Source organism: Argiope bruennichi, chromosome 1, assembly GCF_947563725.1.
Source record: "Argiope bruennichi chromosome 1, qqArgBrue1.1, whole genome shotgun sequence".
In the NCBI taxonomy this organism is placed as follows: domain Eukaryota; kingdom Metazoa; phylum Arthropoda; class Arachnida; order Araneae; family Araneidae; genus Argiope; species Argiope bruennichi.
Genome location: NC_079151.1, coordinates 5,875,134 through 6,019,312, shown reverse-complemented (window position 1 = coordinate 6,019,312; position 144,179 = coordinate 5,875,134). Strand labels below are relative to the sequence as shown.

At 31.8% G+C, this 144,179-nt stretch overlaps 2 protein-coding genes across 2 annotated transcripts; both read left to right on the top strand.

The window, feature by feature from the left end:
* Positions 1-29,445: 29,445 nt before the first annotated feature.
* On the top strand, positions 29,446-30,516 carry LOC129962205 (uncharacterized). Its single transcript, XM_056075945.1, has one exon. The coding sequence runs from the start codon at positions 29,446-29,448 to the stop codon at positions 30,514-30,516; it is 1,071 nt and encodes a 356-aa protein (XP_055931920.1).
* Positions 30,517-30,899: 383 nt separating this feature from the next.
* Positions 30,900-140,806, top strand: LOC129962202 (uncharacterized). Its single transcript, XM_056075943.1, has 2 exons — positions 30,900-31,700; positions 140,627-140,806. The coding sequence occupies exons 1-2, from the start codon at positions 30,900-30,902 to the stop codon at positions 140,804-140,806; spliced, it is 981 nt and encodes a 326-aa protein (XP_055931918.1).
* The last annotated feature ends 3,373 nt before the right edge of the window (positions 140,807-144,179 follow it).

Genomic DNA, 144,179 nt, shown 5'->3' with positions numbered 1-144,179 from the left:
TGCAGGCCGACACTCGGACCACAAGACAGCATACGACCTGTCGGAGACCGAATTTAAAGCCACATGTTTATTTATTTATTTTTATTCTATAATGGTGCATATCCATGCATGAAAGCCATGTGTATAAGAGAAGGGATAAGTCTGCGCATGACCAGAATCTCTAACCAAACTGAGACTTTTATTTGCACAATTTCTTTATTTTGAAAGTTTTTTTAAATAATATATTGAAATCTTTGTAAATTCTGGTCAAAATTTTACTACTTGAAAAGAAAAATAATAGTTTTCTCTATACTGAAAATTAAAAAAAAAAATGAAATAATATGAAGAAAAGTGAAAATAAAAAGTAATCCTAGGGCGGGGATGGAACCTGCGTGAACTAGTTTGCAGGCCGACACTCGGACAACAAGGCTGAATACGACATGTCAGAGACCGAATTTAAAGCCACATGTTTATTTATTTATTTTTATTCTATAATGGTGCATATCCATGCATGAAAGTCATGTGTATAAGAGAAGGGATAAGTCTGCGCATGCCCAGAATCTCTAACCAAACTGAGACTTTTATTTGTACAATTTCTTTACTTTGGAAGTTTTTTTAAATAATATATTGAAATCTTTGTAAATTCTGGTCAAAATTTTTCTACTTGAAAAGAAAAGTATTAATTTTTTTTATACTGAAAATTAAAAAAATAAATAAATAATATGAAGAAAAGTGAAAAAAAAAGGAATCCGATGGCGCGGATCGAACCTGCTTCAACTAGTTTGCAGGCCGACACTCGGACCACAAGGCAGCATACGAGCTGTCGGAGACCGAATTTAAAGCCACATGTTTATTTATTTATTTTTATTCTATAATGGTGCATATCAATGCATGAAAGCCATGTGTATAAGAGAAGGGATAAGTCTGCGCATGCCCAGAATCTCTAACCAAACTGAGACTTTTATTTGCACAATTTCTTTATTTTGGAAGTTTTTTTAAATAATATATTGAAATCTTTGTAAATTCTGGTCAAAATTTTACTATTTGAAAAGAAAAATAATAATTTTCTCTATACTGAAAATTAAAAAAATAAATAAATAATATGAAGAAAAGTGAAAATAAAAAGGAATCCGATGGCGCGGATCGAAACTGCTTCAACTAGTTTGCAGGCCGACACTCGGACCACAAGACAGCATACGACCTGTCGGAGACCGAATTTAAAGCCACATGTTTATTTATTTATTTTTATTCTATAATGGTGCATATCCATGCATGAAAGCCATGTGTATAAGAGAAGGGATAAGTCTGCGCATGACCAGAATCTCTAACCAAACTGAGACTTTTATTTGCACAATTTCTTTATTTTGAAAGTTTTTTTAAATAATATATTGAAATCTTTGTAAATTCTGGTCAAAATTTTACTACTTGAAAAGAAAAATAATAGTTTTCTCTATACTGAAAATTAAAAAAAAAATGAAATAATATGAAGAAAAGTGAAAATAAAAAGTAATCCTAGGGCGGGGATGGAACCTGCGTCAACTAGTTTGCAGGCCGACACTCGGACAACAAGGCTGAATACGACATGTCAGAGACCGAATTTAAAGCCACATGTTTATTTATTTATTTTTATTCTATAATGGTGCATATCCATGCATGAAAGTCATGTGTATAAGAGAAGGGATAAGTCTGCGAATGCCCAGAATCTCGAACCAAAAAGAGACTTTTATTTGCACAATTTCTTTATTTTGGAAGTTTTTTTTTAATAATATATTTAAATCTTTGTAAATTCTGGTCAAAATTTTACTACTTGAAAAGAAAAACAATAATTTTCTCTATACTGAAAGTTAAAAAAAAATGAAATAATATGAAGAAAAGTGAAAATAAAAAGGAATCCGATGGCGCGTATCGAACCTGCTTCAACTAGTTTGCAGGCCGACACTCGGACCACAAGGCAGCATACGAGCTGTCGGAGACCGAATTTAAAGCCACATGTTTATTTATTTAATTTTATTCTATAATGGTGCATATCCATGCATGCAAGCCATGTGTATAAGAGAAGGGATAAGTCTGCGCATGCCCAGAATCTCTAACCAAACTGAGACTTTTATTTGCACAATTTCTTTATTTTGGAAGTTTTTTTAAATAATATATTTAAATCTTTGTAAATTCTGGTCAAAATTTTACTACTTGAAAAGAAAAACAACAATTTTCTCTATACTGAAAATTAAAAAAATAAATAAATAATATGAAGGAAAGTGAAAATAAAAAGGATTCCGATGGCGCGGATCGAACCTGCTTCAACAAGTTTGCAGGCCGACACTCGAACCACAAGGCAGCATACGATATGTCGGAGACCGAATTTAAAGCCACATGTTTATTTATTTATTTTTATTCTATAATGGTGCAAATCAATGCATGAAAGCCATGTGTATAAGAGAATGGATAAGTCTGCTCATGCCCAGAATCTCTAACCAAAATGAGACTTTTATTTGCACAATTTCTTTATTTTGGAAGGTTTTTTTTAATAATATATTGAAATCTTTGTAAATTCTGGTCAAAATTTTACTACTTGAAAAGAAAAAAAATAATTTTCTCCATACTCAAAATTAAAAAAATAAATAAATAATATGAAGAAAAGTGAAAATAAAAAGGAATCCGATGGATCGGATCGAACCTGCTTCAACTAGTTTGCAGGCCGACACTCGGACCACAAGTCAGCATACGACCTGTCCGAGACCGAATTTAAAGCCACATGTTTATTTATTTATTTTTATTCTATAATGGTGCATATCCATGCATGAGACCATGTGTATAAGAGAAGGGATAAGTCTGCGCATGCCCAGAATCTCTAACCAAAATGAGACTTTTATTTGCACAATTTCTTTATTTTGGAAGTTTTTTTAAATAATATATTGAAATCTTTGTAAATTCTGGTCAAAATTTTACTACTTGAAAAGAAAAATAATAGTTTTCTCTATACTGAAAATTAAAAAAAAAAAAAATGAAATAATATGAAGAAAAGTGAAAATAAAAAGTAATCCGAGGGCGGGGATGGAACCTGCGTCAACTAGTTTGCAGGCCGACACTCGGACCACAAGGCTGAATACGACATGTCAGAGACCGAATTTAAAGCCACATGTTTATTTATTTATTTTTATTCTATAATGGTGCATATCCATGCATGAAAGTCATGTGTATAAGAGAAGGGATAAGTCTGCGAATGCCCAGAATCTCGAACCAAAATGAGACTTTTATTTGCACAATTTCTTTATTTTGGAAGTTTTTTTAAATAATATATTGAAATCTTTGTAAATTCTGGTCAAAATTTTACTACTTGAAAAGAAAAATTATAATTTTCTCGATACTCAAAATTAAAAAAATAAATAAATAATATGAAGAAAAGTGAAAATAAAAAGGAATCCGATGGCGCGTATCGAACCTGCTTCAACTAGTTTGCAGGCCGACACTCGGACCACAAGGCAGCATACGAGCTGTCGGAGACCGAATTTAAAGCCACATGTTTATTTATTTAATTTTATTCTATAATTTTGCATATCCATGCATGCAAGCCATGTGTATAAGAGAAGGGATAAGTCTGCGCATGCCCAGAATCTCTAACCAAACTGAGACTTTTATTTGCACAATTTCTTTATTTTGGAAGTTTTTTTAAATAATATATTTAAATCTTTGTAAATTCTGGTCAAAATTTTACTACTTGAAAAGAAAAATAATAATTTTCTCCATACTGAAAATTAAAAAAATAAATAAATAATATGAAGAAAAGTAAAAATAAAAAGGAATCCGATGGCGCGGATCGAACCTGCGTCAACTACTTTGCAGGCCGACACACGGACCACAAGGCAGTATACGACCAGTCGGAGACCGAATTTAAAGCCACATGTTTATTTATTTATTTTTATTCTATAATGGTGCATATCCATGCATGAAAGATATGTGTATTAGAGAATGGATAAGTCTGCGCATGCCCAGAATCTCGAACCAAAATGAGACTTTTATTCGCACAATTTCTTTATTTTGGAAGTTTTTTTAAATAATATATTGAAATCTTTGTATATTCTGGTCAAAATTTTACTACTTGAAAAGAAAAACAATAATTTTCTCCATACTCAAAATTAAAAAAATAAATAAATAATATGAAGAAAAGTGAAAATAAAAACGAATCCGTTGGCGCGGATCGAACCTGCTTCAACTAGTTTGCAGGCCGACACTCGGACCACAAGGCAGCATACGACCTGTCGGAGACCGAATTTAAAGCCACATGTTTATTTATTTATTTTTATTCTATAATGGTGCATACCCATGCATGAAAGCCATGTGTATAAGAGAAGGGATAAGTCTGCGCATGACCAGAATCTCTAACCAAACTGAGACTTTTATTTGCACAATTTCTTTATTTTGAAAGTTTTTTTAAATAATATATTGAAATCTTTGTAAATTCTGGTCAAAATTTCACTACTTGAAAAGAAAAACAATAATTTTCTCTATACTTTAAAATTAAAAAAATAAATAAATAATATGAAGAAAAGTGAAAATAAAAAGGATTCCGATGGCGCGGATCGAACCTGCCTCAACTAGTTTGCAGGCCGACACTTGGACCACAAGGCAGTATACGACATGTCGGAGACCGAATTTAAAGCCACATGTTTATTTATTTATTTTTATTCTAAAATGGTGCAAATCAATGCATGAAAGCCATGTGTATAAGAGAAGGGATAAGTCTGCGCATGCCCAGAATCTCTAACCAAACTGAGACTTTTATTTGCACAATTTCTTTATTTTGGAAGTTTTTTTAAATAATATATTGAAATCTTTGTAAATTCTGGTCAAAATTTTACTACTTGAAAAGAAAAATAATAATTTTCTCCATACTCAAAATTAAAAAAATAAATAAATAATATGAAGAAAAGTGAAAATAAAGAGGAATCCGATGGCGCGGATCGAACCTGCTTCAACTAGTTTGCAGGCCGACACTCGGACCACAAGGCAGCATACGAGCTGTCGGAGACCGAATTTAAAGCCACATGTTTATTTATTTCTTTTTATTCTATAATGGTGCATATCCATGCATGAAAGATATGTGTATAAGAGAATGGATATGTCTGCGCATGCCCAGAATCTGTAACCAAAACGAGACTTTTATTTACACAATTTCTTTATTTTGGAAGTTTTTTTAAATAATATATTGAAATCTTTGTAAATTCTGGTCAAAATTTTACTACTTGAAAAGAAAAATAATAATTTTCTCTATACTGAAAATTAAAAAAATAAATAAATAATATGAAGAAAAGTAAAAATAAAAAGGAATGTGAGGGCGCGGATCGAACATGCTTCAACTAGTTTGCAGGCCGACACTCGGTCCACAAGGCAGCATACGACCTGTCGGAGACCGAATTTAAATCCACATGTTTATTTATTTATTTTTATTCTATAATGGTGCATACCCATGCATGAAAGCCATGTGTATAAGAAAAGGGATAAGTCTGCGCATGCCCAGAATCTCTAACCAAACTGAGACTTTTATTTGCACAATTTCTTTATTTTGGAAGTTTTTTTAAATAATATATTGAAATCTTTGTAAATTCTGGTCAAAATTTTACTACTTAAAAAGAAAAATAATAATTTTCTTTATACTGAAAATTAAAAAAATAAATAAATAATATGAAGAAAAGTGAAAATAAAAATTATTCCGATGGCACGGATCGAACCTGCTTCAACTAGTTTGCAGGACTACACTCGGACCACAAGGCTGCATACGACCTGTCGGAGACCGAATTTAAAGCCACATGTTTATTTATTTATTTTTATTCTATAATGGTGCATATCCATGCATGAAAGCCATGTGTATAAGAGAAGGGATAAGTCTGCGCATGCCCAGAATCTCTAACCAAACTGAGACTTTTATTTGTACAATTTCTTTACTTTGGAAGTTTTTTTAAATAATATATTGAAATCTTTGTAAATTCTGGTCAAAATTTTTCTACTTGAAAAGAAAAGTATTAATTTTCTTTATACTGAAAATTAAAAAAATAAATAAATAATATGAAGAAAAGTGAAAAAAAAGGAATCCGATGGCGCGGATCGAACCTGCTTCAACTAGTTTGCAGGCCGACACTCGGACCACAAGGCAGCATACGAGCTGTCGGAGACCGAATTTAAAGCCACATGTTTATTTATTTATTTTTATTCTATAATGGTGCATATCAATGCATGAAAGCCATGTGTATAAGAGAAGGGATAAGTCTGCGCATGCCCAGAATCTCTAACCAAACTGAGACTTTTATTTGCACAATTTCTTTATTTTGGAAGTTTTTTTAAATAATATATTGAAATCTTTGTAAATTCTGGTCAAAATTTTACTATTTGAAAAGAAAAATAATAATTTTCTCTATACTGAAAATTAAAAAAATAAATAAATAATATGAAGAAAAGTGAAAATAAAAAGGAATCCGATGGCGCGGATCGAAACTGCTTCAACTAGTTTGCAGGCCGACACTCGGACCACAAGACAGCATACGACCTGTCGGAGACCGAATTTAAAGCCACATGTTTATTTATTTATTTTTATTCTATAATGGTGCATATCCATGCATGAAAGCCATGTGTATAAGAGAAGGGATAAGTCTGCGCATGACCAGAATCTCTAACCAAACTGAGACTTTTATTTGCACAATTTCTTTATTTTGAAAGTTTTTTTAAATAATATATTGAAATCTTTGTAAATTCTGGTCAAAATTTCACTACTTGAAAAGAAAAACAATAATTTTCTCTATACTTTAAAATTAAAAAAAAATAAATAAATAATATGAAGAAAAGTGAAAATAAAAAGGATTCCGATGGCGCGGATCGAACCTGCTTCAACAAGTTTGCAGGCCGACACTCGAACCACAAGGCAACATACGACCGGCTGGAGGCCGAATTTAAGGCCACATGTTTATTTATTTATTTTTATTCTATAATGGTGCATATCCATGCACGAAAGCCATGTGTATAAGAGAAGGGATAAGTCTGCGCATGCCCAGAATCTCTAACCAAAATGAGACTTTTATTTGCACAATTTCTTTATTTTGGAAGTTTTTTTAAATAATGTATTGAAATCTTTGTAAATTCTGGTCAAAATTTTACTACTTGAAAAGAAAAATAATAATTTTCTCTATACTGAAAGTTAAAAAAATAAATAAATAATATGAGGAAAAGTAAAAATAAAATGGAATCCGAGGGCGCCGATCGAACCTGCCTCAACTAGTTTGCAGGCCGACACTTGGACCACAAGGCAGTATATGACATGTCGGAGACCGAATTTAAAGCCACATGTTTATTTATTTATTTTTATTCTAAAATGGTGCAAATCAATGCATGAAAGCCATGTGTATAAGAGAAGGGATAAGTCTGCGCATGCCCAGAATCTCTAACCAAAATCAGACTTTTATTTGCACAATTTCTTTATTTTGGAAGTTTTTTTAAATAATATATTGAAATCTTTGTTAATTCTGGTCAAAATTTTACTACTTGAAAAGAAAAATAATAGTTTTCTCTATACTGAAAATTAAAAAAAAATGAAATAATATGAAGAAAAGTGAAAATAAAAAGGAATCCGAGGGCGCGGATCGAACCTGCGTCAACTAGTTTGCAGGCCGACACTCGGACCACAAGGCAGAATACGACATGTCAGAGACCGAATTTAAAGCCACATGTTTATTTATTTATTTTTATTCTGGAATGGTGCAAATCAATGCATGAAAGCCATGTGTATAAGAGAAGGGATAAGTCTGCGCATGCCCAGAATCTCGAACCAAAATGAGACTTTTATTTGCACAATTTCTTTATTTTGGAAGTTTTTTTTTTTTTATAATATATTGAAATCTTTGTAAATTCTGGTCAAAATTTTACTACTTGAAAAGAAAAATAATAGTTTTCTCTATACTGAAAATTAAAAAAAAAAAATGAAATAATATGAAGAAAAGTGAAAATAAAAAGGAATCCGAGGGCGCGGATCGAACCTGCGTCAACTAGTTTGCAGGCCGACACTCGGACCACAAGGCAGAATACGACATGCCAGAGACCGAATTTAAAGCCACATGTTTATTTATTTATTTTTATTCTGGAATGGTGCAAATCAATGCATGAAAGCCATGTGTATAAGAGAAGGGATAAGTCTGCGCATGCCCAGAATCTCGAACCAAAATGAGACTTTTATTTGCACAATTTCTTTATTTTGGAAGTTTTTTTTTTTTTTTTTTTTATAATATATTGAAATCTTTGTAAATTCTGGTCAAAATTTTACTACTTGAAAAGAAAAATAATAATTTTCTCGATACTGAAAATTAAAAAAATAAATAAATAATATGAAGAAAAGTGAAAATAAAAAGGATTCCGATGGCGCGTATCGTACCTGCTTCAACAAGTTTGCAGGCCGACACTCGAACCACAAGGCAGCATACGACCTGCCGGAGGCCGAATTTAAGGCCACATGTTTATTTATTTATTTTTATTCTATAATGGTGCATATCCATGCATGAAAGCCATGTGTATAAGAGAAGGGATAAGTCTGCGCATGCCCAGAATCTCGAACCAAACTGAGACTTTTATTTGCACAATTTCTTTATTTTGGAAGTTTTTTTAAATAATATATTTAAATCTTTGTAAATTCTGGTCAAAATTTTACTATTTGAAAAGAAAAATAATAATTTTCTCTATACTGAAAATTAAAAAAATAAATAAATAATATGAAGAAAAGTGAAAATAAAAAGGAATCCGATGGCGCGGATCGAAACTGCTTCAACTAGTTTGCAGGCCGACACTCGGACCACAAGACAGCATACGACCTGTCGGAGACCGAATTTAAAGCCACATGTTTATTTATTTATTTTTATTCTATAATGGTGCATATCCATGCATGAAAGCCATGTGTATAAGAGAAGGGATAAGTCTGCGCATGACCAGAATCTCTAACCAAACTGAGACTTTTATTTGCACAATTTCTTTATTTTGAAAGTTTTTTTAAATAATATATTGAAATCTTTGTAAATTCTGGTCAAAATTTCACTACTTGAAAAGAAAAACAATAATTTTCTCTATACTTTAAAATTAAAAAAAAATAAATAAATAATATGAAGAAAAGTGAAAATAAAAAGGATTCCGATGGCGCGGATCGAACCTGCTTCAACAAGTTTGCAGGCCGACACTCGAACCACAAGGCAACATACGACCGGCTGGAGGCCGAATTTAAGGCCACATGTTTATTTATTTATTTTTATTCTATAATGGTGCATATCCATGCACGAAAGCCATGTGTATAAGAGAAGGGATAAGTCTGCGCATGCCCAGAATCTCTAACCAAAATGAGACTTTTATTTGCACAATTTCTTTATTTTGGAAGTTTTTTTAAATAATGTATTGAAATCTTTGTAAATTCTGGTCAAAATTTTACTACTTGAAAAGAAAAATAATAATTTTCTCTATACTGAAAGTTAAAAAAATAAATAAATAATATGAGGAAAAGTAAAAATAAAATGGAATCCGAGGGCGCCGATCGAACCTGCCTCAACTAGTTTGCAGGCCGACACTTGGACCACAAGGCAGTATATGACATGTCGGAGACCGAATTTAAAGCCACATGTTTATTTATTTATTTTTATTCTAAAATGGTGCAAATCAATGCATGAAAGCCATGTGTATAAGAGAAGGGATAAGTCTGCGCATGCCCAGAATCTCTAACCAAAATCAGACTTTTATTTGCACAATTTCTTTATTTTGGAAGTTTTTTTAAATAATATATTGAAATCTTTGTTAATTCTGGTCAAAATTTTACTACTTGAAAAGAAAAATAATAGTTTTCTCTATACTGAAAATTAAAAAAAAATGAAATAATATGAAGAAAAGTGAAAATAAAAAGGAATCCGAGGGCGCGGATCGAACCTGCGTCAACTAGTTTGCAGGCCGACACTCGGACCACAAGGCAGAATACGACATGTCAGAGACCGAATTTAAAGCCACATGTTTATTTATTTATTTTTATTCTGGAATGGTGCAAATCAATGCATGAAAGCCATGTGTATAAGAGAAGGGATAAGTCTGCGCATGCCCAGAATCTCGAACCAAAATGAGACTTTTATTTGCACAATTTCTTTATTTTGGAAGTTTTTTTTTTTTTATAATATATTGAAATCTTTGTAAATTCTGGTCAAAATTTTACTACTTGAAAAGAAAAATAATAGTTTTCTCTATACTGAAAATTAAAAAAAAAAAATGAAATAATATGAAGAAAAGTGAAAATAAAAAGGAATCCGAGGGCGCGGATCGAACCTGCGTCAACTAGTTTGCAGGCCGACACTCGGACCACAAGGCAGAATACGACATGCCAGAGACCGAATTTAAAGCCACATGTTTATTTATTTATTTTTATTCTGGAATGGTGCAAATCAATGCATGAAAGCCATGTGTATAAGAGAAGGGATAAGTCTGCGCATGCCCAGAATCTCGAACCAAAATGAGACTTTTATTTGCACAATTTCTTTATTTTGGAAGTTTTTTTTTTTTTTTTTTTTATAATATATTGAAATCTTTGTAAATTCTGGTCAAAATTTTACTACTTGAAAAGAAAAATAATAATTTTCTCGATACTGAAAATTAAAAAAATAAATAAATAATATGAAGAAAAGTGAAAATAAAAAGGATTCCGATGGCGCGTATCGTACCTGCTTCAACAAGTTTGCAGGCCGACACTCGAACCACAAGGCAGCATACGACCTGCCGGAGGCCGAATTTAAGGCCACATGTTTATTTATTTATTTTTATTCTATAATGGTGCATATCCATGCATGAAAGCCATGTGTATAAGAGAAGGGATAAGTCTGCGCATGCCCAGAATCTCTAACCAAAATGAGACTTTTATTTGCACAATTTCTTTATTTTGGAAGTTTTTTTAAATAATATATTGAAATCTTTGTAAATTCTGGTCAAAATTTTACTACTTGAAAAGAAAAATAATAGTTTTCTCTATACTGAAAATTAAAAAAAAAAATGAAATAATATGAAGAAAAGTGAAAATAAAAAGTAATCCGAGGGCGGGGATGGAACCTGCGTCAACTAGTTTGCAGGCCGACACTCGGACCACAAGGCTGAATACGACATGTCAGAGACCGAATTTAAAGCCACATGTTTATTTATTTATTTTTATTCTATAATGGTGCATATCCATGCATGAAAGTCATGTGTATAAGAGAAGGGATAAGTCTGCGAATGCCCAGAATCTCGAACCAAAATGAGACTTTTATTTGCACAATTTCTTTACTTTGGAAGTTTTTTTAAATAATATATTGAAATCTTTGTAAATTCTGGTCAAAATTTTACTACTTGAAAAGAAAAATTATAATTTTCTCGATACTCAAAATTAAAAAAATAAATAAATAATATGAAGAAAAGTGAAAATAAAAAGGAATCCGATGGCGCGTATCGAACCTGCTTCAACTAGTTTGCAGGCCGACACTCGGACCACAAGGCAGCATACGAGCTGTCGGAGACCGAATTTAAAGCCACATGTTTATTTATTTAATTTTATTCTATAATTTTGCATATCCATGCATGAAAGCCATGTGTATAAGAGAAGGGATAAGTCTGCGCATGCCCAGAATCTCTAACCAAACTGAGACTTTTATTTGCACAATTTCTTTATTTTGGAAGTTTTTTTAAATAATATATTGATATCTTTGTATATTCTGGTCAAAATTTTACTACTTGAAAAGAAAAACAATAATTATCTCCATACTCAAAATTAAAAAAATAAATAAATAATATGAAGAAAAGGGAAAATAAAAAGGAATCCGATGGCGCGGATCGAACCTGCTTCAACTAGTTTGCAGGCCGACACTCGGACCACAAGGCAGTATACGACCTGTCGGAGACCGAATTTAAAGCCACATGTTTATTTATTTATTTTTATTCTATAATGGTGCATATCCATGCATGAAAGATATGTGTATTAGAGAATGGATAAGTCTGCGCATGCCCAGAATCTCGAACCAAAATGAGACTTTTATTCGCACAATTTCTTTATTTTGGAAGTTTTTTTAAATAATATATTGAAATCTTTGTATATTCTGGTCAAAATTTTACTACTTGAAAAGAAAAACAATAATTTTCTCCATACTCAAAATTAAAAAAATAAATAAATAATATGAAGAAAAGTGAAAATAAAAAGGAATCCGTTGGCGCGGATCGAACCTGCTTCAACTAGTTTGCAGGCCGACACTCGGACCACAAGGCAGCATACGACCTGTCGGAGACCGAATTTAAAGCCACATGTTTATTTATTTATTTTTATTCTATAATGGTGCATACCCATGCATGAAAGCCATGTGTATAAGAGAAGGGATAAGTCTGCGCATGACCAGAATCTCTAACCAAACTGAGACTTTTATTTGCACAATTTCTTTATTTTGAAAGTTTTTTTAAATAATATATTGAAATCTTTGTAAATTCTGGTCAAAATTTCACTACTTGAAAAGAAAAACAATAATTTTCTCTATACTTTAAAATTAAAAAAATAAATAAATAATATGAAGAAAAGTGAAAATAAAAAGGATTCCGATGGCGCGGATCGAACCTGCCTCAACTAGTTTGCAGGCCGACACTTGGACCACAAGGCAGTATACGACATGTCGGAGACCGAATTTAAAGCCACATGTTTATTTATTTATTTTTATTCTAAAATGGTGCAAATCAATGCATGAAAGCCATGTGTATAAGAGAAGGGATAAGTCTGCGCATGCCCAGAATCTCTAACCAAACTGAGACTTTTATTTGCACAATTTCTTTATTTTGGAAGTTTTTTTAAATAATATATTGAAATCTTTGTATATTCTGGTCAAAATTTTACTACTTGAAAAGAAAAACAATAATTTTCTCCATACTCAAAATTAAAAAAATAAATAAATAATATGAAGAAAAGTGAAAATAAAAACGAATCCGTTGGCGCGGATCGAACCTGCTTCAACTAGTTTGCAGGCCGACACTCGGACCACAAGGCAGCATACGACCTGTCGGAGACCGAATTTAAAGCCACATGTTTATTTATTTATTTTTATTCTATAATGGTGCATACCCATGCATGAAAGCCATGTGTATAAGAGAAGGGATAAGTCTGCGCATGACCAGAATCTCTAACCAAACTGAGACTTTTATTTGCACAATTTCTTTATTTTGAAAGTTTTTTTAAATAATATATTGAAATCTTTGTAAATTCTGGTCAAAATTTCACTACTTGAAAAGAAAAACAATAATTTTCTCTATACTTTAAAATTAAAAAAATAAATAAATAATATGAAGAAAAGTGAAAATAAAAAGGATTCCGATGGCGCGGATCGAACCTGCCTCAACTAGTTTGCAGGCCGACACTTGGACCACAAGGCAGTATACGACATGTCGGAGACCGAATTTAAAGCCACATGTTTATTTATTTATTTTTATTCTAAAATGGTGCAAATCAATGCATGAAAGCCATGTGTATAAGAGAAGGGATAAGTCTGCGCATGCCCAGAATCTCTAACCAAACTGAGACTTTTATTTGCACAATTTCTTTATTTTGGAAGTTTTTTTAAATAATATATTGAAATCTTTGTAAATTCTGGTCAAAATTTTACTACTTGAAAAGAAAAATAATAATTTTCTCCATACTCAAAATTAAAAAAATAAATAAATAATATGAAGAAAAGTGAAAATAAAGAGGAATCCGATGGCGCGGATCGAACCTGCTTCAACTAGTTTGCAGGCCGACACTCGGACCACAAGGCAGCATACGAGCTGTCGGAGACCGAATTTAAAGCCACATGTTTATTTATTTCTTTTTATTCTATAATGGTGCATATCCATGCATGAAAGATATGTGTATAAGAGAATGGATATGTCTGCGCATGCCCAGAATCTGTAACCAAAACGAGACTTTTATTTACACAATTTCTTTATTTTGGAAGTTTTTTTAAATAATATATTGAAATCTTTGTAAATTCTGGTCAAAATTTTACTACTTGAAAAGAAAAATAATAATTTTCTCTATACTGAAAATTAAAAAAATAAATAAATAATATGAAGAAAAGTAAAAATAAAAAGGAATGTGAGGGCGCGGATCGAACATGCTTCAACTAGTTTGCAGGCCGACACTCGGTCCACAAGGCAGCATACGACCTGTCGGAGACCGAATTTAAATCCACATGTTTATTTATTTATTTTTATTCTATAATGGTGCATACCCATGCATGAAAGCCATGTGTATAAGAAAAGGGATAAGTCTGCGCATGCCCAGAATCTCTAACCAAACTGAGACTTTTATTTGCACAATTTCTTTATTTTGGAAGTTTTTTTAAATAATATATTGAAATCTTTGTAAATTCTGGTCAAAATTTTACTACTTAAAAAGAAAAATAATAATTTTCTTTATACTGAAAATTAAAAAAATAAATAAATAATATGAAGAAAAGTGAAAATAAAAATTATTCCGATGGCACGGATCGAACCTGCTTCAACTAGTTTGCAGGACTACACTCGGACCACAAGGCTGCATACGACCTGTCGGAGACCGAATTTAAAGCCACATGTTTATTTATTTATTTTTATTCTATAATGGTGCATATCCATGCATGAAAGCCATGTGTATAAGAGAAGGGATAAGTCTGCGCATGCCCAGAATCTCTAACCAAACTGAGACTTTTATTTGTACAATTTCTTTACTTTGGAAGTTTTTTTAAATAATATATTGAAATCTTTGTAAATTCTGGTCAAAATTTTTCTACTTGAAAAGAAAAGTATTAATTTTCTTTATACTGAAAATTAAAAAAATAAATAAATAATATGAAGAAAAGTGAAAAAAAAGGAATCCGATGGCGCGGATCGAACCTGCTTCAACTAGTTTGCAGGCCGACACTCGGACCACAAGGCAGCATACGAGCTGTCGGAGACCGAATTTAAAGCCACATGTTTATTTATTTATTTTTATTCTATAATGGTGCATATCAATGCATGAAAGCCATGTGTATAAGAGAAGGGATAAGTCTGCGCATGCCCAGAATCTCTAACCAAACTGAGACTTTTATTTGCACAATTTCTTTATTTTGGAAGTTTTTTTAAATAATATATTGAAATCTTTGTAAATTCTGGTCAAAATTTTACTACTTGAAAAGAAAAATAATAATTTTCTCCATACTCAAAATTAAAAAAATAAATAAATAATATGAAGAAAAGTGAAAATAAAGAGGAATCCGATGGCGCGGATCGAACCTGCTTCAACTAGTTTGCAGGCCGACACTCGGACCACAAGGCAGCATACGAGCTGTCGGAGACCGAATTTAAAGCCACATGTTTATTTATTTCTTTTTATTCTATAATGGTGCATATCCATGCATGAAAGATATGTGTATAAGAGAATGGATATGTCTGCGCATGCCCAGAATCTGTAACCAAAACGAGACTTTTATTTACACAATTTCTTTATTTTGGAAGTTTTTTTAAATAATATATTGAAATCTTTGTAAATTCTGGTCAAAATTTTACTACTTGAAAAGAAAAATAATAATTTTCTCTATACTGAAAATTAAAAAAATAAATAAATAATATGAAGAAAAGTAAAAATAAAAAGGAATGTGAGGGCGCGGATCGAACATGCTTCAACTAGTTTGCAGGCCGACACTCGGTCCACAAGGCAGCATACGACCTGTCGGAGACCGAATTTAAATCCACATGTTTATTTATTTATTTTTATTCTATAATGGTGCATACCCATGCATGAAAGCCATGTGTATAAGAAAAGGGATAAGTCTGCGCATGCCCAGAATCTCTAACCAAACTGAGACTTTTATTTGCACAATTTCTTTATTTTGGAAGTTTTTTTAAATAATATATTGAAATCTTTGTAAATTCTGGTCAAAATTTTACTACTTAAAAAGAAAAATAATAATTTTCTTTATACTGAAAATTAAAAAAATAAATAAATAATATGAAGAAAAGTGAAAATAAAAATTATTCCGATGGCACGGATCGAACCTGCTTCAACTAGTTTGCAGGACTACACTCGGACCACAAGGCTGCATACGACCTGTCGGAGACCGAATTTAAAGCCACATGTTTATTTATTTATTTTTATTCTATAATGGTGCATATCCATGCATGAAAGCCATGTGTATAAGAGAAGGGATAAGTCTGCGCATGCCCAGAATCTCTAACCAAACTGAGACTTTTATTTGTACAATTTCTTTACTTTGGAAGTTTTTTTAAATAATATATTGAAATCTTTGTAAATTCTGGTCAAAATTTTTCTACTTGAAAAGAAAAGTATTAATTTTCTTTATACTGAAAATTAAAAAAATAAATAAATAATATGAAGAAAAGTGAAAAAAAAGGAATCCGATGGCGCGGATCGAACCTGCTTCAACTAGTTTGCAGGCCGACACTCGGACCACAAGGCAGCATACGAGCTGTCGGAGACCGAATTTAAAGCCACATGTTTATTTATTTATTTTTATTCTATAATGGTGCATATCAATGCATGAAAGCCATGTGTATAAGAGAAGGGATAAGTCTGCGCATGCCCAGAATCTCTAACCAAACTGAGACTTTTATTTGCACAATTTCTTTATTTTGGAAGTTTTTTTAAATAATATATTGAAATCTTTGTAAATTCTGGTCAAAATTTTACTATTTGAAAAGAAAAATAATAATTTTCTCTATACTGAAAATTAAAAAAATAAATAAATAATATGAAGAAAAGTGAAAATAAAAAGGAATCCGATGGCGCGGATCGAAACTGCTTCAACTAGTTTGCAGGCCGACACTCGGACCACAAGACAGCATACGACCTGTCGGAGACCGAATTTAAAGCCACATGTTTATTTATTTATTTTTATTCTATAATGGTGCATATCCATGCATGAAAGCCATGTGTATAAGAGAACGGATAAGTCTGCGCATGACCAGAATCTCTAACCAAACTGAGACTTTTATTTGCACAATTTCTTTATTTTGAAAGTTTTTTTAAATAATATATTGAAATCTTTGTAAATTCTGGTCAAAATTTCACTACTTGAAAAGAAAAACAATAATTTTCTCTATACTTTAAAATTAAAAAAAAATAAATAAATAATATGAAGAAAAGTGAAAATAAAAAGGATTCCGATGGCGCGGATCGAACCTGCTTCAACAAGTTTGCAGGCCGACACTCGAACCACAAGGCAACATACGACCGGCTGGAGGCCGAATTTAAGGCCACATGTTTATTTATTTATTTTTATTCTATAATGGTGCATATCCATGCACGAAAGCCATGTGTATAAGAGAAGGGATAAGTCTGCGCATGCCCAGAATCTCTAACCAAAATGAGACTTTTATTTGCACAATTTCTTTATTTTGGAAGTTTTTTTAAATAATGTATTGAAATCTTTGTAAATTCTGGTCAAAATTTTACTACTTGAAAAGAAAAATAATAATTTTCTCTATACTGAAAGTTAAAAAAATAAATAAATAATATGAGGAAAAGTAAAAATAAAATGGAATCCGAGGGCGCCGATCGAACCTGCCTCAACTAGTTTGCAGGCCGACACTTGGACCACAAGGCAGTATATGACATGTCGGAGACCGAATTTAAAGCCACATGTTTATTTATTTATTTTTATTCTAAAATGGTGCAAATCAATGCATGAAAGCCATGTGTATAAGAGAAGGGATAAGTCTGCGCATGCCCAGAATCTCTAACCAAAATCAGACTTTTATTTGCACAATTTCTTTATTTTGGAAGTTTTTTTAAATAATATATTGAAATCTTTGTTAATTCTGGTCAAAATTTTACTACTTGAAAAGAAAAATAATAGTTTTCTCTATACTGAAAATTAAAAAAAAATGAAATAATATGAAGAAAAGTGAAAATAAAAAGGAATCCGAGGGCGCGGATCGAACCTGCGTCAACTAGTTTGCAGGCCGACACTCGGACCACAAGGCAGAATACGACATGTCAGAGACCGAATTTAAAGCCACATGTTTATTTATTTATTTTTATTCTGGAATGGTGCAAATCAATGCATGAAAGCCATGTGTATAAGAGAAGGGATAAGTCTGCGCATGCCCAGAATCTCGAACCAAAATGAGACTTTTATTTGCACAATTTCTTTATTTTGGAAGTTTTTTTTTTTTATAATATATTGAAATCTTTGTAAATTCTGGTCAAAATTTTACTACTTGAAAAGAAAAATAATAGTTTTCTCTATACTGAAAATTAAAAAAAAAAAATGAAATAATATGAAGAAAAGTGAAAATAAAAAGGAATCCGAGGGCGCGGATCGAACCTGCGTCAACTAGTTTGCAGGCCGACACTCGGACCACAAGGCAGAATACGACATGCCAGAGACCGAATTTAAAGCCACATGTTTATTTATTTATTTTTATTCTGGAATGGTGCAAATCAATGCATGAAAGCCATGTGTATAAGAGAAGGGATAAGTCTGCGCATGCCCAGAATCTCGAACCAAAATGAGACTTTTATTTGCACAATTTCTTTATTTTGGAAGTTTTTTTTTTTTTTTTTTTATAATATATTGAAATCTTTGTAAATTCTGGTCAAAATTTTACTACTTGAAAAGAAAAATAATAATTTTCTCGATACTGAAAATTAAAAAAATAAATAAATAATATGAAGAAAAGTGAAAATAAAAAGGATTCCGATGGCGCGTATCGTACCTGCTTCAACAAGTTTGCAGGCCGACACTCGAACCACAAGGCAGCATACGACCTGCCGGAGGCCGAATTTAAGGCCACATGTTTATTTATTTATTTTTATTCTATAATGGTGCATATCCATGCATGAAAGCCATGTGTATAAGAGAAGGGATAAGTCTGCGCATGCCCAGAATCTCTAACCAAAATGAGACTTTTATTTGCACAATTTCTTTATTTTGGAAGTTTTTTTAAATAATATATTGAAATCTTTGTAAATTCTGGTCAAAATTTTACTACTTGAAAAGAAAAATAATAGTTTTCTCTATACTGAAAATTAAAAAAAAAAATGAAATAATATGAAGAAAAGTGAAAATAAAAAGTAATCCGAGGGCGGGGATGGAACCTGCGTCAACTAGTTTTCAGGCCGACACTCGGACCACAAGGCTGAATACGACATGTCAGAGACCGAATTTAAAGCCACATGTTTATTTATTTATTTTTATTCTATAATGGTGCATATCCATGCATGAAAGTCATGTGTATAAGAGAAGGGATAAGTCTGCGAATGCCCAGAATCTCGAACCAAAATGAGACTTTTATTTGCACAATTTCTTTACTTTGGAAGTTTTTTTAAATAATATATTGAAATCTTTGTAAATTCTGGTCAAAATTTTACTACTTGAAAAGAAAAATTATAATTTTCTCGATACTCAAAATTAAAAAAATAAATAAATAATATGAAGAAAAGTGAAAATAAAAAGGAATCCGATGGCGCGTATCGAACCTGCTTCAACTAGTTTGCAGGCCGACACTCGGACCACAAGGCAGCATACGAGCTGTCGGAGACCGAATTTAAAGCCACATGTTTATTTATTTAATTTTATTCTATAATTTTGCATATCCATGCATGCAAGCCATGTGTATAAGAGAAGGGATAAGTCTGCGCATGCCCAGAATCTCTAACCAAACTGAGACTTTTATTTGCACAATTTCTTTATTTTGGAAGTTTTTTTAAATAATATATTTAAATCTTTGTAAATTCTGGTCAAAATTTTACTACTTGAAAAGAAAAATAATAATTTTCTCCATACTGAAAATTAAAAAAATAAATAAATAATATGAAGAAAAGTAAAAATAAAAAGGAATCCGAGGGCGCGGATCGAACCTGCGTCAACTACTTTGCAGGCCGACACACGGACCACAAGGCAGCATACGACCTGTCGGAGACCGAATTTAAAGCCACATGTTTATTTATTTATTTTTATTCTATCATGGTGCATATCCATGCATGAAAGTCATGCGTATAAGAGAAGGGATAAGTCTGCGCATGCCCAGAATCTCGAACCAAAATGAGACTTTTATTCGCACAATTTCTTTATTTTGGAAGTTTTTTTAAATAATATATTGATATCTTTGTATATTCTGGTCAAAATTTTACTACTTGAAAAGAAAAACAATAATTTTCTCCATACTCAAAATTAAAAAAATAAATAAATAATATGAAGAAAAGGGAAAATAAAAAGGAATCCGATGGCGCGGATCGAACCTGCTTCAACTAGTTTGCAGGCCGACACTCGGACCACAAGGCAGTATACGACCTGTCGGAGACCGAATTTAAAGCCACATGTTTATTTATTTATTTTTATTCTATAATGGTGCATATCCATGCATGAAAGATATGTGTATTAGAGAATGGATAAGTCTGCGCACGCCCAGAATCTCGAACCAAAATGAGACTTTTATTTGCAGAATTTCTTTATTTTGGAAGTTTTTTTAAATAATATATTTAAATCTTTGTAAATTCTGGTCAAAATTTTACTACTTGAAAAGAAAAATAATAATTTTCTCCATACTGAAAATTAAAAAAATAAATAAATAATATGAAGAAAAGTAAAAATAAAAAGGAATCCGAGGGCGCGGATCGAACCTGCGTCAACTACTTTGCAGGCCGACACACGGACCACAAGGCAGCATACGACCTGTCGGAGACCGAATTTAAAGCCACATGTTTATTTATTTATTTTTATTCTATCATGGTGCATATCCATGCATGAAAGTCATGCGTATAAGAGAAGGGATAAGTCTGCGCATGCCCAGAATCTCGAACCAAAATGAGACTTTTATTCGCACAATTTCTTTATTTTGGAAGTTTTTTTAAATAATATATTGATATCTTTGTATATTCTGGTCAAAATTTTACTACTTGAAAAGAAAAACAATAATTTTCTCCATACTCAAAATTAAAAAAATAAATAAATAATATGAAGAAAAGGGAAAATAAAAAGGAATCCGATGGCGCGGATCGAACCTGCTTCAACTAGTTTGCAGGCCGACACTCGGACCACAAGGCAGTATACGACCTGTCGGAGACCGAATTTAAAGCCACATGTTTATTTATTTATTTTTATTTTATAATGGTGCATATCCATGCATGAAAGATATGTGTATTAGAGAATGGATAAGTCTGCGCATGCCCAGAATCTCGAACCAAAATGAGACTTTTATTCGCACAATTTCTTTATTTTGGAAGTTTTTTTAAATAATATATTGAAATCTTTGTATATTCTGGTCAAAATTTTACTACTTGAAAAGAAAAACAATAATTTTCTCCATACTCAAAATTAAAAAAATAAATAAATAATATGAAGAAAAGTGAAAATAAAAAGGAATCCGTTGGCGCGGATCGAACCTGCTTCAACTAGTTTGCAGGCCGACACTCGGACCACAAGGCAGCATACGACCTGTCGGAGACCGAATTTAAAGCCACATGTTTATTTATTTATTTTTATTCTATAATGGTGCATACCCATGCATGAAAGCCATGTGTATAAGAGAAGGGATAAGTCTGCGCATGACCAGAATCTCTAACCAAACTGAGACTTTTATTTGCACAATTTCTTTATTTTGAAAGTTTTTTTAAATAATATATTGAAATCTTTGTAAATTCTGGTCAAAATTTCACTACTTGAAAAGAAAAACAATAATTTTCTCTATACTTTAAAATTAAAAAAATAAATAAATAATATGAAGAAAAGTGAAAATAAAAAGGATTCCGATGGCGCGGATCGAACCTGCCTCAACTAGTTTGCAGGCCGACACTTGGACCACAAGGCAGTATACGACATGTCGGAGACCGAATTTAAAGCCACATGTTTATTTATTTATTTTTATTCTAAAATGGTGCAAATCAATGCATGAAAGCCATGTGTATAAGAGAAGGGATAAGTCTGCGCATGCCCAGAATCTCTAACCAAACTGAGACTTTTATTTGCACAATTTCTTTATTTTGGAAGTTTTTTTAAATAATATATTGAAATCTTTGTAAATTCTGGTCAAAATTTTACTACTTGAAAAGAAAAATAATAATTTTCTCCATACTCAAAATTAAAAAAATAAATAAATAATATGAAGAAAAGTGAAAATAAAGAGGAATCCGATGGCGCGGATCGAACCTGCTTCAACTAGTTTGCAGGCCGACACTCGGACCACAAGGCAGCATACGAGCTGTCGGAGACCGAATTTAAAGCCACATGTTTATTTATTTCTTTTTATTCTATAATGGTGCATATCCATGCATGAAAGATATGTGTATAAGAGAATGGATATGTCTGCGCATGCCCAGAATCTGTAACCAAAACGAGACTTTAATTTACACAATTTCTTTATTTTGGAAGTTTTTTTAAATAATATATTGAAATCTTTGTAAATTCTCGTCAAAATTTTACTACTTGAAAAGAAAAATAATAATTTTCTCTATACTGAAAATTAAAAAAATAAATAAATAATATGAAGAAAAGTAAAAATAAAAAGGAATGTGAGGGCGCGGATCGAACATGCTTCAACTAGTTTGCAGGCCGACACTCGGTCCACTAGGCAGCATACGACCTGTCGGAGACCGAATTTAAATCCACATGTTTATTTATTTATTTTTATTCTATAATGGTGCATACCCATGCATGAAAGCCATGTGTATAAGAAAAGGGATAAGTCTGCGCATGCCCAGAATCTCTAACCAAACTGAGACTTTTATTTGCACAATTTCTTTATTTTGGAAGTTTTTTTAAATAATATATTGAAATCTTTGTAAATTCTGGTCAAAATTTTACTACTTAAAAAGAAAAATAATAATTTTCTTTATACTGAAAATTAAAAAAATAAATAAATAATATGAAGAAAAGTGAAAATAAAAATTATTCCGATGGCACGGATCGAACCTGCTTCAACTAGTTTGCAGGACTACACTCGGACCACAAGGCTGCATACGACCTGTCGGAGACCGAATTTAAAGCCACATGTTTATTTATTTATTTTTATTCTATAATGGTGCATATCCATGCATGAAAGCCATGTGTATAAGAGAAGGGATAAGTCTGCGCATGCCCAGAATCTCTAACCAAACTGAGACTTTTATTTGTACAATTTCTTTACTTTGGAAGTTTTTTTAAATAATATATTGAAATCTTTGTAAATTCTGGTCAAAATTTCACTACTTGAAAAGAAAAACAATAATTTTCTCTATACTTTAAAATTAAAAAAATAAATAAATAATATGAAGAAAAGTGAAAATAAAAAGGATTCCGATGGCGCGGATCGAACCTGCTTCAACAAGTTTGCAGGCCGACACTCGAACCACAAGGCAACATACGACCGGCTGGAGGCCGAATTTAAGGCCACATGTTTATTTATTTATTTTTATTCTATAATGGTGCATATCCATGCACGAAAGCCATGTGTATAAGAGAAGGGATAAGTCTGCGCATGCCCAGAATCTCTAACCAAAATGAGACTTTTATTTGCACAATTTCTTTATTTTGGAAGTTTTTTTAAATAATGTATTGAAATCTTTGTAAATTCTGGTCAAAATTTTACTACTTGAAAAGAAAAATAATAATTTTCTCTATACTGAAAGTTAAAAAAATAAATAAATAATATGAGGAAAAGTAAAAATAAAATGGAATCCGAGGGCGCGGATCGAACCTGCCACAACTAGTTTGCAGGCCGACACTTCGACCACAAGGCAGTATATGACATGTCGGAGACCGAATTTAAAGCCACATGTTTATTTATTTATTTTTATTCTAAAATGGTGCAAATCAATGCATGAAAGCCATGTGTATAAGAGAAGGGATAAGTCTGCGCATGCCCAGAATCTCTAACCAAAATCAGACTTTTATTTGCACAATTTCTTTATTTTGGAAGTTTTTTTAAATAATATATTGAAATCTTTGTAAATTCTGGTCAAAATTTTACTACTTGAAAAGAAAAATAATAGTTTTCTCTATACTGAAAATTAAAAAAAAATGAAATAATATGAAGAAAAGTGAAAATAAAAAGGAATCCGAGGGCGCGGATCGAACCTGCGTCAACTAGTTTGCAGGCCGACACTCGGACCACAAGGCAGAATACGACATGTCAGAGACCGAATTTAAAGCCACATGTTTATTTATTTATTTTTATTCTGGAATGGTGCAAATCAATGCATGAAAGCCATGTGTATAAGAGAAGGGATAAGTCTGCGCATGCCCAGAATCTCGAACCAAAATGAGACTTTTATTTGCACAATTTCTTTATTTTGGAAGTTTTTTTTTTTTTTTTTATAATATATTGAAATCTTTGTAAATTCTGGTCAAAATTTTACTACTTGAAAAGAAAAATAATAATTTTCTCGATACTGAAAATTAAAAAAATAAATAAATAATATGAAGAAAAGTGAAAATAAAAAGGAATCCGATGGCGCGGATCGAACCTGCTTCAACTAGTTTGCAGGCCGACACTCGGACCACAAGGCAGCATACGACCTGTCGGAGACCGAATTTAAAGCCACATGTTTATTTATTTATTTTTATTCTATAATGGTGCATATCCATGCATGAAAGCCATGTGTATAAGAGAAGGGATAAGTCTGCGCATGACCAGAATCTCTAACCAAACTGAGACTTTTATTTGCAGAATTTCTTTATTTTGAAAGTTTTTTTAAATAATATATTGAAATCTTTGTACATTCTGGTCAAAATTTTACTACTTAAAAAGAAAAACAATAATTTTCTCTATACTGAAAATTAAAAAAATAAATAAATAATATGAAGAAAAGTGAAAATAAAAAGGATTCCGATGGCGCGTATCGTACCTGCTTCAACAAGTTTGCAGGCCGACACTCGAACCACAAGGCAGCATACGACCTGCCGGAGGCCGAATTTAAGGCCACATGTTTATTTATTTATTTTTATTCTATAATGGTGCATATCCATGCACGAAAGCCATGTGTATAAGAGAAGGGATAAGTCTGCGCATGCCCAGAATCTCTAACCAAAATGAGACTTTTATTTGCACAATTTCTTTATTTTGGAAGTTTTTTTTTTTTAATAATATATTGAAATCTTTGTAAATTCTGGTCAAAATTTTACTACTTGAAAAGAAAAATAAAAATTTTCTCGATACAGAAAATTAAAAAAATAAATAAATAATATGAAGAAAAGTAAAAATAAAAAGGAATGTGAGGGCGCGGATCGAACCTGCGTCAACTACTTTGCAGGTCGACACTCGAACCACAAGGCAGCATACGACCTGTCGGAGAACGAATTTAAAGCCACATGTTTATTTATTTATTTTTATTCTATAATGGTGCATATCCATGCATGAAAGCCATGTGTATAAGAGAAGGGATAAGTCTGCGCATGCCCTGAATCTGTAACCAAACTGAGAATTTTATTCGCACAATTTCTTTATTTTACAAGTTTTTTTAAATAATATATTGAAATCTTTGTATATTCTGGTCAAAATATTACTACTTGAAAAGAAAAACAATAATTTTCTCCATACTGAAAATTGAAAAAATAAATAAATAATATGAAGAAAAGTGAAAATAAAAAGGATTCCGATCTCGCGGTTCGAACCTGCTTCAACTAGTTTACAGGCCGACACTCGGATCACAAGGCAGTATACGACCTGTCGGAGACCGAATTTAAAGCCACATGTTTATTTATTTATTTTTATTCTATAATGGTGCATATCCATGCATGAAAGCCATGTGTATAAGAGAAGGGATAAGTCCGCGCATGCCCAGAATCTATAACCAAACTGAGACTTTTATTTGCACAATTTCTTTATTTTGGAAGTTTTTTTAAATAATATATTTAAATCTTTGTAAATTCTGGTCAAAATTTTACTACTTGAAAAGAAAAATAATAATTTTCTCTATACTGAAAATTAAAAAAATAAATAAATAATATGAAGAAAAGTGAAAATAAAAAGGATTCCGATCTCGCGGTTCGAACCTGCTTCAACTAGTTTACAGGCCGACACTCGGATCACAAGGCAGCATACGACCTGTCGGAGATCGAATTTAAAGCCACATGTTTATTTATTTATTTTTATTCTATAATGGTGCATATCCATGCATGAAAGCCATGTGCATAAGAGAAGGGATAAGTCTGCGCATGCCCAGAATCTATAACCAAACTGAGACTTTTATTTGCACAATTTCTTTATTTTGGAAGTTTTTTTAAATAATATATTTAAATCTTTGTAAATTCTGGTCAAAATTTTACTACTTGAAAAGAAAAATAATAATTTTCTCTATACTGAAAATTAAAAAAATAAATAAATAATATGAAGAAAAGTGAAAATAAAAAGGATTCCGATGGCGCGGATCGAACCTGTTTCAACTAGTTTACAGGCCGACACTCGGACCACAAGACTGCATACGACCTGTCGGAGACCGAATTTGAAGCCACATGTTTATTTATTTAATTTTATTCTATAATGGTGCATATCCATGCATGAAAGCCATGTGTATAAGAGAAGGGATAAGTCTGCGCATGCCCAGAATCTCTAACCAAACTGAGACTTTTATTTGCACAATTTCTTTATTTTGGAAGTTTTTTTAAATAATATATTTAAATCTTTGTAAATTCTGGTCAAAATTTTACTACTTGAAAAGAAAAATAATAATTTTCTCTATACTGAAAATTAAAAAAATAAATAAATAATATGAAGAAAAGTGAAAAGAAAAAGGATTCCGATGGCGCGGATCGAACCTGCTTCAACTAGTTTACAGGCCGACACTCGGACCACAAGGCAGCATACGACCTGTCGGAGACCGAATTTAAAGCCACATGTATATTTATTTATTTTTATTCTATAATGGTGCATATCCATGCATGAAAGCCATGTGTATAAGAGAAGGGATAAGTCTGCGCATGCCCAGAATCTCGAACCAAACTGAGACTTTTATTTGCACAATTTCTTTATTTTGGAAGTTTTTTTAAATAATATATTGAAATCTTTGTAAATTCTGGTCAATATTTTACTACTTGAAAAGAAAAATAATAATTTTCTCTATACTGAAAATTAAAAAAATAAATAAATAATATGAAGAAAAGTGAAAATAAAAAGGATTCCGATGGCGCGGATCGAACCTGCTTCAACTAGTTTACAGGCCGACACTCGGACCACAAGGCAGCATACGACCTGTCGGAGACCGAATTTAAAGCCACATGTATATTTATTTATTTTTATTCTATAATGGTGCATATCCATGCATGAAAGCCATGTGTATAAGAGAAGGGATAAGTCTGCGCATGCCCAGAATCTCTAACCAAACTGAGACTTTTATTTGCACAATTTCATTATTTTGGAAGTTTTTTAAAATAATATATTTAAATCTTTGTAAATTCTGGTCAAAATTTTACTACTTGAAAAGAAAAATAATAATTTTCTCTATACTGAAAATTAAAAAAATAAATAAATAATATGAAGAAAAGTGAAAATAAAAAGGATTCCGATGGCGCGGATCGAACCTGCTTCGACTAGTTTACAGGCCGACACTCGGACCACAAGGCAGCATACGACCTGTCGGAGACCGAATTTAAAGCCACATGTATATTTATTTATTTTTATTCTATAATGGTGCATATCCATGCATGAAAGCCATGTGTATAAGAGAAGGGATAAGTCTGCGCATGCCCAGAATCTCTAACCAAACTGAGACTTTTATTTGCACAATTTCTTTATTTTGGAAGTTTTTTTAAATAATATATTGAAATCTTTGTAAATTCTGGTCAAAATTTTACTACTTGAAAAGAAAAATAATAGTTTTCTCTATACTGAAAATTAAAAAAAAAAAAAAAATGAAATAATATGAAGAAAAGTGAAAATAAAAAGGATTCCGATGGCGCGGATCGAACCTGCGTCAACTAGTTTGCAGGCCGACACTCGGACCACAAGGCAGAATACGACATGTCAGAGACCGAATTTAAAGCCACATGTTTATTTATTTATTTTTATTCTGGAATGGTGCAAATCAATGCATGAAAGCCATGTGTATAAGAGAAGGGATAAGTCTGCGCATGCCCAGAATCTCGAACCAAAATGAGACTTTTATTTGCACAATTTCTTTATTTTGGAAGTTTTTTTTTTTTATAATATATTGAAATCTTTGTAAATTCTGGTCAAAATTTTACTACTTGAAAAGAAAAATAATAATTTTCTCGATACTGAAAATTAAAAAAATAAATAAATAATATGAAGAAAAGTGAAAATAAAAAGGAATCCGATGGCGCGGATCCAACCTGTTTCAACTAGTTTGCAGGCCGACACTCGGACCACAAGGCAGCATACGACCTGTCGGAGACCGAATTTAAAGCCACATGTTTATTTATTTATTTTTATTCTATAATGGTGCATATCCATGCATGAAAGCCATGTGTATAAGAGAAGGGATAAGTCTGCGCATGACCAGAATCTCTAACCAAACTGAGACTTTTATTTGCAGAATTTCTTTATTTTGAAAGTTTTTTTAAATAATATATTGAAATCTTTGTACATTCTGGTCAAAATTTTACTACTTAAAAAGAAAAACAATAATTTTCTCTATACTGAAAATTAAAAAAATAAATAAATAATATGATTGGTTGGTTGTTCGGGTTTTTTGGCGGCAGGTCGTATGCTGCCTTGTGGTTCGAGTGTCGGCCTGCAAACTTGTTGAAGCAGGTACGATACGCGCCATCGGAATCCTTTTTATTTTCACTTTTCTTCATATTATTTATTACCCCTCAGGGGCTCGCCTTCTTTAGGTGAGTACGGGTGTCCCAATCCCGAGGTACCCAGGGATCTTTACTCCCTTTCAGTTCGCTCTCTTCTACGCCTTCTGCTTTTTGCTGTATTTTTTCTTTCCCTCGACGGCAGGCGAGGGAGCTCTCCATGAGAAGCTGTCGCCGCTCTGTTTGCTTCTAGCTTCTCATGGACAACCAAAACCCCACGTGTTTGCCGTGCGTGGCGACCCATTTGAAAGACGGGTGGTGTACTGTGGTCCCCTGTGCATCAATCGGCTGGTTACTAACCACCTAAGTGGTTAGTTTGCTAGGGATCAAGCGAAGGGGTTACTCCTTGGGCTTGGCGTTAAGGGTGGCCACTGTCCCCGGGGGTAACTCCCAGCGTATAGGTTCCGGCTAGCACCAAGGTAAGTGCCGAGGCTGGAAATGGCCAGAGCCGGTGGCTGCCTTCCCTTGTTGGGCTCCGTGGTGGGCGGTGCCGTCGGGCCCGAATCAATCTCAATATCGCATGGCTCCTCCCAAGAAGGGTCCCTTTAGTGGGCGTCACAAAGTACCAATTTCTTTTAACAATAATGAACATTTTGATGCTTTTTTTGTAATAAAAAGAATTTCTGAAAATCAAGAAACTTTTGAAACAGTCTCCCCTTTCCTTGTACAAAAGGCTATAAATGCAACAGTCGGCGAAGTTGCATCGATTAGAAAAATGAGATCTGGTGACTTGCTTGTGGAGGTTTCTTCTCGTAAGCAAGCACAACAGATACAAAAACTTAAATCCTTGGCAACAATAAGAGTTTCTGTAACCCCTCACCAATCACTTAATAGCTCTAAAGGCGTCATCACCTGCGGCGAAATACTAAATCTTCCCGTAGAGTTAATTGTCTCCGAAATGAAATCTCAAGGTGTTTCACATGTGCGTCGAATTTCCATACGACGTGATGGACAACTACTTGAGACGAAACATCACGTATTAACTTTTAAAACTTCTAAATTACCGGAGTACGTCTATGCAGGCTATATAAAGTTACCGGTTAGGCCATATATCCCTAATCCACTAAGGTGTTTTCAGTGCCAACGCTTTGGCCACTCTAAAATGAATTGCCGCGGGTCTCTCACTTGTGCCCGCTGCGCACAAAAAGGGCATGATAGCCAACAGTGTACCGCAGAAGAAAAGTGCGTAAACTGTGGTGGCAATCATCCCTCATATTCTCGATCTTGTCCTCGCTGGGCACTGGAAAAGCAGGTTACGACAATAAAATTCAAAGAAGATTTATCTTATCCTGAAGCCAGACGCAGGGTTAAGGCACAGACCCCAATTCCTGGCGTCAGTTATGCTTCAGCAGTTAAGAAATCTTTCTGTCAGAATTGCTCTTGTGAAAACTGCTTAAAATATGCCAGGAAAACAACAGATAATGAAAAAACATCAGATTCCGATGCTGAACATACTCTGAAAACCAACACTGATACTCAAAAAACTGTTAGAAGAAAATCAAAATCACAGAATTCTCTGACATTAAACTTAGCAAAACGTGGCCTTACGCAAAAAGATTTGCGAAAGAAACTGAAAAATTCTGCATCGAAAAATTCCGTCGCATTGGGGTTAGCGACGCAAGGTGTTGTCCATAAGGACTTACAGTCCATCTTTGGTGACACGCTTAATAGCCCCGATATTAAACTGCATCCGTCTGAGGATGAATATGAACTTGGTATGAGTTGCGATGATCATGCAACTCCAACAACTGCTTCTTCTCTCTCTCCTTCCAAATCACTCTCTTAATGGGTACCTTCCTTTCTTGGAATTGTCGCGGCATTCGGCCCAAACTTCATGACATCAAGTCTATTATTAACAGATTTCATCCTGTTTGTTTTGGTTTTCAAGAGACTTTCTTGAAGCCAAATATATCAATCAAATTACGCGGTTACAATTGTATTCGGAAAGATGCAGACAGTGGAGCTCATAGTTCTGGAGGGATCTGCATCTTCACTTCCAATTTATATCCGAGCACTCCTCTCACCCTACACACCTCTCTACAGGCTGTGGCTGTACAAGTTCATATAAAAACTTTGGTCACAGTCTGCTGTATTTACTTACCGCCTCATGATGTCATTCGTCAACAAGATCTTGACCAGTTAGTGGACCAGCTTCCTTCGCCTTTTATCATGCTTGGCGATTTCAATGGCCATAGTACGTTGTGGGGTTCAAATAGTACAAATTCTCGTGGGCAGCAAATAGAACAGTTCATTTCTAATAACTGTCTATGTTTACTCAACAATGATGAAAAGACGTACTTTCACGAGCCTACACGTACCTTCCACAGTCTTGATTTGGCCATATGTTCTCCCGAACTTCTGCCGTTGCTAACTTTTGCTGTTAGCAACGATTTATACAATAGCGATCACTATCCTATTATAGTCTCCCATGCTGATGGCGGCGGTGCGACTTATTGTCCTCCGCGTTTCTTATTCCAGCGGGCAGATTGGAGTACTTTCTCTCAACTGGCAGATATCACAGAGACAATGGTAAATACATCAGACATCTCGGAAGCAGTTCAAAATGTCGTTGACAGTATAATATGTGCCGCAACTTCCACTATTCCAAAGAGTTCACCACGTCTAAGAAAATTTCGCAGACCGTGGTGGAATGAAGCCTGTACCAACAGTCACAAGCAGCAGAAAAAGTTTTGGAACACCTTTCGAAGGTACCCTACAACAGAGAATCTTATAGCTTTTAAAAAAGCCAAAGCACTAGCTCGCCGCATACGACGTCGTAGTCAGAGGGAATCCTGGATTCAATTCATATCCTCTATCACATCCTCAACATCCAGCAAAGTTCTATGGAAAAAGGTAAAGGCTGCTAATGGAATATATCATGAATCCTCCATTCCTGTTTTAAATAGAGGGAATGTGAAGTATTCTGCCCCATTAGACGTTGCCAACATTCTCGGTCAAACATTTGCACAGGTTTCCGCTACTGATTCTTATAACCCTGACTTTCTTACAATTAAGAATCGTGCGGAACGGTTGCCTTTGCGCTTTAACGAACGAAATACCTTTCCATACAATTGCGAGTTTAGAATGTTTGAGCTAGAAACAGCATTATCTCATGCCCATGATTCCTGTCCCGGGCCTGATGGGATTACATACAATATGCTCCGCCATTTGAATACCACTTCCCTTTCCAATCTGTTAATGCTTTTCAACAGAATATGGACTGAGCAGAAGTACCCTTCACAATGGCGAGAAGCGATTGTGATCCCCATTCTAAAATCTGCCAAGGAATCTTCTAATCCTCTGAACTACCGACCAATTGCTTTAACAAGCTGTCTTTGCAAGACTTTTGAGAGAATGGTCAATGCTCGGCTCATATACGAATTGGAGAAACAAGGATGCATCTCTCCGTTGCAGAGTGGTTTCCGTCGAGGTCGGTCTACTTTTGACAACCTCGTATTACTGGAAACTGAAATTCGCAACGCATTTGTAAGGAGGAACCACCTTGTCTCCATATTTTTCGATATTGAGAAGGCGTATGACCGTACATGGCGCTACGGCATACTCTCTACGCTTTTTAACTTTGGTTTTAGGGGAAACCTGCCCATATTCTTATTGAACTTTTTATCACATCGGACTTTCAAAGTTCGTGTTGGGAACTTTTATTCCAATAGTTTTATTCAGGCTGAGGGAGTTCCGCAGGGAAGTGTCCTCAGTGTCACCCTTTTTATTATTCATCTGAGCCAGATTTTAACTCATTTGCCTTCATTTGTACAAGCAAGTCTTTATGTGGATGATCTTCAGATCTCATGCCAAGGAAGCAGTATGAACCTTATTGAGAGACAGTTGCAGAATGCTGTGAATAAATGAGTAGCTTGGTGCAAAAACAACGGACACAATATCTCACCGGAGAAGAGCCGTTGTGTGCACTTTTGCAGAAAGAGAAACATTCACTTGGATCCAAATATTAACATTGGTAATATATCGATTCCTGTCGTAAATGAAATACGGTTTTTGGGAATAATCTTCGATCGCAAGTTGACTTTCCTTCCGCACATCTTGCACCTGCGGAAGAAGTGTGAGAAATCCTTAAATGTTCTGAAGGTACTCTGCAGAACATCTTGGGGTGCCGATCGAACCTCCCTACTCCGCATTTATGAAGCAGTAATTCTATCCCGAATCGATTATGGCTGTATGGTGTATGGTTCTGCCAGCGCTTCCTTCTTGCGGCGATTGGATACTGTTCACCACTCTGCCTTACGAATTTGTTCCGGTGCATTTCGGACCTCTCCCGTTGAGAGCCTGCATGTTATCTGTCACCAAATGCCCCTAAATTTAAGGCGTAACAAATTGTCCACTTCGTATTACTTCCGAATCATGTCAGTGTCAAAGCACCCTTTACGTCAAATTAAATTTCCGCCTGTTCTTCGCAGATTGTATAATGCCCGTCCATTTCATATCCTTCCATTCAATGAGAGAATTAAAAATATCCTTCATGACTCGGGCCTTGAAAATATTACTATTAAATCCGCTGATCTGTTTTGTTTTCCACCTTGGGATATACCGCAATTTTCTTTTCTAAACCCCTTCTCAGGATTTGAAAAATCCTCAACTGCACCGATTATTTTCCAACAGATGTTTCTATATCATCACTATCGGTTTTCTTCCTTTACACCAATTTTCACGGATGGCTCGAAATCAGATGGTCATGTTGGCTGTGGAATCATACTACCATCTGATACACTGAGCCACCGTTTACACAATTGCTGCTCAGTTTTTACTGCTGAGTTGGTGGCCATTTTCTGCGCTCTTCAGAAAATCTCCCCTTCTACTCAGCGTAAATTTATTATTTACACTGATAGCATGAGTGCTTTGGAGACACTAACTCACTATCACAATCGGATGCACCCGATTGCTGTTAGAATTTTATTTATCTTGCGACTGTTACAAAATGAAGGCTTTCAAATTATTTTCTGTTGGGTGCCGAGTCATGTTGGCATTGCTGGAAACGAAATGGCGGATTTAACGGCAAAATCAGCAGCGAATGCTTTGTCTCAGGGACTTCCTTATTGCGATATTAAGAAGTCCTTGGCTAAACACATTTTTTCTTCTTGGCAATTGACGTGGGATCAGCGAACCGAAAATAAATTACATTCCATTAAACCAACTATTGGATTGTGGTCTGTTCTCCCTATACGTGAGGTTGACGTCAAAATGACTCGCCTGCGTATAGGACATACTCGCTTCACGCACAAACATCTTCTTTTCGGTGAAGCGGCACCAAAGTGCCCCACATGCCGTGTGGATTTTACTGTTAAACATATTTTAATTGAATGTACTGATTTTAACTTCCAACGTATTCGCTTTTTTCATTTAACTTCGTTGAACTTGCAGGACCTGGTGGGTGAAAAATTCCACCCAAACATTTTTAAATTTTTAAAAACCATTGGTTTTTATAGTTGTATTTAGCATTTTTTTTTAACTTCTGTTCACATTCGACAATTCATTGTAACGTTCGTTTTTCGAATCAGTATTTCATTTATAAATAACCTTATATATTTCTGCATTTTCATTTTTCCCATTTTTTGATACATTTGGCTTTTATAGCTTAACATGTGTGTTTATATAAATTATTTTTGTTTTTTTACCATCTGCTTGGCGCAGCATAGCCAAACATGGCAGGTCGTATGAAGGAATATGAAGAAAAGATAATTTTCTCTATACTGAAAATTAAAAAAATAAATAAATAATATGAAGAAAAGTGAAAATAAAAAGGATTCCGATGGCGCGGATCGAACCTGCTTCAACTAGTTTACAGGCCGACACTCGGACCACAAGGCAGCATACGACCTGTCGGAGACCGAATTTAAAGCCACATGTATATTTATTTATTTTTATTCTATAATGGTGCATATCCATGCATGAAAGCCATGTGTATAAGAGAAGGGATAAGTCTGCGCATGCCCAGAATCTCTAACCAAACTGAGACTTTTATTTGCACAATTTCTTTATTTTGGAAGTTTTTTTAAATAATATATTGAAATCTTTGTAAATTCTGGTCAATATTTTACTACTTGAAAAGAAAAATAATAATTTTCTCTATACTGAAAATTAAAAAAATAAATAAATAATATGAAGAAAAGTGAAAATAAAAAGGATTCCGATGGCGCGGATCGAACCTGCTTCAACTAGTTTACAGGCCGACACTCGGACCACAAGGCAGAATACGACCTGTCGGAGACCGAATTTAAAGCCACATGTATATTTATTTATTTTTATTCTATAATGGTGCATATCCATGCATGAAAGCCATGTGTATAAGAGAAGGGATAAGTCTGCGCATGCCCAGAATCTCTAACCAAACTGAGACTTTTATTTGCACAATTTCATTATTTTGGAAGTTTTTTAAAATAATATATTTAAATCTTTGTAAATTCTGGTCAAAATTTTACTACTTGAAAAGAAAAATAATAATTTTCTCTATACTGAAATTTAAAAAAATAAATAAATAATATGAAAAAAAGTGAAAATAAAAAGGATTCCGATCGCGCGGATAGAACCTGCTTCAACTAGTTTACAGGCCGACACTCGGAGTACAAGGCAGCATACGACCTGTCGGAGACCGAATTTAAAGCCACATGTATATTTATTTATTTTTATTCTATAATGGTGCATATCCATGCATGAAAGTCATGTGTATAAGAGAAGGGATAAGTCTGCGCATGCCCAGAATCTCTAACCAAACCGAGACTTTTATTTGCACAATTTCTTTATTTTGGAAGTTTTTTTAAATAATATATTTAAATCTCTGTAAATTCTGGTCAAAATTTTACTACTTGAAAAGAAAAATAATAATTTTCTTTATACTGAAAATTGAAAAAATAAATAAATAATATGAAGAAAAGTGAAAATAAAAAGGATTCCGATGGCGCGGATCGAACCTGCTTCAACTAGTTTGCAGGCCGACAATCGGACCACAAGACAGCATACGACCTGTCGGAGACCGAATTTAAAGGCACATGTTTATTTATTTATTTTAATTCTATAATGGTGCATATCCATGCATGAAAGCCATGTGTATAAGAGAAGGGATAAGTCTGCGCATGCCCAGAATCTCTAACCAAACTGAGACTTTTATTTGCACAATTTCATTATTTTGGAAGTTTTTTAAAATAATATATTTAAATCTTTGTAAATTCTGGTCAAAATTTTACTACTTGAAAAGAAAAATAATAATTTTCTCTATACTGAAATTTAAAAAAATAAATAAATAATATGAAGAAAAGTGAAAATAAAAAGGATTCCGATCGCGCGGATAGAACCTGCTTCAACTAGTTTACAGGCCGACACTCGGACCATAAGGCAGCATACGACCTGTCGGAGACCGAATTTAAAGCCACATGTATATTTATTTATTTTTATTCTATAATGGTGCATATCCATGCATGAAAGCCATGTGTATAAGAGAAGGGATAAGTCTGCGCATGACCAGAATCTCTAACCAAACTGAGACTTTTATTTGCACAATTTCTTTATTTTCAAAGTTTTTTTAAATAATATATTGAAATCTTTGTAAATTCTGGTCAAAATTTCACTACTTGAAAAGAAAAACAATAATTTTCTCTATACTTTAAAATTAAAAAAATAAATAAATAATATGAAGAAAAGTGAAAATAAAAAGGATTCCGATGGCGCGTATCGTACCTGCTTCAACAAGTTTGCAGGCCGACACTCGAACCACAAGGCAGCATACGACCGGCCGGAGGCCGAATTTAAGGCCACATGTTTATTTATTTATTTTTATTCTATAATGGTGCATATCCATGCACGAAAGCCATGTGTATAAGAGAAGGGATAAGTCTGCGCATGCCCAGAATCTCTAACCAAAATGAGACTTTTATTTGCACAATTTCTTTATTTTGGAAGTTTTTTTAAATAATATATTGAAATCTTTGTAAATTCTGGTCAAAATTTTAATACTTGAAAAGAAAAATAATAATTTTCTCTATAGTGAAAATTAAAAAAATAAATAAATAATATGAGGAAAAGTAAAAATAAAATGGAATCCGAGTGCGCGGATCGAACCTGCCTCAACTAGCTTGCAGGCCGACACTCGGACCACAAGGCAGAATACGACATGTCAGAGACCGAATTTAAAGCCACATGTTTATTTATTTATTTTTATTCTATAATGGTGCATATCCATGCACGAAAGCCATGTGTATAAGAGAAGGGATAAGTCTGCGCATGCCCAGAATCTCTAACCAAAATGAGACTTTTATTTGCACAATTTCTTTATTTTGGAAGTTTTTTTAAATAATATATTGAAATCTTTGTAAATTCTGGTCAAAATTTTACTACTTGAAAAGAAAAATAATAATTTTCTCTATAGTGAAAATTAAAAAAATAAATAAATAATATGAGGAAAAGTAAAAATAAAATGGAATCCGAGGGCGCGGACCGAACCTGCCTCAACTAGTTTGCACGCCGACACTCGGACCACAAGGCAGAATACGACATGTCAGAGACCGAATTTAAAGCCACAAGTTTATTTATTTATTTTTATTCTATAATGGTGCATATCCATGCATGAAAGCCATGTGTATAAGAGAAGGGATAAGTCTGCGCATGCCCAGAATTTCGAACCAAAATGAGACTTTTATTTGCACAATTTCTTTATTTTGGAAGTTTTTTTTTTTTAATAATATATTGAAATCTTTGTAAATTCTGGTCAAAATTTTACTACTTGAAAAGAAAAAGAAAAATTTTCTCGATACAGAAAATTAAAAAAATAAATAAACAATATGAAGAAAAGTAAAAATAAAAAGGAATGTGAGGGCGCGGATCGAACCTGCGTCAACTACTTTTCAGGCCGACACTCGGACCACAAGGCAGCATACGACCTGTCGGAGACCAAAATTTAAAGCCACATGTTTATTTATTTATTTTTATTCTATAATGGTGCATATCCATGCATGAAAGCCATGTGTATAAGAGAAGGGATAAGTCTGCGCATGCCCTGAATCTGTAACCAAACTGAGAATTTTATTCGCACAATTTCTTTATTTTGGAAGTTTTTTTAAATAATATATTGAAATCTTTGTATATTCTGGTCAAAATATTACTACTTGAAAAGAAAAACAATAATTTTCTCCATACTCAAAATTAAAAAAATAAATAAATAATATGAAGAAAAGTGAAAATAAAAAGGATTCCGATGGCGCGGATCGAACCTGCTTCAACTAGTTTACAGGCCGACACTCGGACCACAAGGCAGCATACGACCTGTCGGAGACCGAATTTAAAGCCACATGTATATTTATTTATTTTTATTCTATAATGGTGCATATCCATGCATGAAAGCCATGTGTATAAGAGAAGGGATAAGTCTGCGCATGCCCAGAATCTCTAACCAAACTGAGACTTTTATTTGCACAATTTCATTATTTTGGAAGTTTTTTAAAATAATATATTTAAATCTTTGTAAATTCTGGTCAAAATTTTACTACTTGAAAAGAAAAATAATAATTTTCTCTATACTGAAATTTAAAAAAATAAATAAATAATATGAAGAAAAGTGAAAATAAAAAGGATTCCGATCGCGCGGATAGAACCTGCTTCAACTAGTTTACAGGCCGACACTCGGACCACAAGGCAGCATACGACCTGTCGGAGATCGAATTTAAATCCACATGTATATTTATTTATTTTTATTCTATAATGGTGCATATCCATGCATGAAAGCAATGTGTATAAGAGAAGGGATAAGTCTGCGCATGCCCAGAATCTCTAACCAAACTGAGACTTTTATTTGCACAATTTATTTATTTTGGAAGTTTTTTTAAATAATATACTTAAATCTTTGTGAATTCTGGTCAAAATTTTACTACTTGAAAAGAAAAATAATAATTTTCTCTATACTGAAAATTAAAAAAAATAAATAAATAATATGAAGAAAAGTGAAAATAAAAAGGATTCCGATGGCGCGGATCGAACCTGCCTCAACTAGTTTACAGGCCGACACTCGGACCACAAGGCAGCATACGACCTGTCGGAGACCGAATTTAAAGCCACATGTATATTTATTTATTTTTATTCTATAATGGTGCATATCCATGCATGAAAGCCATATTTATAAGAGGAGGGATAAGTCTGCGCATGCCCAGAATCTCTAACCAAAATGAAACTTTTATTTTGCACAATTTCTTTATTTTGGAAGTTTTTTTAAATAATATATTTAAATCTTTGTAAATTCTGGTCAAAATTTTACTACTTGAAAAGAAAAATAATAATTTTCTTTATACTGAAAATTGAAAAAATAAATAAATAATATGAAGAAAAGTGAAAATAAAAAGGATTCCGATGGCGCGGATCGAACCTGCTTCAACTAGTTTGCAGGCCGACACTCGGACCACAAGACAGCATACGACCTGTCGGAGACCGAATTTAAAGGCACATGTTTATTTATTTATTTTTATTCTATAATGGTGCATATCCATGCATGAAAGCCATGTGTATAAGAGAAGGGATAAGTCTGCGCATGCCCAGAATCTCTAACCAAACTGAGACTTTTATTTTGCACAATTTCTTTATTTTGGAAGTTTTTTTAAATAATATATTTAAATCTTTGTAAATTCTGGTCAAAATTTTACTACTTGAAAAGAAAAATAATAATTTTTCTCTATACTGAAAATTAAAAAAATAAATAAATAATATGAAGAAAAGTGAAAATAAAAAGGATTCCGATGGCGCGGATCGAACCTGCTTCAACTAGTTTACAGGCCGACAGTCGGATCACAAGGCAGCATACGACCTGTCGGAGACCGAATTTAAAGCCATATGTTTATTTATTTATTTTTATTCTATAATGGTGCATATCCATGCATGAAAGCCATGTGTATAAGAGAAGGGATAAGTCTGCGCATGCCCAGAATCTCTAACCAAACTGAGACTTTTATTTGCACAATTTCTTTATTTTGGAAGTTTTTTTAAATAATATATTTAAATCTTTGTGAATTCTGGTCAAAATTTTACTACTTGAAAAGAAAAATAATAATTTTCTCTATACTGAAAATTAAAAAAAATAAATAAATAATATGAAGAAAAGTGAAAATAAAAAGGATTCCGATGGCGCGGATAGAACCTGCCTCAACTAGTTTACAGGCCGACACTCGGACCACAAGGCAGCATACGACCTGTCGGAGACCGAATTTAAAGCCACATGTATATTTATTTATTTTTATTCTATAATGGTGCATATCCATGCATGAAAGCCATGTGTATAAGAGAAGGGATAAGTCTGCGCATGCCCAGAATCTCTAACCAAACTGAGACTTTTATTTGCACAATTTCTTTATTTTGAAAGTTTTTTTAAATAATATATTTAAATCTTTGTAAATTCTGGTCAAAATTTTACTACTTGAAAAGAAAAATAATAATTTTCTCTATACTGAAAATTAAAAAGATAAATAAATAATATGAAGAAAAGTGAAAATAAAAAGGATTCCGATGGCGCGGATCGAACCTGCTTCAACTAGTTTAGAGGCCGACACTCGGATCACAAGGCAGCATACGACCTGTCGGAGACCGAATTTAAAGCCACATGTTTATTTATTTATTTTTATTCTATAATGGTGCATATCCATGCATGAAAGCCATGTGTATAAGAGAAGGGATAAGTCTGCGCATGCACAGAATCTCTAACCAAACTGAGACTTTTATTTGCACAATTTCTTTATTTTGGAAGTTTTTTTTTTTTCATAATATATTGAAATCTTTGTAAATTCTGGTCAAAATTTTACTACTTGAAAAGAAAAATAATAATTTTCTCTATACTGAAAATTAAAAATATATATAAATAATATGAAGAAAAGTGAAAATAAAAAGGATTCCGATGGCGCGGATCGAACCTGCTTCAACTAGTTTACAGGCCGACACTCGGACCACAAGGCAGCATACGACCTGTCGGAGACCGAATTTAAAGCCATATGTTTATTTATTTATTTTTATTCTATAATGGTGCATATCCATGCATGAAAGCCATGTGTATAAGAGAAGGGATAAGTCTGCGCATGCCCAGAATCTCTAACCAAACTGAGACTTTTATTTGCACAATTTCTTTATTTTGGAAGTTTTTTTAAATAATATATTTAAATCTTTGTGAATTCTGGTCAAAATTTTACTACTTGAAAAGAAAAATAATAATTTTCTCTATACTGAAAATTAAAAAAAATAAATAAATAATATGAAGAAAAGTGAAAATAAAAAGGATTCCGATGGCACGGATCGAACCTGCCTCAACTAGTTTACAGGCCGACACTCGGACCACAAGGCAGCATACGACCTGTCGGAGACCGAATTTAAAGCCACATGTATATTTATTTATTTTTATTCTATAATGGTGCATATCCATGCATGAAAGCCATGTGTATAAGAGAAGGGATAAGTCTGCGCATTCCCAGAATCTGTAACCAAACTGAGACTTTTATTTGCACAATTTCTTGATTTTGGAAGTTTTTTTAAATAATATATTTAAATCTTTGTGAATTCTGGTCAAAGTTTTACTACTTGAAAAGAAAAATAATAATTTTCTCTATACTGAAAATTAAAAAAAATAAATAAATAATATGAAGAAAAGTGAAAATAAAAAGGATTCCGATGGCGCGGATAGAACCTGCCTCAACTAGTTTACAGGCCGACACTCGGACCACAAGGCAGCATACGACCTGTCGGAGACCGAATTTAAAGCCACATGTATATTTATTTATTTTTATTCTATAATGGTGCATATCCATGCATGAAAGCCATGTGTATAAGAGAAGGGATAAGTCTGCGCATGCCCAGAATCTCTAACCAAACTGAGACTTTTATTTGCACAATTTCTTTATTTTGAAAGTTTTTTTAAATAATATATTTAAATCTTTGTAAATTCTGGTCAAAATTTTACTACTTGAAAAGAAAAATAATAATTTTCTCTATACTGAAAATTAAAAAGATAAATAAATAATATGAAGAAAAGTGAAAATAAAAAGGATTCCGATGGCGCGGATCGAACCTGCTTCAACTAGTTTAGAGGCCGACACTCGGATCACAAGGCAGCATACGACCTGTCGGAGACCGAATTTAAAGAAACATGTTTATTTATTTATTTTTATTCTATAATGGTGCATATCCATGCATGAAAGCCATGTGTATAAGAGAAGGGATAAGTCTGCGCATGACCAGAATCTCTAACCAAACTGAGACTTTTATTTGCACAATTTCTTTATTTTGGAAGTTTTTTTAAATAATGTATTGAAATCTTTGTAAATTCTGGTCAAAATTTTACTACTTGAAAAGAAAAATAATAATTTTCTTTATACTGAAAATTGAAAAAATAAATAAATAATATGAAGAAAAGTGAAAATAAAAAGGATTCCGATGGCGCGGATCGAACCTGCTTCAACTAGTTTGCAGGCCGACACTCGGACCACAAGACAGCATACGACCTGTCGGAGACCGAATTTAAAGGCACATGTTTATTTATTTATTTTTATTCTATAATGGTGCATATCCATGCATGAAAGCAATGTGTATAAGAGAAGGGATAAGTCTGCGCATGCCCAGAATCTCTAACCAAACTGAGACTTTTATTTGCACAATTTCTTTATTTTGGAAGTTTTTTTAAATAATATATTTAAATCTTTGTAAATTCTGGTCAAAATTTTACTACTTGAAAAGAAAAATAATAATTTTTCTCTATACTGAAAATTAAAAAAATAAATAAATAATATGAAGAAAAGTGAAAATAAAAAGGATTCCGATGGCGCGGATCGAACCTGCTTCAACTAGTTTACAGGCCGACAGTCGGATCACAAGGCAGCATACGACCTGTCGGAGACCGAATTTAAAGCCATATGTTTATTTATTTATTTTTATTCTATAATGGTGCATATCCATGCATGAAAGCCATGTGTATAAGAGAAGGGATAAGTCTGCGCATGCCCAGAATCTCTAACCAAACTGAGACTTTTATTTGCACAATTTCTTTATTTTGGAAGTTTTTTTAAATAATATATTTAAATCTTTGTGAATTCTGGTCAAAATTTTACTACTTGAAAAGAAAAATAATAATTTTCTCTATACTGAAAATTAAAAAAAATAAATAAATAATATGAAGAAAAGTGAAAATAAAAAGGATTCCGATGGCGCGGATAGAACCTGCCTCAACTAGTTTACAGGCCGACACTCGGACCACAAGGCAGCATACGACCTGTCGGAGACCGAATTTAAAGCCACATGTATATTTATTTATTTTTATTCTATAATGGTGCATATCCATGCATGAAAGCCATGTGTATAAGAGAAGGGATAAGTCTGCGCATGCCCAGAATCTCTAACCAAACTGAGACTTTTATTTGCACAATTTCTTTATTTTGAAAGTTTTTTTAAATAATATATTTAAATCTTTGTAAATTCTGGTCAAAATTTTACTACTTGAAAAGAAAAATAATAATTTTCTCTATACTGAAAATTAAAAAGATAAATAAATAATATGAAGAAAAGTGAAAATAAAAAGGATTCCGATGGCGCGGATCGAACCTGCTTCAACTAGTTTAGAGGCCGACACTCGGATCACAAGGCAGCATACGACCTGTCGGAGACCGAATTTAAAGCCACATGTTTATTTATTTATTTTTATTCTATAATGGTGCATATCCATGCATGAAAGCCATGTGTATAAGAGAAGGGATAAGTCTGCGCATGCACAGAATCTCTAACCAAACTGAGACTTTTATTTGCACAATTTCTTTATTTTGGAAGTTTTTTTTTTTCATAATATATTGAAATCTTTGTAAATTCTGGTCAAAATTTTACTACTTGAAAAGAAAAATAATAATTTTCTCTATACTGAAAATTAAAAATATATATAAATAATATGAAGAAAAGTGAAAATAAAAAGGATTCCGATGGCGCGGATCGAACCTGCTTCAACTAGTTTACAGGCCGACACTCGGACCACAAGGCAGCATACGACCTGTCGGAGACCGAATTTAAAGCCATATGTTTATTTATTTATTTTTATTCTATAATGGTGCATATCCATGCATGAAAGCCATGTGTATAAGAGAAGGGATAAGTCTGCGCATGCCCAGAATCTCTAACCAAACTGAGACTTTTATTTGCACAATTTCTTTATTTTGGAAGTTTTTTTAAATAATATATTTAAATCTTTGTGAATTCTGGTCAAAATTTTACTACTTGAAAAGAAAAATAATAATTTTCTCTATACTGAAAATTAAAAAAAATAAATAAATAATATGAAGAAAAGTGAAAATAAAAAGGATTCCGATGGCACGGATCGAACCTGCCTCAACTAGTTTACAGGCCGACACTCGGACCACAAGGCAGCATACGACCTGTCGGAGACCGAATTTAAAGCCACATGTATATTTATTTATTTTTATTCTATAATGGTGCATATCCATGCATGAAAGCCATGTGTATAAGAGAAGGGATAAGTCTGCGCATTCCCAGAATCTGTAACCAAACTGAGACTTTTATTTGCACAATTTCTTGATTTTGGAAGTTTTTTTAAATAATATATTTAAATCTTTGTGAATTCTGGTCAAAGTTTTACTACTTGAAAAGAAAAATAATAATTTTCTCTATACTGAAAATTAAAAAAAATAAATAAATAATATGAAGAAAAGTGAAAATAAAAAGGATTCCGATGGCGCGGATAGAACCTGCCTCAACTAGTTTACAGGCCGACACTCGGACCACAAGGCAGCATACGACCTGTCGGAGACCGAATTTAAAGCCACATGTATATTTATTTATTTTTATTCTATAATGGTGCATATCCATGCATGAAAGCCATGTGTATAAGAGAAGGGATAAGTCTGCGCATGCCCAGAATCTCTAACCAAAGTGAGACTTTTATTTGCACAATTTCTTTATTTTGAAAGTTTTTTTAAATAATATATTTAAATCTTTGTAAATTCTGGTCAAAATTTTACTACTTGAAAAGAAAAATAATAATTTTCTCTATACTGAAAATTAAAAAGATAAATAAATAATATGAAGAAAAGTGAAAATAAAAAGGATTCCGATGGCGCGGATCGAACCTGCTTCAACTAGTTTAGAGGCCGACACTCGGATCACAAGGCAGCATACGACCTGTCGGAGACCGAATTTAAAGAAACATGTTTATTTATTTATTTTTATTCTATAATGGTGCATATCCATGCATGAAAGCCATGTGTATAAGAGAAGGGATAAGTCTGCGCATGCCCAGAATCTCTAACCAAACTGAGACTTTTATTTGCACAATTTCTTTATTTTGGAAGTTTTTTTTTTTTCATAATATATTGAAATCTTTGTAAATTCTGGTCAAAATTTTACTACTTGAAAAGAAAAATAATAATTTTCTCTATACTGAAAATTAAAAATATATATAAATAATATGAAGAAAAGTGAAAATAAAAAGGATTCCGATGGCGCGGATCGAACCTGCTTCAACTAGTTTACAGGCCGACACTCGGACCACAAGGCAGCATACGACCTGTCGGAGACCGAATTTAAAGCCATATGTTTATTTATTTATTTTTATTCTATAATGGTGCATATCCATGCATGAAAGCCATGTGTATAAGAGAAGGGATAAGTCTGCGCATGCCCAGAATCTATAACCAAACTGAGACTTTTATTTGCACAATTTCTTTATTTTGGAAGTTTTTTTAAATAATATATTTAAATCTTTGTGAATTCTGGTCAAAATTTTACTACTTGAAAAGAAAAATAATAATTTTCTCTATACTGAAAATTAAAAAAAATAAATAAATAATATGAAGAAAAGTGAAAATAAAAAGGATTCCGATGGCACGGATCGAACCTGCCTCAACTAGTTTACAGGCCGACACTCGGACCACAAGGCAGCATACGACCTGTCGGAGACCGAATTTAAAGCCACATGTATATTTATTTATTTTTATTCTATAATGGTGCATATCCATGCATGAAAGCCATGTGTATAAGAGAAGGGATAAGTCTGCGCATTCCCAGAATCTGTAACCAAACTGAGACTTTTATTTGCACAATTTCTTTATTTTGGAAGTTTTTTTAAATAATATATTTAAATCTTTGTGAATTCTGGTCAAAATTTTACTACTTGAAAAGAAAAATAATAATTTTCTCTATACTGAAAATTAAAAAAAATAAATAAATAATATGAAGAAAAGTGAAAATAAAAAGGATTCCGATGGCGCGGATAGAACCTGCCTCAACTAGTTTACAGGCCGACACTCGGACCACAAGGCAGCATACGACCTGTCGGAGACCGAATTTAAAGCCACATGTATATTTATTTATTTTTATTCTATAATGGTGCATATCCATGCATGAAAGCCATGTGTATAAGAGAAGGGATAAGTCTGCGCATGCCCAGAATCTCTAACCAAACTGAGACTTTTATTTGCACAATTTCTTTATTTTGAAAGTTTTTTTAAATAATATATTTAAATCTTTGTAAATTCTGGTCAAAATTTTACTACTTGAAAAGAAAAATAATAATTTTCTCTATACTGAAAATTAAAAAGATAAATAAATAATATGAAGAAAAGTGAAAATAAAAAGGATTCCGATGGCGCGGATCGAACCTGCTTCAACTAGTTTAGAGGCCGACACTCGGATCACAAGGCAGCATACGACCTGTCGGAGACCGAATTTAAAGCCACATGTTTATTTATTTATTTTTATTCTATAATGGTGCATATCCATGCATGAAAGCCATGTGTATAAGAGAAGGGATAAGTCTGCGCATGCACAGAATCTCTAACCAAACTGAGACTTTTATTTGCACAATTTCTTTATTTTGGAAGTTTTTTTTTTTTCATAATATATTGAAATCTTTGTAAATTCTGGTCAAAATTTTACTACTTGAAAAGAAAAATAATAATTTTCTCTACACTGAAAATTAAAAATATATATAAATAATATGAAGAAAAGTGAAAATAAAAAGGATTCCGATGGCGCGGATCGAACCTGCTTCAACTAGTTTACAGGCCGACACTCGGACCACAAGGCAGCATACGACCTGTCGGAGACCGAATTTAAAGCCATATGTTTATTTATTTATTTTTATTCTATAATGGTGCATATCCATGCATGAAAGCCATGTGTATAAGAGAAGGGATAAGTCTGCGCATGCCCAGAATCTCTAACCAAACTGAGACTTTTATTTGCACAATTTCTTTATTTTGGAAGTTTTTTTAAATAATATATTTAAATCTTTGTGAATTCTGGTCAAAATTTTACTACTTGAAAAGAAAAATAATAATTTTCTCTATACTGAAAATTAAAAAAAATAAATAAATAATATGAAGAAAAGTGAAAATAAAAAGGATTCCGATGGCACGGATCGAACCTGCCTCAACTAGTTTACAGGCCGACACTCGGACCACAAGGCAGCATACGACCTGTCGGAGACCGAATTTAAAGCCACATGTATATTTATTTATTTTTATTCTATAATGGTGCATATCCATGCATGAAAGCCATGTGTATAAGAGAAGGGATAAGTCTGCGCATTCCCAGAATCTGTAACCAAACTGAGACTTTTATTTGCACAATTTCTTGATTTTGGAAGTTTTTTTAAATAATATATTTAAATCTTTGTGAATTCTGGTCAAAGTTTTACTACTTGAAAAGAAAAATAATAATTTTCTCTATACTGAAAATTAAAAAAAATAAATAAATAATATGAAGAAAAGTGAAAATAAAAAGGATTCCGATGGCGCGGATAGAACCTGCCTCAACTAGTTTACAGGCCGACACTCGGACCACAAGGCAGCATACGACCTGTCGGAGACCGAATTTAAAGCCACATGTATATTTATTTATTTTTATTCTATAATGGTGCATATCCATGCATGAAAGCCATGTGTATAAGAGAAGGGATAAGTCTGCGCATGCCCAGAATCTCTAACCAAACTGAGACTTTTATTTGCACAATTTCTTTATTTTGAAAGTTTTTTTAAATAATATATTTAAATCTTTGTAAATTCTGGTCAAAATTTTACTACTTGAAAAGAAAAATAATAATTTTCTCTATATTGAAAATTAAAAAGATAAATAAATAATATGAAGAAAAGTGAAAATAAAAAGGATTCCGATGGCGCGGATCGAACCTGCTTCAACTAGTTTAGAGGCCGACACTCGGATCACAAGGCAGCATACGACCTGTCGGAGACCGAATTTAAAGAAACATGTTTATTTATTTATTTTTATTCTATAATGGTGCATATCCATGCATGAAAGCCATGTGTATAAGAGAAGGGATAAGTCTGCGCATGCCCAGAATCTCTAACCAAACTGAGACTTTTATTTGCACAATTTCTTTATTTTGGAAGTTTTTTTTTTTTCATAATATATTGAAATCTTTGTAAATTCTGGTCAAAATTTTACTACTTGAAAAGAAAAATAATAATTTTCTCTATACTGAAAATTAAAAATATATATAAATAATATGAAGAAAAGTGAAAATAAAAAGGATTCCGATGGCGCGGATCGAACCTGCTTCAACTAGTTTACAGGCCGACACTCGGACCACAAGGCAGCATACGACCTGTCGGAGACCGAATTTAAAGCCATATGTTTATTTATTTATTTTTATTCTATAATGGTGCATATCCATGCATGAAAGCCATGTGTATAAGAGAAGGGATAAGTCTGCGCATGCCCAGAATCTATAACCAAACTGAGACTTTTATTTGCACAATTTCTTTATTTTGGAAGTTTTTTTAAATAATATATTTAAATCTTTGTGAATTCTGGTCAAAATTTTACTACTTGAAAAGAAAAATAATAATTTTCTCTATACTGAAAATTAAAAAAAATAAATAAATAATATGAAGAAAAGTGAAAATAAAAAGGATTCCGATGGCACGGATCGAACCTGCCTCAACTAGTTTACAGGCCGACACTCGGACCACAAGGCAGCATACGACCTGTCGGAGACCGAATTTAAAGCCACATGTATATTTATTTATTTTTATTCTATAATGGTGCATATCCATGCATGAAAGCCATGTGTATAAGAGAAGGGATAAGTCTGCGCATGCCCAGAATCTCGAACCAAACTGAGACTTTTATTTGCACAATTTCTTTATTTTGAAAGTTTTTTTAAATAATATATTTAAATCTTTGTAAATTCTGGTCAAAATTTTACTACTTGAAAAGAAAAATAATAATTTTCTCTATACTGAAAATTAAAAATATAAATAAATAATATGAAGAAAAGTGAAAATAAAAAGGATTCCGATGGCGCGGATCGAACCTGCTTCAACTAGTTTACAGGCCGACACTCGGACCACAAGGCAGCATACGACCTGTCGGAGACCGAATTTAAAGCCACATGTATATTTATTTATTTTTATTCTATAATGGTGCATATCCATGCATGAAAGCCATGTGTATAAGAGAAGGGATAAGTCTGCGCATTCCCAGAATCTGTAACCAAACTGAGACTTTTATTTGCACAATTTTTTTATTTTGGAAGTTTTTTTAAATAATATATTTAAATCTTTGTAAATTCTGGTCAATATTTTACTACTTGAAAAGAAAAATAATAATTTTCTCTATATTGAAAATTAAAAAAATAAATAAATAATATGAAGAAAAGTGAAAATAAAAAGGATTCCGATGGCGCGTATCGAACATGCTTCAACTAGTTTACAGGCCGACACTCGGATCACAAGGCAGCATACGACCTGTCTTGGACCGAATTTAAAGCCACATGTTTATTTATTTATTTTTATTCTATAATGGTGCATATCCATGCATGAAAGCCATGTGTATAAGAGAAGGGATAAGTCTGCGCATGCCCAGAATCTCTAACCAAACTGAGACTTTTATTTGCACAATTTCTTTATTTTGGAAGTTTTTTTTTTCATAATATATTGAAATCTTTGTAAATTCTGGTCAAAATTTTACTACTTGAAAAGAAAAATAATAATTTTCTCTATATTGAAAATTAAAAAAATAAATAAATAATATAAAGAAAAGTGAAAATAAAAAGGATTCCGATGGCGCGGATCGAACCTGCTTCAACTAGTTTACAGGCCGACACTCGGATCACAAGGCAGCATACGACCTGTCTTGGACCGAATTTAAAGCCACATGTTTATTTATTTATTTTTATTCTATAATGGTGCATATCCATGCATGAAAGCCATGTGTATAAGAGAAGGGATAAGTCTGCGCATGCCCAGAATCTCTAACCAAACTGAGACTTTTATTTGCACAATTTCTTTATTTTGGAAGTTTTTTTTTTCATAATATATTGAAATCTTTGTAAATTCTGGTCAAAATTTTACTACTTGAAAAGAAAAATAATAATTTTCTCTATACTGAAAATTAAAAATATATATAAATAATATGAAGAAAAGTGAAAATAAAAAGGATTCCGATGGCGCGGATCGAACCTGCTTCAACTAGTTTACAGGCCGACACTCGGACCACAAGGCAGCATACGACCTGTCGGAGACCGAATTTAAAGCCACATGTATATTTATTTATTTTTATTCTATAATGGTGCATATCCATGCATGAAAGCCATGTGTATAAGAGAAGGGATAAGTCTGCGCATTCCCAGAATCTGTAACCAAACTGAGACTTTTATTTGCACAATTTCTTTATTTTGGAAGTTTTTTTAAATAATATATTTAAATCTTTGTAAATTCTGGTCAATATTTTACTACTTGAAAAGAAAAATAATAATTTTCTCTATATTGAAAATTAAAAAAATAAATAAATAATATGAAGAAAAGTGAAAATAAAAAGGATTCCGATGGCGCGTATCGAACCTGCTTCAACTAGTTTACAGGCCGACACTCGGATCACAAGGCAGCATACGACCTGTCGGAGACCGAATTTAAAGCCACATGTTTATTTATTTATTTTTATTCTATAATGGTGCATATCCATGCATGAAAGCCATGTGTATAAGAGAAGGGATAAGTCTGCGCATGCCCAGAATCTCTAACCAAACTGAGACTTTTATTTGCACAATTTCTTTATTTTGGAAGTTTTTTTAAATAATATATTTAAATCTTTGTAAATTCTGTTCAAAATTTTACTACTTGAAAAGAAAAATAATAATTTTCTCTATTCTGAAAATTAAAAAAATTAATAAATAATATGAAGAAAAGTGAAAATAAAAAGGATTCCGACGGCGCGGATCGAACCTGCTTCAACTAGTTTACAGGCCGACACTCGGACCACAAGGCAGCATACGACCTGTCGGAGACCGAATTTAAAGCCACATGTATATTTATTTATTTTTATTCTATAATGGTGCATATCCATGCATGAAAGCCATGTGTATAAGAGAAGGGATAAGTCTGCGCATGCCCAGAATCTCTAACCAAACTGAGACTTTTATTTGCACAATTTCTTTATTTTGGAAGTTTTTTTAAATAATATATTTAAATCTTTGTAAATTCTGGTCAAAATTTTACTACTTGAAAAGAAAAATAATAATTTTCTCTATATTGAAAATTAAAAAAATAAATAAATAATATCAAGAAAAGTGAAAATAAAAAGGATTCCGATGGCGCGGATCGAACCTGCTTCAACTAGTTTAGAGGCCGACACTCGGATCACAGGGCAGCATACGACCTGTCGGAAACCGAATTTAAAGCCACATGTTTATTTATTTATTTTTATTCTATAATGGTGCATATCCATGCATGAAAGCCATGTGTATAAGAGAAGGGATAAGTCTGCGCATGCCCAGAATCTCTAACCAAACTGAGACTTTTATTTGCACAATTTCTTTATTTTGGAAGTTTTTTTTTTTTCATAATATATTGAAATCTTTGTAAATTCTGGTCGAAATTTTACTACTTGAAAAGAAAAATAATAATTTTCTCTATACTGAAAATTAAAAATATATATAAATAATATGAAGAAAAGTGAAAATAAAAAGGATTCCGATGGCGCGGATCGAACCTGCTTCAACTAGTTTACAGGCCGACACTCGGACCACAAGGCAGCATACGACCTGTCGGAGACCGAATTTAAAGCCATATGTTTATTTATTTATTTTTATTCTATAATGGTGCATATCCATGCATGAAAGCCATGTGTATAAGAGAAGGGATAAGTCTGCGCATGCCCAGAATCTATAACCAAACTGAGACTTTTATTTGCACAATTTCTTTATTTTGGAAGTTTTTTTAAATAATATATTTAAATCTTTGTGAATTCTGGTCAAAATTTTACTACTTGAAAAGAAAAATAATAATTTTCTCTATACTGAAAATTAAAAAAAATAAATAAATAATATGAAGAAAAGTGAAAATAAAAAGGATTCCGATGGCACGGATCGAACCTGCCTCAACTAGTTTACAGGCCGACACTCGGACCACAAGGCAGCATACGACCTGTCGGAGACCGAATTTAAAGCCACATGTATATTTATTTATTTTTATTCTATAATGGTGCATATCCATGCATGAAAGCCATGTGTATAAGAGAAGGGATAAGTCTGCGCATGCCCAGAATCTCGAACCAAACTGAGACTTTTATTTGCACAATTTCTTTATTTTGGAAGTTTTTTTAAATAATATATTTAAATCTTTGTAAATTCTGGTCAATATTTTACTACTTGAAAAGAAAAATAATAATTTTCTCTATATTGAAAATTAAAAAAATAAATAAATAATATGAAGAAAAGTGAAAATAAAAAGGATTCCGATGGCGCGTATCGAACCTGCTTCAACTAGTTTACAGGCCGACACTCGGATCACAAGGCAGCATACGACCTGTCGGAGACCGAATTTAAAGCCACATGTTTATTTATTTATTTTTATTCTATAATGGTGCATATCCATGCATGAAAGCCATGTGTATAAGAGAAGGGATAAGTCTGCGCATGCCCAGAATCTCTAACCAAACTGAGACTTTTATTTGCACAATTTCTTTATTTTGGAAGTTTTTTTAAATAATATATTTAAATCTTTGTAAATTCTGGTCAAAATTTTACTACTTGAAAAGAAAAATAATAATTTTCTCTATTCTGAAAATTAAAAAAATTAATAAATAATATGAAGAAAAGTGAAAATAAAAAGGATTCCGACGGCGCGGATCGAACCTGCTTCAACTAGTTTACAGGCCGACACTCGGACCACAAGGCAGCATACGACCTGTCGGAGACCGAATTTAAAGCCACATGTATATTTATTTATTTTTATTCTATAATGGTGCATATCCATGCATGAAAGCCATGTGTATAAGAGAAGGGATAAGTCTGCGCATGCCCAGAATCTCTAACCAAACTGAGACTTTTATTTGCACAATTTCTTTATTTTGGAAGTTTTTTTAAATAATATATTTAAATCTTTGTAAATTCTGGTCAAAATTTTACTACTTGAAAAGAAAAATAATAATTTTCTCTATACTGAAAATTAAAAAAATAAATAAATAATATCAAGAAAAGTGAAAATAAAAAGGATTCCGATGGCGCGGATCGAACCTGCTTCAACTAGTTTACAGGCCGACACTCGGATCACAAGGCAGCATACGACCTGTCGGAGACCGAATTTAAAGTCATATGTTTATTTATTTATTTTTATTCTATAATGGTGCATATCCATGCATGAAAGCCATGTGTATAAAAGAAGGGATAAGTCTGCGCATGCCCAGAATCTAAAACCTAACTGAGACATTTATTTGCACAATTTCGTTATTTTGGAAGTTTTTTTAAATAATATATTTAAATCTTTGTAAATTCTGGTCAAAATTTTACTACTTGAAAAGAAAAATAATAATTTTCTCTATACTGAAAATTAAAAAAATAAATAAATAATATGAAGAAAAGTGAAAATAAAAAGGATTCCGACGGCGCGGATCGAACCTGCTTCAACTAGTTTACAGGCCGACACTCGGACCACAAGGCAGCATACGACCTGTCGGAGACCGAATTTAAAGCCACATGTATATTTATTTATTTTTATTCTATAATGGTGCATATCCATGCATGAAAGTCATGTGTATAAGAGAAGATATAAGTCTGCGCATGCACAGAATCTCTAACCAAACTGAGACTTTTATTTGCACAATTTCTTTATTTTGGAAGTTTTTTTAAATAATATATTTAAATCTTTGTAAATTCTGGTCAAAATTTTACTACTTGAAAAGAAAAATAATAATTTTCTCTATACTGAAAATTAAAAAAATAAATAAATAATATGAAGAAAAGTGAAAATAAAAAGGATTCCGCTGGCGCGGATCGAACCTGCTTCAACTAGTTTACAGGCCGACACTCGGATCACAAGGCAGCATACGACCTGTCGGAGACCGAATTTAAAGCCATATGTTTATTTATTTATTTTTATTCTATAATGGTGCATATCCATGCATGAAAGCCATGTGTATAAGAGAAGGGATAAGTCTGCGCATGCCCAGAATCTCTAACCAAACTGAGACTTTTATTTGCACAATTTCTTTATTTTGGAAGTTTTTTTAAATAATATATTTAAATCTTTGTAAATTCTGGTCAAAATTTTACTACTTGAAAAGAAAAATAATAATTTTCTCTATACTGAAAATTAAAAAAATAAATAAATAATATGAAGAAAAGTGAAAATAAAAAGGATTCCGATGGCGCGGATCGAACCTGCTTCAACTAGTTTACAGGCCGACACTCGGATCACAAGGCAGCAAACGACCTGTCGGAGACCGAATTTAAAGCCACATGTATATTTATTTATTTTTATTCTATAATGGTGCATATCCATGCATGAAAGCCATGTGTATAAGAGAAGGGATAAGTCTGCGCATGCCCAGAATCTCTAACCGAACTGAGACTTTTATTTGCACAATTTCTTTATTTTGGAAGTTTTTTTAAATAATATATTTAAATCTTTGTAAATTCTGGTCAAAATTTTACTACTTGAAAAGAAAAATAATAATTTTCTCTATACTGAAAATTAAAAAAATAAATAAATAATATCAAGAAAAGTGAAAATAAAAAGGATTCCGATGGCGCGGATCGAACCTGCTTCAACTAGTTTACAGGCCGACACTCGGATCACAAGGCAGCATACGACCTGTCGGAGACCGAATTTAAAGCCATATCTTTATTTATTTATTTTTATTCTATAATGGTGCATATCCATGCATGAAAGCCATGTGTATAAAAGAAGGGATAAGTCTGCGCATGCCCAGAATCTAAAACCTAACTGAGACTTTTATTTGCACAATTTCGTTATTTTGGAAGTTTTTTTAAATAATATATTTAAATCTTTGTAAATTCTGGTCAAAATTTTACTACTTGAAAAGAAAAATAATAATTTTCTCTATACTGAAAATTAAAAAAATAAATAAATAATATGAAGAAAAGTGAAAATAAAAAGGATTCCGATCGCGCGGATCGAACCTGCTTCAACTAGTTTACAGGCCGACACTCGGACCACAAGGCAGCATACGACCTGTCGGGGACCGAATTTAAAGCCACATGTATATTTATTTATTTTTATTCTATAATGGTGCATATCCATGCATGAAAGCCATGTGTATAAGAGAAGGGATAAGTCTGCGCATGCCCAGAATCTCTAACCAAACTGAGACTTTTATTTGCACAATTTCTTTATTTTGGAAGTTTTTTTAAATAATATATTTAAATCTTTGTAAATTCTGGTCAATATTTTACTACTTCAAAAGAAAAATAATAATTTTCTCTATATTGAAAATTAAAAAAATAAATAAATAATATGAAGAATAGTGAAAATAAAAAGGATTCCGATGGCGCGGATCGAACCTGCTTCAACTAGTTTACAGGCCGACACTCGGACCACAAGGCAGCATACGACCTGTCGGAGACCGAATTTAAAGCCACATGTATATTTATTTATTTTTATTCTATAATGGTGCATATCCATGCATGAAAGCCATGTGTATAAGAGAAGGGATAAGTCTGCGCATGCCCAGAATCTCTAACCAAACTGAGACTTTTATTTGCACAATTTCTTTATTTTGAAAGTTTTTTTAAATAATATATTTAAATCTTTGTAAATTCTGGTCAAAATTTTACTACTTGAAAAGAAAAATAATAATTTTCTCCATACTGAAAATTAAAACAATAAATAAATAATATGAAGAAAAGTGAAAATAAAAAGGATTCCGATGGCGCGGATCGAACCTGCTTCAACTAGTTTACAGGCCGACACTCGGATCACAAGGCAGCATACGACCTGTCGGAGACCGAATTTAAAGCCACATGTTTATTTATTTATTTTTATTCTATAATGGTGCATATCCATGCATGAAAGCCATGTGTATAAGAGAAGGGATAAGTCTGCGCATGCCCAGAATCTCTAACCAAACTGAGACTTTTATTTGCACAATTTATTTATTTTGGAAGTTTTTTTAAATAATATATTTAAATCTTTGTAAATTCTGTTCAAAATTTTACTACTTGAAAAGAAAAATAATAATTTTCTCTATTCTGAAAATTAAAAAAATTAATAAATAATATGAAGAAAAGTGAAAATAAAAAGGATTCCGACGGCGCGGATCGAACCTGCTTCAACTAGTTTACAGGCCGACACTCGGACCACAAGGCAGCATACGACCTGTCGGAGACCGAATTTAAAGCCACATGTATATTTATTTATTTTTATTCTATAATGGTGCATATCCATGCATGAAAGCCATGTGTATAAGAGAAGGGATAAGTCTGCGCATGCCCGGAATCTCTAACCAAACTGAGACTTTTATTTGCACAATTTCTTTATTTTGGAAGTTTTTTTAAATAATATATTTAAATCTTTGTAAATTCTGGTCAAAATTTTACTACTTGAAAAGAAAAATAATAATTTTCTCTATATTGAAAATTAAAAAAATAAATAAATAATATCAAGAAAAGTGAAAATAAAAAGGATTCCGATGGCGCGGATCGAACCTGCTTCAACTAGTTTAGAGGCCGACACTCGGATCACAGGGCAGCATACGACCTGTCGGAAACCGAATTTAAAGCCACATGTTTATTTATTTATTTTTATTCTATAATGGTGCATATCCATGCATGAAAGCCATGTGTATAAGAGAAGGGATAAGTCTGCGCATGCCCAGAATCTCTAACCAAACTGAGACTTTTATTTGCACAATTTCTTTATTTTGGAAGTTTTTTTTTTTTCATAATATATTGAAATCTTTGTAAATTCTGGTCGAAATTTTACTACTTGAAAAGAAAAATAATAATTTTCTCTATACTGAAAATTAAAAATATATATAAATAATATGAAGAAAAGTGAAAATAAAAAGGATTCCGATGGCGCGGATCGAACCTGCTTCAACTAGTTTACAGGCCGACACTCGGACCACAAGGCAGCATACGACCTGTCGGAGACCGAATTTAAAGCCATATGTTTATTTATTTATTTTTATTCTATAATGGTGCATATCCATGCATGAAAGCCATGTGTATAAGAGAAGGGATAAGTCTGCGCATGCCCAGAATCTATAACCAAACTGAGACTTTTATTTGCACAATTTCTTTATTTTGGAAGTTTTTTTAAATAATATATTTAAATCTTTGTGAATTCTGGTCAAAATTTTACTACTTGAAAAGAAAAATAATAATTTTCTCTATACTGAAAATTAAAAAAAATAAATAAATAATATGAAGAAAAGTGAAAATAAAAAGGATTCCGATGGCACGGATCGAACCTGCCTCAACTAGTTTACAGGCCGACACTCGGACCACAAGGCAGCATACGACCTGTCGGAGACCGAATTTAAAGCCACATGTATATTTATTTATTTTTATTCTATAATGGTGCATATCCATGCATGAAAGCCATGTGTATAAGAGAAGGGATAAGTCTGCGCATGCCCAGAATCTCGAACCAAACTGAGACTTTTATTTGCACAATTTCTTTATTTTGGAAGTTTTTTTAAATAATATATTTAAATCTTTGTAAATTCTGTCAATATTTTACTACTTGAAAAGAAAAATAATAATTTTCTCTATATTGAAAATTAAAAAAATAAATAAATAATATGAAGAAAAGTGAAAATAAAAAGGATTCCGATGGCGCGTATCGAACCTGCTTCAACTAGTTTACAGGCCGACACTCGGATCACAAGGCAGCATACGACCTGTCGGAGACCGAATTTAAAGCCACATGTTTATTTATTTATTTTTATTCTATAATGGTGCATATCCATGCATGAAAGCCATGTGTATAAGAGAAGGGATAAGTCTGCGCATGCCCAGAATCTCTAACCAAACTGAGACTTTTATTTGCACAATTTCTTTATTTTGGAAGTTTTTTTAAATAATATATTTAAATCTTTGTAAATTCTGGTCAAAATTTTACTACTTGAAAAGAAAAATAATAATTTTCTCTATTCTGAAAATTAAAAAAATTAATAAATAATATGAAGAAAAGTGAAAATAAAAAGGATTCCGACGGCGCGGATCGAACCTGCTTCAACTAGTTTACAGGCCGACACTCGGACCACAAGGCAGCATACGACCTGTCGGAGACCGAATTTAAAGCCACATGTATATTTATTTATTTTTATTCTATAATGGTGCATATCCATGCATGAAAGCCATGTGTATAAGAGAAGGGATAAGTCTGCGCATGCCCAGAATCTCTAACCAAACTGAGACTTTTATTTGCACAATTTCTTTATTTTGGAAGTTTTTTTAAATAATATATTTAAATCTTTGTAAATTCTGGTCAAAATTTTACTACTTGAAAAGAAAAATAATAATTTTCTCTATACTGAAAATTAAAAAAATAAATAAATAATATCAAGAAAAGTGAAAATAAAAAGGATTCCGATGGCGCGGATCGAACCTGCTTCAACTAGTTTACAGGCCGACACTCGGATCACAAGGCAGCATACGACCTGTCGGAGACCGAATTTAAAGTCATATGTTTATTTATTTATTTTTATTCTATAATGGTGCATATCCATGCATGAAAGCCATGTGTATAAAAGAAGGGATAAGTCTGCGCATGCCCAGAATCTAAAACCTAACTGAGACATTTATTTGCACAATTTCGTTATTTTGGAAGTTTTTTTAAATAATATATTTAAATCTTTGTAAATTCTGGTCAAAATTTTACTACTTGAAAAGAAAAATAATAATTTTCTCTATACTGAAAATTAAAAAAATAAATAAATAATATGAAGAAAAGTGAAAATAAAAAGGATTCCGACGGCGCGGATCGAACCTGCTTCAACTAGTTTACAGGCCGACACTCGGACCACAAGGCAGCATACGACCTGTCGGAGACCGAATTTAAAGCCACATGTATATTTATTTATTTTTATTCTATAATGGTGCATATCCATGCATGAAAGTCATGTGTATAAGAGAAGGGATAAGTCTGCGCATGCACAGAATCTCTAACCAAACTGAGACTTTTATTTGCACAATTTCTTTATTTTGGAAGTTTTTTTAAATAATATATTTAAATCTTTGTAAATTCTGGTCAAAATTTTACTACTTGAAAAGAAAAATAATAATTTTCTCTATACTGAAAATTAAAAAAATAAATAAATAATATGAAGAAAAGTGAAAATAAAAAGGATTCCGATGGCGCGGATCGAACCTGCTTCAACTAGTTTACAGGCCGACACTCGGATCACAAGGCAGCATACGACCTGTCGGAGACCGAATTTAAAGCCATATGTTTATTTATTTATTTTTATTCTATAATGGTGCATATCCATGCATGAAAGCCATGTGTATAAGAGAAGGGATAAGTCTGCGCATGCCCAGAATCTCTAACCAAACTGAGACTTTTATTTGCACAATTTCTTTATTTTGGAAGTTTTTTTAAATAATATATTTAAATCTTTGTAAATTCTGGTCAAAATTTTACTACTTGAAAAGAAAAATAATAATTTTCTCTATACTGAAAATTAAAAAAATAAATAAATAATATGAAGAAAAGTGAAAATAAAAAGGATTCCGATGGCGCGGATCGAACCTGCTTCAACTAGTTTACAGGCCGACACTCGGATCACAAGGCAGCAAACGACCTGTCGGAGACCGAATTTAAAGCCACATGTATATTTATTTATTTTTATTCTATAATGGTGCATATCCATGCATGAAAGCCATGTGTATAAGAGAAGGGATAAGTCTGCGCATGCCCAGAATCTCTAACCGAACTGAGACTTTTATTTGCACAATTTCTTTATTTTGGAAGTTTTTTTAAATAATATATTTAAATCTTTGTAAATTCTGGTCAAAATTTTACTACTTGAAAAGAAAAATAATAATTTTCTCTATACTGAAAATTAAAAAAATAAATAAATAATATCAAGAAAAGTGAAAATAAAAAGGATTCCGATGGCGCGGATCGAACCTGCTTCAACTAGTTTACAGGCCGACACTCGGATCACAAGGCAGCATACGACCTGTCGGAGACCGAATTTAAAGCCATATCTTTATTTATTTATTTTTATTCTATAATGGTGCATATCCATGCATGAAAGCCATGTGTATAAAAGAAGGGATAAGTCTGCGCATGCCCAGAATCTAAAACCTAACTGAGACTTTTATTTGCACAATTTCGTTATTTTGGAAGTTTTTTTAAATAATATATTTAAATCTTTGTAAATTCTGGTCAAAATTTTACTACTTGAAAAGAAAAATAATAATTTTCTCTATACTGAAAATTAAAAAAATAAATAAATAATATGAAGAAAAGTGAAAATAAAAAGGATTCCGATCGCGCGGATCGAACCTGCTTCAACTAGTTTACAGGCCGACACTCGGACCACAAGGCAGCATACGACCTGTCGGGGACCGAATTTAAAGCCACATGTATATTTATTTATTTTTATTCTATAATGGTGCATATCCATGCATGAAAGCCATGTGTATAAGAGAAGGGATAAGTCTGCGCATGCCCAGAATCTCTAACCAAACTGAGACTTTTATTTGCACAATTTCTTTATTTTGGAAGTTTTTTTAAATAATATATTTAAATCTTTGTAAATTCTGGTCAATATTTTACTACTTCAAAAGAAAAATAATAATTTTCTCTATATTGAAAATTAAAAAAATAAATAAATAATATGAAGAATAGTGAAAATAAAAAGGATTCCGATGGCGCGGATCGAACCTGCTTCAACTAGTTTACAGGCCGACACTCGGACCACAAGGCAGCATACGACCTGTCGGAGACCGAATTTAAAGCCACATGTATATTTATTTATTTTTATTCTATAATGGTGCATATCCATGCATGAAAGCCATGTGTATAAGAGAAGGGATAAGTCTGCGCATGCCCAGAATCTCTAACCAAACTGAGACTTTTATTTGCACAATTTCTTTATTTTGAAAGTTTTTTTAAATAATATATTTAAATCTTTGTAAATTCTGGTCAAAATTTTACTACTTGAAAAGAAAAATAATAATTTTCTCCATACTGAAAATTAAAACAATAAATAAATAATATGAAGAAAAGTGAAAATAAAAAGGATTCCGATGGCGCGGATCGAACCTGCTTCAACTAGTTTACAGGCCGACACTCGGACCACAAGGCAGCATACGACCTGTCGGAGACCGAATTTAAAGCCACATGTATATTTATTTATTTTTATTCTATAATGGTGCATATCCATGCATGAAAGCCATGTGTATAAGAGAAGGGATAAGTCTGCGCATGCCCAGAATCTCGAACCAAACTGAGACTTTTTTTTGCACAATTTCTTTATTTTGGAAGTTTTTTTAAATAATATATTTAAATCTTTGTAAATTCTGGTCAAAATTTTACTACTTGAAAAGAAAAATAATAATTTTCACTATACTGAAAATTAAAAAAATAAATAAATAATATGAAGATAAGTGAAAATAAAAAGGATTCCGATGGCGCGGATCGAACCTGCTTCAACTAGTTTACAGGCCGACACTCGGATCACAAGGCAGCATACGACCTGTCGGAGACCGAATTTAAAGGCACATGTTTATTTATTTATTTTTATTCTATAATTGTGCATATCCATGCATGAAAGCCATGTGTATAAGAGAAGGGATAAGTCTGCGCATGCCCAGAATCTCTAACCAAACTGAGACTTTTATTTGCACAATTTTTTTATTTTGGAAGTTTTTTTAAATAATATATTTAAATCTTTGTAAATTCTGGTCAAAATTTTACTACTTGAAAAGAAAAATAATAATTTTCTCTATACTGAAATTTAAAAAAATAAATAAATTATATGAAGAAAAGTGAAAATAAAAAGGATTCCGATGGCGCGGATCGAACCTGCTTCAACTAGTTTACAGGCCGACACTCGGACCACAAGGCAGCATACGACCTGTCGGAGACCGAATTTAAAGCCACATGTATATTTATTTATTTTTATTCTATAATGGTGCATATCCATGCATGAAAGCCATGTGTATAAGAGAAGGGATAAGTCTGCGCATGCCCAGAATCTCGAACCAAAATGAGACTTTTATTTGCACAATTTCTTTATTTTGGAAGTTTTTTTAAATAATATATTTAAATCTTTGTAAATTCTGGTCAAAATTTTACTACTTGAAAAGAAAAATAATAATTTTCTCTATACTGAAAATTAAAAAAATAAATAAATAATATGAATAAATGTGAAAATAAAAAGGATTCCGATGGCGCGGATCGAACCTGCTTCAACTAGTTTACAGGCCGACACTCGGATCACAAGGCAGCATACGACCTGTCGGAGACCGAATTTAAAGCCATATGTTTATTTATTTATTTTTATTCTATAATGGTGCATATCCATGCATGAAAGCCATGTGTATAAGAGAAGGGATAAGTCTGCGCATGCCCAGAATCTATAACCAAACTAAGACTTTTATTTGCACAATTGCGTTATTTTGGAAGTTTTTTTAAATAATATATTTAAATCTTTGTAAATTCTGGTCAAAATTTTACTACTTGAAAAGAAAAATAATAATTTTCTCTATACTGAAAATTAAAAAAATAAATAAATAATATGAATAAAAGTGAAAATAAAAAGGATTCCGATGGCGCGGATCGAACCTGCTTCAACTAGTTTACAGGCCGACACTCGGATCACAAGGCAGCATACGACCTGTCGGAGACCGAATTTAAAGCCATATGTTTATTTATTTATTTTTATTCTATAATGGTGCATATCCATGCATGAAAGCCATGTGTATAAGAGAAGGGATAAGTCTGCGCATGCCCAGAATCTATAACCAAACTAAGACTTTTATTTGCACAATTTCGTTATTTTGGAAGTTTTTTTAAATAATATATTTAAATCTTTGTAAATTCTGGTCAAAATTTTACTACTTGAAAAGAAAAATAATAATTTTCTCTATACAGAAAATTAAAAAAATAAATAAATAATATGAAGAAAAGTGAAAATAAAAAGGATTCCGATCGCGCGGATCGAACCTGCTTCAACTAGTTTACAGGCCGACACTCGGATCACAAGGCAGCAAACGACCTGTCGGAGACCGAATTTAAAGCCACATGTATATTTATTTATTTTTATTCTATAATGGTGCATATCCATGCATGAAAGCCATGTGTATAAGAGAAGGGATAAGTCTGTGCATGCCCAGAATCTCTAACCAAACTGAGACTTTTATTTGCACAATTTCTTTATTTTGGAAGTTTTTTTAAATAATATATTTAAATCTTTGTAAATTCTGGTCAAAATTTTACTACTTGAAAAGAAAAATAATAATTTTCTCTATACTGAAAATTAAAAAAATAAATAAATAATATCAAGAAAAGTGAAAATAAAAAGGATTCCGACGGCGCGGATCGAACCTGCTTCAACTAGTTTACAGGCCGACACTCGGATCACAAGGCAGCATACGACCTGTCGGAGACCGAATTTAAAGCCATATCTTTATTTATTTATTTTTATTCTATAATGGTGCATATCCATGCATGAAAGCCATGTGTATAAAAGAAGGGATAAGTCTGCGCATGCCCAGAATCTAAAACCTAACTGAGACTTTTATTTGCATAATTTCGTTATTTTGGAAGTTTTTTTAAATAATATATTTAAATGTTTGTAAATTCTGGTCAAAATTTTACTACTTGAAAAGAAAAATAATAATTTTCTCTATACTGAAAATTAAATAAATAAATAAATAATATGAAGAAAAGTGAAAATAAAAAGGATTCCGATCGCGCGGATCGAACCTGCTTCAACTAGTTTACAGGCCGACACTCGGACCACAAGGCAGCATACGACCTGTCGGAGACCGAATTTAAAGCCACATGTATATTTATTTATTTTTATTCTATAATGGTGCATATCCATGCATGAAAGCCATGTGTATAAGAGAAGGGATAAGTCTGCGCATGCCCAGAATCTCTAACCAAACTGAGACTTTTATTTGCACAATTTCTTTATTTTGAAAGTTTTTTTAAATAATATATTTAAATCTTTGTAAATTCTGGTCAAAATTTTACTACTTGAAAAGAAAAATAATAATTTTCTCCATACTGAAAATTAAAACAATAAATAAATAATATGAAGAAAAGTGAAAATAAAAAGGATTCCGATGGCGCGGATCGAACCTGCTTCAACTAGTTTACAGGCCGACACTCGGACCACAAGGCAGCATACGACCTGTCGGAGACCGAATTTAAAGCCACATGTATATTTATTTATTTTTATTCTATAATGGTGCATATCCATGCATGAAAGCCATGTGTATAAGAGAAGGAATAAGTCTGCGCATGCCCAGAATCTCTAACCAAACTGAGACTTTTATTTGCACAATTTCTTTATTTTGGAAGTTTTTATAAATAATATATTTAAATCTTTGTAAATTCTGGTCAATATTTTGCTACTTCAAAAGAAAAATAATAATTTTCTCTATATTGAAAATTAAAAAAATAAATAAATAATATGAAGAATAGTGAAAATAAAAAGGATTCCGATGGCGCGGATCGAACCTGCTTCAACTAGTTTACAGGGCGACACTCGGACCACAATTCAGCATACGAACTGTCGGAGACCGAATTTAAAGCCACATGTATATTTATTTATTTTTATTCTATAATGGTGCATATCCATGCATGAAAGCCATGTGTATAAGAGAAGGGATAAGTCTGCGCATGCCCAGAATCTCTAACCAAACTGAGACTTTTATTTGCACAATTTCTTTATTTTGAAAGTTTTTTTAAATAATATATTTAAATCTTTGTAAATTCTGGTCAAAATTTTACTACTTGAAAAGAAAAATAATAATTTTCTCCATACTGAAAATTAAAACAATAAATAAATAATATGAAGAAAAGTGAAAATAAAAAGGATTCCGATGGCGCGGATCGAACCTGCTTCAACTAGTTTACAGGCCGACACTCGGACCACAAGGCAGCATACGACCTGTCGGAGACCGAATTTAAAGCCACATGTATATTTATTTATTTTTATTCTATAATGGTGCATATCCATGCATGAAAGCCATGTGTATAAGAGAAGGGATAAGTCTGCGCATGCCCAGAATCTCGAACCAAACTGAGACTTTTTTTTGCACAATTTCTTTATTTTGGAAGTTTTTTTAAATAATATATTTAAATCTTTGTAAATTCTGGTCAAAATTTTACTACTTGAAAAGAAAAATAATAATTTTCACTATACTGAAAATTAAAAAAATAAGTAAATAATATGAAGAAAAGTGAAAATAAAAAGGATTCCGATGGCGCCGATCGAACCTGCTTCAACTAGTTTACAGGCCGACACTCGGATCACAAGGCAGCATACGACCTGTCGGAGACCGAATTTAAAGCCATATGTTTATTTATTTATTTTTATTCTATAATGGTGCATATCCATGCATGAAAGCCATGTGTATAAGAGAAGGGATAAGTCTGCGCATGCCCAGAATCTATAACCAAACTAAGACTTTTATTTGCACAATTTCGTTATTTTGGAAGTTTTTTTAAATAATATATTTAAATCTTTGTAAATTCTGGTCAAAATTTTACTACTTGAAAAGAAAAATAATAATTTTCTCTATACAGAAAATTAAAAAAATAAATAAATAATATGAAGAAAAGTGAAAATAAAAAGGATTCCGATCGCGCGGATCGAACCTGCTTCAACTAGTTTACAGGCCGACACTCGGATCACAAGGCAGCAAACGACCTGTCGGAGACCGAATTTAAAGCCACATGTATATTTATTTATTTTTATTCTATAATGGTGCATATCCATGCATGAAAGCCATGTGTATAAGAGAAGGGATAAGTCTGTGCATGCCCAGAATCTCTAACCAAACTGAGACTTTTATTTGCACAATTTCTTTATTTTGGAAGTTTTTTTAAATAATATATTTAAATCTTTGTAAATTCTGGTCAAAATTTTACTACTTGAAAAGAAAAATAATAATTTTCTCTATACTGAAAATTAAAAAAATAAATAAATAATATCAAGAAAAGTGAAAATAAAAAGGATTCCGACGGCGCGGATCGAACCTGCTTCAACTAGTTTACAGGCCGACACTCGGATCACAAGGCAGCATACGACCTGTCGGAGACCGAATTTAAAGCCATATCTTTATTTATTTATTTTTATTCTATAATGGTGCATATCCATGCATGAAAGCCATGTGTATAAAAGAAGGGATAAGTCTGCGCATGCCCAGAATCTAAAACCTAACTGAGACTTTTATTTGCACAATTTCGTTATTTTGGAAGTTTTTTTAAATAATATATTTAAATCTTTGTAAATTCTGGTCAAAATTTTACTACTTGAAAAGAAAAATAATAATTTTCTCTATACTGAAAATTAAATAAATAAATAAATAATATGAAGAAAAGTGAAAATAAAAAGGATTCCGATCGCGCGGATCGAACCTGCTTCAACTAGTTTACAGGCCGACACTCGGACCACAAGGCAGCATACGACCTGTCGGAGACCGAATTTAAAGCCACATGTATATTTATTTATTTTTATTCTATAATGGTGCATATCCATGCATGAAAGCCATGTGTATAAGAGAAGGGATAAGTCTGCGCATGCCCAGAATCTCTAACCAAACTGAGACTTTTATTTGCACAATTTCTTTATTTTGAAAGTTTTTTTAAATAATATATTTAAATCTTTGTAAATTCTGGTCAAAATTTTACTACTTGAAAAGAAAAATAATAATTTTCTCCATACTGAAAATTAAAACAATAAATAAATAATATGAAGAAAAGTGAAAATAAAAAGGATTCCGATGGCGCGGATCGAACCTGCTTCAACTAGTTTACAGGCCGACACTCGGACCACAAGGCAGCATACGACCTGTCGGAGACCGAATTTAAAGCCACATGTATATTTATTTATTTTTATTCTATAATGGTGCATATCCATGCATGAAAGCCATGTGTATAAGAGAAGGGATAAGTCTGCGCATGCCCAGAATCTCGAACCAAACTGAGACTTTTTTTTGCACAATTTCTTTATTTTGGAAGTTTTTTTAAATAATATATTTAAATCTTTGTAAATTCTGGTCAAAATTTTACTACTTGAAAAGAAAAATAATAATTTTCACTATACTGAAAATTAAAAAAATAAATAAATAATATGAAGAAAAGTGAAAATAAAAAGGATTCCGATGGCGCCGATCGAACCTGCTTCAACTAGTTTACAGGCCGACACTCGGATCACAAGGCAGCATACGACCTGTCGCAGACCGAATTTAAAGGCACATGTTTATTTATTTATTTTTATTCTATAATTGTGCATATCCATGCATGAAAGCCATGTGTATAAGAGAAGGGATAAGTCTGCGCATGCCCAGAATCTCTAACCAAACTGAGACTTTTATTTGCACAATTTTTTTATTTTGGAAGTTTTTTTAAATAATATATTTAAATCTTTGTAAATTCTGGTCAAAATTTTACTACTTGAAAAGAAAAATAATAATTTTCTCTATACTGAAATTTAAAAAAATAAATAAATTATATGAAGAAAAGTGAAAATAAAAAGGATTCCGATGGCGCGGATCGAACCTGCTTCAACTAGCTTACAGGCCGACACTCGGACCACAAGGCAGCATACGACCTGTCGGAGACCGAATTTAAAGCCACATGTATATTTATTTATTTTTATTCTATAATGGTGCATATCCATGCATGAAAGCCATGTGTATAAGAGAAGGGATAAGTCTGCGCATGCCCAGAATCTCGAACCAAACTGAGACTTTTATTTGCACAATTTCTTTATTTTGGAAGTTTTTTTAAATAATATATTTAAATCTTTGTAAATTCTGGTCAAAATTTTACTACTTGAAAAGAAAAATAATAATTTTCTCTATACTGAAAATTAAAAAAATAAATAAATAATATGAATAAAAGTGAAAATAAAAAGGATTCCGATGGCGCGGATCGAACCTGCTTCAACTAGTTTACAGGCCGACACTCGGATCACAAGGCAGCGTACGACCTGTCGGAGACCGAATTTAAAGCCATATGTTTATTTATTTATTTTTATTCTATAATGGTGCATATCCATGCATGAAAGCCATGTGTATAAGAGAAGGGATAAGTCTGCGCATGCCCAGAATCTATAACCAAACTAAGACTTTTATTTGCACAATTTCGTTATTTTGGAAGTTTTTTTAAATAATATATTTAAATCTTTGTAAATTCTGGTCAAAATTTTACTACTTGAAAAGAAAAATAATAATTTTCTCTATACTGAAAATTAAAAAAATAAATAAATAATATGAAGAAAAGTGAAAATAAAAAGGATTCCGATGGCGCGGATCGAACCTGCTTCAACTAGTTTACAGGCCGACACTCGGATCACAAGGCAGCATACGACCTGTCGGAGACCGAATTTAAAGCCATATGTTTATTTATTTATTTTTATTCTATAATGGTGCATATCCATGCATGAAAGCCATGTGTATAAGAGAAGGGATAAGTCTGCGCATGCCCAGAATCTATAACCAAACTAAGACTTTTATTTGCACAATTTCGTTATTTTGGAAGTTTTTTTAAATAATATATTTAAATCTTTGTAAATTCTGGTCAAAATTTTACTACTTGAAAAGAAAAATAATAATTTTCTCTATACTGAAAATTAAAAAAATAAATAAATAATATGAAGAAAAGTGAAAATAAAAAGGATTCCGATGGCGCGGATCGAACCTGCTTCAACTAGTTTACAGGCCGACACTCGGAATACAAGGCAGCATACGACCTGTCGGAGACCGAATTTAAAGCCACATGTATATTTATTTATTTTTATTCTGCATATCCATGCATGAAAGCCATGTGTATAAGAGAAGGGATAAGTCTGCGCATGCCCAGAATCTCTAACCAAACTGAGACTTTTATTTGCACAATTTCTTTATTTTGGAAGTTTTTTTAAATAATATATTTAAATCTTTGTAAATTCTGGTCAATATTTTGCTACTTCAAAAGAAAAATAATAATTTTCTCTATATTGAAAATTAAAAAAATAAATAAATAATATGAAGAATAGTGAAAATAAAAAGGATTCCGATGGCGCGGATCGAACCTGCTTCAACTAGTTTACAGGGCGACACTCGGACCACAATTCAGCATACGAACTGTCGGAGACCGAATTTAAAGCCACATGTATATTTATTTATTTTTATTCTATAATGGTGCATATCCATGCATGAAAGCCATGTGTATAAGAGAAGGGATAAGTCTGCGCATGCCCAGAATCTCTAACCAAACTGAGACTTTTATTTGCACAATTTCTTTATTTTGAATGTTTTTTTAAATAATATATTTAAATCTTTGTAAATTCTGGTCAAAATTTTACTACTTGAAAAGAAAAATAATAATTTTCTCCATACTGAAAATTAAAAAAATAAATAAATAATATGAAGAAAAGTGAAAATAAAAAGGATTCCGATGGCGCGGATCGAACCTGCTTCAACTAGTTTACAGGCCGACACTCGGACCACAAGGCAGCATACGACCTGTCGGAGACCGAATTTAAAGCCACATGTATATTTATTTATTTTTATTCTATAATGGTGCATATCCATGCATGAAAGCCATGTGTATAAGAGAAGGGATAAGTCTGCGCATGCCCAGAATCTCGAACCAAACTGAGACTTTTATTTGCACAATTTCTTTATTTTGGAAGTTTTTTTAAATAATATATTTAAATCTTTGTAAATTCTGGTCAAAATTTTACTACTTGAAAAGAAAAATAATAATTTTCTCTATACTGAAAATTAAAAAAATAAATAAATAATATGAAGAAAAGTGAAAATAAAAAGGATTCCGATGGCGCGGATCGAACCTGCTTCAACTAGTTTACAGGCCGACACTCGGATCACAAGGCAGCATACGACCTGTCGGAGACCGAATTTAAAGGCACATGTTTATTTATTTATTTTTATTCTATAATTGTGCATATCCATGCATGAAAGCCATGTGTATAAGAGAAGGGATAAGTCTGCGCATGCCCAGAATCTCTAACCAAACTGAGACTTTTATTTGCACAATTTTTTTATTTTGGAAGTTTTTTTAAATAATATATTTAAATCTTTGTATATTCTGGTCAAAATTTTACTACTTGAAAAGAAAAATAATAATTTTCTCTATACTGAAATTTAAAAAAATAAATAAATAATATGAAGAAAAGTGAAAATAAAAAGGAATCCGATGGCGCGGATCGAACCTGCTTCAACTAGTTTACAGGCCGACACTCGGACCACAAGGCAGCATACGACCTGTCGGAGACCGAATTTAAAGCCACATGTATATTTATTTATTTTTATTCTATAATTGTGCATATCCATGCATGAAAGCCATGTGTATAAGAGAAGGGATAAGTCTGCGCATGCCCAGAATCTCTAACCAAACTGAGACTTTTATTTGCACAATTTTTTTATTTTGGAAGTTTTTTTAAATAATATATTTAAATCTTTGTAAATTCTGGTCAAAATTTTACTACTTGAAAAGAAAAATAATAATTTTCTCTATTCTGAAATTTAAAAAAATAAATAAATAATATGAAGAAAAGTGAAAATAAAAAGGATTCCGATGGCGCGGATCGAACCTGCTTCAACTAGTTTTCAGGCCGACACTCGGACCACAAGGCAGCATACGACCTGTCGGAGACCGAATTTAAAGCCACATGTATATTTATTTATTTTTATTCTATAATGGTGCATATCCATGCATGAAAGCCATGTGTATAAGAGAAGGGATAAGTCTGCGCATGCCCAGAATCTCTAACCAAACTGAGACTTTTATTTGCACAATTTTTTTATTTTGGAAGTTTTTTTAAATAATATATTTAAATCTTTGTAAATTCTGGTCAAAATTTTACTACTTGAAAAGAAAAATAATAATTTTCTCTATACTGAAAATTAAAAAAATAAATAAATAATATGAAGAAAAGTGAAAATAAAAAGGATTCCGATGGCGCGGATCGAACCTGCTTCAACTAGTTTACAGGCCGACACTCGGACCACAAGGCAGAATACGACCTGTCGGAGACCGAATTTAAAGCCACATGTATATTTATTTATTTTTATTCTATAATGGTGCATATCCATGCATGAAAGCCATGTGTATAAGAGAAGGGATAAGTCTGCGCATGCCCAGAATCTCTAACCAAACTGAGACTTTTATTTGCACAATTTCTTTATTTTGGAAGTTTTTTTAAATAATATATTTAAATCTTTGTAAATTCTGGTCAAAATTTTACTACTTGAAAAGAAAAATAATAATTTTCTCTATACTGAAAATTAAAAAAATAAATAAATAATATGAAGAAAAGTGAAAATAAAAAGGATTCCGATGGCGCGGATCGAACCTGCTTCAACTAGTTTACAGGCCGACACTCGGATCACAAGGCAGCATACGACCTGTCGGAGACCGAATTTAAAGCCATATGTTTATTTATTTATTTTTATTCTATAATGGTGCATATCCATGCATGAAAGCCATGTGTATAAGAGAAGGGATAAGTCTGCGCATGCCCAGAATCTATAACGAAACTGAGACTTTTATTTGCACAATTTCTTTATTTTGGAAGTTTTTTTAAATAATATATTTATATCTTTGTAAATTCTGGTCAAAATTTTACTACTTGAAAAGAAAAATAATAATTTTCTCTATACTGAAAATTAAAAAAATAAATAAATAATATGAAGAAAAGTGAAAATAAAAAGGATTCCGATGGCGCGGATCGAACCTGCTTCAACTAGTTTACAGGCCGACACTCGGACCACAAGGCAGCATACGACCTGTCGGAGACCGAATTTAAAGCCACATGTATATTTATTTATTTTTATTCTATAATGGTGCATATCCATGCATGAAAGCCATGTGTATAAGAGAAGGGATAAGTCTGCGCATGCCCAGAATCTCGAACCAAACTGAGACTTTTATTTGCACAATTTCTTTATTTTGGAAGTTTTTTTTAAATAATATATTTAAATCTTTGTAAATTCTGGTCAAAATTTTACTACTTGAAAAGAAAAATAATAATTTTCTCTATACTGAAAATTAAAAAAATAAATAAATAATATGAAGAAAAGTGAAAATAAAAAGGATTCCGATGGCGCGGATCGAACCTGCTTCAACTAGTTTACAGGCCGACACTCGGACCACAAGGCAGCATACGACCTGTCGGAGACCGAATTTAAAGCCACATGTATATTTATTTATTTTTATTCTATAATGGTGCATATCCATGCATGAAAGCCATGTGTATAAGAGAAGGGATAAGTCTGCGCATGCCCAGAATCTCTAACCAAACTGAGACTTTTATTTGCACAATTTTTTTATTTTGGAAGTTTTTTTAAATAATATATTTAAATCTTTGTAAATTCTGGTCAAAATTTTACTACTTGAAAAGAAAAATAATAATTTTCTCTATACTGAAATTTAAAAAAATAAATAAATAATATGAAGAAAAGTGAAAATAAAAAGGATTCCGATGGCGCGGATCGAACCTGCTTCAACTAGTTTACAGGCCGACACTCGGACCACAAGGCAGCATACGACCTGTCGGAGACCGAATTTAAAGCCACATGTATATTTATTTATTTTTATTCTATAATGGTGCATATCCATGCATGAAAGCCATGTGTATAAGAGAAGGGATAAGTCTGCGCATGCCCAGAATCTCGAACCAAACTGAGACTTTTATTTGCACAATTTCTTTATTTTGGAAGTTTTTTTAAATAATATATTTATATCTTTGTAAATTCTGGTCAAAATTTTACTACTTGAAAAGAAAAATAATAATTTTCTCTATACTGAAAATTAAAAAAATAAATAAATAATATGAAGAAAAGTGAAAATAAAAAGGATTCCGATGGCGCGGATCGAACCTGCTTCAACTAGTTTACAGGCCGACACTCGGACCACAAGGCAGCATACGACCTGTCGGAGACCGAATTTAAAGCCACATGTATATTCATTTATTTTTATTCTGCATATCCATTTATGAAAGCCATGTGTATAAGAGAAGGGATAAGTCTGCGCATGCCCAGAATCTCTAACCAAACTGAGACTTTTATTTGCACAATTTCTTTATTTTGGAAGTTTTTTTAAATAATATATTTAAATCTTTGTAAATTCTGGTCAATATTTTGCTACTTGAAAAGAAAAATAATAATTTTCTCTATATTGAAAATTAAAAAAATAAATAAATAATATGAAGAATAGTGAAAATAAAAAGGATTCCGATGGCGCGGATCGAACCTGCTTCAACTAGTTTACAGGGCGACACTCGGACCACAATTCAGCATACGACCTGTCGGAGACCGAATTTAAAGCCACATGTATATTTATTTATTTTTATTCTATAATGGTGCATATCCATGCATGAAAGCCATGTGTATAAGAGAAGGGATAAGTCTGCGCATGCCCAGAATCTCGAACCAAACTGAGACTTTTATTTGCACAATTTCTTTATTTTGGAAGTTTTTTTAAATAATATATTTAAATCTTTGTATTTTCTGGTCAAAATTTTACTACTTGAAAAGAAAAATAATAATTTTCTCTATACTGAAAATTAAAAAAATAAATAAATAATATGAAGAAAAGTGAAAATAAAAAGGATTCCGATGGCGCGGATCGAACCTGCTTCAACTAGTTTACAGGCCGACACTCGGATCACAAGGCAGCATACGACCTGTCGGAGACCGAATTTAAAGGCACATGTTTATTTATTTATTTTTATTCTATAATTGTGCATATCCATGCATGAAAGCCATGTGTATAAGAGAAGGGATAAGTCTGCGCATGCCCAGAATCTCTAACCAAACTGAGACTTTTATTTGCACAATTTTTTTATTTTGGAAGTTTTTTTAAATAATATATTTAAATCTTTGTAAATTCTGGTCAAAATTTTACTACTTGAAAAGAAAAATAATAATTTTCTCTATACTGAAATTTAAAAAAATAAATAAATAATATGAAGAAAAGTGAAAATAAAAAGAATTCCGATGGCGCGGATCGAACCTGCTTCAACTAGTTTACAGGCCGACACTCGGACCACAAGGCAGCATACGACCTGTCGGAGACCGAATTTAAAGCCACATGTATATTTATTTATTTTTATTCTATAATGGTGCATATCCATGCATGAAAGCCATGTGTATAAGAGAAGGGATAAGTCTGCGCATGCCCAGAATCTCGAACCAAACTGAGACTTTTATTTGCACAATTTCTTTATTTTGGAAGTTTTTTTAAATAATATATTTATATCTTTGTAAATTCTGGTCAAAATTTTACTACTTGAAAAGAAAAATAATAATTTTCTCTATACTGAAAATTAAAAAAATAAATAAATAATATGAAGAAAAGTGAAAATAAAAAGGAATCCGATGGCGCGGATCGAACCTGCTTCAACTAGTTTACAGGCCGACACTCGGACCACAAGGCAGCATACGACCTGTCGGGGACCGAATTTAAAGGCACATGTTTATTTATTTATTTTTATTCTATAATTGTGCATATCCATGCATGAAAGCCATGTGTATAAGAGAAGGGATAAGTCTGCGCATGCCCAGAATCTCTAACCAAACTGAGACTTTTATTTGCACAATTTTTTTATTTTGGAAGTTTTTTTAAATAATATATTTAAATCTTTGTAAATTCTGGTCAAAATTTTACTACTTGAAAAGAAAAATAATAATTTTCTCTATACTGAAAATTAAAAAAATAAATAAATAATATGAAGAAAAGTGAAAATAAAAAGGATTCCGAAGGCGCGGATCGAACCTGCTTCAACTAGTTTACAGGCCGACACTCGGACCACAAGGCAGCATACGACCTGTCGGAGACCGAATTTAAAGCCACATGTATATTTATTTATTTTTATTCTATAATGGTGCATATCCATGCATGAAAGCCATGTGTATAAGAGAAGGGATAAGTCTGCGCATGCCCAGAATCTCGAACCAAACTGAGACTTTTATTTGCACAATTTCTTTATTTTGGAAGTTTTTTTTAAATAATATATTTAAATCTTTGTAAATTCTGGTCAAAATTTTACTACTTGAAAAGAAAAATAATAATTTTCTCTATACTGAAAATTAAAAAAATAAATAAATAATATGAAGAAAAGTGAAAATAAAAAGGATTCCGATGGCGCGGATCGAACCTGCTTCAACTAGTTTACAGGCCGACATTCGGATCACAAGGCAGCATACGACCTGTCGGAGACCGAATTTAAAGCCATATGTTTATTTATTTATTTTTATTCTATAATGGTGCATATCCATGCATGAAAGCCATGTGTTTAAGAGAAGGGATAAGTCTGCGCATGCCCAGAATCTATAACCAAACTGAGACTTTTATTTGCACAATTTCGTTATTTTGGAAGTTTTTTTAAATAATATATTTAAATCTTTGTAAATTCTGGTCAAAATTTTACTACTTGAAAAGAAAAATAATAATTTTCTCTATACTGAAAATTAAAAAAATAAATAAATAATATGAAGAAAAGTGAAAATAAAAAGGATTCCGATGGCGCGGATCGAACCTGCTTCAACTAGTTTACAGGCCGACACTCGGAATACAAGGCAGCATACGACCTGTCGGAGACCGAATTTAAAGCCACATGTATATTCATTTATTTTTATTCTGCATATCTATTTATGAAAGCCATGTGTATAAGAGAAGGGATAAGTCTGCGCATGCCCAGAATCTCTAACCAAACTGAGACTTTTATTTGCACAATTTCTTTATTTTGGAAGTTTTTTTAAATAATATATTTAAATCTTTGTAAATTCTGGTCAATATTTTGCTACTTGAAAAGAAAAATAATAATTTTCTCTATATTGAAAATTAAAAAAATAAATAAATAATATGAAGAATAGTGAAAATAAAAAGGATTCCGATGGCGCGGATCGAACCTGCTTCAACTAGTTTACAGGGCGACACTCGGACCACAATTCAGCATACGACCTGTCGGAGACCGAATTTAAAGCCACATGTATATTTATTTATTTTTATTCTATAATGGTGCATATCCATGCATGAAAGCCATGTGTATAAGAGAAGGGATAAGTCTGCGCATGCCCAGAATCTCGAACCAAACTGAGACTTTTATTTGCACAATTTCTTTATTTTGGAAGTTTTTTTAAATAATATATTTAAATCTTTGTATTTTCTGGTCAAAATTTTACTACTTGAAAAGAAAAATAATAATTTTCTCTATACTGAAAATTAAAAAAATAAATAAATAATATGAAGAAAAGTGAAAATAAAAAGGATTCCGATGGCGCGGATCGAACCTGCTTCAACTAGTTTACAGGCCGACACTCGGATCACAAGGCAGCATACGACCTGTCGGAGACCGAATTTAAAGGCACATGTTTATTTATTTATTTTTATTCTATAATTGTGCATATCCATGCATGAAAGCCATGTGTATAAGAGAAGGGATAAGTCTGCGCATGCCCAGAATCTCTAACCAAACTGAGACTTTTATTTGCACAATTTTTTTATTTTGGAAGTTTTTTTAAATAATATATTTAAATCTTTGTAAATTCTGGTCAAAATTTTACTACTTGAAAAGAAAAATAATAATTTTCTCTATACTGAAATTTAAAAAAATAAATAAATAATATGAAGAAAAGTGAAAATAAAAAGGATTCCGATGGCGCGGATCGAACCTGCTTCAACTAGTTTACAGGCCGACACTCGGACCACAAGGCAGCATACGACCTGTCGGAGACCGAATTTAAAGCCACATGTATATTTATTTATTTTTATTCTATAATGGTGCATATCCATGCATGAAAGCCATGTGTATAAGAGAAGGGATAAGTCTGCGCATGCCCAGAATCTCTAACCAAACTGAGACTTTTATTTGCACAATTTTTTTATTTTGGAAGTTTTTTTAAATAATATATTTAAATCTTTGTAAATTCTGGTCAAAATTTTACTACTTGAAAAGAAAAATAATAATTTTCTCTATACTGAAATTTAAAAAAATAAATAAATAATATGAAGAAAAGTGAAAATAAAAAGGATTCCGATGGCGCGGATCGAACCTGCTTCAACTAGTTTACAGGCCGACACTCGGATCACAAGGCAGCATACGACCTGTCGGAGACCGAATTTAAAGGCACATGTTTATTTATTTATTTTTATTCTATAATTGTGCATATCCATGCATGAAAGCCATGTGTATAAGAGAAGGGATAAGTCTGCGCATGCCCAGAATCTCTAACCAAACTGAGACTTTTATTTGCACAATTTTTTTATTTTGGAAGTTTTTTTAAATAATATATTTAAATCTTTGTAAATTCTGGTCAAAATTTTACTACTTGAAAAGAAAAATAATAATTTTCTCTATACTGAAATTTAAAAAAATAAATAAATAATATGAAGAAAAGTGAAAATAAAAAGGATTCCGATGGCGCGGATCGAACCTGCTTCAACTAGTTTACAGGCCGACACTCGGACCACAAGGCAGCATACGACCTGTCGGAGACCGAATTTAAAGCCACATGTATATTTATTTATTTTTATTCTATAATGGTGCATATCCATGCATGAAAGCCATGTGTATAAGAGAAGGGATAAGTCTGCGCATGCCCAGAATCTCGAACCAAACTGAGACTTTTATTTGCACAATTTCTTTATTTTGGAAGTTTTTTTAAATAATATATTTATATCTTTGTAAATTCTGGTCAAAATTTTACTACTTGAAAAGAAAAATAATAATTTTCTCTATACTGAAAATTAAAAAAATAAATAAATAATATGAAGAAAAGTGAAAATAAAAAGGATTCCGATGGCGCGGATCGAACCTGCTTCAACTAGTTTACAGGCCGACACTCGGACCACAAGGCAGCATACGACCTGTCGGAGACTGAATTTAAAGCCACATGTATATTTATTTATTTTTATTCTATAATGGTGCATATCCATGCATGAAAGCCATGTGTATAAGAGAAGGGATAAGTCTGCGCATGCCCAGAATCTCTAACCAAACTGAGACTTTTATTTGCACAATTTTTTTATTTTGGAAGTTTTTTTAAATAATATATTTAAATCTTTGTAAATTCTGGTCAAAATTTTACTACTTGAAAAGAAAAATAATAATTTTCTCTATACTGAAATTTAAAAAAATAAATAAATAATATGAAGAAAAGTGAAAATAAAAAGGATTCCGATGGCGCGGATCGAACCTGCTTCAACTAGTTTACAGGCCGACACTCGGACCACAAGGCAGCATACGACCTGTCGGAGACCGAATTTAAAGCCACATGTATATTTATTTATTTTTATTCTATAATGGTGCATATCCATGCATGAAAGCCATGTGTATAAGAGAAGGGATAAGTCTGCGCATGCCCAGAATCTCGAACCAAACTGAGACTTTTATTTGCACAATTTCTTTATTTTGGAAGTTTTTTTAAATAATATATTTAAATCTTTGTAAATTCTGGTCAAAATTTTACTACTTGAAAAGAAAAATAATAATTTTCTCTATACTGAAAATTAAAAAAATAAATAAATAATATGAAGAAAAGTGAAAATAAAAAGGATTCCGATGGCGCGGATCGAACCTGCTTCAACTAGTTTACAGGCCGACACTCGGACCACAAGGCAGCATACGACCTGTCGGAGACCGAATTTAAAGCCACATGTATATTTATTTATTTTTATTCTATAATGGTGCATATCCATGCATGAAAGCCATGTGTATAAGAGAAGGGATAAGTCTGCGCATGCCCAGAATCTCGAACCAAACTGAGACTTTTATTTGCACAATTTTTTTATTTTGGAAGTTTTTTTAAATAATATATTTAAATCTTTGTAAATTCTGGTCAACATTTTACTACTTGAAAAGAAAAATAATAATTTTCTCTATATTGAAAATTAAAAAAATAAATATATAATATGAAGAAAAGTGAAAATAAAAAGGATTCCGATGGCGCGAATCGAACCTGCTTCCACTAGTTTACAGGCCGACACTCGGACCACAAGGCAGCATACGACCTGTCGGAGACCGAATTTAAAGGCACATGTTTATTTATTTATTTTTATTCTATAATGGTGCATATCCATGCATGAAAGCCATGTGTATAAGAGAAGAGATAAGTCTGCGCATGCCCAGAATCTCGAACCAAACTGAGACTTTTATTTGCACAATTTCTTTATTTTGGAAGTTTTTTTAAATAATATATTTAAATCTTTGTAAATTCTGGTCAAAATTTTACTACTTGAAAAGAAAAACAATATTTTTCTCTATACTGAAAATTTAAAAAATAAATAAATAATATGAAGAAAATTGAAAATAAAAAGGATTCCAAAGGCGCGGATCGAACCTGCTTCAACTAGTTTACATTCCGACACTCGGACCACAAGGCAGCATACGACCTGTCAGAGATCGAATTTAAATCCACATGTTTATTTATTTATTTTTATTCTATAATGGTGCATATCCATGCATGGAAGCCATGTGTATAAGAGAAGGGATAAGTTTGCGCATGCCCAGAATGTATAACCAAACTGAGACTTCTATTTGCACAATTTCTTTATTTTGGAAGTTTTTTTAAATAATATATTTAAATCTTTGTAAATTCTGGTCAAAATTCTACTACTTGAAAAGAAAAATAATAATTTTCTCTATACTGAAAATTAAAAAAATAAATAAATAATATGAAGAAAAGTGAAAATAAAAAGGAATCCGATGGCGCGGATCGAACCTGCTTCAACTAGTTTACAGGCCGACACTCGGACCACAAGGCAGCATACGACCTGTCGGAGATCGAATTTAAATCCACATGTTTATTTATTTATTTTTATTTTATAATGGTGCATATCCATGCATGAAAGCCATGTGTATCAGAGAAGGGATAAATCTGCGCATGCCCAGAATCTCTAACCAAACTGAGACTTCTATTTGCACAATTTCTTTATTTTGGAAGTTTTTTTAAATAATATATTTAAATCTTTGTAAATTCTGGTCAAACTTTTACTACTTGAAAAGAAAAATAATAATTTTCTCTATACTGAAAATTAAAAAAATAAATAAATAATATAACGAAAAGTGAAAATAAAAAGGAATCCAATGGCGCGGATCGAACCTGCTTCAACTAGTTTACAGGCCGACACTCGGACCACAAGGCAGCATACGACCTGTCGGAGATCGAATTTAAATCCACATGTTTATTTATTTATTTTTATTCTATAATGGTGCATATCCATGCATGAAAGCCATGTGTATAAGAGAAGGGATAAGTCTGCGCATGCCCAGAATCTCGAACCAAACCGAGACTTTTATTTGCACAATTTCTTTATTTTGGAAGTTTTTTTAAATAATATATTTAAATCTCTGTAAATTCTGGTCAAAATTTTACTACTTGAAAAGAAAAATAATAATTTTCTCTATACTGAAAATTAAAAAAAAAAAATAAATAATATGAAGAAAAGTGAAAATAAAAAGGATTCCGATGGCGCGGATCGAACCTGCTTCAACTAGTTTACAGGCCGACACTCGGACCACAAGGCAGCATACGACCTGTCGGAGATCGAATTTAAATCCACATGTTTATTTATTTATTTTTATTTTATAATGGTGCATATCCATGCATGAAAGCCATGTGTATCAGAGAAGGGATAAGTCTGCGCATGCCCAGAATCTCTAACCAAACTGAGACTTTTATTTGCACAATTTCTTTATTTTGGAAGTTTTTTTAAATAATATATTTAAATCTTTGTAAATTCTGGTCAAATTTTACTACTTGAAAAGAAAAATAATAATTTTCTCTATACTGAAAATTAAAAAAATAAATAAATAATATGAAGAAAAGTGAAAATAAAAAGGATTCCGATGGCGCGAATCGAACCTGCTTCAACTAGTTTACAGGCCGACACTCGGACCACAAGGCAGCATACGACCTGTCAGAGATCGAATGTAAATCCACATGTTTATTTATTTATTTTTATTCTATAATGGTGCATATCCATGCATGGAAGCCATGTGTATAAGAGAAGGGATAAGTTTGCGCATGCCCAGAATGTCTAACCAAACTGAGACTTCTATTTGCACAATTTCTTTATTTTGGAAGTTTTTTTAAATAATATATTTAAATCTTTGTAAATTCTGGTCAAAATTTTACTACTTGAAAAGAAAAATAATAATTTTCTCTATACTGAAAATTAAAAAAATAAATAAATAATATGAAGAAAAGTGAAAATAAAAAGGAATCCGATGGCGCGGATCGAACCTGCTTCAACTAGTTTACAGGCCGACACTCGGACCACAAGGCAGCATACCACCTCTCGGAGACCGAATTTAAAGCCACATTTATATTTATTTATTTTTATTCTATAATGGTGCATATCCATGCATGAAAGCCATGTGTATAAGAGAAGGGATAAGTCTGCGCATGCCCAGAATCTCTAACCAAACTGAGACTTCTATTTGCACAATTTCTTTATTTTGGAAGTTTTTTTAAATAATATATTTAAATCTTTGTAAATTCTGGTCAAAATTTTACTACTTGAAAAGAAAAATAATAATTTTCTCTATACTGAAAATTAAAAAAATAAATAAATAATATAAAGAAAAGTGAAAATAAAAAGGAATCCGATGGCGCGGATCGAACCTGCTTCAACTAGTTTACAGGCCGACACTCGGACCACAAGGCAGCATACGACCTGTCGGAGACCGAATTTAAAGCCACATGTATATTTATTTATTTTTATTCTATAATGGTGCATATCCATGCATGAAAGCCATGTGTATAAGAGAAGGGATAAGTCTGCGCATGCCCAGAATCTCGAACCAAACTGAGACTTTTATTTGCACAATTTCTTTATTTCGGAAGTTTTTTTAAATAATAAATTTAAATCTTTGTAAATTCTGGTCAAAATATTACAACTTGAAAAGAAAAACAATATTTTTCTCTATACTGAAAATTAAAAAAATAAATAAATAATATGAAGAAAAGTGAAAATAAAAAGGATTCCAATGGCGCGGATCGAACCTGCTTCAACTAGTTTACAGGCCGACACTCGGACCACAAGGCAGCATACGACCTTTCGGAGACCGAATTTAAAGCCACATGTATATTTATTTATTTTTATTCTATAATGGTGCATATCCATGCATGAAAGCCATGTGTATAAGTGAAGGGATAAGTCTGCGCATGCGCAGAATTTCGAACCAAACTGAGACTTTTATTTGCACAATTTCTTTATTTTGGAAGTTTTTTTAAATAATATATTTAAATCTTTGTAAATTCTGGTCAAAATTTTACTACTTGAAAAGAAAAACTATATTTTTCTCTATACTAAAAATTAAAAAAATAAATAAATAATATGAAGAAAAGTGAAAATAAAAAGGATTCCAATGGCGCGGATCGAACCTGCTTCAACTAGTTTACAGGCCGACACTCAGACCACAAGGCAGCATACGACCTGTCGGAGATCGAATTTAAATCCACATGTTTATTTATTTATTTTTATTCTATAATCGTGCATATCCATGCATGAAAGCCATGTGTATAAGAGAAGGGATAAGTCTGCGCATGCCCAGAATCTCGAACCAAACCGAGACTTTTATTTGCACAATTTCTTTATTTTGGAAGTTTTTTTAAATAATATATATAAATCTATGTAAATTCTGGTCAAAATTTTACTACTTGAAAAAAAAAATTATAATTTTCTCTATACTGAAAATTAAAAAAAATAAATAAATAATATGAAGAAAAGTGAAAATAAAAAGGATTCCGATGGCGCGGATCGAACCTGCTTCAACTAGTTTACAGGCCGACACTCGGACCACAAGGCAGCATACGACCTGTCGGAGACCGAATTTAAAGGCACATGTTTATTTATTTATTTTTATTCTATAATTGTGCATATCCATGCATGAAAGCCATGTGTATAAGAGAAGGGATAAGTCTGCGCATGCCCAGAATCTCTAACCAAACTGAGACTTTTATTTGCACAATTTTTTTATTTTGGAAGTTTTTTTAAATAATATATTTAAATCTTTGTAAATTCTGGTAGAATTTTACTACTTGAAAAGAAAAATAATAATTTTCTCTATACTGAAATTTAAAAAAATAAATAAATAATATGAAGAAAAGTGAAAATAAAAAGGATTCCGATGGCGCGGATCGAACCTGCTTCAACTAGTTTACAGGCCGACACTCGGACCACAAGGCAGCATACGACCTGTCGGAGACCGAATTTAAAGCCACATGTATATTTATTTATTTTTATTCTATAATGGTGCATATCCATGCATGAAAGCCATGTGTATAAGAGAAGGGATAAGTCTGCGCATGCCCAGAATCTCGAACCAAACCGAGACTTTTATTTGCACAATTTCTTTATTTTGGAAGTTTTTTTAAATAATATATTTAAATCTCTGTAAATTCTGGTCAGAATTTTACAACTTGAAAAGAAAAATAATAATTTTCTCTATACAGAAAATTAAAAAAAAAAAATAAATAATATGAAGAAAAGTGAAAATAAAAAGGATTCCGATGGCGCGGATCGAACCTGCTTCAACTAGCTTACAGGCCGACACTCGGACCACAAGGCAGCATACGACCTGTCGGAGACCGAATTTAAAGGCACATGTTTATTTATTTATTTTTATTCTATAATTGTGCATATCCATGCATGAAAGCCATGTGTATAAGAGAAGGGATAAGTCTGCGCATGCCCAGAATCTCTAACCAAACTGAGACTTTTATTTGCACAATTTTTTTATTTTGGAAGTTTTTTTTTATAATATATTGAAATCTTTGTAAATTCTGGTCAAAATTTTACTACTTGAAAAGAAAAATAATAATTTTCTCTATACTGAAATTTAAAAAAATAAATAAATAATATGAAGAAAAGTGAAAATAAAAAGGATTCCGATGGCGCGGATCGAACCTGCTTCAACTAGTTTACAGGCCGACACTGGGACCACAAGGTAGCATACGACCTGTCGGAGACCGAATTTAAAGCCACATGTATATTTATTTATTTTTATTCTATAATGGTGCATATCCATGCATGAAAGCCATGTGTATAAGAGAAGGGATAAGTCTGCGCATGCCCGGAATCTCGAACCAAACTGAGACTTTTATTTGCACAATTTCTTTATTTCGGAAGTTTTTTTAAATAATAAATTTAAATCTTTGTAAATTCTGGTCAAAATTTTACAACTTGAAAAGAAAAACAATATTTTTCTCTATACTGAAAATTAAAAAAATAAATAAATAATATGAAGAAAAGTGAAAATAAAAAGGATTCCAATGGCGCGGATCGAACCTGCTTCAACTAGTTTACAGGCCGACACTCGGACCACAAGGCAGCATACGACCTGTCGGAGATCGAATTTAAATCCACATGTTTATTTATTTATTTTTATTCTATAATGGTGCATATCCATGCATGAAAGCCATGTGTATAAGAGAAGGGATAAGTCTGCGCATGCCCAGAATCTCTAACCAAATTGAGACTTCTATTTGCACAATTTCTTTATTTTGGAAGTTTTTTTAAATAATATATTTAAATCTTTGTAAATTCTGGTCAAATTTTACTACTTGAAAAGAAAAATAATAATTTTCTCTATACTGAAAATTAAAAAAATAAATAAATAATATGAAGAAAAGTGAAAATAAAAAGGATTCCGATGGCGCGAATCGAACCTGCTACAACTAATTTACAGGCCGACACTCGGACCACAAGGCAGCATACCACCTCTCGGAGACCGAATTTAAAGCCACATTTATATTTATTTATTTTTATTCTATAATGGTGCATATCCATGCATGAAAGCCATGTGTATAAGAGAAGGGATAAGTCTGCGCATGCCCAGAATCTCTAACCAAACTGAGACTTCTATTTGCACAATTTCTTTATTTTGGAAGTTTTTTTAAATAATATATTTAAATCTTTGTAAATTCTGGTCAAAATTTTACTACTTGAAAAGAAAAATAATAATTTTCTCTATACTGAAAATTAAAAAAATAAATAAATAATATAAAGAAAAGTGAAAATAAAAAGGAATCCGATGGCGCGGATCGAACCTGCTTCAACTAGTTTACAGGCCGACACTCGGACCACAAGGCAGCATACGACCTGTCGGAGACCGAATTTAAAGCCACATGTATATTTATTTATTTTTATTCTATAATGGTGCATATCCATGCATGAAAGCCATGTGTATAAGAGAAGGGATAAGTCTGCGCATGCCCAGAATCTCGAACCAAACTGAGACTTTTATTTGCACAATTTCTTTATTTCGGAAGTTTTTTTAAATAATAAATTTAAATCTTTGTAAATTCTGGTCAAAATTTTACAACTTGAAAAGAAAAACAATATTTTTCTCTATACTGAAAATTAAAAAAATAAATAAATAATATGAAGAAAAGTGAAAATAAAAAGGATTCCAATGGCGCGGATCGAACCTGCTTCAACTAGTTTACAGGCCGACACTCGGACCACAAGGCAGCATACGACCTTTCGGAGACCGAATTTAAAGCCACATGTATATTTATTTATTTTTATTCTATAATGGTGCATATCCATGCATGAAAGCCATGTGTATAAGTGAAGGGATAAGTCTGCGCATGCGCAGAATTTCGAACCAAACTGAGACTTTTATTTGCACAATTTCTTTATTTTGGAAGTTTTTTTAAATAATATATTTAAATCTTTGTAAATTCTGGTCAAAATTTTACTACTTGAAAAGAAAAACTATATTTTTCTCTATACTAAAAATTAAAAAAATAAATAAATAATATGAAGAAAAGTGAAAATAAAAAGGATTCCAATGGCGCGGATCGAACCTGCTTCAACTAGTTTACAGGCCGACACTCGGACCACAAGGCAGCATACGACCTGTCGGAGATCGAATTTAAATCCACATGTTTATTTATTTATTTTTATTCTATAATCGTGCATATCCATGCATGAAAGCCATGTGTATAAGAGAAGGGATAAGTCTGCGCATGCCCAGAATCTCGAACCAAACCGAGACTTTTATTTGCACAATTTCTTTATTTTGGAAGTTTTTTTAAATAATATATATAAATCTCTGTAAATTCTGGTCAAAATTTTACTACTTGAAAAAAAAATAATAATTTTCTCTATACTGAAAATTAAAAAAAATAAATAAATAATATGAAGAAAAGTGAAAATAAAAAGGATTCCGATGGCGCGGATCGAACCTGCTTCAACTAGTTTACAGGCCGACACTCGGACCACAAGGCAGCATACGACCTGTCGGAGACCGAATTTAAAGGCACATGTTTATTTATTTATTTTTATTCTATAATTGTGCATATCCATGCATGAAAGCCATGTGTATAAGAGAAGGGATAAGTCTGCGCATGCCCAGAATCTCTAACCAAACTGAGACTTTTATTTGCACAATTTTTTTATTTTGGAAGTTTTTTTAAATAATATATTTAAATCTTTGTAAATTCTGGTAGAATTTTACTACTTGAAAAGAAAAATAATAATTTTCTCTATACTGAAATTTAAAAAAATAAATAAATAATATGAAGAAAAGTGAAAATAAAAAGGATTCCGATGGCGCGGATCGAACCTGCTTCAACTAGTTTACAGGCCGACACTCGGACCACAAGGCAGCATACGACCTGTCGGAGACCGAATTTAAAGCCACATGTATATTTATTTATTTTTATTCTATAATGGTGCATATCCATGCATGAAAGCCATGTGTATAAGAGAAGGGATAAGTCTGCGCATGCCCAGAATCTCGAACCAAACCGAGACTTTTATTTGCACAATTTCTTTATTTTGGAAGTTTTTTTAAATAATATATTTAAATCTCTGTAAATTCTGGTCAGAATTTTACAACTTGAAAAGAAAAATAATAATTTTCTCTAAACAGAAAATTAAAAAAAATAAATAAATAATATGAAGAAAAGTGAAAATAAAAAGGATTCCGATGGCGCGGATCGAACCTGCTTCAACTAGCTTACCGGCCGACACTCGGACCACAAGGCAGCATACGACCTGTCGGAGACCGAATTTAAAGGCACATGTTTATTTATTTATTTTTATTCTATAATTGTGTATATCCAAGCATGAAAGCCATGTGTATAAGAGAAGGGATAAGTCTGCGCATGCCCAGAATCTCTAACCAAACTGAGACTTTTATTTGCACAATTTTTTTATTTTGGAAGTTTTTTTTAATAATATATTGAAATCTTTGTAAATTCTGGTCAAAATTTTACTACTTGAAAAGAAAAATAATAATTTTCTCTATACTGAAATTTAAAAAAATAAATAAATAATATGAAGAAAAGTGAAAATAAAAAGGATTCCGATGGCGCGGATCGAACCTGCTTCAACTAGTTTACAGGCCGACACTGGGACCACAAGGTAGCATACGACCTGTCGGAGACCGAATTTAAAGCCACATGTATATTTATTTATTTTTATTCTATAATGGTGCATATCCATGCATGAAAGCCATGTGTATAAGAGAAGGGATAAGTCTGCGCATGCCCGGAATCTCGAACCAAACTGAGACTTTTATTTGCACAATTTCTTTATTTCGGAAGTTTTTTTAAATAATAAATTTAAATCTTTGTAAATTCTGGTCAAAATTTTACAACTTGAAAAGAAAAACAATATTTTTCTCTATACTGAAAATTAAAAAAATAAATAAATAATATGAAGAAAAGTGAAAATAAAAAGGATTCCAATGGCGCGGATCGAACCTGCTTCAACTAGTTTACAGGCCGACACTCGGACCACAAGGCAGCATACGACCTGTCGGAGATCGAATTTAAATCCACATGTTTATTTATTTATTTTTATTCTATAATGGTGCATATCCATGCATGAAAGCCATGTGTATAAGAGAAGGGATAAGTCTGCGCATGCCCAGAATCTCTAACCAAATTGAGACTTCTATTTGCACAATTTCTTTATTTTGGAAGTTTTTTTAAATAATATATTTAAATCTTTGTAAATTCTGGTCAAATTTTACTACTTGAAAAGAAAAATAATAATTTTCTCTATACTGAAAATTAAAAAAATAAATAAATAATATGAAGAAAAGTGAAAATAAAAAGGATTCCGATGGCGCGAATCGAACCTGCTACAACTAGTTTACAGGCCGACACTCGGACCACAAGGCAGCATACCACCTCTCGGAGACCGAATTTAAAGCCACATTTATATTTATTTATTTTTATTCTATAATGGTGCATATCCATGCATGAAAGCCATGTGTATAAGAGAAGGGATAAGTCTGCGCATGCCGAGAATCTCGTACCAAACTGAGACTTTTATTTGCACAATTTCTTTATTTCGGAAGTTTTTTTAAATAATAAATTTAAATCTTTGTAAATTCTGGTCAAAATTTTACAACTTGAAAAGAAAAACAATATTTTTCTCTATACTGAAAATTAAAAAAATAAATAAATAATATGAAGAAAAGTGAAAATAAAAAGGATTCCAATGGCGCGGATCGAACCTGCTTCAACTAGTTTACAGGCCGACACTCGGACCACAAGGCAGCATACGACCTTTCGGAGACCGAATTTAAAGCCACATGTATATTTATTTATTTTTATTCTATAATGGTGCATATCCATGCATGAAAGCCATGTGTATAAGAGAAGGGATAAGTCTGCGCATGCCCAGAATCTCGAACCAAACCGAGACTTTTATTTGCACAATTTCTTTATTTTGGAAGTTTTTTTAAATAATATATTTAAATCTTTGTAAATTCTGGTCAAAATTTTACTACTTGAAAAGAAAAACTATATTTTTCTCTATACTAAAAATTAAAAAAATAAATAAATAATATGAAGAAAAGTGAAAATAAAAAGGATTCCAATGGCGCGGATCGAACCTGCTTCAACTAGTTTACAGGCCGACACTCGGACCACAAGGCAGCATACGACCTGTCGGAGATCGAATTTAAATCCACATGTTTATTTATTTATTTTTATTCTATAATCGTGCATATCCATGCATGAAAGCCATGTGTATAAGAGAAGGGATAAGTCTGCGCATGCCCAGAATCTCGAACCAAACCGAGACTTTTATTTGCACAATTTCTTTATTTTGGAAGTTTTTTTAAATAATATATATAAATCTCTGTAAATTCTGGTCAAAATTTTACTACTTGAAAAGAAAAATAATAATTTTCTCTATACTGAAAATTAAAAAAAATAAATAAATAATATGAAGAAAAGTGAAATTAAAAGGATTCCGATGGCGCGGATCGAACCTGCTTCAACTAGTTTACAGGCCGACACTCGGACCACAAGGCAGCAAACGACCTGTCGGAGACCGAATTTAAAGGCACATGTTTATTTATTTATTTTTATTCTATAATTGTGCATATCCATGCATGAAAGCCATGTGTATAAGAGAAGGGATAAGTCTGCGCATGCCCAGAATCTCGAACCAAACCGAGACTTTTATTTGCACAATTTCTTTATTTTGGAAGTTTTTTTAAATAATATATTTAAATCTCTGTAAATTCTGGTCAAAATTTTACTACTTGAAAAGAAAAATAATAATTTTCTCTATACTGAAAATTAAAAAAAATAAATAAATAATATGAAGAAAAGTGAAATTAAAAGGATTCCGATGGCGCGGATCGAACCTGCTTCAACTAGTTTACAGGCCGACACTCGGACCACAAGGCAGCAAACGACCTGTCGGAGACCGAATTTAAAGGCACATGTTTATTTATTTATTTTTATTCTATAATTGTGCATATCCATGCATGAAAGCCATGTGTATAAGAGAAGGGATAAGTCTGCGCATGCCCAGAATCTCTAACCAAACTGAGACTTTTATTTGCACAATTTTTTTATTTTGGAAGTTTTTTTAAATAATATATTTAAATCTTTGTAAATTCTGGTCAAAATTTTACTACTTGAAAAGAAAAATAATAATTTTCTCTATACTGAAATTTAAAAAAATAAATAAATAATATGAAGAAAAGTGAAAATAAAAAGGATTCCGATGGCGCGGATCGAACCTGCTTCAACTAGTTTACAGGCCGACACTCGGACCACAAGGCAGCATACGACCTGTCGGAGACCGAATTTAAAGCCACATGTATATTTATTTATTTTTATTCTATAATGGTGCATATCCATGCATGAAAGCCATGTGTATAAGAGAAGGGATAAGTCTGCGCATGCCCAGAATCTCGAACCAAACCGAGACTTTTATTTGCACAATTTCTTTATTTTGGAAGTTTTTTTAAATAATATATTTAAATCTCTGTAAATTCTGGTCAAAATTTTACTACTTGAAAAGAAAAATAATAATTTTCTCTATACTGAAAATTAAAAAAAATAAATAAATAATATGAAGAAAAGTGAAAATAAAAAGGATTCCGATGGCGCGGATCGAACCTGCTTCAACTAGTTTACAGGCCGACACTCGAACCACAAGGCAGCATACGATCTGTCGGAGACCGAATTTAAAGGCACATGTTTATTTATTTATTTTTATTCTATAATTGTGCATATCCATGCATGAAAGCCATGTGTATAAGAGAAGGGATAAGTCTGCGCATGCCCAGAATCTCTAACCAAACTGAGACTTTTATTTGCACAATTTCTTTATTTTGGAAGTTTTTTTAAATAATATATTTAAATCTTTGTGAATTCTGGTCAAAATTTTACTACTTGAAAATAAAAATAATAATTTTCTCTATACTGAAAATTAAAAAAAATAAAAAAATAATGTGAAGAAAAGCGAAAATAAAAAGGAGTCCAATGGCGCGGATCGAACCTGCTTCCACTAGTTTACAGGCCGACACTCGGACCACAAGGCAGCATACGACCTGTCGGAGATCGAATTTAAATCCACATGTTTATTTATTTATTTTTATTTTATAATGGTGCATATCCATGCATGAAAGCCATGTGTATAAGAGAAGGGATAAGTCTGCGCATGCCCAGAATCTCTAACCAAACTGAGACTTTTATTTGCACAATTTCTTTATTTTGGAAGTTTTTTTAAATAATATATTTAAATCTTTGTAAATTCTAGTCAAAATTTTGCTACTTGAAAATAAAAATAATAATTTTCTCTATACTGAAAATTAAAAAAAATAAAAAAATAATATGAAGAAAAGTGAAAATAAAAAGGATTCCGATGGCGCGGATCGAACCTGCTTCAACTAGTTTACAGGCCGACACTCGGATCACAAGGCAGCATACGTCCTGTCGGAGATCGGATTTAAAGGCACATGTTTATTTATTTATTTTTATTCTATAATTGTGCATATCCATGCATGAAAGCCATGTGTATAAGAGAAGGGATAAGTCTGCGCATGCCCAGAATATCTAACCAAACTGAGACTTTTATTTGCACAATTTTTTTATTTTGGAAGTTTTTTTTTATAATATATTGAAATCTTTGTAAATTCTGGTCAAAATTTTACTACTTGAAAAGAAAAATAATAATTTTCTCTATACTGAAATTTAAAAAAATAAATAAATAATATGAAGAAAAGTGAAAATAAAAAGGATTCCGATGGTGCGGATCGAACCTGCTTCAATTAGTTTACAGGCCGACACTGGGACCACAAGGCAGCATACGACCTGTCGGAGACCGAATTTAAAGCCACATGTATATTTATTTATTTTTATTCTATAATGGTGCATATCCATGCATGAAAGCCATGTGTATAAGAGAAGGGATAAGTCTGCGCATGCCCGGAATCTCGAACCAAACTGAGACTTTTATTTGCACAATTTCTTTATTTTGGAAGTTTTTTTAAATAATAAATTTAAATCTTTGTAAATTCTGGTCAAAATTTTACTACTTGAAAAGAAAAACAATATTTTTCTCTATACTGAAAATTAAAAAAATAAATAAATAATATGAAGAAAAGTGAAAATAAAAAGGATTCCGATGGCGCGGATCGAACCTGCTTCAACTAGTTTACAGGCCGACACTGGGACCACAAGGCAGCATACGACCTGTCGGAGACCGAATTTAAAGCCACATGTATATTTATTTATTTTTATTCTATAATGGTGCATATCCATGCATGAAAGCCATGTGTATAAGAGAAGGGATAAGTCTGCGCATGCCCGGAATCTCGAACCAAACTGAGACTTTTATTTGCACAATTTCTTTATTTTGGAAGTTTTTTTAAATAATAAATTTAAATCTTTGTAAATTCTGGTCAAAATTTTACTACTTGAAAAGAAAAACAATATTTTTCTCTATACTGAAAATTAAAAAAATAAATAAATAATATGAAGAAAAGTGAAAATAAAAAGGATTCCAATGGCGCGGATCGAACCTGCTTCAACTAGTTTACAGGCCGACACTCGGATCACAAGGCAGCATACGACCTGTCGGAGACCGAATTTAAAGGCACATGTTTATTTATTTATTTTTATTCTATAATTGTGCATATCCATGCATGAAAGCCATGTGTATAAGAGAAGGGATAAGTCTGCGCATGCCCAGAATCTCTAACCAAACTGAGACTTTTATTTGCACAATTTCTTTATTTTGGAAGTTTTTTTTTATAATAAATTTAAATCTTTGTAAATTCTGGTCAAAATTTTACTACTTGAAAAGAAAAATAATAATTTTCTCTATACTGAAAATTAAAAAAATAAATAAATAATATGAAGAAAAGTGAAAATAAAAAGGATTCCGATGGCGCGGATCGAACCTGCTTCAACTAGTTTACAGGCCGACACTGGGACCACAAGGCAGCATACGACCTGTCGGAGACCGAATTTAAAGCCACATGTATATTTATTTATTTTTATTCTATAATGGTGCATATCCATGCATGAAAGCCATGTGTATAAGAGAAGGGATAAGTCTGCGCATGCCCAGAATCTCTAACCAAACCGAGACTTTTATTTGCACAATTTCTTTATTTTGGAAGTTTTTTTAAATAATATATTTAAATCTCTGTAAATTCTGGTGAAAATTTTACTACTTGAAAAGAAAAATAATAATTTTCTCTATACTGAAAATTAAAAAAATAAATAAATAATATGAAGAAAAGTGAAAATAAAAAGGATTCCGATGGCGCGGATCGAACCTGCTTCAACTAGTTTACAGGGTGACACTGGGACCACAAGGCAGCATACGACCTGTCGGAGACCGAATTTAAAGGCACATGTTTATTTATTTATTATTATTCTATAATTGTGCATATCCATGCATGAAAGCCATGTGTATAAGAGAAGGGATAAGTCTGCGCATGCCCAGAATCTCTAACCAAACTGAGACTTTTATTTGCACAATTTTTTTATTTTGGAAGTTTTTTTAAATAATATATTTAAATCTTTGTAAATTCTGGTCAAAATTTCACTACTTGAAAAGAAAAATAATAATTTTCTCTATACTGAAATTTAAAAAAATAAATAAATAATATGAAGAAAAGTGAAAATAAAAAAGATTCCGATGGCGCGGATCGAACCTGCTTCAACTAGTTTACAGGCCGACACTCGGACCACAAGGCAGCATACGACCTGTCGGAGACCGAATTTAAAGCCACATGTATATTTATTTATTTTTATTCTATAATGGTGCATATCCATGCATGAAAGCCATGTGTATAAGAGAAGGGATAAGTCTGCGCATGCCCAGAATCTCGAACCAAACCGAGACTTTTATTTGCACAATTTCTTTATTTTGGAAGTTTTTTTAAATAATATATTTAAATCTCTGTAAATTCTGGTCAAAATTTTACTACTTGAAAAGAAAAATAATAATTTTCTCTATACTGAAAATTAAAAAAAAAAAATAAATAATATGAAGAAAAGTGAAAATAAAAAGGATTCCGATGGCGCGGATCGAACCTGCTTCAACTAGTTTACAGGCCGACACTCGGACCACAAGGCAGCATACGACCTGTCGGAGACCGAATTTAAAGGCACATGTTTATTTATTTATTATTATTCTATAATTGTGCATATCCATGCATGAAAGCCATGTGTATAAGAGAAGGGATAAGTCTGCGCATGCCCAGAATCTCTAACCAAACTGAGACTTTTATTTGCGCAATTTTTTTATTTTGGAAGTTTTTTTAAATAATATATTTAAATATTTGTAAATTCTGGTCAAAATTTCACTACTTGAAAAGAAAAATAATAATTTTCTCTATACTGAAATTTAAAAAAATAAATAAATAATATGAAGAAAAGTGAAAATAAAAAGGATTCCGATAGCGCGGATCGAACCTGCTTCAACTAGTTTACAGGCCGACACTCGGACCACAAGGCAGCATACGACCTGTCGGAGACCGAATTTAAAGCCACATGTATATTTATTTATTTTTATTCTATAATGGTGCATATCCATGCATGAAAGCCATGTGTATAAGAGAAGGGATAAGTCTGCGCATGCCCAGAATCTCGAACCAAACCGAGACTTTTATTTGCACAATTTCTTTATTTTGGAAGTTTTTTTAAATAATATATTTAAATCTCTGTAAATTCTGGTCAAAATTTTACTACTTGAAAAGAAAAATAATAATTTTCTCTATACTGAAAATTAAAAAAAAAAAAAAAATAATATGAAGAAAAGTGAAAATAAAAAGGATTCCGATGGCGCGGATCGAACCTGCTTCAACTAGTTTACAGGCCGACACTCGGACCACAAGGCAGCATACGACCTGTCGGAGACCGAATTTAAAGCTACATGTATATTTATTTATTTTTATTCTATAATGGTGCATATCCATGCATGAAAGCCATGTGTATAAGAGAAGGGATAAGTCTGCGCATGCCCAGAATCTCTAACCAAACCGAGACTTTTATTTGCACAATTTCTTTATTTTGGAAGTTTTTTTAAATAATATATTTAAATCTCTGTAAATTCTGGTCAAAATTTTACTACTTGAAAAGAAAAATAATAATTTTCTCTATACTGAAAATTTAAAAAAAAAAAAAAAAAATATGAAGAAAAGTGAAAATAAAAAGGATTCCGATGGCGCGGATCGAACCTGCTTCAACTAGTTTACAGGCCGACACTCGGACCACAAGGCAGCATACGACCTGTCGGAGACCGAATTTAAAGGCACATGTTTATTTATTTATTTTTATTCTATAATTGTGCATATCCATGCATGAAAGCCATGTGTATAAGAGAGGGGATAAGTCTGCGCATGCCCAGAATCTCTAACCAAACTGAGACTTTTATTTGCACAATTTCTTTATTTTGGAAGTTTTTTTAAATAATATATTTAAATCTCTGTAAATTCTGGTCAAAATTTTACTACTGGAAAAGAAAAATAATAATTTTCTCTATACTGAAAATTTAAAAAAAAAAAAAATAATAATATGAAGAAAAGTGAAAATAAAAAGGATTCCGATGGCGCGGATCGAACCTGCTTCAACTAGTTTACAGGCCGACACTCGGACCACAAGGCATCATACGACCTGTCGGAGAAAGAATTTAAAGGCACATGTTTATTTATTTATTTTTATTCTATAATGGTGCATATCCATGCATGAAAGCCATGTGTATAAGAGAAGGGATAAGTCTGCGCATGCCCAGAATCTCTAACCAAACTGAGACTTTTATTTGCACATTTTCTTCTATTTGGAAGTTTTTTTAAATAATATATTTAAATCTCTGTAAATTCTGGTCAAAATTTTACTACTTGAAAAGAAAAATAATAATTTTCTCTATACTGAAAATTTAAAAAAAAAAAAATAATAATATGAAGAAAAGTGAAAATAAAAAGGATTCCGATGGCGCGGATCTATCCTGCTTCAACTAGTTTACAGGCCGACACTCGGACCACAAGGCATCATACGACCTGTCGGAGAAAGAATTTAAAGGCACATGTTTATTTATTTATTTTTATTCTATAATTGTGCATATCCATGCATGAAAGCCATGTGTATAAGAGAGGGGATAAGTCTGCGCATGCCCAGAATCTCTAACCAAACTGAGACTTTTATTTGCACAATTTCTTTATTTTGGAAGTTTTTTTAAATAATATATTTAAATCTCTGTAAATTCTGGTCAAAATTTTACTACTTGAAAAGAAAAATAATAATTTTCTCTATACTGAAAATTAAAAAAATAAATAAATAATATGAAGAAAAGTGAAAATAAAAAGGATTCCGATGGCTCGAATCGAACCTGCTTCAACTAGTTTACACGCCGACACTCGGACCACAAGGCAGCATACGACCTGTCGGAGATCGAATTTAAAGGCACATGTTTATTTATTTATTTTTATTCTATAATTGTGCATATCCATGCATGAAAGCCATGTGTATAAGAGAGGGGATAAGTCTGCGCATGCCCAGAATCTCTAACCAAACTGAGACTTTTATTTGCACATTTTCTTCTATTTGGAAGTTTTTTTAAATAATATATTTAAATCTCTGTAAATTCTGGTCAAAATTTTACTACTTGAAAAGAAAAATAATAATTTTCTCTATACTGAAAATTTAAAAAAAAAAAAAAATAATATGAAGAAAAGTGAAAATAAAAAGGATTCCGATGGCGCGGATCGAACCTGCTTCAACTAGTTTACAGGCCGACACTCGGACCACAAGGCATCATACGACCTCTCGGAGAAAGAATTTAAAGGCACATGTTTATTTATTTATTTTTATTCTATAATGGTGCATATCCATGCATGAAAGCCATGTGTATAAGAGAGGGGATAAGTCTGCGCATGCCCAGAATCTCTAACCAAACTGAGACTTTTATTTGCACAATTTCTTTATTTTGGAAGTTTTTTTAAATAATATATTTAAATCTCTGTAAATTCTGGTCAAAATTTTACTACTTGAAAAGAAAAATAATAATTTTCTCTATACTGAAAATTAAAAAAAAAAAATAATATGAAGAAAAGTGAAAATAAAAAGGATTCCGATGGCGCGGATCGAACCTGCTTCAACTAGTTTACAGGCCGACACTCGGACCACAAGGCATCATACGACCTGTCGGAGAAAGAATTTAAAGGCACATGTTTATTTATTTATTTTTATTCTATAATGGTGCATATCCATGCATGAAAGCCATGTGTATAAGAGAGGGGATAAGTCTGCGCATGCCCAGAATCTCTAACCAAACTGAGACTTTTATTTGCACAATTTCTTTATTTTGGAAGTTTTTTTAAATAATATATTTAAATCTCTGTAAATTCTGGTCAAAATTTTACTACTTGAAAAGAAAAATAATAATTTTCTCTATACTGAAAATTAAAAAAAAAAAATAATATGAAGAAAAGTGAAAATAAAAAGGATTCCGATGGCGCGGATCGAACCTGCTTCAACTAGTTTACAGGCCGACACTCGGACCACAAGGCATCATACGACCTGTCGGAGAAAGAATTTAAAGGCACATGTTTATTTATTTATTTTTATTCTATAATTTTGCATATCCATGCATGAAAGCCATGTGTATAAGAGAGGGGATAAGTCTGCGCATGCCCAGAATCTCTAACCAAACTGAGACTTTTATTTGCACAATTTCTTTATTTTGGAAGTTTTTTTAAATAATATATTTAAATCTCTGTAAATTCTGGTCAAAATTTTACTACTTGAAAAGAAAAATAATAATTTTCTCTATACTGAAAATTTAAAAAAAAAAAAAATAATATGAAGAAAAGTGAAAATAAAAAGGATTCCGATGGCGCGGATCGAACCTGCTTCAACTAGTTTACAGGCCGACACTCGGACCACAAGGCATCATACGACCTGTCGGAGAAAGAATTTAAAGGCACATGTTTATTTATTTATTTTTATTCTATAATGGTGCATATCCATGCATGAAAGCCATGTGTATAAGAGAAGGGATAAGTCTGCGCATGCCCAGAATCTCTAACCAAACTGAGACTTTTATTTGCACAATTTCTTTATTTTGGAAGTTTTTTTAAATAATATATTTAAATCTTTGTAAATTCTGGTTAAACTTTTACTACTTGAAAAGAAAAATAATAATTTTCTCTATACTGAAAATTAAAAAAATAAATAAATAATATGAAGAAAAGTGAAAATAAAAAGGATTCCGATGGCGCGGATCGAACTTGCTTCAACTAGTTTACAGGCCGACACTCGGACCACAAGGCATCATACGACCTGTCGGAGAAAGAATTTAAAGGCACATGTTTATTTATTTATTTTTATTCTATAATGGTGCATATCCATGCATGAAAGCCATGTGTATAAGAGAAGGGATAAGTCTGCGCATGCCCAGAATCTCGAACCAAACCGAGACTTTTATTTGCACAATTTCTTTATTTTGGAAGTTTTTTTAAATAATATATTTAAATCTCTGTAAATTCTGGTCAAAATTTTACTACTTGAAAAGAAAAATAATAATTTTCTCTATACTGAAAATTTAAAAAAAAAAAAATAATATGAAGAAAAGTGAAAATAAAAAGGATTCCGATGGCGCGGATCGAACCTGCTTCAACTAGTTTACAGGTCGACACTCGGACCACAAGGCAGCATACGACCTGTCGGAGACCGAATTTAAATGCACATGTTTATTTATTTATTTTTATTCTATAATTGTGCATATCCATGCATGAAAGCCATGTGTATAAGAGAGGGGATAAGTCTGCGCATGCCCAGAATCTCTAACCAAACTGAGACTTTTATTTGCACAATTTCTTTATTTTGGAAGTTTTTTTAAATAATATATTTAAATCTCTGTAAATTCTGGTCAAAATTTTACTACTTGAAAAGAAAAATAATAATTTTCTCTATACTGAAAATTTAAAAAAAAAAAAATAATATGAAGAAAAGTGAAAATAAAAAGGATTCCGATGGCGCGGATCGAACCTGCTTCAACTAGTTTACAGGCCGACACTCGGACCACAAGGCATCATACGACCTGTCGGAGAAAGAATTTAAAGGCACATGTCTATTTATTTATTTTTATTCTATAATTGTGCATATCCATGCATGAAAGCCATGTGTATAAGAGAAGGGATAAGTCTGCGCATGCCCAGAATCTCTAACCAAACTGAGACTTTTATTTGCACAATTTCTTTATTTTGGAAGTTTTTTTAAATAATATATTTAAATCTCTGTAAATTCTGGTCAAAATTTTACTACTTGAAAAGAAAAATAATAATTTTCTCTATACTGAAAATTAAAAAAAAAAAAAAATAATATGAAGAAAAGTGAAAATAAAAAGGATTCCGATGGCGCGGATCGAACCTGCTTCAACTAGTTTACAGGCCGACACTCGGACCACAAGGCATCATACGACCTGTCGGAGAAAGAATTTAAAGGCACATGTTTATTTATTTATTTTTATTCTATAATTGTGCATATCCATGCATGAAAGCCATGTGTATAAGAGAAGGGATAAGTCTGCGCATGCCCAGAATCTCTAACCAAACTGAGACTTTTATTTGCACAATATCTTTATTTTGGAAGTTTTTTTAAGTAATATATTTAAATCTTTGTAAATTCTGGTTAAACTTTTACTACTTGAAAAGAAAAATAATAATTTTCTCTATACTGAAAATTAAAAAAATAAATAAATAATATAAAGAAAAGTGAAAATAAAAAGGATTCCGATGGCGCGGATCGAACCTGCTTCAACTAGTTTACAGGCCGACACTCGGAACACAAGGCATCATACGACCTGTCGGAGAAAGAATTTAAAGGCACATGTTTATTTATTTATTTTTATTCTATAATTGTGCATATCCATGCATGAAAGCCATGTGTATAAGAGAAGGGATAAGTCTGCGCATGCCCAGAATCTCTAACCAAACTGAGACTTTTATTTGCACAATTTCTTTATTTTGGAAGTTTTTTTAAATAATATATTTAAATCTCTGTAAATTCTGGTCAAAATTTTACTACTTGAAAAGAAAAATAATAATTTTCTCTATACTGAAAATTTAAAAAAAAAATAAATAATATGAAGAAAAGTGAAAATAAAAAGGATTCCGATGGCGCGGATCGAACCTGCTTCAACTAGTTTACAGGCCGACACTCGGACCACAAGGCATCATACGACCTGTCGGAGGAAGAATTTAAAGGCACATGTTTATTTATTTATTTTTATTCTATAATGGTGCATATCCATGCATGAAAGCCATGTGTATAAGAGAAGGGATAAGTCTGCGCATGCCCAGAATCTCGAACCAAACCGAGACTTTTATTTGCACAATTTCTTTATTTTGGAAGTTTTTTTAAATAATATATTTAAATCTCTGTAAATTCTGGTCAAAATTTTACTACTTGAAAAGAAAAATAATAATTTTCTCTATACTGAAAATTTAAAAAAAAAAAAAAAAAATAATATGAAGAAAAGTGAAAATAAAAAGGATTCCGATGGCGCGGATCGAACCTGCTTCAACTAGTTTACAGGCCGACACTCGGACCACAAGGCATCATACGACCTGTCGGAGAAAGAATTTAAAGGCACATGTTCATTTATTTATTTTTATTCTATAATTGTGCATATCCATGCATGAAAGCCATGTGTATAAGAGAAGGGATAAGTCTGCGCATGCCCAGAATCTCTAACCAAACTGAGACTTTTATTTGCACAATTTCTTTATTTTGGAAGTTTTTTTAAATAATATATTTAAATCTTTGTAAATTCTGGTTAAACTTTTACTACTTGAAAAGAAAAATAATAATTTTCTCTATACTGAAAATTTAAAAAAAAAAAAAAATAATATGAAGAAAAGTGAAAATAAAAAGGATTCCGATGGCGCGGGTCGAACCTGCTTCAACTAGTTTACAGGCCGACACTCGGACCACAAGGCATCATACGACCTGTCGGAGAAAGAATTTAAAGGCACATGTTTATTTATTTATTTTTATTCTATAATTGTGCATATCCATGCATGAAAGCCATGTGTATAAGAGAAGGGATAAGTCTGCGCATGCCCAGAATCTCTAACCAAACTGAGACTTTTATTTGCACAATTTCTTTATTTTGGAAGTTTTTTTAAATAATATATTTAAATCTTTGTAAATTCTGGTTAAACTTTTACTACTTGAAAAGAAAAATAATAATTTTCTCTATACTGAAAATTAAAAAAAAAAAAAAATAATATGAAGAAAAGTGAAAATAAAAAGGATTCCGATGGCGCGGATCGAACCTGCTTCAACTAGTTTACAGGCCGACACTCGGACCACAAGGCATCATACGACCTGTCGGAGAAAGAATTTAAAGGCACATGTTTATTTATTTATTTTTATTCTATAATGGTGCATATCCATGCATGAAAGCCATGTGTATAAGAGAAGGGATAAGTCTGCGCATGCCCAGAATCACGAACCAAACCGAGACTTTTATTTGCACAATTTCTTTATTTTGGAAGTTTTTTTAAATAATATATTTAAATCTCTGTAAATTCTGGTCAAAATTTTACTACTTGAAAAGAAAAATAATAATTTTCTCTATACTGAAAATTTAAAAAAAAAAAAAAAATAATAATATGAAGAAAAGTGAAAATAAAAAGGATTCCGATGGCGCGGATCGAACCTGCTTCAACTAGTTTACAGGCCGACACTCGGACCACAAGGCAGCATACGACCTGTCGGAGACCGAATTTAAAGGCACATGCTTATTTATTTATTTTTATTCTATAATTGTGCATATCCATGCATGAAAGCCATGTGTATAAGAGAGGGGATAAGTCTGCGCATGCCCAGAATCTCTAACCAAACTGAGACTTTTATTTGCACAATTTCTTTATTTTGGAAGTTTTTTTAAATAATATATTGAAATCTCTGTAAATTCTGGTCAAAATTTTACTACTTGAAAAGAAAAATAATAATTTTCTCTATACTGAAAATTTAAAAAAAAAAAAAATAATATGAAGAAAAGTGAAAATAAAAAGGATTCCGATGGCGCAGATCGAACCTGCTTCAACTAGTTTACAGGCCGACACTCGGACCACAAGGCATCATACGAACTGTCGGAGAAAGAATTTAAAGGCACATGTTTATTTATTTATTTTTATTCTATAATTGTGCATATCCATGCATGAAAGCCATGTGTATAAGAGAAGGGATAAGTCTGCGCATGCCCAGAATCTCTAACCAAACTGAGACTTTTATTTGCACAATTTCTTTATTTTGGAAGTTTTTTTAAATAATATATTTAAATCTTTGTAAATTCTGGTTAAACTTTTACTACTTGAAAAGAAAAATAATAATTTTCTCTATACTGAAAATTAAAAAAAAAAAAAAAATAATATGAAGAAAAGTGAAAATAAAAAGGATTCCGGTTTTCGCGGATCGAACCTGCTTCAACTAGTTTACAGGCCGACACTCGGACCACAAGGCATCATACGACCTGTCGGAGAAAGAATTTAAAGGCACATGTTTATTTATTTATTTTTATTCTATAATGGTGCATATCCATGCATGAAAGCCATGTGTATAAGAGAAGGGATAAGTCTGCGCATGCCCAGAATCTCGAACCAAACCGAGACTTTTATTTGCACAATTTCTTTATTTTGGAAGTTTTTTTAAATAATATATTTAAATCTCTGTAAATTCTGGTCAAAATTTTACTACTTGAAAAGAAAAATAATAATTTTCTCTATACTGAAAATTAAAAAAATAAATAAATAATATAAAGAAAAGTGAAAATAAAAAGGATTCCGATGGCGCGGATCGAACCTGCTTCAACTAGTTTACAGGCCGACACTCGGACCACAAGGCATCATACGACCTGTCGGAGAAAGAATTTAAAGGCACATGTTTATTTATTTATTTTTATTCTATAATTGTGCATATCCATGCATGAAAGCCATGTGTATAAGAGAAGGGATAAGTCTGCGCATGCCCAGAATCTCTAACCAAACTGAGACTTTTATTTGCACAATTTCTTTATTTTGGAAGTTTTTTTAAATAATATATTTAAATCTTTGTAAATTCTGGTCAAAATTTTACTACTTGAAAAGAAAAATAATAATTTTCTCTATACTGAAATTTAAAAAAATAAATAAATATTATGAAGAAAAGTGAAAATAAAAAGGATTCCGATGGCGCGGATCGAACCTGCTTCAACTAGTTTACAGGCCGACACTCGGAACACAAGGCAGCATACGACCTGTCGGAGATCGAATTTAAATCCACATGTTTATTTATTTATTTTTATTCTATAATGGTGCATATCCATGCATGAAAGCAATGTGTATAAGAGAAGGGATAAGTCTGCGCATGCCCAGAATCTCTAACCAAACTGAGACTTTTATTTGCACAATTTCTTTATTTTGGAAGTTTTTTTTAAATAATATATTTAAATCTTTGTGAATTCTGGTCAAAATTTTACTACTTGAAAAGAAAAATAATAATTTTCTCTATACTGAAAATTAAAAAAATAAATAAATAATATGAAGAAAAGTGAAAATAAAAAGGATTCCGATGGCGCGGATCGAACCTGCTTCAACTAGTTTACAGGCCGACACTCGGACCACAAGGCAGCATACGACTTGTCGGAGACCGAATTTAAAGGCACATGTTTATTTTTTTTTTTATTCTATAATTGTGCATATCCATGCATGAAAGCCATGTGTATAAGAGAAGGGATAAGTCTGCGCATGCCCAGAATCTCTAACCAAACTGAGACTTTTATTTGCACAATTTCTTTATTTTGGAAGTTTTTTTAAATAATATATTTAAATCTTTGTAAATTCTGGTCAAAATTTTACTACTTGAAAAGAAAAATAATAATTTTCTCTATACTGAAATTTAAAAAAATAAATAAATATTATGAAGAAAAGTGAAAATAAAAAGGATTCCGATGGCGCGGATCGAACCTGCTTCAACTAGTTTACAGACCGACACTCGGACCACAAGGCAGCATACGACCTGTCGGGGACCGAATTTAAAGCCACATGTATATTTATTTATTTTTATTCTATAATGGTGCATATCCATGCATGAAAGCCATGTGTATAAGAGAAGGGATAAGTATGCGCATGCCCAGAATCTCGAACCAAACCGAGACTTTTATTTGCACAATTTCTTTATTTTGGAAGTTTTTTTAAATAATATATTTAAATCTCTGTAAATTCTGGTCAAAATTTTACTACTTGAAAAGAAAAATAATAATTTTCTCTATACTGAAAATTAAAAAAAAAAAAATAAATAATATGAAGAAAAGTGAAAATAAAAAGGATTCCGATGGCGCGGATCGAACCTGCTTCAACTAGTTTACAGGCCGACACTCGGACCACAAGGCAGCATACGACCTGTCAGAGACCGAATTTAAAGCCACATGTATATTTATTTATTTTTATTCTATAATGGTGCATATCCATGCATGAAAGCCATTTTTATAAGAGAAGGGATAAGTCTGCGCATGCCCAGAATCTCTAACCAAACCGAGACTTTTATTTGCACAATTTCTTTATTTTGGAAGTTTTTTTAAATAATATATTTAAATCTCTGTAAATTCTGGTGAAAATTTTACTACTTGAAAAGAAAAATAATAATTTTCTCTATACTGAAAATTAAAAAAATAAATAAATAATATGAAGAAAAGTGAAAATAAAAAGGATTCCGATGGCGCGGATCGAACCTGCTTCAACTAGTTTACAGGCCGACACTCGGACCACAAGGCAGCATACGACCTGTCGGAGACCGAATTTAAAGGCACATGTTTATTTATTTATTTTTATTCTATAATTGTGCATATCCATGCATGAAAGCCATGTGTATAAGAGAAGGGATAAGTCTGCGCATGTCCAGAATCTCTAACCAAACTGAGACTTTTATTTGCACAATTTCTTTATTTTGGAAGTTTTTTTAAATAATATATTTAAATCTTTGTAAATTCTGGTCAAAATTTTACTACTTGAAAAGAAAAATAATAATTTTCTCTATACTGAAATTTAAAAAAATAAATAAATATTATGAAGAAAAGTGAAAATAAAAAGGATTCCGATGGCGCGGATCGAACCTGCTTCAACTAGTTTACAGGCCGACACTCGGAACACAAGGCAGCATACGACCTGTCGGAGATCGAATTTAAATCCACATGTTTATTTATTTATTTTTATTCTATAATGGTGCATATCCATGCATGAAAGCCATGTGTATAAGAGAAGGGATAAGTCTGCGCCTGCCCAGAATCTCTAACCAAACTGAGACTTTTATTTGCACAATTTTTTTATTTTGGAAGTTTTTTTAAATAATATATTTAAATCTTTGTAAATTCTGGTCAAAATTTCACTACTTGAAAAGAAAAATAATAATTTTCTCTATACTGAAAATTAAAAAAAAAAAAATAATAATATGAAGAAAAGTGAAAATAAAAAGGATTCCGATGGCGCGGATCGAACCTGCTTTAACTAGTTTACAGGCCGACACTCGGACCACAAGGCAGCATACGACCTGTCGGAGACCGAATTTAAAGCCACATGTATATTTATTTATTTTTATTCTATAATGGTGCATATCCATGCATGAAAGCCATGTGTATAAGAGAAGGGATAAGTCTGCGCATGCCCAGAATCTCTAACCAAACCGAGACTTTTATTTGCACAATTTCTTTATTTTGGAAGTTTTTTTAAATAATATATTTAAATCTCTGTAAATTCTGGTGAAAATTTTACTACTTGAAAAGAAAAATAATAATTTTCTCTATACTGAAAATTAAAAAAATAAATAAATAATATGAAGAAAAGTGAAAATAAAAAGGATTCCGATGGCGCGGATCGAACCTGCTTCAACTAGTTTACCGGCCGACACTCGGACCACAAGGCAGCATACGACCTGTTGGAGACCGAATTTAAAGGCACATGTTTATTTATTTATTTTTATTCTATAATTGTGCATATCCATGCATGAAAGCCATGTGTATAAGAGAAGGGATAAGTCTGCGCATGCCCAGAATCTCTAACCAAACTGAGACTTTTATTTGCAAAATTTTTTTATTTTGGAAGTTTTTTTAAATAATATATTTAAATCTTTGTAAATTCTGGTCAAAATTTCACTACTTGAAAAGAAAAATAATAATTTTCTCTATACTGAAATTTAAAAAAATAAATAAATAATATGAAGAAAAGTGAAAATAAAAAGGATTCCGATGGCGCGGATCGAACCTGCTTCAACTAGTTTACAGGCCGACACTCGGACCACAAGGCAGCATACGACCTGTCGGAGACCGAATTTAAAGCCACATGTATATTTATTTATTTTTATTCTATAATGGTGCATATCCATGCATGAAGGCCATGTGTATAAGAGAAGGGATAAGTCTGCGCATGCCCAGAATCTCGAATCAAACCGAGACTTTTATTTGCACAATTTCTTTATTTTGGAAGTTTTTTTAAATAATATATTTAAATCTCTGTAAATTCTGGTCAAAATTTTACTACTTGAAAAGAAAAATAATAATTTTCTCTATACTGAAATTTAAAAAAATAAATAAATAATATGAAGAAAAGTGAAAATAAAAAGGATTCCGATGGCGCGGATCGAACCTGCTTCAACTAGTTTACAGGCCGACACTCGGACCACAAGGCTGCATACGACCTGTCGGGCACCGAATTTAAAGGCACATGTTTATTTATTTATTTTTATTCTATAATTGTGCATATCCATGCATGAAAGCCATGTGTATAAGAGAAGGGATAAGTCTGCGCATGCCCAGAATCTCTAACCAAACTGAGACTTTTATTTGCACAATTTCTTTATTTTGGAAGTTTTTTTAAATAATATATTTAAATCTTTGTAAATTCTGGTCAAAATTTTACTACTTGAAAAGAAAAATAATAATTTTCTCTATACTGAAATTTAAAAAAATAATTAAATATTATGAAGAAAAGTGAAAATAAAAAGGATTCTGATGGCGCGGATCGAACCTGCTTCAACTAGTTTACAGGCCGACACTCGGAACACAAGGCAGCATACGACCTGTCGGAGATCGAATTTAAATCCACATGTTTATTTATTTATTTTTATTCTATAATGGTGCATATCCATGCATGAAAGCCATGTGTATAAGAGAAGGGATAAGTCTGCGCATGCCCAGAATCTCTAACCAAACTGAGACTTTTATTTGCACAATTTCTTTATTTTGGAAGTTTTTTTTTTTTTTTTTTTTTATAATATATTGAAATCTTTGTAAATTCTGGTCAAAATTTTACTACTTGAAAAGAAAAATAATAATTTTCTCTATACTGAAAATTAAAAATATATATAAATAATATGAAGAAAAGTGAAAATAAAAAGGATTCCGATGGCGCGGATCGAACCTGCTTCAACTAGTTTACAGGCCGACACTCGGACCACAAGGCAGCATACGACCTGTCGGAGACCGTATTTAAAGCCACATGTATATTTATTTATTTTTAGTCTATAATTGTGCATATCCATGCATGAAAGCCATGTGTATAAGAGAAGGGATAAGTCTGCGCATGCCCAGAATCTCGAACCAAACTGAGACTTTTATTTGCACAATTTCTTTATTTTGAAAGTTTTTTTAAATAATATATTTAAATCTTTGTAAATTCTGGTCAAAATTTTACTACTTGAAAAGAAAAATAATAATTTTCTCTATACTGAAAATTAAAAAAATAAATAAATAATACGAAGAAAAGTGAAAATAAAAAGGAAACCGATGGCGCGGATCGAACCTGCTTCAACTAGTTTACAGGCCGACACTCGGACCACAAGGCAGCATACGACCTGTCGGAGATCGAATTTAAATCCACATGTTTATTTATTTATTTTTATTCTATAATGGTGCATATCCATGCATGAAAGCCATGTGTATAAGAGAAGGGATAAGTCTGCCCATGCCCAGAATCTCTAACCAAACTGGGACTTTTATTTGCACAATTTCTTTATTTTGGAAGTTTTTTTAAATAATAAATTTAAATCTTTGTAAATTCTGGTCAAAATTTTACTACTTGAAAAGAAAAACAATATTTTTCTCTATACTGAAAATTAAAAAAATAAATAAATAATATGAAGAAAAGTGAAAATAAAAAGGATTCCAATGGCGCGGATCGAACCTGCTTCAACTAGTTTACAGGCCGACACTCGGACCACAAGGCAGCATACGACCTGTCGGAGACCGAATTTAAAGGCACATGTTTATTTATTTATTTTTATTCTATAATTGTGCATATCCATGCATGAAAGCCATGTGTATAAGAGAAGGGATAAGTCTGCGCATGCCCAGAATCTCTAACCAAACTGAGACTTTTATTTGCACAATTTTTTTATTTTGGAAGTTTTTTTTTATAATATATTGAAATCTTTGTAAATTCTGGTCAAAATTTTACTACTTGAAAAGAAAAATAATAATTTTCTCTATACTGAAATTTAAAAAAATAAATAAATAATATGAAGAAAAGTGAAAATAAAAAGGATTCCGATGGCGCGGATCGAACCTGCTTCAACTAGTTTACAGGCCGACACTGGGACCACAAGGCAGCATACGACCTGTCGGAGACCGAATTTAAAGCCACATGCATATTTATTTATTTTTATTCTATAATGGTGCATATCCATGCATGAAAGCCATGTGTATAAGAGAAGGGATAAGTCTGCGCATGCCCAGAATCTCTAACCAAACCGAGACTTTTATTTGCACAATTTCTTTATTTTGGAAGTTTTTTTTAATAATATATTTAAATCTCTGTAAATTCTGGTGAAAATTTTACTACTTGAAAAGAAAAATAATAATTTTCTCTATACTGAAAATTAAAAAAATAAATAAATAATATGAAGAAAAGTGAAAATAAAAAGGATTCCGATGGCGCGGATCGAACCTGCTTCAACTAGTTTACAGGCCGACACTCGGACCACAAGGCAGCATACGACCTGTCAGAGACCGAATTTAAAGGCACATGTTTATTTATTTATTTTTATTCTATAATTGTGCATATCCATGCATGAAAGCCATGTGTATAAGAGAGGGGATAAGTCTGCGCATGCCCAGAATCTCTAACCAAACTGAGACTTTTATTTGCACAATTTCTTTATTTTGGAAGTTTTTTTAAATAATATATTTAAATCTTTGTAAATTCTGGTCAAAATTTTACTACTTGAAAAGAAAAATAATAATTTTCTCTATACTGAAAATTAAAAATATATATAAATAATATGAAGAAAAGTGAAAATAAAAAGGATTCCGATGGCGCGGATCGAACCTGCTTCAACTAGTTTACAGGCCGACACTCGGACCACAAGGCAGCATACGACCTGTCGGAGACCGTATTTAAAGCCACATGTATATTTATTTATTTTTAGTCTATAATTGTGCATATCCATGCATGAAAGCCATGTGTATAAGAGAAGGGATAAGTCTGCGCATGCCCAGAATCTCGAACCAAACTGAGACTTTTATTTGCACAATTTCTTTATTTTGGAAGTTTTTTTAAATAATATATTTAAATCTTTGTGAATTCTGGTCAAAATTTTACTACTTGAAAAGAAAAATAATAATTTTCTCTATACTGAAAATTAAAAAAATAAATAAATAATATGAAGAAAAGTGAAAATAAAAAGGATTCCGATGGCGCGGATCGAACCTGCTTCAACTAGTTTACAGGCCGACACTCGGACCACAAGGCAGCATACGACTTGTCGGAGACCGAATTTAAAGGCACATGTTTATTTATTTATTTTTATTCTATAATTGTGCATATCCATGCATGAAAGCCATGTGTATAAGAGAAGGGATAAGTCTGCGCATGCCCAGAATCTCTAACCAAACTGAGACTTTTATTTGCACAATTTCTTTATTTTGGAAGTTTTTTTAAATAATATATTTAAATCTTTGTAAATTCTGGTCAAAATTTTACTACTTGAAAAGAAAAATAATAATTTTCTCTATACTGAAATTTAAAAAAATAAATAAATATTATGAAGAAAAGTGAAAATAAAAAGGATTCCGATGGCGCGGATCGAACCTGCTTCAACTAGTTTACAGGCCGACACTCGGAACACAAGGCAGCATACGACCTGTCGGAGATCGAATTTAAATCCACATGTTTATTTATTTATTTTTATTCTATAATGGTGCATATCCATGCATGAAAGCAATGTGTATAAGAGAAGGGATAAGTCTGCGCATGCCCAGAATCTCTAACCAAACTGAGACTTTTATTTGCACAATTTCTTTATTTTGGTAGTTTTTTTAAATAATATATTTAAATCTTTGTGAATTCTGGTCAAAATTTTACTACTTGAAAAGAAAAATAATAATTTTCTCTATACTGAAAATTAAAAAAATAAATAAATAATATGAAGAAAAGTGAAAATAAAAAGGATTCCGATGGCGCGGATCGAACCTGCTTCAACTAGTTTACAGGCCGACACTCGGACCACAAGGCAGCATACGACCTGTCGGAGACCGAATTTAAAGCCACATGTATATTTATTTATTTTTAGTCTATAATTGTGCATATACATGCATGAAAGCCATGTGTATAAGAGAAGGGATAAGTCTGCGCATGCCCAGAATCTCTAACCAAACCGAGACTTTTATTTGCACAATTTCTTTATTTTGGAAGTTTTTTTAAATAATATATTTAAATCTCTGTAAATTCTGGTAAAAATTTTACTACTTGAAAAGAAAAATAATAATTTTCTCTATACTGAAAATTAAAAAAATAAATAAATAATATGAAGAAAAGTGAAAATAAAAAGGATTCCGATGGCGCGGATCGAACCTGCTTCAACTAGTTTACAGGCCGACACTCGGACCACAAGGCAGCATACGACCTGTCAGAGACCGAATTTAAAGGCACATGTTTATTTATTTATTTTTATTCTATAATTGTGCATATCCATGCATGAAAGCCATGTGTATAAGAGAGGGGATAAGTCTGCGCATGCCCAGAATCTCTAACCAAACTGAGACTTTTATTTGCACAATTTCTTTATTTTGGAAGTTTTTTTAAATAATATATTTAAATCTTTGTGAATTCTGGTCAAAATTTTACTACTTGAAAAGAAAAATAATAATTTTCTCTATACTGAAAATTAAAAAAATAAATAAATAATATGAAGAAAAGTGAAAATAAAAAGGATTCCGATGGCGCGGATCGAACCTGCTTCAACTAGTTTACAGGCCGACACTCGGACCACAAGGCAGCATACGACTTGTCGGAGACCGAATTTAAAGGCACATGTTTATTTATTTATTTTTATTCTATAATTGTGCATATCCATGCATGAAAGCCATGTGTATAAGAGAAGGGATAAGTCTGCGCATGCCCAGAATCTCTAACCAAACTGAGACTTTTATTTGCACAATTTCTTTGTTTTGGAAGTTTTTTTAAATAATATATTTAAATCTTTGTAAATTCTGGTCAAAATTTTACTACTTGAAAAGAAAAATAATAATTTTCTCTATACTGAAATTTAAAAAAATAAATAAATATTATGAAGAAAAGTGAAAATAAAAAGGATTCCGATGGCGCGGATCGAACCTGCTTCAACTAGTTTACAGGCCGACACTCGGAACACAAGGCAGCATACGACCTGTCGAAGATCGAATTTAAATCCACATGTTTATTTATTTATTTTTATTCTATAATGGTGCATATCCATGCATGAAAGCAATGTGTATAAGAGAAGGGATAAGTCTGCGCATGCCCAGAATCTCTAACCAAACTGAGACTTCTATTTGCACAATTTCTTTATTTTGGAAGTTTTTTTAAATAATATATTTAAATCTTTGTAAATTCTGGTCAAAATTTTACTACTTGAAAAGAAAAATAATAATTTTCTCTATACTGAAAATTAAAAAAATAAATAAATAATATGAAGAAAATGGAAAATAAAAAGGATTCCGATGGCGCGGATCGAACCTGCTTCAACTAGTTTACAGGCCGACACTCGGACCACAAGGCAGCATACGACCTGTCAGAGACCGAATTTAAAGGCACATGTTTATTTATTTATTTTTATTCTATAATTGTGCATATCCATGCATAAAAGCCATGTGTATAAGAGAGGGGATAAGTCTGCGCATGCCCAGAATCTCGAACCAAACTGAGACTTTTATTTGCACAATTTCTTTATTTTGGAAGTTTTTTTAAATAATATATTTAAATCTTTGTGAATTCTGGTCAAAATTTTTCTACTTGAAAAGAAAAATAATAATTTTCTCTATACTGAAAATTAAAAAAATAAATAAATAATATGAAGAAAAGTGAAAATAAAAAGGATTCCGATGGCGCGGATCGAACCTGCTTCAACTAGTTTACAGGCCGACACTCGGACCACAAGGCAGCATACGACTTGTCAGAGACCGAATTTAAAGGCACATGTTTATTTATTTATTTTTATTCTATAATTGTGCATATCCATGCATGAAAGCCATGTGTATAAGAGAAGGGATAAGTCTGCGCATGCCCAGAATCTCTAACCAAACCGAGACATTTATTTGCACAATTTCTTTATTTTGGAAGTTTTTTTAAATAATATATTTAAATCTCTGTAAATTCTGGTGAAAATTTTACTACTTGAAAAGAAAAATAATAATTTTCTCTATACTGAAAATTAAAAAAATAAATAAATAATATGAAGAAAAGTGAAAATAAAAAGGATTCCAATGGCGCGGATCGAACCTGCTTCAACTAGTTTACAGGCCGACACTCGGACCACAAGACAGCATACGACCTGTCAGAGACCGAATTTAAAGGCACATGTTTATTTATTTATTTTTATTCTATAATTGTGCATATCCATGCATGAAAGCCATGTGTATAAGAGAGGGGATAAGTCTGCGCATGCCCAGAATCTCTAACCAAACTGAGACTTTTATTTGCACAATTTCTTTATTTTGGAAGTTTTTTTAAATAATATATTTAAATCTTTGTAAATTCTGGTCAAAATTTTACTACTTGAAAAGAAAAATAATAATTTTCTCTATACTGAAATTTAAAAAAATAAATAAATATTATGAAGGAAAGTGAAAATAAAAAGGATTCCGATGGCGCGGATCGAACCTGCTTCAACTAGTTTACAGGCCGACACTCGGAACACAAGGCAGCATACGACCTGTCGGAGATCGAATTTAAATCCACATGTTTATTTATTTATTTTTATTCTATAATGGTGCATTTCCATGCATGAAAGCAATGTGTATAAGAGAAGGGATAAGTCTGCGCATGCCCAGAATCTCTAACCAAACTGAGACTTTTATTTGCACAATTTCTTTATTTTGGAAGTTTTTTTAAATAATATATTTAAATCTTTGTGAATTCTGGTCAAAATTTTACTACTTGAAAAGAAAAATAATAATTTTCTCTATACTGAAAATTAAAAAAATAAATAAATAATATGAAGAAAAGTGAAAATAAAAAGGATTCCGATGGCGCGGATCGAACCTGCTTCAACTAGTTTACAGGCCGACACTCGGACCACAAGGCAGCATACGACTTGTCGGAGACCGAATTTAAAGGCACATGTTTATTTATTTATTTTTATTCTATAATTGTGCATATCCATGCATGAAAGCCATGTGTATAAGAGAAGGGATAAGTCTGCGCATGCCCAGAATCTCTAACCAAACTGAGACTTTTATTTGCACAATTTCTTTATTTTGGAAGTTTTTTTAAATAATATATTTAAATCTTTGTAAATTCTGGTCAAAATTTTACTACTTGAAAGAAAAATAATAATTTTCTCTATACTGAAATTTAAAAAAATAAATAAATATTATGAAGAAAAGTGAAAATAAAAAGGATTCCGATGGCGCGGATCGAACCTGCTTCAACTAGTTTACAGGCCGACACTCGGAACACAAGGCAGCATACGACCTGTCGGAGATCGAATTTAAATCCACATGTTTATTTATTTATTTTTATTCTATAATGGTGCATATCCATGCATGAAAGCAATGTGTATAAGAGAAGGGATAAGTCTGCGCATGCCCAGAATCTCTAACCAAACTGAGACTTTTATTTGCACAATTTCTTTATTTTGGTAGTTTTTTTAAATAATAAATTTAAATCTTTGTGAATTCTGGTCAAAATTTTACTACTTGAAAAGAAAAATAATAATTTTCTCTATACTGAAAATTAAAAAAATAAATAAATAATATGAAGAAAAGTGAAAATAAAAAGGATTCCGATGGCGCGGATCGAACCTGCTTCAACTAGTTTACAGGCCGACACTCGGACCACAAGGCAGCATACGACTTGTCGGAGGCCGAATTTAAAGGCACATGTTTATTTATTTATTTTTATTCTATAATTGTGCATATCCATGCATGAAAGCGATGCGTATAAGAGAAGGGATAAGTCTGCGCATGCCCAGAATCTCGAACCAAACTGAGACTTTTATTTGCACAATTTCTTTATTTTGGAAGTTTTTTTAAATAATATATTTAAATCTTTGTAAATTCTGGTCAAAATTTTACTACTTGAAAAGAAAAATAATAATTTTCTCTATACTGAAATTTAAAAAAATAAATAAATATTATGAAGGAAAGTGAAAATAAAAAGGATTCCGATGGCGCGGATCGAACCTGCTTCAACTAGTTTACAGACCGACACTCGGAACACAAGGCAGCATACGACCTGTCGGAGATCGAATTTAAATCCACATGTTTATTTATTTATTTTTATTCTATAATGGTGCATATCCATGCATGAAAGCAATGTGTATAAGAGAAGGGATAAGTCTGCGCATGCCCAGAATCTCTAACCAAACTGAGACTTTTATTTGCACAATTTCTTTATTTTGGTAGTTTTTTTAAATAATAAATTTAAATCTTTGTGAATTCTGGTCAAAATTTTACTACTTGAAAAGAAAAATAATAATTTTCTCTATACTGAAAATTAAAAAAATAAATAAATAATATGAAGAAAAGTGAAAATAAAAAGGATTCCGATGGCGCGGATCGAACCTGCTTCAACTAGTTTACAGGCCGACACTCGGACCAAAAGGCAGCATACGACCTGTCGGAGACCGAATTTAAAGGCACATGTTTATTTATTTATTTTTATTCTATAATTGTGCATATCCATGCATGAAAGCCATGTGTATAAGAGAAGGGATAAGTCTGCGCATGCCCAGAATCTCTAACCAAACCGAGACTTTTATTTGCACAATTTCTTTATTTTGGAAGTTTTTTTAAATAATATATTTAAATCTCTGTAAATTCTGGTAAAAATTTTACTACTTGAAAAGAAAAATAATAATTTTCTCTATACTGAAAATTAAAAAAATAAATAAATAATATGAAGAAAAGTGAAAATAAAAAGGATTCCGATGGCGCGGATCGAACCTGCTTCAACTAGTTTACAGGCCGACACTCGGACCACAAGGCAGCATACGACCTGTCAGAGACCGAATTTAAAGGCACATGTTTATTTATTTATTTTTATTCTATAATTGTGCATATCCATGCATGAAAGCCATGTGTATAAGAGAGGGGATAAGTCTGCGCATGCCCAGAATCTCTAACCAAACTGAGACTTTTATTTGCACAATTTCTTTATTTTGGAAGTTTTTTTAAATAATATATTTAAATCTTTGTAAATTCTGGTCAAAATTTTACTACTTGAAAAGAAAAATAATAATTTTCTCTATACTGAAATTTAAAAAAATAAATAAATATTATGAAGAAAAGTGAAAATAAAAAGGATTCCGATGGCGCGGATCGAACCTGCTTCAACTAGTTTACAGGCCGACACTCGGAACACAAGGCAGCATACGACCTGTCGGAGATCGAATTTAAATCCACATGTTTATTTATTTATTTTTATTCTATAATGGTGCATATCCATGCATGAAAGCAATGTGTATAAGAGAAGGGATAAGTCTGCGCATGCCCAGAATCTCTAACCAAACTGAGACTTTTATTTGCACAATTTCTTTATTTTGGAAGTTTTTTTAAATAATATATTTAAATCTTTGTGAATTCTGGTCAAAATTTTACTACTTGAAAAGAAAAATAATAATTTTCTCTATACTGAAAATTAAAAAAATAAATAAATAATATGAAGAAAAGTGAAAATAAAAAGGATTCCGATGGCGCGGATCGAACCTGCTTCAACTAGTTTACAGGCCGACACTCGGACCACAAGGCAGCATACGACTTGTCGGAGACCGAATTTAAAGGCACATGTTTATTTATTTATTTTTATTCTATAATTGTGCATATCCATGCATGAAAGCCATGTGTATAAGAGAAGGGATAAGTCTGCGCATGCCCAGAATCTCTAACCAAACTGAGACTTTTATTTGCACAATTTCTTTATTTTGGAAGTTTTTTTAAATAATATATTTAAATCTTTGTAAATTCTGGTCAAAATTTTACTTGAAAAGAAAAATAATAATTTTCTCTATACTGAAATTTAAAAAAATAAATAAATATTATGAAGAAAAGTGAAAATAAAAAGGATTCCGATGGCGCGGATCGAACCTGCTTCAACTAGTTTACAGGCCGACACTCGGAACACAAGGCAGCATACGACCTGTCGGAGATCGAATTTAAATCCACATGTTTATTTATTTATTTTTATTCTATAATGGTGCATATCCATGCATGAAAGCAATGTGTATAAGAGAAGGGATAAGTCTGCGCATGCCCAGAATCTCTAACCAAACTGAGACTTTTATTTGCACAATTTCTTTATTTTGGAAGTTTTTTTAAATAATATATTTAAATCTTTGTGAATTCTGGTCAAAATTTTACTACTTGAAAAGAAAAATAATAATTTTCTCTATACTGAAAATTAAAAAAATAAATAAATAATATGAAGAAAAGTGAAAATAAAAAGGATTCCGATGGCGCGGATCGAACCTGCTTCAACTAGTTTACAGGCCGACACTCGGACCACAAGGCAGCATACGACTTGTCGGAGACCGAATTTAAAGGCACATGTTTATTTATTTATTTTTATTCTATAATTGTGCATATCCATGCATGAAAGCCATGTGTATAAGAGAAGGGATAAGTCTGCGCATGCCCAGAATCTCTAACCAAACTGAGACTTTTATTTGCACAATTTCTTTATTTTGGAAGTTTTTTTAAATAATATATTTAAATCTTTGTAAATTCTGGTCAAAATTTTACTACTTGAAAAGAAAAATAATAATTTTCTCTATACTGAAATTTAAAAAAATAAATAAATATTATGAAGAAAAGTGAAAATAAAAAGGATTCCGATGGCGCGGATCGAACCTGCTTCAACTAGTTTACAGGCCGACACTCGGAACACAAGGCAGCATACGACCTGTCGGAGATCGAATTTAAATCCACATGTTTATTTATTTATTTTTATTCTATAATGGTGCATATCCATGCATGAAAGCCATGTGTATAAGAGAAGGGATAAGTCTGCGCATGCCCAGAATCTCTAACCAAACTGAGACTTCTATTTGCACAATTTCTTTATTTTGGAAGTTTTTTTAAATAATATATTTAAATCTTTGTAAATTCTGGTCAAAATTTTACTACTTGAAAAGAAAAATAATAATTTTCTCTATACTGAAAATTAAAAAAATAAATAAATAATATGAAGAAAATGGAAAATAAAAAGGATTCCGATGGCGCGGATCGAACCTGCTTCAACTAGTTTACAGGCCGACACTCGGACCACAAGGCAGCATACGACCAGTCAGAGACCGAATTTAAAGGCACATGTTTATTTATTTATTTTTATTCTATAATTGTGCATATCCATGCATAAAAGCCATGTGTATAAGAGAGGGGATAAGTCTGCGCATGCCCAGAATCTCGAACCAAACTGAGACTTTTATTTGCACAATTTCTTTATTTTGGAAGTTTTTTTAAATAATATATTTAAATCTTTGTAACTTCTGGTCAAAATTTTACTACTTGAAAAGAAAAATAATAATTTTCTCTATACTGAAATTTAAAAAAATAAATAAATATTATGAAGAAAAGTGAAAATAAAAAGGATTCCGATGGCGCGGATCGAACCTGCTTCAACTAGTTTACAGGCCGACACTCGGAACACAAGGCAGCATACGACCTGTCGGAGATCGAATTTAAATCCACATGTTTATTTATTTATTTTTATTCTATAATGGTGCATATCCATGCATGAAAGCAATGTGTATAAGAGAAGGGATAAGTCTGCGCATGCCCAGAATCTCTAACCAAACTGAGACTTTTATTTGCACAATTTCTTTATTTTGGAAGTTTTTTTAAATAATATATTTAAATCTTTGTGAATTCTGGTCAAAATTTTACTACTTGAAAAGAAAAATAATAATTTTCTCTATACTGAAAATTAAAAAAAAAAAAAATAATATGAAGAAAAGTGAAAATAAAAAGGATTCCGATGGCGCGGATCGAACCTGCTTCAACTAGTTTACAGGCCGACACTCGGACCACAAGGCAGCATACGACTTGTCAGAGACCGAATTTAAAGGCACATGTTTATTTATTTATTTTTATTCTATAATTGTGCATATCCATGCATGAAAGCCATGTGTATAAGAGAAGGGATAAGTCTGCGCATGCCCAGAATCTCTAACCAAACCGAGACATTTATTTGCACAATTTCTTTATTTTGGAAGTTTTTTTAAATAATATATTTAAATCTCTGTAAATTCTGGTGAAAATTTTACTACTTGAAAAGAAAAATAATAATTTTCTCTATACTGAAATTTAAAAAAATAAATAAATATTATGAAGGAAAGTGAAAATAAAAAGGATTCCGATGGCGCGGATCGAACCTGCTTCAACTAGTTTACAGGCCGACACTCGGAACACAAGGCAGCATACGACCTGTCGGAGATCGAATTTAAATCCACATGTTTATTTATTTATTTTTATTCTATAATGGTGCATATCCATGCATGAAAGCAATGTGTATAAGAGAAGGGATAAGTCTGCGCATGCCCAGAATCTCTAACCAAACTGAGACTTTTATTTGCACAATTTCTTTATTTTGGAAGTTTTTTTAAATAATATATTTAAATCTTTGTGAATTCTGGTCAAAATTTTACTACTTGAAAAGAAAAATAATAATTTTCTCTATACTGAAAATTAAAAAAATAAATAAATAATATGAAGAAAAGTGAAAATAAAAAGGATTCCGATGGCGCGGATCGAACCTGCTTCAACTAGTTTACAGGCCGACACTCGGAACACAAGGCAGCATACGACCTGTCGGAGATCGAATTTAAATCCACATGTTTATTTATTTATTTTTATTCTATAATGGTGCATATCCATGCATGAAAGCAATGTGTATAAGAGAAGGGATAAGTCTGCGCATGCCCAGAATCTCTAACCAAACTGAGACTTTTATTTGCACAATTTCTTTATTTTGGTAGTTTTTTTAAATAATAAATTTAAATCTTTGTGAATTCTGGTCAAAATTTTACTACTTGAAAAGAAAAATAATAATTTTCTCTATACTGAAAATTAAAAAAATAAATAAATAATATGAAGAAAAGTGAAAATAAAAAGGATTCCGATGGCGCGGATCGAACCTGCTTCAACTAGTTTACAGGCCGACACTCGGACCACAAGGCAGCATACGACTTGTCGGAGACCGAATTTAAAGGCACATGTTTATTTATTTATTTTTATTCTATAATTGTGCATATCCATGCATGAAAGCGATGTGTATAAGAGAAGGGATAAGTCTGCGCATGCCCAGAATCTCTAACCAAACTGAGACTTTTATTTGCACAATTTCTTTATTTTGGAAGTTTTTTTAAATAATTTATTTAAATCTTTGTAAATTCTGGTCAAAATTTTACTACTTGAAAAGAAAAATAATAATTTTCTCTATACTGAAATTTAAAAAAATAAATAAATATTATGAAGGAAAGTGAAAATAAAAAGGATTCCGATGGCGCGGATCGAACCTGCTTCAACTAGTTTACAGGCCGACACTCGGAACACAAGGCAGCATACGACCTGTCGGGGATCGAATTTAAATCCACATGTTTATTTATTTATTTTTATTCTATAATGGTGCATATCCATGCATGAAAGCAATGTGTATAAGAGAAGGGATAAGTCTGCGCATGCCCAGAATCTCTAACCAAACTGAGACTTTTATTTGCACAATTTCTTTATTTTGGTAGTTTTTTTAAATAATAAATTTAAATCTTTGTGAATTCTGGTCAAAATTTTACTACTTGAAAAGAAAAATAATAATTTTCTCTATACTGAAAATTAAAAAAATAAATAAATAATATGAAGATAAGTGAAAATAAAAAGGATTCCGATGGCGCGGATCGAACCTGCTTCAACTAGTTTACAGGCCGACACTCGGACCAAAAGGCAGCATACGACCTGTCGGAGACCGAATTTAAAGGCACATGTTTATTTATTTATTTTTATTCTATAATTGTGCATATCCATGCATGAAAGCCATGTGTATAAGAGAAGGGATAAGTCTGCGCATGCCCAGAATCTCTAACCAAACTGGGACTTTTATTTGCACAATTTCTTTATTTTGGAAGTTTTTTTAAATAATATATTTAAATCTTTGTAAATTCTAGTCAAAATTTTACTACTTGAAAAGAAAAATAATAATTTTCTCTATATTGAAAATTAAAAAAATAAATAAATAATATGAAAAAAAGTGAAAATAAAAAGGATTCCGATGGCGCGAATCGAACCTGCTTCCACTAGTTTACAGGCCGACACTCGGACCACAAGGCAGCATACGACCTGTCTGAGACCGAATTTAAAGGCACATGTTTATTTATTTATTTTTATTCTATAATTGTGCATATCCATGCATGAAAGCCATGTGTATAAGAGAAGGGATAAGTCTGCGCATGCCCAGAATCTCGAACCAAACTGAGACTTTTATTTGCACAATTTCTTTATTTTGGAAGTTTTTTTAAATAATAAATTTAAATCTTTGTAAATTCTGGTCAAAATTTTACTACTTGAAAAGAAAAACAATATTTTTCTCTATACTGAAAATTAAAAAAATAAATAAATAATATGAAGAAAAGAGAAAATAAAAAGGAATCCGATGGCGGGGATCGAACCTGCTTCAACTAGTTTACAGGCCGACACTCAGACCACAAGGCAGCATACGACCTGTCGGAGATCGAATTTAAATCCACATGTTTATTTATTTATTTTTATTCTATAATTGTGCATATCCATGCATGAAAGCCATGTGTATAAGAGAAGGGATAAGTCTGCGCATGCCCAGAATCTCTAACCAAACTGAGACTTTTATTTGGACAATTTTTTTATTTTGGAAGTTTTTTTAAATAATATATTTAAATCTTTGTAAATTCTGGTCAAAATTTTACTACTTGAAAAGAAAAATAATAATTTTCTCTATACTGAAAATTAAAAAAATAAATAAATAATATGAAGAAAAGAGAAAATAAAAAGGAATCCGATGGCGGGGATCGAACCTGCTTCAACTAGTTTACAGGCCGACACTCGGACCACAAGGCAGCATACGACCTGTCGGAGATCGAATTTAAATCCACATGTTTTTTTATTTATTTTTATTTTATAATGGTGCATATCCATGCATGAAAGCCATGTGTATAAGAGAAGGGATAAGTCTGCGCATGCCCAGAATCTCGAACCAAACTGAGACTTTTATTTGGACAATTTCTTTATTTTGGAAGTTTTTTTAAATAATAAATTTAAATCTTTGTAAATTCTGGTCAAAATTTTACTACTTGAAAAGAAAAACAATATTTTTCTCTATACTGAAAATTAAAAAAATAAATAAATAATATGAAGAAAAGTGAAAATAAAAAGGATTCCAATGGCGCGGATCGAACCTGCTTCAACTAGTTTACAGGCCGACACTCGGACCACAAGGCAGCATACGACCTGTCGGAGACCGAATTTAAAGGCACATGTTTATTTATTTATTTTTATTCTATAATTGTGCATATCCATGCATGAAAGCCATGTGTATAAGAGAAGGGATAAGTCTGCGCATGCCCAGAATCTCGAACCAAACTGAGACTTTTATTTGCACAATTTCTTTATTTTGGAAGTTTTTTTAAATAATAAATTTAAATCTTTGTAAATTCTGGTCAAAATTTTACTACTTGAAAAGAAAAACAATATTTTTCTCTATACTGAAAATTAAAAAAATAAATAAATAATATGAAGAAAAGTGAAAATAAAAATGATTCCAATGGCGCGGATCGAAGCTGCTTCAACTAGTTTACAGGCCGACACTCGGACCACAAGACAGCATACGACCTGTCGGAGAAAGAATTTAAAGCCACATGTTTATTTATTTATTTTTATTCTATAATTGTGCATATCCATGCATGAAAGCCATGTGTATAAGAGAAGGGATAAGTCTGCGCATGCCCAGAATCTCTAACCAAACTGAGACTTTTATTTGCACAATTTTTTTATTTTGGAAGTTTTTTTAAATAATATATTTAAATCTTTGTAAATTCTGGTCAAAATTTTACTACTTGAAAAGAAAAATAATAATTTTCTCTATACTGAAAATTAAAAAAATAAATAAATAATATGAAGAAAAGTGAAAATAAAAAGGATTCCGATGGCGCGAATCGAACCTCCTTCAACTAGTTTACAGGCCGACACTCGGACCACAAGGCAGCATACGACCTGTCGGAACCCAAATTTAAAGGCACATGTTTATTTATTTATTTTTATTCTATAATGGTGCATATCCATGCATGAAAGCCATGTGTATAAGAGAAGGGATAAGTCTGCGCATGCCCAGAATCTCTAACCAAACTGAGACTTTTATTTGCACAATTTCTTTATTTTGGAAGTTTTTTTTTTCTATAATATATTTAAATCTTTGTAAATTCTAGTCAAAATTTTACTACTTGAAAAGAAAAATAATAATTTTCTCTATACTGAAAATTAAAAAAATAAATAAATAATATAAAGAAAAGTGAAAATAAATAGGATTCCGATGGCGCGGATCGAACCTGCTTCAACTACTTTACAGGCCGACACTCGGACCACAAGGCATCATACGACCTGTCGGAGAAAGAATTTAAAGGCACATGTTTATTTATTTATTTTTATTCTATAATGGTGCATATCCATGCATGAAAGCCATGTGTATAAGAGAAGGGATAAGTCTGCGCATGCCCAGAATCTCTAACCAAACTGAGACTTTTATTTGCACAATTTCTTTATTTTGGAAGTTTTTTTAAATAATATATTTAAATCTTTGCAAATTCTGGTCAAAATTTTACTACTTGAAAAGAAAAACAATAATTTTCTCTACACTGAAAATTAAAAAAATAAATAAATAGTATGAAGAAAAGTGAAAATAAAAAGGATTCCGATGGCGCGGATCGAACCTGCTTCAACTAGTTTACAGGCCGACACTCGGACCACAAGGCAGCATATGACCTGTCTTATACCGAATTTAAAGGCATATGTTTATTTATTTATTTTTATTCTATAATGGTGCATATCCATGTATGAAAGCCATGTGTATAAGAGAAGGGATAAGTCTGCGCATGCCCAGAATCTCTAACCAAAATGAGACTTTTATTTGCACAATTTCTTTATTTTGGAAGTTTTTTTTTTATAATATATTGAAATCTTTGTAAATTCTGGTCAAAATTTTACTACTTGAAAAGAAAAATAATAATTTTCTCTATACTGAAAATTAAAAACATAAATAAATAATATGAAGAAAAGTGAAAATAAAAAGGAATCCGATGGCGCGGATCGAACCTGCTTCAACTAGTTTGCAGGCCGACATTCGAACCACAAGGCAGCATACGACCTGTCGGAGACCGAATTTAAAGCCACATGATTATTTATTTATTTTTATTCTATAATGGTGTATATCCATGCATGAAAGCCATGTGTATAAGAGAAGGGGTAAGTCTGCGCATGCCCAGAATCTCTAACCAAAATGAGACATTTATTTGTACAATTTCTTTATTTTGGAAGTTTTTTTAAATAATATATTGAAATCTTTGTAAACTCTGGTCAAAATTTTTCTACTTGAAAAGAAAAATAATAATTTTCTTTATACTGAAAATTAAAAAAATAAATAAATAATATGAAGAAAAGTGAAAATAAAAAGGATTCCGATGGCGCGGATCGAAACTGCGTCAACTAGTTTGCAGGCCGACACTCGGACCACAAGGTAGCATACAACATGTCGGAGACCGAATTTAAAGCCACATGTATATTTATTTATTTTTATTCTATAATGGTGCAAATCAATGCATGAAAGCCATGTGTATAAGAGAAGGGATAAGTCTGCTCATGCCCAGAATCTCTAACCAAACTGAGACTTTTATTTGCACAATTTCTTTATTTTGGAAGTTTTTTTAAATAATATATTTAAATCTTTGCAAATTCTGGTCAAAATTTTACTACTTGAAAAGAAAAACAATAATTTTCTCTACACTGAAAATTAAAAAAATAAATAAATAGTATGAAGAAAAGTGAAAATAAAAAGGATTCCGATGGCGCGGATCGAACCTGCTTCAACTAGTTTACAGGCCGACACTCGGACCACAAGGCAGCATATGACCTGTCTTATACCGAATTTAAAGGCATATGTTTATTTATTTATTTTTATTCTATAATGGTGCATATCCATGCATGAAAGCCATGTGTATAAGAGAAGGGATAAGTCTGCGCATGCCCAGAATCTCTAACCAAAATGAGACTTTTATTTGCACAATTTCTTTATTTTGGAAGTTTTTTTTTTATAATATATTGAAATCTTTGTAAATTCTGGTCAAAATTTTACTACTTGAAAAGAAAAATAATAATTTTCTCTATACTGAAAATTAAAAACATAAATAAATAATATGAAGAAAAGTGAAAATAAAAAGGAATCCGATGGCGCGGATCGAACCTGCTTCAACTAGTTTGCAGGCCGACATTCGAACCACAAGGCAGCATACGACCTGTCGGAGACCGAATTTAAAGCCACATGATTATTTATTTATTTTTATTCTATAATGGTGTATATCCATGCATGAAAGCCATGTGTATAAGAGAAGGGGTAAGTCTGCGCATGCCCAGAATCTCTAACCAAAATGAGACATTTATTTGTACAATTTCTTTATTTTGGAAGTTTTTTTAAATAATATATTGAAATCTTTGTAAACTCTGGTCAAAATTTTTCTACTTGAAAAGAAAAATAATAATTTTCTTTATACTGAAAATTAAAAAAATAAATAAATAATATGAAGAAAAGTGAAAATAAAAAGGATTCCGATGGCGCGGATCGAAACTGCGTCAACTAGTTTGCAGGCCGACACTCGGACCACAAGGTAGCATACAACATGTCGGAGACCGAATTTAAAGCCACATGTATATTTATTTATTTTTATTCTATAATGGTGCAAATCAATGCATGAAAGCCATGTGTATAAGAGAAGGGATAAGTCTGCTCATGCCCAGAATCTCTAACCAAACTGAGACTTTTATTTGCACAATTTCTTTATTTTGGAAGTTTTTTTTTATAATATATTGAAATCTTTGTAAATTCTGGTCAAAATTTTACTACTTGAAAAGAAAAATAATAATTTTCTCGATACTGAAAATTAAAAAAAAAAAATAATAATATGAAGAAAAGTGAAAATAAAAAGGATTCCGATGGCGCGGATTGAACCTGCTTCAACTAGTTTGCAGGCCGACACTCGGACCACAAGGCAGAATACGACATGTCAGAGACCGAATTTAAAGCCACATGTTTATTTATTTATTTTTATTCTATAATGGTGCATATCCATGCATGAAAGTCATGTGTATAAGAGAAGGGATAAGTCTGCGCATGCCCAGAATCTCTAACCAAACTGAGACTTTTATTTGCACAATTTCTTTATTTTGGAAGTTTTTTTTAATAATATATTGAAATCTTTGTAAATTCTGGTCAAAATTTTACTACTTGAAAAGAAAAATAATAATTTTCTCGATACTGAAAATTAAAAAAAAAATAATAATATGAAGAAAAGTGAAAATAAAAAGGATTCCGATGGCGCGGATTGAACCTGCTTCAACTAGTTTGCAGGCCGACACTCGGACCACAAGGCAGAATACGACATGTCAGAGACCGAATTTAAAGCCACATGTTTATTTATTTATTTTTATTCTATAATGGTGCATATCCATGCATGAAAGTCATGTGTATAAGAGAAGGGATAAGTCTGCGCATGCCCAGAATCTGTAACCAAACTGAGACTTTTATTTGCACAATTTCTTTATTTTGGAAGTTTTTTTAAATAATATATTTAAATCTTTGTAAATTCTGGTCAAAATTTTATTACCTGAAAAGAAAAATAATAATTTTCTCTATACTGAAAATTAAAAAAATAAATAAATAATATGAAGAAAAGTGAAAATAAAAAGGATTCCGATGGCGCGAATCGAACCTGCTTCAACTAGTTTACAGGCCGACACTCGGACCACACGGCAGCATACGACATGTCGGAGACCGAATTTAAAGCCACATGTTTATTTATTTATTTTTATTCTATAATGGTGCAAATCAATGCATGAAAGCCATGTGTATAAGAGAAGGGATAAGTCTGCTCATGCCCAGAATCTCTAACCAAAATGAGACTTTTATTTGCACAATTTCTTTATTTTGGAAGTTTTTTTTTATAATATATTGAAATCTTTGTAAATTCTTGTCAAAATTTTACTACTTGAAAAGAAAAATAATAATTTTCTCGATACTGAAAATTAAAAACATAAATAAATAATATGAAGAAAAGTGAAAATAAAAAGGAATCCGATGGCGCGGATCGAACCTGCTTCAACTGGTTTGCAGGCCGACACTGGGACCACAAGGCAGCATACGTCCTGTCGGAGACCGAATTTAAAGCCACATGTTTATTTATTTATTTTTATTCTATAATGGTGCATATCCATGCATGAAAGTTATGTGTATAAGAGAAGGGATAAGTCTGCGCATGCCCAGAATCTCTAACCAAACCGAGACTTTTATTTGTAAATTTCTTTATTTTGGAAGTTTTTTTAAATAATATATTTAAATCTCTGTAAATTCTGGTGAAAATTTTACTACTTGAAAAGAAAAATAATAATTTTCTCTATACTGAAATTTAAAAAAATAAATAAATAATATGAAGAAAAGTGAAAATAAAAAGTATTCCGATGGCGCGGATCGAACCTCCTTCAACTAGTTTGCAGGCCGACACTCGGACCACAAGGCAGCATACGACCTGTAGGAGACCGAATTTAAAGACACATGTTTATTTATTTATTTTTATTCTATAATGGTGCATATCCATGCATGAAAGCCATGTGTAAAAGAGAAGGGTTAAGTCTGCGCATGCCCAGAATCTCTAACCAAACTGAGACTTTTATTTGCACAATTTCGTTATTTTGGAAGTTTTTTTAAATAATATATTGAAATCTTTGTAAATTCTGGTCAAAATTTTACTACTTGAAAAGAAAAATAATAATTTTCTCTATACTGAAAATTAAAAAAATAAATAAATAATATGAAGAAAAGTAAAAATAAAAAGGAATCCGAGGTAGGTGGATCGAAACTGCGTCAACTAGTTTGCAGGCCGACACTCGGACCACAAGGTAGCATACAACATGTCGGAGACCGAATTTAAAGCCACATGTATATTTATTTATTTTTATTCTATAATGGTGCAAATCAATGCATGAAAGCCATGTGTATAAGAGAAGGGATAAGTCTGCTCATGCCCAGAATCTCTAACCAAACTGAGACTTTTATTTGCACAATTTCTTTATTTTGGAAGTTTTTTTTTATAATATATTGAAATCTTTGTAAATTCTGGTCAAAATTTTACTACTTGAAAAGAAAAATAATAATTTTCTCGATACTGAAAATTAAAAAAAAAAAAAATAATAATATGAAGAAAAGTGAAAATAAAAAGGATTCCGATGGCGCGGATCGAACCTGCTTCAACTAGTTTGCAGGCCGACACTCGGACCACAAGGCAGAATACGACATGTCAGAGACCGAATTTAAAGCCACATGTTTATTTATTTATTTTTATTCTATAATGGTGCATATCCATGCATGAAAGTCATGTGTATAAGAGAAGGGATAAGTCTGCGCATGCCCAGAATCTGTAACCAAACTGAGACTTTTATTTGCACAATTTCTTTATTTTGGAAGTTTTTTTAAATAATATATTTAAATCTTTGTAAATTCTGGTCAAAATTTTATTACCTGAAAAGAAAAATAATAATTTTCTCTATACTGAAAATTAAAAAAATAAATAAATAATATGAAGAAAAGTGAAAATAAAAAGGATTCCGATGGCGCGAATCGAACCTGCTTCAACTAGTTTACAGGCCGACACTCGGACCACAAGGCAGCATACGACATGTTGGAGACCGAATTTAAAGCCACATGTTTATTTATTTATTTTTATTCTATAATGGTGCAAATCAATGCATGAAAGCCATGTGTATAAGAGAAGGGATAAGTCTGCTCATGCCCAGAATCTCTAACCAAACTGAGACTTTTATTTGCACAATTTCTTTATTTTGGAAGTTTTTTTTTATAATATATTGAAATCTTTGTAAATTCTTGTCAAAATTTTACTACTTGAAAAGAAAAATAATAATTTTCTCGATACTGAAAATTAAAAACATAAATAAATAATATGAAGAAAAGTGAAAATAAAAAGGAATCCGATGGCGCGGATCGAACCTGCTTCAACTAGTTTGCAGGCCGACACTGGGACCACAAGGCAGCATACGACCTGTCGGAGACCGAATTTAAAGCCACATGTTTATTTATTTATTTTTATTCTATAATGGTGCATATCCATGCATGAAAGTTATGTGTATAAGAGAAGGGATAAGTCTGCGCATGCCCAGAATCTGTAACAAAACTGAGAATTTCATTCGCACAATTTCTTTATTTTAGAAGTTTTTTTAAATAATATATTTAAATCTTTGTAAATTCTGGTCAAAATTTTACTACTTGAAAAGAAAAAAAATAATTTTCTCCATACTCAAAATTAAAAAAATAAGTAAATAATATGAAGAAAAGTGAAAATAAAAAGGAATCCGATGGCGCCTATCGAACCTGCTTCAACTAGTTTGCAGGCCGACACTCGGACCACAAGGCAGCATACGAGCTGTGAGAGACCGAATTTAAAGCCACATGTTTATTTATTTATTTTTATTCTATAATGGTGCATATCCATGCATGAAAGATATGTGTATAAGAGAATGGATAAGTCTGCGCATGCACAGAATCTGTAACCAAAATGAGACTTTTATTTGCACAATTTCTTTATTTTGGAAGTTTTTTTAAATAATATATTGAAATCTTTGTAAATTCTGGTCAAAATTTTATTACTTGAAAAGAAAAATAATAATTTTCTCGATACTGAAAATTAAAAACATAAATAAATAATATGAAGAAAAGTGAAAATTAAAAGGAATCCGATGGCGCGGATCGAACCTGCTTCAACTAATTTGCATGCCGACACTCGGACCACAAGGCAGCATACGACCTGTCGGAGACCGAATTTAAAGCCACATGTTTATTTATTTATTTTTATTCTATAATGGTGCATATCCATGCATGAAAGCCATGTGTATAAGAGAAGGGATAAGTCTGCTCATGCCCAGAATCTCTAACCAGACTGAGACTTTTATTTGCACAATTTCTATATTTTGGAAGTTTTTTTTTATAATATATTGAAATCTTTGTAAATTCTGGTCAAAATTTTACAACTTGAAAAGAAAAATAATAATTTCCTCGATACTGAAAATTAAAAAAAAAAAAAAATAATATGAAGAAAAGTGAAAATAAAAAGGATTCCGATGGCGCGGATCGAACCTGCTTTAACTAGTTTGCAGGCCGACACTCGGACCACAAGGCAGAATACGACATGTCAGAGACCGAATTTAAAGCCACATGTTTATTTATTTATTTTTATTCTATAATGGTGCATATCCATGAATGAAAGCCATGTGTATAAGAGAAGGGATAAGTCTGCTCATGCCCAGAATCTCTAACCAAAATGAGACTTTTATTTGCCCAATTTCTTTATTTTGGAAGTTTTTTTTTTATAATATATTGAAATCTTTGTAAATTCTTGTCAAAATTTTACTACTTGAAAAGAAAAATAATAATTTTCTCGATACTGAAAATTAAAAACATAAATAAATAATATGAAGAAAAGTGAAAATAAAAAGGAATCCGATGGCGCGGATCGAACCTGCTTCAACTAGTTTGCAGGCCGACACTGGGACCACAAGGCAGCATACGTCCTGTCGGAGACCGAATTTAAAGCCACATGTTTATTTATTTATTTTTATTCTATAATGGTGCATATCCATGCATGAAAGTTATGTGTATAAGAGAAGGGATAAGTCTGCGCATGCCCAGAATCTCTAACCAAACCGAGACTTTTATTTGTAAATTTCTTTATTTTGGAAGTTTTTTTAAATAATATATTTAAATCTCTGTAAATTCTGGTGAAAATTTTACTACTTGAAAAGAAAAATAATAATTTTCTCTATACTGAAATTTAAAAAAATAAATAAATAATATGAAGAAAAGTGAAAATAAAAAGTATTCCGATGGCGCGGATCGAACCTCCTTCAACTAGTTTGCAGGCCGACACTCGGACCACAAGGCAGCATACGACCTGTAGGAGACCGAATTTCAAGACACATGTTTATTTATTTATTTTTATTCTATAATGGTGCATATCCATGCATGAAAGCCATGTGTAAAAGAGAAGGGTTAAGTCTGCGCATGCCCAGAATCTCTAACCAAACTGAGACTTTTATTTGCACAATTTCTTTATTTTGGAAGTTTTTTTAAATAATATATTGAAATCTTTGTAAATTCTGGTCAAAATTTTACTACTTGAAAAGAAAAATAATAATTTTCTCTATACTGAAAATTAAAAAAATAAATAAATAATATGAAGAAAAGTAAAAATAAAAAGGAATCCGAGGTAGGTGGATCGAAACTGCGTCAACTAGTTTGCAGGCCGACACTCGGACCACAAGGTAGCATACAACATGTCGGAGACCGAATTTAAAGCCACATGTATATTTATTTATTTTTATTCTATAATGGTGCAAATCAATGCATGAAAGCCATGTGTATAAGAGAAGGGATAAGTCTGCTCATGCCCAGAATCTCTAACCAAACTGAGACTTTTATTTGCACAATTTCTTTATTTTGGAAGTTTTTTTTTATAATATATTGAAATCTTTGTAAATTCTGGTCAAAATTTTACTACTTGAAAAGAAAAATAATAATTTTCTCGATACTGAAAATTAAAAAAAAAAAAAAAAATAATATGAAGAAAAGTGAAAATAAAAAGGATTCCGATGGCGCGGATCGAACCTGCTTCAACTAGTTTGCAGGCCGACACTCGGACCACAAGGCAGAATACGACATGCCAGAGACCGAATTTAAAGCCACATGTTTATTTATTTATTTTTATTCTATAATGGTTTATATCCATGCATGAAAGTCATGTGTATAAGAGAAGGGATAAGTCTGCGCATGCCCAGAATCTGTAACCAAACTGAGACTTTTATTTGCACAATTTCTTTATTTTGGAAGTTTTTTTAAATAATATATTTAAATCTTTGTAAATTCTGGTCAAAATTTTATTACCTGAAAAGAAAAATAATAATTTTCTCTATACTGAAAATTAAAAAAATAAATAAATAATATGAAGAAAAGTGAAAATAAAAAGGATTCCGATGGCGCGAATCGAACCTGCTTCAACTAGTTTACAGGCCGACACTCGGACCACAAGGCAGCATACGACATGTTGGAGACCGAATTTAAAGCCACATGTTTATTTATTTATTTTTATTCTATAATGGTGCAAATCAATGCATGAAAGCCATGTGTATAAGAGAAGGGATAAGTCTGCTCATGCCCAGAATCTCTAACCAAACTGAGACTTTTATTTGCACAATTTCTTTATTTTGGAAGTTTTTTTTTATAATATATTGAAATCTTTGTAAATTCTTGTCAAAATTTTACTACTTGAAAAGAAAAATAATAATTTTCTCGATACTGAAAATTAAAAACATAAATAAATAATATGAAGAAAAGTGAAAATAAAAAGGAATCCGATGGCGCGGATCGAACCTGCTTCAACTAGTTTGCAGGCCGACACTGGGACCACAAGGCAGCATACGACCTGTCGGAGACCGAATTTAAAGCCACATGTTTATTTATTTATTTTTATTCTATAATGGTGCATATCCATGCATGAAAGTTATGTGTATAAGAGAAGGGATAAGTCTGCGCATGCCCAGAATCTGTAACAAAACTGAGAATTTCATTCGCACAATTTCTTTATTTTAGAAGTTTTTTTAAATAATATATTTAAATCTTTGTAAATTCTGGTCAAAATTTTACTACTTGAAAAGAAAAAAAATAATTTTCTCCATACTCAAAATTAAAAAAATAAGTAAATAATATGAAGAAAAGTGAAAATAAAAAGGAATCCGATGGCGCCTATCGAACCTGCTTCAACTAGTTTGCAGGCCGACACTCGGACCACAAGGCAGCATAAGAGCTGTGAGAGACCGAATTTAAAGCCACATGTTTATTTATTTATTTTTATTCTATAATGGTGCATATCCATGCATGAAAGATATGTGTATAAGAGAATGGATAAGTCTGCGCATGCACAGAATCTGTAACCAAAATGAGACTTTTATTTGCACAATTTCTTTATTTTGGAAGTTTTTTTAAATAATATATTGAAATCTTTGTAAATTCTGGTCAAAATTTTACTACTTGAAAAGAAAAATAATAATTTTCTCGATACTGAAAATTAAAAACATAAATAAATAATATGAAGAAAAGTGAAAATTAAAAGGAATCCGATGGCGCGGATCGAACCTGCTTCAACTAGTTTGCATGCCGACACTCGGACCACAAGGCAGCATACGACCTGTCGGAGACCGAATTTAAAGCCACATGTTTATTTATTTATTTTTATTCTATAATGGTGCATATCCATGCATGAAAGCCATGTGTATAAGAGAAGGGATAAGTCTGCTCATGCCCAGAATCTCTAACCAAACTGAGACTTTTATTTGCACAATTTCTATATTTTGGAAGTTTTTTTTTATAATATATTGAAATCTTTGTAAATTCTGGTCAAAATTTTACAACTTGAAAAGAAAAATAATAATTTCCTCGATACTGAAAATTAAAAAAAAAAAAAAAAATAATATGAAGAAAAGTGAAAATAAAAAGGATTCCGATGGCGCGGATCGAACCTGCTTTAACTAGTTTGCAGGCCGACACTCGGACCACAAGGCAGAATACGACATGTCAGAGACCGAATTTAAAGCCACATGTTTATTTATTTATTTTTATTCTATAATGGTGCATATCCATGAATGAAAGCCATGTGTATAAGAGAAGGGATAAGTCTGCTCATGCCCAGAATCTCTAACCAAAATGAGACTTTTATTTGCCCAATTTCTTTATTTTGGAAGTTTTTTTTTTTATAATATATTGAAATCTTTGTAAATTCTTGTCAAAATTTTACTACTTGAAAAGAAAAATAATAATTTTCTCGATACTGAAAATTAAAAACATAAATAAATAATATGAAGAAAAGTGAAAATAAAAAGGAATCCGATTGCGCGGATCGAACCTGCTTCAACTAGTTTGCAGGCCGACACTCGGACCACAAGGCAGCATACGACCTGTCGGAGACCGAATTTAAAGCCACATGTTTATTTATTTATTTTTATTCTATAATGGTGCATATCCATGCATGAAAGTTATGTGTATAAGAGAAGGGATAAGTCTGCGCATGCCCAGAATCTGTAACGAAACTGAGAATTTTATTCGCACAATTTCTTTATTTTAGAAGTTTTTTTAAATAATATATTTAAATCTTTGTAAATTCTGGTCAAAATTTTACTACTTGAAAAGAAAAAAAATAATTTTCTCCATACTCAAAATTAAAAAAATAAATAAATAATATGAAGAAAAGTGAAAATAAAAAGGAATCCGATGGCGCCTATCGAACCTGCTTCAACTAGTTTGCAGGCCGACACTCGGAACACAAGGCAGCATACGAGCTGTCAGAGACCGAATTTAAAGCCACATGTTTATTTATTTATTTTTATTCTATAATGGTGCATATCCATGCATGAAAGATATGTGTATAAGAGAATGGATAAGTCTGCGCATGCCCAGAATCTGTAACCAAAATGAGACTTTTATTTGCACAATTTCTTTATTTTGGAAGTTTTTTTAAATAATATATTTAAATCTTTGTAAATTCTGGTCAAAATTTTACTACTTGAAAAGAAAAATAATAATTTTCTCTATACTGAAAATTAAAAAAATAAATAAATAATATGAAGAAAAGTGAAAATAAAAAGGAATCCGATGGCGCGGATCGAACCTGCTTCAACTAGTTTGCAGGCCGACACTCGGACCACAAGGCAGCATACGACCTGTCGGACACCGAATTTAAAGCCACATGTTTATTTATTTATTTTTATTCTATGATGGTGTATATCCATGCATGAAAGCCATGTGTATAAGAGAAGGGATAAGTCTGCGCATGCCCAGAATCTCTAACCAAAATGAGACATTTATTTGTACAATTTCTTTATTTTGGAAGTTTTTTTAAATAATATATTGAAATCTTTGTAAATTCTGGTCAAAATTTTTCTACTTGAAAAGAAAAATAATAATTTTCTTTATACTGAAAATTAAAAAAATAAATAAATAATATGAAGAAAAGTGAAAATAAAAAGTATTCCGATGGCGCGGATCGAACCTGCTTCAACTAGTTTGCAGGCCGACACGCGGACCACAAGGCAGCATACGACCTGTAGGACACCGAATTTAAAGGCACATGTTTATTTATTTATTTTTATTCTATAATGGTGCATATCCATGCATGAAAGCCATGTGTAAAAGAGAAGGGATAAGTCTGCGCATGCCCAGAATCTCTAACCAAACTGAGACTTTTATTTGCACAATTTCTTTATTTTGGAAGTTTTTTTAAATAATATATTGAAATCTTTGTAAATTCTGGTCAAAATTTTACTACTTGAAAAGAAAAATAATAATTTTCTCTATACTGAAAATTAAAAAAATAAATAAATAATATGAAAAAAAGTGAAAATAAAAAGGATTACGATGGCGCGGATCGAACCTGCGTCAACTAGTTTGCAGGCCGACACTCGGACCACAAGGCAGCATACGACCTGTCGGAGACCGAATTTAAAGCCACATGTTTATTTATTTATTTTTATGCTATAATGGTGCATATCCATGCATGAAAGCCATGTGTATAAGAGAAGGGATAAGTCTGCGCATGCCCAGAATCTCTAACCAAAATGAGACTTTTATTTGCACAATTTCTTTATTTTGGAAGTTTTTTTAAATAATATATTTAAATCTTTGTAAATTCTGGTCAAAATTTTACTACTTGAAAAGAAAAATAATAATTTTCTCTATACTGAAAATTAAAAAAATAAATAAATAATATGAAGAAAAGTGAAAATAAAAAGGAATACGATGGCGCGGATCGAACCTGCTTCAACTAGTATGCAGGCCGACACTCGGACCACAAGGCAGCATACGACCTGTCGGAGACCGAATTTAAATTAGAATTAGAGTTTAAAAATTCGTACACTAAATGTATTATTCTAGATCTTATTAAATGTAAACTTAACATTGAAAAAAAACGATTTACTTTTTAATAATAAAAATAATGTTTTCAAAGAATACTGTGTGATTAAATTCTTGGATATTTACTTCGAATATCTAAAATTACCCAAAATTATACATAATAATAATATATTTTTTCCTCTTGCAGATAAAACAACTGTATCAATAGCGTTAAGTTACACTTCAACTTTAAAGAAAAAAATTTGTAATTATAATTACTATAGCAAAAATTTAGATAAAATAAATAAAACAGATTATTACTGTAACAAAGAAAAATATAAAGATTTTACAGATATTGATAAAGGTCATATTATTACAGGTAATTTAAAAATTATTGAATACAACTCTTTAAGAGATTTGATGGGAAGAGAAAAAATAAAACATAACAAAATTTTGATTTCTATTGGTAATGATTTGGATGTTTTTATTGCCAAATTATCTAGAAAATACAATTGGCATGCCGAAGGTTTCGGGGAATGGAAAGTGAGAATTTTAAAGGAAATTAAACTAAAAATGAATACTGATTTTAACAGATCTAAAGAACGTGGGATTTATTTTAGTAAAACATTAAAAAACGAAATAAAAAATTTTAAAGAAAAATTTGTTATTACAGTAATAGATAAATCAGCAAATAATTTCTGTTTAATTTGTAAATATTATTATAAAGAACTTTTAATTAATGAATATAACTCTAATGCAACTTATATGTTAAAGAACACCGGGAAAAAGGAATTAGATAAAAGAATGCTAGCTTTCGCAAAAAAAACCAAAACTAAGACTTGCTCTCTTAACTATCCTTATTTATTCCCAACAGTTAAATTTCATAAAAATCCATTAAAATTCAGATTCGTAACCTGTAGCACTGGCAGTTATAATTACTATACGGGTAAACATTTCTTTAAATCAGCGGTTCTTAAGCTATGGGTCGCGACCCAAAATTGGGTCGCGAAGCATATTTCTTGGGTCGCGCTGAGTCGAACCAAAAAAGTTAGTAATGCACCAAATTTTAGACATTTTAGAAATGACGATTTGAATAAATATCAACAATCGAAAATGAATGTGATTAACAAGATCAAAAAATATCAGCTGATTAAAAAGCGAGAGCAAAAAAAGTACGTGTGATGATAATAACGGTGAGAACTAAATGGAGTCAATTTTATCAAATCAAGAACTCTTAACTGTAGAATTTTCCGCGAACTGTGTTTCGAATTTGGTGCAGAATACGAACATTTATTATATTATTCTGAAGTTAGATGGCTGTCCGAGGGCAAAGTTGTTCAAAGAGTATTATCATTACGGACAGAAGTCGAATTATTTTTGAGAGAAAAGAAACACCCATTAGCATCTAAATTCTCCGAGTTGAAGTGGATTACTCAAGTTGCTTATTTGTCAGATATTTTATTCGAAATAAATAATCTAAATACGTCTATGCAAAGACGTAATCATACTATTATTGAATTAACTGAAAAAATTACATGTTTTAAAAATAAACTCAAATTATGGAGAAATAAGGTTGAAGTAAAGATACTTGCTTCATTCCCGACTCTTAATTTACTTGTTGAAGACAATAATATTGATATCACAGATTTTGAAATACAGAAAATTATTATTAATCATTTAGAAAAACTAATAGCAGACTTTGATCGATATTTCCCTGCAGACGATGTTTTCAAATATAATTGGGTTCGAATGCCATTTAATTTTGATGTAAGTGATTTGCATGAGGAATTTGTTAATATTAATCAATTTCAAGAACAATTAATAGAAATACAAAGTGACCAAGCACTTCGATACAATTTCTACAAAAACACTGAATCTTTATGTGCTTTCTGGTTAAAATTAAAAACCGAAAAGCCAATAATTGTTAAAGAAGCCCTAAAAATATTATTGCCCTTTGCAACAATATATGTGTGAGGCTGGTTTTTCGGCTCTGTGTGTAATCAAAAACAATTACCGAAACAAGTTAAATCCTGAAATAGATATAAGGTGCTCCTTGACAAGCATTCAACCGAGGTTTGAAGATCTTTCAAAATGTATTCAAGCACAAGGTTCTCATTAAAACTGTATGACTTGCATTTAAAATTTAAAAGACTTAACATATGTATTGATATTTCTTTTTTTTTTAGGAATAAGTTAAAATGTCAATTATTTTCGAAAAGTTATAAATATATTTTAATTTGGTCAATAAAAATTATTAAAAACACTTGATTATTAATAAAATTTTCCTTGGATCGAAAAGTACTTTTGTTTATCTTTATTATTAAAAAAATAAATAAAAAATTTGTAAGTTAAAAAAAATCATCATCGTAGGATTGAAGATTTTTTAAAAATACGATCTAAAATAAAGCAATGAAAAAATTTTGACTTTTTCTCAAATTTGGGTCGCGGCTTAAAAAGGTTAAGAACAACTGCTTTAAATACTTAAAAATTATCCTGGACAAAATAAAAAATGAAGACAACTTTATTATTTCTAGTAACAAAGAAGTATTGGATTTTCTTAAAGATAACAACATTAATAAACTTAATACTTTTGATTTCGAAAATTTATACACTAATCTACCTCATGAAAAATTAATAAAGGTCTGCACTTTTATATATGACGAATATTTAAATGAAAATATCATTCCTAAAAATAACTGGCTTCAGTTATGTAATTTTAATATTACTGAAAATTACGTGTTTAATGGTATTAATTTTTATAAACAAGTCAAGGGCATTCCAATGGGAACAGCTTTCTCAAGTGCTTTAGCTAATATTTTCCTGCATTACTATGAGAAAAAAATAATTATATATAATTTAATAAACGGGTGGAGATATATTGATTAACTTCGACAATACTAATATTATTACTAATTGCTATCCAAAAGATTTAATTCTAAAAGATACAAATAAAAATCAACTTGAGGCTACCTTTCTGGATTTAAAAATCGAAATTGCTAATGATAAAACAATAGTTGGTATATACGATAAAAGGGATGATTTCAACTTTAAAATAACAAAACTATGTAACTACCATTCCAATCTAAACTCTAAAATTTTCAAAAATCTAATTTTCTCACAAGTTAACAGGATCAAAAGGGTTTGCAATAATAAAAATTCTTATATTGAAGCATCAAACAACCTCCTTAAAAATTAATTAAAAACGAATTTCCTAGAAATTACTGTAATGTCAATTTTTTAATTAAACAAGGTATGGTTTGGGATTAATCCTTTGGCTTAAATAAAAATAGAACTTTCCTTGCATATTGGATCACTCAATAGATGGCGCTGGGAGCCTACATCTGTTTACATAATTTACCGCTAGTTTTTTAAAAACAGGGAATCACAATCAATAGTTTAAAGTTTCCTTCACTGTTGATGGTATGTACTGGCCTTTTCATTTTTAATTTTTAATTTTAGTGCTATTTTTTTTGTTTTTATTGTTTTTTTTTTTTTTTGTTATTGTTTTTTTACTTTGTTGTGGTTAATTTCTTCTTATTTGTTGTTTTATATTTCCTTTCTGTTAAAATGGTATATCTCTTGAGCATAATTTCAGGGGATTTTCGGGTCACGAGGAATCATTATTAGACAATGTCTGTATTTCCTCACAGAAAAAATCCCTTTCTTTGAATCCCTGCCTGAGGGTGACCCTTGAAAAAGTCTTCAGGCCGGATTCTTTTTTTATATTTTTTATAATTTTTTTATTTGATTTTTTGTTTTTCCTATTAACTTGATTCTAATACTTTTGTATATATATACAAACATGCATTTTCGGACATGGTTTGATCTAAAATATGGGGAAAATTCGAGAAGTCATTAAAAAAAATATTTGCAGTATGTACATGATAAAGGAAAATTCCATAGTGAAGAAGAAAGAAAATTTGTTAGGAATTTGAAAAGTTTAGTTTAAAGTTTGAAATGACTTGCTAAATTCCAGACTGTATTCGAAAACAAAGTACCCTATCTGATCTAATATTTTTTTAAAATTTGAATTGTAATAAATGACAATCACATCATAATCATTTGTAACTGTTCTATGTTCACTCACTTATTCGTTTAATGATCCAAATTCTTATTTGAATATTTTTAAACAAAAATCAAAATGTTTTACATAAGTAATTGCTCAAAACTCATTTCGAGGCCACTAATTTCTGAAAATAAACAAAACAATAAAAAAAGTTCAAATATATTAAATTTTTAAATATATGTACTTAAAATAGGAACACAAAAGCGCTCAGAATTCCTTAATTTTCAGCACACAAAATTCATTGCCGACAAATTTTAATTTTGTCTATATATACAGTTTATCATAAGTAACAAATATTTAAAATAAATACCTTAATTAGAAAATTTTATTTCACAAAGAACTCAATGATGCTTGGATGAAAATACAATAAATAAGAATACGCTAAAATAATAAAATATCAACCATTTACAAAGTAATACTCATCAGTTCAATATTTTGCTAACAGATCTTTATGAAACAAGAGAATAGCCCTAAAATTTGGAACATATTGATCCAATATTTGATGATTCTACTTGCTCAGAACAAAAATTTCTTTTAAAAATACTTTCAAATCTTTCTTCAGTTGACGTTTAAGGCTGCTGATATGTCAGCTGTGATTGGACTCTTTGGTAAATCATGGCTAAGTCAATTTGAGTTTTGAATAAAAATAATCAATAACTATTTTCATTATCTAACCTTGCAGTTTGTTTGCTTACTAATTAACTAAAATCTGCTTTGAGGTTCACTCAATTCGAATACGGTTTTCGCCATTTTGCCACCACGAAGCTAATAGCAAAATTTTCTTCTAATCTGTTCACGTAATTTCCACATCATTAGAAAATATTAATCTCAATACCGTTCATTTCCGGTAAGCTTCAATACTGTAGTCCAAACAGTTGAGGTAAATGAACGACTTGCTGTATTTTTCCTGCATGTGTTTCCACAGGAAGACCATTATGACGACCGTGAACATGCCCCTGATGAAACCCATGTTGGTGCCCATGGTGGTGCTCGTGATGGTGACCGTGGTGATGCCCATGGCTGTGATGATGACCATGGTTGTGATGATGGTTGTGTCCGTGGTGATGATGATGGTGATGCTCATTCTTCGTGTGAATATGAATAACTTTTTTGCCTCTAAAAACGAAATAATTTATTTTTATAAATGAAAACATTTTATAATAGAATGTTTATCACCCTTTCTTAACACAAACATTAAAAAAAGGAAATTTTTTTCTTGAACCCTTTTAGCACAAAGTATTGTGCGATATCTCTACGGTTTTATTTTATATTTTGAATGTCGCACAATATTGTGGAGATAATATTGGAATAATATTAAATAATGTGGAATAATATTAAACGGTATTATATGCTAGTAGAAATAGATTTAACATATAAATAAGTTTTTAATTTAATGCTGATGGTATGATCAAAAAGGACAAAAAGAAATAAAACAGATGATAAAAATTTTACCCTCCGACATAAACAGGATAATACACAGGATAGTAGCTGTGGCAGCAACCATTCGTTATTTCTGAAAGGGCTGCAAAAAATAGCAACGCAAGAGCAAGCTTCAAATCCACACATTCTGGCAGCCTGGCCATCATGATATCTTGTTCTACAGAAAAAAGAAAAGTACATTTTCAGGAGAGTAAGAAAACGAAAAAGAACAACGTGCAGATGCATGCATATAGAATTGCTACAGGCAGTCACAGCTGGACAGTATACACAACGAAGAAAACGTAGAGTATTTAACCGAGTTTTAGAGTTAATTAAAAACATCACGAAATTAAACCGCCTTTGTTGCAGATTTTTAGGCTTGATTAAAGTCTTGTCTTTGGGGTGGAGGTTCAAAACGCGATTTCGCCGTATTTTCGTTGTGCAAGTGGGAAAAATGCACACTAAATTTGTTGATATTGGCGATGAAACTTCTTCAAGCCGATGTGGAGTGGGAGAGAGCTCAGTTCTTTTTAAACACTGATTTTCGGGCAATACTTTGATTTTGAGAAATAAGTAACGAAAATCCAACAAAACGAAATATTCTATAAATTTCCCAACAGCTTTTGATATAATATCTTGCGATTTCCTCTGTAAGGAAATCGATATCCCTAAGGACCAAACGCACAGTTTTGCCAAAACATGGCTCTTGCGCCAATAAAATTCAAGCAAGCAAGCTAAGGAACAAACATTGGGATCCAATTTACTAGCTGACGCATCAGGTATTACTCGCGTTGAACGTATTCTCATATAGTAAACTGATATTTGACTTATTGGCAAGAAGCTTTTATCAAAGACATTCTCATTCTTTAACATAATTTGTATTGCATACAATATCATACATAGAAATAAAACAAGAGTACAGTTATATTAAAATAGCTGTTAACCAGATAACTGTTTCGACCTCTTCGGAAAATGCGTTATCTAAATTGTGTCGCAAAAATTTCGAGTATATTCGTTAAACACAGAGTATGTGTAATATGAAATTATGTTGTAATGAAAAATGACTTTTATTTTTTATTTCAATAATCACATTTATTTTTTTACTTAAACTAACATACATTTTTATATATAAGCTAAAAAGAAACATACAAAATATTTTATTTTGCTGTTAGAGAATGGTATTGAGCATAACATAGTACAAAAGACCCCGCTTTTTATTACCAGGCGCGCCACTTATTGAATAGTCTAAAACAATTTATGATTGCTTAATTGCTTCTGGGATGACTAATACAATAAAGCGATGCGTTTAAGAAAAAAAAATCACATTATATACGGGTTTTTTTTTCACATTAATTATTAATCAATTTTGATTTCGGCCTGAAAATATTTTAAACATCTTGAAATTTACGAATATGTTAGAGTTTTTAATAAAATTGTAATTCAAACTGCAAATTGTCACTACTTATTAATCCTGACGAATAAACTCGTCATAACACTAAATGTTGTACCTTTTCCATGACGAGTATACTCGTCAAAAACAGTTAACTGGTTAATGGCTACATGTGTGATCGTCTTATGAAAGAAAATTAAAACATATTTCATACTTATATAAGAAAATCATCAATATTTTAATATAAAAAATAGAGCATTCTCTTGATGTTTGAACCCTTTTAGATAAAATGTGAGTATTCTTTTCACTAGCTTCTAAATTTATATATATATATATATATATATATATATATATATATATATATATATATATATATATATATATATATATATATTTGCTATTGCCTCTGGAATTGTAAATGAATGAGCAGAATTTCGATCGCGTCAAATCATGCTTGTTTTGTGAACTGTCTTTTCAGACAGAATTGTTCTTTGTAATGAAGTTATTTAGAAATATATAAGGCTGATTATCAAATATGCAAAATAAGATTTCGCCTGTAAATCACATAGCTTTCAGAACTCCGATATTTTTTTATATTATTTTCACGTTAATTTATTTCTGGGATTTCATTTCATTTACAAGAGCAAAGTGTTCGAGCCTATTCAAATTAAAGAGAATTGTATTTTTAGGATTTTTTTTCGAGTTTTGAATTTTCAAGGGTTTCCCCCCCCCTTTTTTTTTGAGTTTGCATGCTGATTAATGAGGACCTTTTTTGCAAATGTTGACAAACCAGCTAATCAGCATTACATTACTTTAAGATTGTATCAAGAAAGCTTTTTAACACTCCTTTTATGCTTTTATTTATTTAAAATTACTTTGAAATTAAATCGTATTTTATACACGAAATACTGGAACCATACATCTCGAATGATCCGTAATCAAATGTTTTGTCGTTTCTGTTTGACAAAATATTTGTTTCCTCTTTATAGAGATTTAATAAAACTAAAATACAAATATTTAGTTTAAAAATTCGTAAGGAGGATCTGGTACATGCATTCCGTGTAGGCAACTACACATTTTTATCTTGCTCTGTGAATATTATTTAGTGAATGTAGTTTAAAGATCCATGTGTTTAATCATGAATTCTTAAATGTTTTGTGCCTGTCTCTCAGTACGCATTCAAAATAATTGCGTTTCTTATTATAATTTATTATAGTTTATGTGTATTATGTAATTTTATATAAATAATAATATTATATATATATATATATATATATATATATATATATATATATATATGTTTGTGTGTGTGTATGTATGTATGCACACACTTCCTGAGAACAGCAATTCATGATATCTTCCAAACGGTTCCATTCAACTAGAATTAAAATTTATTTAAACGAACAGAATAAATGATATCTCTTTCTGAAACTTTTGAAACAGTGCATTGTCAACCAGAGCAGCAAAACTTCCTCTCTACAAACACGAAACAAGTCAAGTTAAATAAAAGAAAGTAAAGCCATTATGATCTTACGACTTACCTCAGGGAAATATGTAGGAGAGAAAAGACAATTCTTGTCATTCACCACTCAACAAATGCTGCACATCTGCGCCTCCCTAGCTCTTAAATAGTGGTGAAGGGATCGAGGTAAACAAATCGTGCTGTGTG

What these genes read in the sequence shown, in the direction of transcription:
- LOC129962202 (XM_056075943.1), top strand. Translation starts at nt 30,900, where the DNA reads ATGCTTGGCGATTTCAATGGCCATAGTACGTTGTGGGGTTCAAATAGT. An exon ending in TCGGTCAAACATTTGCACAG is followed by an intron (nt 31,701 to 140,626) that starts GTTTCCGCTACT and finishes GTGTTTCCACAG; the next exon opens with GAAGACCATTATGACGACCG.
- LOC129962205 (XM_056075945.1), top strand. Translation starts at nt 29,446, where the DNA reads ATGAGATCTGGTGACTTGCTTGTGGAGGTTTCTTCTCGTAAGCAAGCA.